Raw genomic sequence first — 131,645 nt, forward strand, 5'->3', positions numbered from 1 at the left:
GTCTGAAGTTTCAACCAGAGGGTGAGGTGATCTAACCGAGGATTGGTTAGATACTGATTGTTCAGGTTCAGGGTCTGGTTGAATTGGCTCTTGTTGGTCAGGGACAGGGTGAGCCTGTTGGACTAAGGGGTCTGCCTCTTGGATAGGATTGGCCAAGATAGGTTCATCTGGGTCAACTAGACGTTCAGGTCTAGGGCCAGGATATTGCCTAGGGCTTGGACAGGTAAGGTAATATTCTTCCAAGGCAGATACCTTCTCTTTCCTAACCTCCATGAATTTTCTAAGTGATTCAGAGGTATTGGAGGGAGGAGAGTCAAAGACATTGATGGGGAAGGATACAGGTGTGAAGGCTGATGAAGAGTCTGTATCCGTGGTTCTGACAGCAGGACGTGCTGATGCTCTGGGAGCAGAGTGATCAGACGTTCTGGGTTGTGGTTCTGTTGGTTTGGGTTCTGGTTGGTTGGGGATGATGGGTTCAGAAGTTAATGGGTCGTATGGAATGGTAAGGAGAGAGGTTGGATCTTCTGACCTAGAGGGTTGGTTCTGAAGCAAATTCCAGAGTGGTGCTTCAGTAGGAGAAGGTTGAAAGAATGAAGATCTTGGGGAATGTGGTGGAGAGGTGGTTTGTGCGGCTGGCTGGGATTCATGAATAGGAGTGAGGGGATTTGAAGAGTGTTGGAGTAAGGCAGAAATTGGGAGTGCATCAAATAAATTCAAATCATCATCAGAGGTAAGTGCAGGCTTACTTGTATGTGCTGATGATCGAGTCACTCTGGCAGGAGGTTCAGTCCTTCTGACCTCTGCAGCAGCTGGTTCCACCCGAGTAGGCTTCACCACAATTCTGACTTTCTTCTGCTTCTTCTTTGGAGGACCATCCTCACTATCATCACCATCATCATCATCAGGCTTGCTCTTCGCCTTCTTGACCAGAGGGACATCAGATTCCTCTGAGGATTCGTCCAGAACCATCTTCCTCTTGGTTTTCTTCTTGGGAGGAGAAGGAAACTCTGGAGCTGGTGGAAGTCTGCTGACGAAATCATCAAGGTCAATCTCGAATCCTTGAGCCCTGAGGTCTTCAACATAGCATCTGATGGCTTCAGGATGGTCTGCTTGAGTCCACAGAGGGTAGTCATTCAGAGGCATTCTTCTTCCTCTGATCTCAGAAGATGTGTCCTCATGAGCAGGAGCAATCTTCTTCTGGACCAAACCCATCTTCTTCAGAGAGTTGGCAGTGAAGACATCGCTAACAATTGTGCTCAAATCCTCTGTGCAACCAGCATTGATCAAATCTTGCACCAAGTTGCTTTCAATGAGAAAGTCTGAGATCAGCCTCCCAAAAGGGATATATTTGATGGCTGACTTGATGGAGGAGGTGGTGCGAGACTTCCGGATGCATTCCTTCAAATAGGAGAACAGGAAGTAGGGAAGGCAGATCTTCTCCTTGTCTTGAATGAAGAACAGCATCGCCTTCTGATTGAAGTTGATGTAGTCTGGAGAACTGCCCTTTGGTCGTTGATTGATGCAGTTGAGCAGGATCTTGTGCCAGACCCTGAGTTTGGGTTGAAGGTCCATCACTTTGTAGCTCGTCTTGCCCGGTTTGAAGGTGGTGTACAGGGCCTTGTTGACGATGTCCTTGGTTCTGGGTTTCAGCTTCGATTCCGTCAGTGAGAACCGATACCCATGAGCAGTTTCTGCACCTAGCAGATTCACGAATGACTTCTCCGTGATGATGATCTTCCTACCCAGTATGTAAGAGACCACCTGAGTGTCATCACAATCAGCGTGCTTCCAGAATTCCTTTACCAGCTTCTCATACACCGGTCCTCGAAGTCGATTGAAGTAGTTTCCCCAACCTTGAGCTTGGACTTCAGGACGGAGATCAAACCCATTTGCAGCCAAGTTGTCGAGGTTGAATCTCCATTCTGCAAGGACTTGGAGTTCCTCAGGAGGAAATACACAGTGAACGGCACAGCCCCGTTCTGCAATAGGAACAATCTCCTCTTGAGCTTGAGCTTGTTCTTGTGCTGGGTTCTCAGAGCCCCGTTGACCCGTTGCCAACCCGACTACCATGTGAGGGAACTGAGGTGCATCTGCAGTAGATCTTCTGGTTTGTCTCACCATTTTGAAGAGGTTGAAGGTTTGAGGTAGAAGATGAAGTTTGAAGGATGAAGAGAGATCGAGAGAGAAATCACGAAGGAGGCGGTTTTGAAAAGCAGGGAGTGCGAGAGTGAAAACCGGAAGTGAGAGAGAACGTGTGTGTATAGTGGGTTTTATCAAATAACCGTTGTTGATTCAAAAAGCACTTTAAGATCAACGGTTGAAAATTAAAGATAGACAGTAACAGTAAAATACACAATCACACACAGAAGATAAGCATATCTACACGCAATCACAACAGACTGTCACACGGGCACAAGGAACTATGCATCAGAAATTCTGACGCACGTGTTGTTGTCTCAGCTTCAGAGTCAGTACCAGTGGGCACACACACTCTGATTGAGTTACCTTCTGGACTAGACATCTTCTGATCAAGAAGTATCATAGTCAGAGGTTCTGATCTATCTTCACTCTGGACAAAAGTCCATGTTTAGATTTTTCAGAATAAAATTAAATCTATCTTCAGCTAAGGGCTTTGTAAAGATATCTGCCCATTGATGGTCAGTATCAACAAACTTCAGAAGAAGTACGCCCTTCTGCACATAATCTCTAATGAAGTGATACTTTACCTCAATGTGCTTTGCCCTTGAATGCAAGATAGGATTCTTGCTCAACGAAATTGCAGCAGTGTTATCACAATAGATTGGGATATTGCTCTCAAGGATCTGATAATCCTCCAGCTGATGTTTCATCCAGAGCATCTGAGTGCTGCATATTGCTGCTGAGATATATTCTGCCTCTGCAGTTGATAGAGCAATGGTTGATTGCCTCTTGCTTGTCCATGAGACTAGATTGCTTCCCAGAAATTGACAATTTCCAGAAGTACTTTTTCTCTCTGTTCTATCTCCAGCATAATCAGCATCACAATAACCTGAAAGCTTATACTCTGATGTTTTCTTATACATCAAGCCAAGGTTAGTGGTGCCTTTCAGATACCTTAGGATCCTCTTAACAGCAGTTAAGTGGGTTTCCCTTGGATCTGATTGGAAACGAGCACATAAATGAACACTAAATAGTATGTCTGGCCTAGATGCAGTTAAGTACAGAAGTGAACCTATCATGCCACGATAGAGCTTCTGACATACTTTACCACTTATATCTTCTTTTTCCAGAATGCATGTTGGATGCATTGGAGTCTTGGCCACTGTAGATTCCAGCATATTGAACTTCTTCAGAAGTTCCTTAGTGTACTTGCTCTGATGGATATATGTTCCTTCTGGTGTTTGATCAACTTGTATTCCCAGAAAGTACTTTAATTCTCCCATCATACTCATCTCAAATTCAGCCTGCATCATCTCAGAAAATTCTTTGCATAGAGATTGATTAGCAGAACCAAATATAATATCATCAACATAAATTTGCACAATTAAGATATCATCTTTATAAGTCTTGCAAAAGAGAGTTGTATCTACTTTACCCCTTACAAACTCATTCTCCAGAAGGAATGAGCTAAGTCTCTCATACCATGCTCTGGGAGCTTGCTTCAGACCGTAGAGTGATTTCTTCAATTTGAACACATGGTCTGGTTTCTTTTCATCTTCAAAACCTGGGGGTTGATGAACATAGACTTCCTCTGAGATATAACCATTTAGGAAGGCACTCTTTACGTCCATCTGATGTAGAACTATGTTGTGATTTACTGAGAAAGAAATCAATAGTCTGATTGCTTCCAGTCTTGCTACTGGAGCAAATGTTTCAGTGTAGTCTATTCCTTCCTGCTGGCTGTAGCCTTGAGCAACTAGCCTTGCCTTCTTTCTGACTACATCTCCTTTCTCATTTAGCTTGTTTCTGAATACCCATTTCGTTCCAATAACATGGACATTCTCAGGCTTCTTCACTAAGCTCCAAACATCGTTCTTGGAGAATTGATTCAATTCTTCTTCCATGGCCAGAATCCAATCCTTGTCCTGAAGAGCTTCATCTATGGACTTGGGTTCAATTAAGGACACCAATCCTTTCAGACTCAGCAAGGTCTCTTCAGAGGGTCTGAAGGCAGATCTGGTTCTGACTGGTTCATCTTTGTTGCCCAGAATCAATTCCTTAGGATGAGCTGCAGTGATTCTGCTCTTCTTCAGAGTTTGTGAGTTAGAGGGACCAGCTTCTTCCTCTGGTTCATCTTCCTCTGGCTCAACTTCCTCTGGAGCTTTGCCTTTGTCAGAAACATTAATGCTTAAATCTGCAAACTTTTCAACTAGCTTTGACTGGTCAGAGTCAAGCTTATCATCAAATCTAACATGAATAGATTCTTCAATAGTCTTAGCATCAGTATTATAAAATCTAAAACCTTTAGATCTATCAGAATAACCAAGTAATAGACACTTAGAAGATTTAGCATCAAATTTATGCAATCTATCCTTAGTATTGAGAACATAACAAACACAGCCAAAAGGATGAAAATAAGAAATGTTGGGTTTTATGTTCTTCCACAATTCATAAGGAGTCTTTTTCAGAATTGGTCTCACAGAGATTCTGTTCTGAATGTAACATGCTGTATTTACTGCCTCTGCCCAAAAGTGCTTAGCCATGCCAGTTTCTTGGAGCATGGTTCTAGCCATCTCCTGAAGAGTTCTATTCTTCCTCTCAACAACACCATTTTGTTGAGGAGTTCTGGGACAAGAGAAATCATGTGTAATTCCATAGGAATCAAACAGACTCTCAAACTTGTCATTCTCAAACTCTCCACCATGGTCACTTCTGACACGCACAATTCTACAAGCCTTCTCGTTTTGCACTTGAGCAATGAAGGTAGAGAACACAGCATGAGACTCATCCTTGCGGGTTAGAAACTTTACCCATGTCCAGCGGCTATAGTCATCAACGATAACCATCCCATATCTCTTGCCACCTATAGACTCAGTTTTCACTGGTCCAAACAGGTCGATATGCAGAAGTTCTAACGGCCTTGAGGTTGAGACAACATTCTTTGCCTTGAAAGGGACTTTTGTGAATTTACCTTTCTGACATGCTTCACAAAGAGCGTCTGAAGCGAACTTCAGATTGGGTAAGCCCCTGACAAGGTTTAGCTTGCTCAGCTGAGAAATCTTTCTCATACTGGCATGCCCTAACCGTCTATGCCATACCCACTGCTCTTCATTAACAGACAGAAGGCACTTCACATTCTGAGCCTCCAACTCAGATAATCTGATCTTATACATGTTGTTCTTCCTCTTGCTGTTAAACAGAACAGAGCCATCGATCTGACTTACAGCCCGGCAGGACTTTTGATTGAATATAACATCATAACCCTTGTCAGCTAATTGACTTATAGACAATAAGTTATGTGTTAAGCCGTCTACCAATAAAACATTATCAATGCATGGACTACTATCTACACAAATAGTACCAGTACCAATAATTTTACCCTTTTCATTTCCTCCAAAGCCAACTTCGCCTCCAGGCTTAAGTTTCAGCTCTCGGAACATACGCTTTTCTCCCGTCATGTGACGCGAGCATCCACTGTCCAGATACCATGATTGGTGTTTCAGTGGAGCTATCAAGGATATCTCATTTTCATCGTCAGAGTCTGGATCTCCTTCTGATTCTGAGTCAGAGTCAACAGCTTCCTTTGACTCTGTTCCTTTGTCTTTGACAATAGCCATGAGTCCTTGGACTTCACCATCAGAGTCAACATCCTCTGACTCTGATTCATCGAATGTCACCATCAGACTCTTCTTGGTCTTGAAGTGCTTCTTTGGCTTCTTGTCCTTCTTCAATTTTGGACAGTCACTTTTGTAGTGCCCTGATTCTTTGCACTCAAAGCAAGTGACTTCCTTGATTGATGACTTCTTCTGACCTGAGGATTCAGACTTTCCTCTTGCCTTTCCAGAGCCTTTGAACTTGCTCTGCCTGTGCTTCCAGATGCGGTTGAGTCTCTTGGAGATCAGAGTCAGCTCATCTTCATCAGAATCTTCTGATGCTTCTTCAGATTCTTCTTCTTCAGCTTGAAGAGCCTTTGACTTCTCAACCTTAGCCTTTTCAGATTTGGATTTCAAGGCTATGGACTTTTTCCTCAGATCTTGCATCTCTGAGCGCTTCAGCTCATGGCATTTCAAAATGCTGATGAGTTCTTCTAAACTCATATTCTCAACATCTCTCGTGAGCTCTATTGAAGTCACCAAAGGCATCCAACTTTCAGGAAGACACCTGATGACCCTTATGACGTGATCTTTTGTTGTGTAGCTCTTGTTGAGAGGACGTATGCCAGCTACAAGCAGTTGAAATCTGGAGAACATTTCTTCAATGGACTCATTTGGCTCCATGATGAAGGATTCATACTTTTGGATCAAAGACAATGCCTTTGATTCTTTGACTTTCTTGTTTCCTTCATGAGACATCTTCAGAGAATCAAAAATGCCTTTAGCAAACTCACGATCTGTAATCTTCTGGTACTCCTCATAGGAGATAGCACTTAGAAGAATTGCTCTTGCTTTATGATGTTGTGAGTACAGCTTCTTTTGATCTGCAGACATCTCTGACCTTGGGATCTTTTTGCCATCTGCATCAACTGGACGCTCATAGCCATCCACAATAATATCCCAGAGATCTGCATCGAAACCCAGAAAGAAACTTTCCAGTCTATCTTTCCAATATTCGAACCTTTGACCATCGAACATAGGAGGCTTTGCGTTGTAACCATCTCTTTGAGTTTCACTGGTGGTGGCAGCCATTGTTTTTCACACCGGCCCGGATCACTGAACACTGTTAGGTGTGGTAATCAGAACTTGCGCTCTGATACCAATTGAAGGTATGAAAAACGGTAGAAAGGGGGGGTTTGAATAACGTTTTCAGTACAAAAACTACCACCTTAAAGATTTTAACAAATCTTTTCGAGAACTAAGTGCAAAAGATAGAGATAGAAAAGCACACAAGGATTTTATCCTGGTTCACTTGATAAATCACTCAAGCTACTCCAGTCCACCCGTTAAGGTGATTTCTTCCTTCTTAGAATGAAGGCAATCCACTAATCAGGTAAGAGTTACAACTGCACTTGAAACCTACAAGTGACTAACAATTACACTGACTTAGCTCACACTAAGATTCACTCTCTTAGTCTTCTCTAGGATCCGATCAACCTTGATCTCCTAAAGGAAAATCAAACAACTGTTTGAGGTTGGTGTTTACAAGGGTTTGCTTCTGAATAAGCTGAGTGTAAACTAAAATAAATTACAAGATAAAAGAAAGCTTAGAATATGTCTTGCGCGTGTGTATTGCTTCTTGTATATTTTTTTTTTTTTCTTCTAGCCGCTTCTTTCAATCTTCAGCCTCTATATATACTCCAAGGATTAGGGTTGAGCGTTGCATGGAAATGCTACCGTTGGAGGGCAGTTCTGGAAAATCCAGCTTCTGCTGTGGCTGAGAACGTTAGGTAGGTCGTCAGGAAGGTACACTTGCTTTTGTACTTGGATAGCGACTTGACCTTTTAACCTAGGAGACTTCTGATCAGAGGAATGCTTCGTATTGGAACTTGTGAAGCAGGTTGATCAGAGTCAGAGGGAAAGCACAGATCCTCTGACCATTGTATCTTCTGATTCTGAACTCAGAGGGAAGAACATGGCCTTCAGAGTTTCTTGCTTCTGGACTTCAGAGTTTCCACTATTCAGCTTCTGGATCTTCAGAGTCTTCTACACCATCGGAACATCTGAACCTTCAGTGTTTCTTGGTTGTCAGAACTTCTGGATCATCAGAGCTTCTAGCGACTGAGTCCTCATCAGAGTTTGTATAGCTTCAGATCTTCTGAAGCTTTTCCACTGTTCATACTGAACATGGTGAATGCGAAAGCGTTGCTTGGGTTACCCTTTATACACAGTGCTTCTGATTTGTGTGAAATTGAGTCAGGGTCAGAGCCTGTAAATAGCACACTCAGAAAAACACGTTAGAGTACCACAATTGTTCATATCAAAAGGTTAACTTGTAATCATCAAAACATAGAGTTGTACTACTAGATCAAAACTTGATCTTACACAAGATTTACAAAATTTGAAACCTAAAACATGCTCACCAATTTCATAGCAGCAAAGACCCTGCATAGAGTTATGATTTGTAGTCACTGACAACTCTGGAGCCCAAAAATGTAGATGAGGTTAATGGAAAGATGTAGACAAATCAAACAAATGAAGAGTATTTATACCTAAAGACTCAACCATGAAGGATATGAAAAGCCCCAACAATTCTCTTCCCATTCCATTCATTGAATAGTATTCATTTTAAAATCAATTAAAATTGGAGGAGAAGTTTTGGATAATGAAAAGTCATGAATCTTTAATTTAAAAAAGTTGAAACAATTACAACATTGAAAGATCAGGAATTCTTTCAAAGTATTAAAATCATTAAAGTGATCTCAAATTTTAAAATCAACTTCATAAGAGATGAATTAAAAATATATATTTTTTAGAAAATGTATAAAAAATATAAATATTTAATAGGACAAATGGCGAAATTAAAAGAGAAATAAAACTACATAAATTCTAAAAATTTAGAATAAATAAAAAACTAAAAAACTATGTGCTAACAAAATAACATATTTGTATATCACATAATAAATAAAAATATTTTTTAAAAAAGTATGCATGATTGTTAAAGAAATGTTGATTAACCTAATGGAATATGAAAAATCAATGTTATTAAAATCCACACATTAATTAATGTTTAAATTTAAAACGTTAAATTTTATATTTACTTATTTATGTGAATATGATTGTAGAATTTGAAAGGTTCTTGTGACATTATTAGACACTTTGAAGTTGGATCAATTGTTCTTTTTAAGGTTATATGGAATGAACGGCTGAGATTCAATTTAAGCAAAATAAAATGCATTTTTACTAAAATATTCATGCTCATTTTATGACGTAAGATTTTAAAATATGTGTTATTATTGTTATATGTATTAAAAGATAATGGACACTGATATTAATATCACCCACACCTATCATTATCATCCCCAATGTGGATCACACTTTAAAGTGTGTTACATTTTCTACCGCTACACATTAGGGTGGTTGGTATTAATAAGAGTGTGTGTAGTACTTTTAACAATGACCACAGATAATTTACAGATTAATAAAGGATATAGTTTAATTTTAGATATAAGAACATATTAATTTGTAAATACTTTTTCATGATAAATGTTTTGGTTTTTGTCTTGCAGAAAAGAAACTATTATATATATATATATATATATATATATATTTATATGTGTTTTTCATCCTTATTTATGTTAATCAATAAACATATAAAAAGAAATCTAAAAAATAAAAGGGAGTAAAAAAAGAGAGAAAAAATGAAAATACATAAGAGTTTTAAGCTAGGCAAATTTGATGTGAATTTAGGTAATTTTCATATAGATTTTTATTTTTTGTTTCATGTAGAATGAAAGTATCTTTCCCCTAAGAGAGATAACCTCATAATGATATGAATGTTTTCGACTCGAATCCTTCAAAGAAAGACGTCTTACCCAAAAAGAAAGTAATTTTCATTTTTCTATGTGGAGGTAACAATAGTTTTCATATAGAATAATTGTTCATTGAGCACAAAAACATTAAAAAATGGAAAATATAAATAGGTTTTGACTCGGGAAGTTTTAATTCAAGTCCTAGTATTGTGACCCGTGAAATACATGGAGATATTCATTTTTGTTTATAATGTGTATTTTTCATATTCTTAGTTATTTTTATAGATTTACTAAAAGAAGAATCATGAATTAAAAAAATACAATTCATTTTAAATATAAAAATTGTTGAATATGCTTCACACCGGTGCTGTCATGCCTGAAGCCGATGAGTTTAGTGGATGTTCTTGGAAGTTTATGCATCTTGGAGTTCTGCCGGATTTGTTTTGCGTTTTTTTAAGTTAGGAAAAGGTTTTTACTTAGATATCCAAATAACTTTACTATGGAGTATGTATATGAATCTCACATAGAAAAGAAGAACTTACCTAGAACAATTTGGCGCCCTTGACTTACTAAATCCCAAAATAATTTGTGCACTTGGTATTTTCATCATTGCACCTTGAATTAATCTCAGTTGAATTAATCTTAGTTGCAAGGTCTTCAGAACTTACACTTAAGATACTTTACTCTCAATTCCTAATATGCTTCCACCAAACATGGTTCCTTTCAACTGTGTACCCAACCTCGAACTTCATCATCAACATCGCAAGTTTTTGGTCTTACACGGATGAACTATCACAACTAAAATTTCTTCGTTATTTTCTTGGCTTAAGTACACCACCATCTGGTCTGCGTATAAGCCTCAAAAAAAGTATTAGTCATTAGCGGTTGTCTGAATTTTAGGAAGTGGTACATTATCATATTTTGCTCCATAAATTGTGTCACTTGTAGTCTCTTTAACTTTAGAGATGCCCATTAAAGTAATATTGTATTTATACTTTGTGACTCTACATTTCTTAGCAGATGTTTGAACCATAAAGTTCTGAATCATAACTTGTCATTCACACAATGTGTCACTAAACTGTGCTATTTGACTCCGGCCAAAGGTTGCATGGATCTTCGAGTGCTGTTTTATTTTCAAAATGAAAATTTCCAATTATAAAAATTCATGGTTTTGTATGGTAAAAATAAATAGTTTGAATTAGGTACCATGAGAATGGGAAAAACTATTAAAACAAAATACATGTTCATCGATTAAGAGCATTTAATACTATTAACAACTTGAGGTTTTTTGAAATCTCTTATTTCCCACACATGGAGCACACAAACTCTGAAATATCGGATACCTTATGCAAAGTTTGGGCCATCAAAAAGAAAATATTTTGTTAGGTGTTTCAATTTTACATGATGAAATCAAGTTGAAAATCATCATGAAAAAAAAAAACATGTTAGAACACATATAAACATTCTAGGCTAGTACATCAATACCCCATGAATATATGTACCTGAGAAAAGGGCTTGAACCTTGAGCCTTTGAAAAAACAAAAGCAAATACATAAACAAAGATTATGTGAATAGCACATGTTGAATGAGTATTGACACTTATTTATATACTTGTAGAGAGAAGGGTTATCGTATTATTTTGGTAAGATGTTATTTAATATTAAGTTTGTCTTTTTGAATTTCATAACTCATAAGAAATAAATAATAATAAATTTATTTAAAATATTTTTGAAGTTAATAGTAGAACTCTATAGAATGACATTGATGAAGGAAGTTCAAGAGGAAGAGATATGATAAATTTTTTTTTATTGAATGACCTTTAACTTTTAAGGTTTAGTATTACTATTAATTATCAGTTGATTAGAGCTTAAACAAATCTAAACTAATAAAATGTATCTTATGGAATGCCCTGTGTTTTTTAGTGATATCATATTTAATATTAATTTTGTCTTATGAAATTTCATAACCAATATGAATTAAATAGTAATAAATGTTTTTAAAATAATATTGAGATTAATAGTAGAAAGTTATAGACTAACATTGATAGAGGAAGTTCAAGGGGAAATGGATAGGGATGTTTTTCTTTTTCTTTTTCTATCACATGTTTGGGATATTTATTTTTATAATTATGTATATTTTTATTTAATATTAAATTTGTCCTTTTAAATTTCATAACTCATAAACAATAATAAATTTACTTAAAATAATTGTGAAGGTAATAGTAGAAGTCCATAGAATGACATTGATGAAGGAATTTCAAGAGGAAGGAGTATATGAGTGTTTTTGTTTATTGAATGACCTTTAACTTTTGAGGTCTATTATTAATATTAATTATTAGTTGATTAATGTTTCAACAAATATAAACTAATAATATGTGTCTCATAGAATTCCTACTCTCAAGCGGTTAAAACTATAAAGACGAAGAAATGAATTGAAATTGAAACCGAAAGTTAGTGTTTAAATAACATTTAGTATACTTATATTATGGTTGAGTTATAACATAAAAAATTTAGATTCAAATAATTTAACTTGAATGTCATTGGTCCTTCAATTTCAGTCAAAAAATTAAGGATTTCATTTCAATAGGGAAATGAACAAAAACAATGAAGTACACTCAACCAATATAGTTGATATTTATAAAAAAAACCAATAGAGTTGATAGATAAAAGAAATAAGAAGGCAGAACAAAACCAAAAATTGAAAACATAATGTAAAATTAGTGCATTTGTAGTGTAAGTGACACCTAAAAATGACAAAATAAATTAAACCTAATGTATTCGAAGAGAAGAAGGACGATGAAGATGAAAATACTGTATAAAGTGAAATAAAATAAAAATGACTCTCATTCAGTAGACCAAGTTGACAATCAAACAATTAAAAAGTACAAAAGATGCAAGAAACTTACATATTTTCAAGATAGTATATTGGAAGAACGGTAACAATAGCAGTAAAACCTGAAAGAAGAAAAAATTGAAATGAAATCAATTAAATGTAAAATAAGAACAAAGGCTTCATTTTATTAGATTAAAAGAAAAGAAAATCAGTTAGTTGATTTAGTTGATAATGAAAATGAAACGATAAGCAAGAAACTTACATTAACTAAAGATTGAACTGTCAAAGAAAAGGAAATAACATTATAAAATTGTGCATGAAAAAAAATGAAACACAATAAGAAAAATGATAAAGAAGAAAACATAATAGAAGTTAAGAAAATATCATAGTAATTTTATTAATCCATAGAAAACTCTTACCGGATGGACGATGATGATGGAGAAGAACATCAATGCCTAAAGAATGAAAACTGATGATGAAGAAGAAGTGACTGATAAAAAAGAAGAGATGAAGTAGAAAATTTTCTAACCTGACATAAGATCTTCTTATGTAGGGGATGATGCTTTTGGAGAATTCAAATGAGAGAGATTTCTTCCATAGAAATAGAGGTTATGGAGATCAAGATGTGAAAGATGAAAGGAATCTGAAAGTGGAATGGAAAGGTGTTTCATATATGGGAGAAAAATGAAGAGACTCTTGCTATTTTTGCAACCATATTCAAGAGTTACAAAAGCAATAAAGAAAACAACCAAGAATGTCAAAAGGTTTCTCAAAGGGTTTTGTAAGAAAATGATGCACGGTTAGGATTAGAAGCAATCAACGGTCAAGATTGATTTTATAATTAATTAATCACAAATTTACATATATGCCCATGAAAAAATATTCACTCATGTGCAATGATTTATTGAATTACTATCTTACCCTCAAAGTTGCAAAAACTCTCCCTTTATATAGTTTACTAGTACTTTTTACCCGTGCGATGCACGGGGATATTCATTTTTAGTTGTTGTGTGTGTGTTTTTTTTAATATGTCTTTTTTTAAAATATATTTTGCTGATTAAAAGATATAAATTTATTTTAGACTATTTTCTTGAAAGTAATTTATCTTAGACTATGAATTCTTAAATTTTGTTTTTTCTTTTTACCAAATGTTTGTTCTTGTTTTTTCGAGTTGTTATTTTGTTTTTATCTTTTGTATTTGTTGTTTTAAATGCTAGATTAATATTATTTTTATATTTATTGAATAGTTTATCCCGGGGAGTTGAAGTAACATGTATGTGCTAAGAATATGTGTTGTTTTTTTTTGCAATTGACATTATTTCATTGAGAATAAAACTGAGTGTGTAATATTTCACATTTTTTGTAAAAATATTTCTTTCATATGACATTGCGAAATACTTCTTTGTAAACTACATTTGAAGCATTATGAGAACTGTTGTCATCGCCATGCAAATGAGGATTTTTAATCTTTTACGATGAGTGACTCTAGAGAATGCTATATATAACTGGTCATGTGAAAACACCAGTTTTGGAAAATAATAATCTCACCCCTTTTAAAGACTTTCCGTGACTTTTGTTTATTGTCATGACAAAAGAGTGTGCGTAGGCAAACCTGAAGAGTTTAATGTGTTTAAAAACTCCGGTGTGTGGATATCATCAGGGGTCTCATAATTGTTGTATGATAAACATGTGTTATCAACACTCAAATAAGTTTTCTCTTCTCCAGGCAACAATGACATCATGTATTCGTTCAAACTATAAACAATCTCATTAGTAGGAGCCAAAATAGCACAATGTTGAATTTTTTTTTGGATCTTTGTAGTTTTGAAGGAAAGACAGATAAGTAGACTTGATAATAGAAACCACAGGATCACCTGAATGTGAGATAAAAAATGCCTAAGGTAGCATTTGGAAGTTGAACATAACAGAATATAACGGAACGGAACAGGACAATTATGTTATGTATACTGTGTTTGGTAGTTACATTTTAGACAGAACAGAGCCATAATATAATAACATATATATCCTTATCATGTCTAATGGTTGATTAAGCATAAAAAAGTGATTTTTTCGCATATATTCATTATTTTAATCTTTCATCTCCTGCAAGTATTCATACAAATTCAATTAAGTAGTTAATTTTAATTTTACCTCAAGAGATTGATGCTTTATGAAGAAATTGATCTGCAACGTTTTATTTTACCTCAAATGATTTATAATTCGCTCATAAATTGATAAACCTCGTCGATATAACTTTACGCTGAAATTTGATCTTTATCTCAAATTAATTTTAATCCCTCATCTCCTGGAACGATTGAAATTAATCTTAACATCGATTTGATGCTTGAGACAGAATATTGGAATGCAATTGTAGAAAAGATTGGGAGAGACAGCGATGGAATAGAGAAAAGTGGTGAAATGGATAAATTTGTCAATTTAAAAGTTTAATGGGTGTGTTATGTTATGTTCTCTTTTGTACCACCTTTGTTAGAGAACCAAAATGTCCCGTTCTAGGAGTTTTTTTCCCGTTCTGTTCTATCTTAAAAACATATCAAACACAGAACATAACCCATTTGTCCTGTTCCGTTATGTCCTCACCGTCTACCAAACGCTACCTAAGGGATGTTCAAGATTGTTTCATCTTCTATCTGCTTACTTGCATGTCCATCTCCTATGCTTAAAAATAGTGTGCATAGTTTATGAAATGGTTTATAAATCTGAGATGCCAAATGTTGATTTTCTAACAATGACTATATATAAAGTGAAAAAAAGACACATGGGTGGGCAGAAATAGAGTAAGTTAAAAAGTCACTCTCATAATAGAGGTAGTGGCAAATTATTACTTGAAGTACCTTTCTAAAATTATATTAAATAATTTATTAACTGAAGTACATTTATTATTCAATTGTAAGTTTCACTGTTTCAAAAAATATATCTAAAATTCACTTTGTATTCCATCACTTTGCTAACTCCCTTATGATTTAATTTAATCAAATCATTTGCACATCAATACTTGTGCACAACCCCTACGTATTAATTGACATTAGTTTTAATTTTTTTAATAGACTTAATTGTGTTACACAGTCTTTAGTTTAAAGAAAAATAAAGAGACACATGGATGGGTAGAAATAGAGAAGTTATTATCATAAGAGAAGTAGTGGCAAGTTAGTACTTGAAGAATATTTCTAAAAACATATTAAAATATATTAATTTATGTACCCTCATTATTTAATTGTAAGCTTCACTAAAATCCACATTAATACTTGTGCACAACCCCTACATTTTAATTGACATCAGTTTCAATGTTTTTAATATACTTAATGACGTTACATAACCTTTAGTTAAAACAAAATAAAGAGACACATGGATGAGTAAAAATAGAGAAGTTAAAAAGTTACTCTCATAAGAGAGGTAGTGGCAAGTTAGTACTTAAAGCATATGTTTAAAAACATTAAAAAATATTAACTTATTGATTTATGTACGTTTATTATTCAATTATAAGCTTCACTAAAATCCCTTCGAGACTCCATCACTTTGCTAACTCTCCTACATTTTAATTTAATTAAATCATTTTCCCATGCATATTTGTGCACAACCCTACGTATTAATTGATATTAGTTTCAATTGTTTTAATAGACTTAATGGGTGTTACATAGCATTTAGTAATTTTATTTGAAACAACAACATTAATTTTTTTTTAATGTCAAATAAAATTATTATTATGCTACTTAATTGAGTACATACACGTTGGAATCAACAAATTAAACATATCTACTTTAGGTCAATTAAATTATATCATTACCATGATTTCTATATTTCGACTTGTCCTTTCAGTTTGTTCAACTCAGAATTTCATGAGAATCCTAATCTTTCATCCTTATATTTACATTTTTATAGATTTTTTGACCAGTTAAGGTAGGTCAATTATGGCATAAAAAATAAATTGATTTATTTATGAGATAAATAATGTGAATATTAAAATAGGTACCAAAAAACTACTCAAACAACAGTTGAATAGCAAATTGGTATTTAACAATTGATTATCAATTTTAATTTTACTATTCTATTTTTAATTATAATTTCAACTTTTAATTCTAATTTCAATAAGTTTAGCACGGTTCCTACGTGTGGTGTTGTTGAGTTTATGGGCGAGTCTAATGAAGGATAGCAACATAATAAGATTAAATTCACATTGTTGTTATTTTGTAAGCAACCTATTAATTATTTTTCATCCCATAAAAAAGGGAAAACATATGAGCATTGAATAGCCCATGAATACTAATTATTCTACTAAGAAATTGTTTGGAAAAGAACCATGTTATCTAATGGTGGTATTGTTTTATGAAAAATTTATATAATAATACAAAGATTGAACCACAAAATTCTATTATACTCAGAAAGATGGCTTGACTCTCTTGATACCAAGGTAGTCAATAAAATAGTCAAATTAAGTTTAGATGAAAATGGGAGTGGTGATAATGGTGAATCCCTTTCTATGTCAATTTTTTTTTATCCTAATGGTATTGTTAGATCACTCAGAAACAACCCTAAGGTGACAACTCAAATCTAACCAAACATCTAACATGAAAGTCAAATTCTACTTTCTACAGCTCTCTCTTTTGCTGCATCATCTTAATTGATTTCACAATATTGAACACAAACCAAAACAGTCAACAATGGTGACATCCTAAACAAAAACAAAAATATCTAAAAGTACACTTTGGACATAGATAACATTTTATTAAAAAAAAACACTACAGTCTGAAAGGGGGAGACTACAATTCAAGGTTGTTGAATGCTTGTAAAGGTTCCTTGGCCATCGACATGGTTTCTTTGAATCGGTGAATTTCTGCTTCGTGCCAAGCTCTTGTCATGGGAGATTCACACATGTTTTCTACAATTATTTACATTGAAAATAATTTTTAGAGAATATATGAAAGAACTTTAGTTAACAAAATATCGGCACAATATAACTCAAATAAAAGTTGTTAAACTTATAGAAAAAATTAGATAAGAAAAAAGAAAGAATAAAAAAATTGTTATGTACGAAACTTACTTGTGTTGTTGGTCGAAGATCCATAGTTTGATGAATTATGTTTGCGAGCTTTATCTTTCAGCCTCAATTTGAGGGCGATAAACAATGGTTCTTTTGCAAACCAAGTTATCTATTTTTGAGATTTAGGCATACGCAACAATGCTAAAGGGTGAGAAATCGTTTCAAAGATAAAGATGTTTGAGTGGGTAATTGTGTGTTGAGATGAAGAAATTTTTGTTGTTTATATAGTAAGTAAATGGGAATAGAGTTGTAGAAGTGGAATGGTCTTTTATCTTGGATTTAATTATTTATTTTTGTGTCATAATTAGATACTTTGATGTAGGATTTTAAATAAATTTTGAAGGTTACAAATTTTTTAACTTCTTCTAAATTAATCTATTAATTTATATGTAACTTCTAAATTGCATTAAAGTTTCTAGGAATTTGAATGGTTTTTTTTTTCATTATTATGCACTTTTTTTTGGTAAATAATTATTAGGCACCTTGATGTTGTTTGTGAATCAACGGCTGAGATTCAATCTAAGTGAAATAAAATGCATATTTACTAAAATATCCATGCCCATCTTTCATAATTTTTGGAATTAATTGTTAAACGACTTATTTACCCCCAAGGCTGCAGAAACTCTGCTTTTATATATATTATAGATTATAGATAGATTATAGATTATAGATTATAGATAGATTATAGATAGATACCAATTTCTATAAGTATTTTTTTGAAATTATTTTTTATAACATTTTAAACAATTTCTAATCCAATTTCTCAATTTTTTATATTTATTTCACTCAACCCGCGAACCAGCCCACCAACCCGCGAGCTCGTAGCGAGCCGGGTTGGGTTCATATTTTCCTGGCTCGTTAAGACCCCGGGTTGACACAACCCAACCCGTTTTCAACCCAACCCATACGGGCTGACCCATATGGGCCGAGCTGGCCCGTATTGACAGCTCTAATTTATGGCATAGCGAAGTTATTTTGGTTCTTACACGGAATGTGCCGAAAGCTGATGCAAACAATGAATTAGAGTCGGCTTTGAGTTGGTGACCAAGTCTCACAATATTGGCACATTTTTGTGGGGGCTTTGCCGATGCTAAATGTAGTGTTGGACTGCCCGATGCAAATGACGAATTAGCGTTGACTTTGAGTAGGTGACCAAGTGTAACAAAATTGTCACATTTTTGTGGCAGCTTAGATGATGCTAAATGTAGCTTCAGATTGCCCAATGCGTCTAAGACACACACGTGATTATAACATTTTCAACCATGATATTCACTAAAATATCTACACTCCATTTTATATCATTCTTGACAATTTCTCATAATGTCACAACATTTACACCACTTTACTAACTTTTTACTCTAATCCAACAACTCCAAAAATTTCTCTAACAAACCTCACAATCAGCATCACACTTATATAATAATAAGTTAATAACATTTTTGTCTTTTTGTGCACCATTTCAAGAGACTTTGTGTCTTATTGTGCCCTGTTGTACACTAATTTTGACAAGGTGAAAATCCTGACCCCATTTACCCCATCCATGAGAGACACTCTTGTGTGTGTTACACCAAGGTTGGAAATGCTCTTAGTATCAGCCAAATTAATTCTAAAGTAGTCACCAAAATTATTTAGTCTTAGTGTTAGCCATAGCCGAAGCAAAATACGACAAAGTAGCGACGATTAAGCTGATGCTAATATACTTTAAGTGCCCGTTTGAATTCATGTTGAACTCAACATGGATCCATGTTGAATAGTGTGTCGGAATCATACTTCTTTGATTCACGTTAAACTCAACATGTCAAATTAAGCTTCTTCGTTGGTGTCTTGAGATACGTAAAATCATGTTGCGTTGGTTATAACTTCTCCCTTATATGTTAATGAACTTTCACTTTTTTCCAACGAAAATCTAAACATACGCCCAAGGTAGTCAGGATCGGGATCCTACGTAGGATCGAAATGGGGATAAAAGATCGAAGATCGGAAGATCGGGATCAGATCGTTAGATCCTACAAGAAACGCTAATATGTATTAATATGTATTTAATAAAATATACATAAACTAAAAGTCACATATAGAACAAAAATTATTCATGATTAACCATAAGAAACACAAGTTCTTTTGTTTCTTAAAATATGAGTAAAGACATAATGATATATCCATAATTTTTTTTGAAAGTTCAAATTATATAGATAAAATGGTCATGTACAAGGATACCAACAGAAACAGAAGAAATAAACAAAGACTTGGGAGGAAACCTCCAACCAAAAACTAGCTACCCCGCCCCTCCATTAACCTACCAGTAGAGAAAAAACAGAACACGTAACAAGAGGCACATAGGCCAAATAACAACAAAAAAGAAAGAAAAGCTAAGGGACAACCATTGGAAAGATTCAAACCTCAAAGATCTCGATCCTAATGCGATCCAATAGATTTACGATCCTGGTCACGATCAAGATCGAAATTGCCTTTACAGATCGTAGGATCTTACGATCTTACAATCCAGATCCCGATCCTGACTACCTTACATATGCCATATCAGCTATAATGCGATAGCCAATTCCCCAGTTCAGTTGAATTGGGCACATCAACATTATGTTTTTATGCCGCACCTAACCCAACCCAACATCTACCACATTCAGAGGAACTCTCTGTTTCTTGCTTTTGGACTCTACTTCACTTATACAAAAAAAAGCAGACAGCCACCCGAACAGATGGACAGAAAGCCCGGAACCGTGGGCCCTAGTCCATAATGACCCATTAGAATTTATCAGAAAAAAAAAAGCAAAGCACATGTGAAGACACGTGGCACAATCCCAAAACGCTGCAGAAAAAAGGTGGCAGGCAGAATTTTTGAATGTGAAGGAAGCAAGCGCGCAAACGATGAGTAGACAACAAATATGCCACGGTGGTCCCATCCCCACGTGAGAAACGGTGACAAAAAGAGAACAAGAGGTACTAGTTCCTCCCTAAACGTCGTCGTTTCAAGGTTCGGCTTCGGCTCCATCATTCAAAATATTTCAAAGGCTCTCTCTTCTTCTCTCATTTCATTCCAATCCCCATTCACGCTTCTTCTTCACCATCGACGATGAACCGCCACCAGGGGCACCGATCCGGTGCGACGACGCGGCTCCACCACAACCGCCCCTGCTCCTCCGGCGACGACTTCCTCGACGCCTCCTCCAAGTGGCTCCGCTCCTCCTGCTCCTCCAATCACTTTCCTCCTCTTCAGGTTTCTTCCGTTTTCAATCTCTGCACTTCAAATTCAAATCGCTTAAAGTATGCATCTATTGATATTTGATAGTGAGTGACGATCTCGTAGTGGAACGAACTTGATTTGTGAATTGCGTTCAAGTTTTGATTCGGTTTGTGTTGTTAGGATTACAATTTGTACGGTGTGGAAGGAAGAATGTACAGCAGCAATACGCAGAGGAGTTTCAACATGGATTTCTCTTCGTCTCTCGGTGATTACATGAACGGCGGCGATGGTGAACAAGGTTTAAGCCCTGGCCTCTTGGATCTCCATTCAATTGATACAGACCTTCTTTCTGAGGTTTGAATTCATTCTTCACTTTCTGTTGTGTGAGTAGATAAACAATTTGGAAAAGTGTATGCTTAATTCTTTGCTTGTTGTTTGTATTTCGTCGTGATAGTTGCCGGCGGCTACCAATGGATATGATGCCTCGCTGTATCAACCTAATCGTGATGATTCTGAGCCTTACGTTTCCAACAAACGCAATGCTAGACCGCCGCTTCCTGAGAACAATGTCTCTGTTAATCTTTCTGCTGATAATGTGAAGTCTAGTTCTGTAGCCAAGATTAAAGTCGTGGTATGTTCTTCTTTTACTTCTTATATCGCAATCCGCCGTTGTGTTCTGCTTCGTTTTTTACTTGAAGTTGTTTTGCTGACTGCTTGTTAGTAAATTTGAAGGTTTGATTCAAATTGAGTTAGCCTGTCTTCTGTATCTGAAAATAAGAATTGAAATGTGCCTGGTTTGAATTTTAAATTTGTTCTCAGCTTTCCTTGTTAATGTTTCAATACAGGTTCGCAAGAGGCCACTTAATAAGAAGGAATTAGCAAAGAATGAGGAAGATATTATAGAGGCGGTTTCGAATTCTTTAACAGTGCATGAGACAAAACTCAAGGTGAGTGCAATAGGCAATACAATTTGTGGCTCTCATGTGGTTTAATTCAACTTGATTATGCAGTTTCGAATGGCTCATGAGAATTTAGAAATTGAGAATGAAAGCAGCCTATTTGAAATTCTAAATCTTTTCTGAATGTGAGTCTGAAATCTGAAATGCTTGTCCTAACAACAATGCTGAGAATATATACTTTCAAGCAGCGAGCAATGCTTATCTATATGTTTATTTATATAACTAAATAAGCTTTCTGGAAATCTATCAAGAGTCATAATGCTTAGCTTTGTGGTGTCTTTCTCTCTATCTTACCTACCCTTGTCAGTTATTAATATCTACCCATTTTGTTTTCACTAGCACAAAGCCAGCGGTTATGACAAATTTTTGTATGATATCCTAACAAATACTGTGTGAAAATTTTATAATTTGAATGTTTTGCAGGTTGACCTAACTCAATACCTAGAGAAGCATGAATTTGTTTTTGATGCTGTCTTGAATGAAGAGGTTACAAATGATGAGGTGACTACAATACAATTAAATGTTTAGTTGAAAGAATAAATTGACAAAACACACCCTACTTATGTAGCTTACTTTTCACTTTGGTTTCCTTAGGTGTATCGTGAAACAGTGGAGCCCATAGTTCCAATAATCTTTCAACGCACTAAGGCAACCTGCTTTGCATATGGTCAAACAGGTGAGAGCAGATTCTCAAGTTTGATTTAGTTGCAATCCTTAGCCTGCATCAGGACTGAGTCAGATTATGCCTTTTTGAGAATGAACATGAGTAATTGCTAAATCTGTCCTAATAAAGAGAAATTAATACTGAAGGAGTAAACAACTATTCTATCCTTACATACTTCTTTTTACATTATTTACAATAATCATATTGGCCGAATGTTATAATAATATATGATTCTTAAACCAGTTATTCACTGCTTTATAGTCACAACTGTAGATGGTCAACTTCTTGGGTAATTTCCAAATGCTGTGCGTAATGTGATTGATTGGTATTCCCCAAATCTTTTCATGTTTGAATTCTTTAAAACCTGATCCTTTTATGGCTGTTAATACGTGCCAATTTGTTGTCTTGCCCTGTTGCTATCATGTCTCCTCAATGTTGTCAAATAGAGGATATCATGGCGCTATAGCGTAGCACTCTGAGGGCTCATCACAATCCTCTAATTTCTGCTCTAAGGGCTTGGCATAGTGGACTTTTGGCTTTCTGCTATTTTCCGCGATCTGCGATTAACAACACCGCAAGTTATATATTTCGTGAACTTCTAAATAGGAAATACCATTTTCTGTTTATGTAGGAAGTGGAAAAACTTACACAATGAAGCCACTGCCACTTAAAGCATCAAGGGACATCTTGAAACTGATGTACCATACCTACAATAATCAGGGATTTCAGTTGTATGTGAGTTTCTTTGAAATATATGGTGGGAAGCTTTTTGATCTCCTTAATGATCGAAAGTAAGTCATCTGGTCCTTCTTGTTTGCACCTTTGGTCTCTATATTCTCGAGGCTTAATATTGTTATTCTGCAGAAAACTATGCATGAGGGAGGATGGTAAACAGCAAGTCTGCATTGTTGGTTTGCAAGAGTACCGTGTATCGGATGTAGAGACTATTAAGGAACTGATTGAGCAAGGTAGTTCCACTAGAAGTACTGGCACCACAGGTGCAAATGAGGAATCTTCACGGTCACATGCAATACTTCAGCTTGCTGTCAAGAGATCAGTAGATGGAAATGGATCCAAGCCTCCCCGTCTTGTTGGCAAGCTCTCCTTCATAGATCTTGCTGGAAGTGAACGTGGAGCAGATACTACAGATAATGACAAACAAACAAGGTATGTCCCAAGGAGCTTGAAAGGGGATAGTGTGAGAGGCATAATTTTATTATTTAAGATGTCCCTGATTTGCCATTCCGTCCCTATTATTGACGATTTTTATTTTCGTGGGTTTTCCAAATTATATGGAATGCAGAATAGAAGGTGCTGAGATCAATAAGAGCTTGCTCGCCCTAAAGGAATGCATAAGAGCTCTTGATAACGACCAAGGGCATATCCCATTTAGAGGCAGTAAATTGACTGAAGTTCTGAGGGATTCTTTTGTTGGCAATTCCCGCACGGTTATGATATCGTGCATATCACCAAGCTCTGGTTCATGTGAACATACACTCAATACATTAAGATATGCTGACAGGTAACCTTGTGACCGTGGAATTTCAACCAAAAATGATAAATTTTGTTATTGATTATCATCACTTCTCCTACAACTGTTGTGTACAGTGGGAAACTTATGGTTTTGTTTTGCTGTTTCAAACTGAATGAAAATGCAGGGTTAAAAGCCTATCAAAAGGGAACAATTCTAAGAAGGATATTTTATCTTCAAATATCAACCCTAGAGAATCAACTGCTATTCCCTTACCTTCTGTTACTACATATGCCTCTGTGGATCGGATGGCTAATACATGGACTGAAGAAAATGATGGGGATGATTTTAGTCCTCCTGAAGATTACTGTGAGCAGGTGAAACCAGCATGGAAGAGAAAGACCGAGCCATATGGTGCGATAGATGATAAATTGAAGAAACCTAATGGTCAGACTCAGATCAAATGGATGGACCTCCCAAAAGCTGGACCTAAAACAGTACATTCTAAGAAGGACATTTTATCTTCAAATATCAACCTTAGAGAATCAACGGCTATTCCCTTACCTTCTGTTACTACATATGCCTCTGTGGATCGGATGACTAATACATGGACTGAAGAAAATGATGGGGATGATTTTAGTCCTCCTGAAGATTACTGTGAGCACTTGAAACCAGCATGGAAGAGAAAGACCGAGCCATATGGTGCGATAGATGATAAATTGAAGAAACCCAATGGTCAGACTCAGATCAAATGGATGGACCTCCCAAAAGCTGGACCTAAAACAGTACATTCAGATGATGATTTAAATGCCCTCTTACAGGTAAGACTACAGCTATGACAATGGATTTTCAATTTTCATACACACAAAACCTTGAGTACTAAAAGCATATATCATATTTCAGGAAGAAGAAGACCTCGTAAATGCTCACCGGAAACAAGTAGAGGAGACCATGAATATTGTTAGAGAGGTATTTAAATTGGCTCTATTTTTCCTTTAGAATTTTATTTGTTCTTATAAAAATTGGCAATTAGGCAATTGTGCCAAATGGCTGGTCACCCATAAACACCACATTTTAATTTGAATATCCTCCTGCATTTCCACTGTTTCAGTTATTATTTATCCTTGCCATCACTAGAATGCATTCATGAGCCAATCCTTGCCATTATTAAATCCTTCAAGGAGTGGTAATTATTATTACTATTGTGATGATCATGATGGCGTATGCTCGATAAATGCAGGAAATGAACCTCTTGGTTGAAGCAGATCAACCAGGGAATCAGCTGGATGATTATATCACAAAACTGAATACCATTCTATCTCAGAAGGCTGCTGCCGTCATGGAGTTGCAGACCCGTTTAGCTAATTTCCAGAAACGTTTAAAGGAGCATAATGTTTTGGTCTCGTCTGCTGGTTAAGTAATCTAAATTATACTGCGAAGGTTTTTTTATGTAAACTGGAATATATTGAAGTGATTCATTGATAGATAAAATTGGAGTGAAAAGTTTTAAAAGATAGTAAAATTCCCCTCTATTGGTTGGAATATTCCCCTCTATTGGTTGGAATTTTAAACGAGGGGACAGAGTTCCTCTAATTGAGTGAAATATGTTACAAATTTAATTCCAATACTACCATTTTAATTTTATTGCCTACTTTGTTTTTTTGTTAAGGTCATTTTTTATTTTCAAAATTTGTGAAACTATATTCTTGAGTTTAATTTCTATACACCCTCAGTGTAAAGTTTTTTTACACCGTCAACCAATCAGATTTAATGTGAGAAAATCTCTTTTTATTAATTTCATTAATTGATGTAGCTCATCCTTGAAATCTGATTGGTTGGACGGTGTAAAAAAACTTTACACCGTCGGTGCATCGTTCTTTTTTTCATTCTTAAAGAGTTTAATTTCTATGCACCGTCGGTGTAAAGTTTTTTTACACCGTTAACTAATCAGATTTCAAGATGACTTACACTAAAATGTTTAATTGGTGTTGAAAAATGTTTAATTGGTGTTGAAAAATGCCAACTGTTTGCCCCTTAAAAATTTGCAATATTGATAAATTTGTAAAGAGAATTGGTATATGACTAGCGGCGGTGAGATCGTTCAACATCTTGTTCCTGGGCGACAAGACAACCACGTCTTTTTGGGTTTTTCCTTATTCACAACCTCTTTCAACTCTTGATTTTTCCATCATTCTTCAATGAAGCTTTAGCTTTGAGAGCATGCTTCAACAGTTCTTATTCATGAAAACATTTTCGGTCCTACATTTATTCCTTGTACAATATTAGTGTTAAGTGACTGTTTTTTATGAGTTTAACAGAACATTGAAGACTTAGGGGTTGTTCGGGGTGCTTGTCAGTTTTTGATGTGAAAACAAAACATGTTCAGTAAAGATGGAGCTAAAGTGAGTTTTTATTGAATTACAAAATTATTTTGGCCTGTTTGTCAAAACCCTAAACTATGATTTTATGATTTTGGTTTTTAATTTCAGTAACAAGTAACTTCATCACCATCACCACCCACCGCAAACACCACCACCAACCTCAACCGCAACCACCACCACCTCCACATGCATCCTCCACCAGTGCCACTGCCACCACCACTCTTCACCGCCACTACCACCCCCACTGCCTCTCACCCATTGCCACCACCACTACCGCTCGCACTACCACAACCACCCTCTAACACCATCTCTTCAACCTCCACCACCACCGCCGACTCCATTGCAACCACCACCACAAGCGCCACTGCCACAACCACCACGTCGTTGCCACCACCATCATCACGACCATCAGGTAACACCTCTTCCACCACCACACCTTCATTGCCACCACAACAACCTCCACCGTCACCAACACTACCACCGACATTGGAACCACCACTTGCACTACCTCTACTTGCGTCACCACCCCCACCACGGCCATTGCTGCTACCTCCACCACCACCGTTGTCACTGCCACCATCACCCTCCACCACCACAATCGTCACTGTCACCGCTGCTAGATAATATCGAAACTCTACCACCGATGGTACCTGACCCCTCCATTATCATATTGTCACTACCACCCATTGTCGTAGATTCATAGTTTGTTGTGACTATTTTGGATTTACAAAGTTGACAACAAGTTTTTTAAAACTGAAAACCACAAAAAACAAAACTTGGATTTATAAAATTGAAAACTGGTTTTGGTTTTTATAAATTTCAAAACATAAAACCAAAAACCACCCCGAACATGACCTTAGTTATCATTTTAGTCCTTTTATTTGTAAGGGAGTTCAATTTTTTTTCTGATATGTAAATGTTATAGTAAATTAGTCCCTCCTCAGGGTTCAAACCTGTACCCTTCATCTCACTCAACTCTTATGTTCCCTAACTCTTGCCACTTGAGCTAACCTTCAGGGACGTAAGGGAGTTCAATTTTTCGTCCCTAAGACAATTCTTTTACTTGTACCTCTACGTTCAGGGAAATGCTGGGTTAGTGGTAGGCCATAGCTAATGTGACACGGTAAATTGAAAAATGTTTACTCGAGTGAACAGTGTGACCTACCCTAAGGTTAAGTTGTTGAGTAGATCTTGATTTAAGTTCATTCGAGCAAGACTTATACCTCAAAAGGTTACTCGTCTCTGAAATAACAATAGTAACCTCTATAAATACGTGCTTGATCACACTATAAGCTAAACTTTACTCATACTATTTTCTTAATGCTCTTCTAGACTTTGAAATTCCCTCTTTGGTTTTGAGAGTTTCGAAGCACCTTTTGCATATATCTCTCTGCCATGGATTCTTGCATCTCTAAATCAGAAGGCTTTCCGTATTCAATCTTGGAAAGATTAAAAGATTACATATGTACGAGTTTAAATTAATATTTTATCAGTTATATGATTAAAATAGTCATATTTCAAATTAATCATAATCAACTCATTTTGAAAACAGATTCACTGGTGGGGGGCAAGATCAAACCATGAAAAAATGGAGAAATCGAAAAAGGGAAATGAAATACGACGATGAAGTACCAAGGAGATTGAAGACGCAGCTCAGACACCATTGAGATTGAAGATGAAGCTCATCTCAGATGAGATGAGTGAGTAACAGGAGAGAGGTATTATAAGGCACAAGATCTACGAATTTGGGGAAAGGTTTTATGTTGTAGGTACACTCAACCCTTAACGGGCCCGTTATGTTTCAAAAAAACACCGTTTTGCCAAATATGTAAATATCAAAGATTTATTTTTTAAATTAAAAAACTCAAATTAACCGGTTGTAACCGGTCACTTAGCTTATGTACGCATACACCACATGTGTCGGTGATGCACGGTAGCCTTTTCCATTAGTTTATTAAATCAATAAACAAGAAATTAATGTGTATTCTTTTGATCTTTTGATTCACGCAAACGAACTTTGTTTCTTTCCCGCCACCTCTGCTTTTGATTCACTCTACAACTTCAACTGCAACTCTGGTCCAAGAATCTGAAACCCTTCGAGATATGGCGCCTTTGATGATCACAATCACAATCACAAGCAAACCAACAAACCAACAAACAATCCAACTCGTTGAACATCGTTCCCATACATTCATTTTCCCATGGCCCTGTTTCTCTATCTGCCAAGAACTAGAATCTCATACATTATTATTATTTTCTTCTTCTCCTCCTCCTCCTCCTTCCCTCCTTGAATATGATTTCTACCGCGATTCCTGCCTCCATGCAGAGCGCATTGTTCGAGCTACGATTCACCATATTCACCACAGTACCACACTACACCCAGTTTGGTTCCTACTCTCATTCGTCTTGCTTTTCATGATTGCTTCATTCAGGTTATTTTTTTGATGCCCTTTTCTTGTTACTGAAGATTTGGGTTCTTTAAAAAAAAGACTTAATACATAAGAAGACCCCTGACATTGTAAAGTGAATCAATTCCAGGGCCTGAAAAATTTTCGCATCAAATTGGGTCCCTAAGAAATTTTATTTAATCCAATTAAGGACAAAGTGGTCTAGCAGATGATGTGGCTCGAACTTTAGCCTACTCAGCTTTTCCACGTGACATTTCTAATTTTTTTTAATTGAAAAATTTGAAAACTTAAATTTTTTTATTCCAAATCATAAATTAAAAATAAAAACTTAATAAATGTTAATGCAAAACCTAAACTAAACACTAATCTAATCTATTTAGTCCCAATTAAAAAAAAACACTCATCATTAACAAAAAAAAAAACCCAGCCCCCACCCCACCAGGAAACTCAACCCGACACCACCCGCAGCTTCAACCCAACCACCACCCCAACCAAGAGAAAATTTTGTACAATCGATGGGTTCAAACAAGGTTTCAGAGAGATTAGAAGCTCTGCTTTGAGGGAGGATAAGGGGGAGATTGACTTGTGGTTGTTGAATTGCAAGTGAGGTTGCCATGCCTGGTGGCAAGAGGGAAGAAGCTGATGCTGATGATGTAGAAACGGCGTTGAGGGAGGCTAAGGAGGAGATTGGCCGCTGCTGATGATGTACACACTGACCGCTGTCGTCCCCTTCTTGGACTTCCAGCCCTTTCGTATCTCCGCTTTCTTCTCCGTCCCGCTCCGGTAACGGAGGCAGATTTGGTTGATGCGGTCGTCGAAGTCGTCATCGGCGGCGGGTTCAGGTGGTTCATTGGTGGAATCAAAGGGTGGTGTTTCGGATCCGGTGGCTCAGGTGGTGAAGAGGTGGAAGGGCCCGTGGTTGCAGAGACGGTGGTGATGACGTTGTGTTCGCCATGCTTTCTCTGTGTTGCGTTTTGGATATGGGCGTCGACCCATCTTCTTCCATCTTTCTCGATCTGTCCTCTCCATCGTTGGTAGTTGGGTCCTGGGTTGGGGGTGGGTCCTGGGTGGTGGTGGGTTCTGGGGTGGCGGCGGTGAGTTGGCGGTGGCGTGGAGAGATGTTGATGGTGGTGGGTTCTGGCCGATTCTCTAGATTTCTTAATTATGATTGAGATTAATTAATTAGGACTTAATTAGGGTTTAATTTTGATTTTTAATTAATCATATGAGTTGGAATTAGTTGGTATTAAATAAAAAAGATAAAAGCCACGTGGAAATGCTATATGTGTTCAAATCAAGCCACATCAGACTCAAACACACTTTGTCCTTAATTGGATTAAAATAAAAAATTAGGGACCCAATTTGATGCGAATATTTTTCAGACCCTGGAATTGATTCCCTTTATAATTACAGGGGTCTTCTGATGTATTAAGCCTAAAAAAAAAATAACTAATTCCTGTGCTGGTCTTTTCCATGATTTCTAGTTCTTGGCGAATTTTTTGTGTTCAAACTGAGAATTTAAATTTTTGGGTCAGCTTTAGTAGTTTTTTTTTTTTACTGAGTTGTGTTGGTTTTGATGGAATTTGCATCAGGGATGTGATGCTTCTGTGCTGCTAGATGATGATGATTACATTGATTCAGATCATCAAATCCAAGCTTGAAGATGCATGCCCTGGGGTTGTTTCTTGTGCTGATATTCTTGTACTGGCAGCAAGAGACTCTGTAGTTCTTGTAATATATATTTTCGCTACTCGTCTTCCTTTCTAATTTCTATCTACCATCATTGTATGTGTTTATATTTGATTGAGTCTGAAACCTGACTCAATATTGTGTATATGATATAGGCTGGTGTCCCATTACATCCATTATATACAGGCAGGAGAGATGGTTCTAACTCTTTTGCTGAAATTGCAACTGATGATCTTCCTTCACCCTATGGTGATTTATCCCAAACCTTGCACCCTTTAAATCGAGGGGATTCGAAGAAAGAGAAATGCTCACTCTCTTTCTCTTAGGTGAATTTCTAGTTATTCTTTCCCCTTCTCCTTGTACTAATGTAATGAAACAAAGCCTTTTGCTTTATATTCTGTTCATATTTTCTTCTACTGAAGCAGTTGACATGGGATCATGGGGGTGCCCCCTCTACCCTTGAAGGTTTATCACAAAGACATTGTATATTTCAACATGGGAATGAGTTACCTACCAAGTATTTTAAGCCTATCTAAAGTAAGCAAGTGGGGATGTGTGTTAACCCAAATTCAAGGATAAGTATATACTTAGTTGCTTATTTTTTAGGAGCTTTTACCTTAATTGACCATTAACTAATGGACTTCAGAACATAGATGTCTTTGGTTTCTGCTTGTTTGGTTCTTGTGCAACTTCCCATTATTGATGGATGACTTAGACAGTCATTTTTTTGCTTCCAGGTGTCCTTAGCATTGGGGAAACACACTGCGAATTCTTCCAAAATCGTCTCTATAACTTCAATGGAACTAATGAACCTGACCCTTCTCTAGATACTGAGTATCTTAATCTACTAAGATCAAGATGCAATTACACTGATGGCTCAGATTTATCAGTAGCATCCAAGTCTACTCAACTCAAAAGCTCAGCTTCTTCCTTAGTCGATGAGCCGGGAGTGACAACGGATTTTGATAAACTTAGATCAGATTTTTGGGACATTATACTACCACGGCCTATTGAATGGTAAAGGAAACCTCTATGCTTATCAGCAGCTAATTGAAGGGGAGAAAACCAAGCAATTGGTTAAAGAATATGCATTTCATCCCACTTTGTTCCATCAAGATTTTACCCTGGCAATGATGAAACTCTCAGATCTCCGGGTGTTAACATTACGTATAGGACAGATTCGGCTCAATTGCCCAAAGGTTGCATGACAGTGTTGCCAAGAAATGTCTTACAAGTACAACCCCCCTCCCCCTTCTCATTGTGTTTGTATTTGTATGCATTACATTTTAATTGTCAACTGTAAATCAGGAATAGTTATAAATTTAAATACATTTATGTTTTCCAACATTTATCTAACTAAACAAAGGCTGAAAGTATATCATGATTAATAAGAAGAAAAAGAAAGCTCTACATGATGGGAATTTAAGCAAATAAAATCAGTAGTACATCAAACTGGAAAAAGGAAGACATCAGAGGCACAATACGGTGAAATAGGACTGATACCTAATTACCTATCACTAAAATTTGCTTTGCATTGTAAGTAAACTGGTTATCTTATCTGCAACTGAATTGGGCCAAGTTTTCCCTTTGAGTGTTTGAAGCTGGCAGAGGGCTGTGGAACAGTGAACTCTGAGTTTATGTCCATGAAGAACTTGTCCACAATATCCAAATAGACACCGCTTTTAAGGCGAGAATAGTAGTGAAGTGCCTCTTCTATGTCTAGTACATGCTCAAGATCACCTGTATCCATCATATCCAACTCCTTCATCTTTTGTGCTAAAACATGAGCTCCCTTGTTCTTGTTTTGTGAACTTAAGCCCTCCTTTTTTCTCAGCTTTGAGCTTTCTTCATAAATGCTCTCTTGTAGAGCATCTTCCATTGCTGACTCTTGTGACCTGGATATGCTGTTGCTACTAAACATCTTTATCCTTCCAATGTCAGACTGCATGAGATCATAGAACTCATTGTAAAATTTATCGCTCGTGTGAGTTCTTGCACGGCAATTCCTACCAAGGAATGGATTGAAAGAAAAAGATCTGGGAAGTTTTTTATACCCTCCAGAGAAAAGAGACCTGAAATCTTTGAGACCTTTGTGGAAGAAAGTTTTGGTCCTGCTAATGGTTTCTCTTAGCTTCAGCATTGGTGGTTCTGCTATTGTGGAAGGGCGTGGCTTTCTCCAAGTGGCCCTCTGTCTTGTGTAATCTCCAATTTTGTCAAAATTCAGATTCACAAATAATAAAGAGATGTGGGAGATGGAAAATTGTTTCTTCTGTCTAGCTTTTAATTCTACCTAATTGTCTACGGCATCCCATGATATTTGTCTCTTTCAAAACCCTCTTTCTCAGCTCGTTACTGCTAACATGTTTGGATCGACTTCTCTTTCTTTTTAATTAATTTTGAAACCTATAAGTTACTCAGATAAACGAATCCTCAAAAGTCAAAATTGAATCTAACTTTAGAATCAATTGTGGAAGTGCTGTTGAAAAAGTCCTGTTGATTAAGATGGAAAGCTAATAATAGTGGAAGTGGGTGACTGATGAAGTTTAAAAAAAGAACTCGCCTACCTACTTGTTGTTAAGCCATTTGAAACCAAGCAATTGTCAATTTTGTCTTCCATGCAATTCAATTCTTTTTGGTACTACATTTATCAATTAATGCACCTCTAATGCAGTTACAGTCACTGCTTTTAACAGAAGATTCAGTATCTGTCACAGAAGAATTTATGGCACACATGCTCATACTCCAAACTCGGTTAAGTTGGTGCATTCCTACGGTTTCTGAAAGAGAAACGTTTATTTATTTTGTCAGAATGGTCCCCATTGTATAACCAGGTTGGCAGTGAGAACACTGCATTCTGTTTTCTGCAGTGAAAATCACTGTTGAATCCATTGCAGTATTTTAATTCCTCCAACCACCTCTGTCTGAAGTTAAACCAACTAAATTAGAGAAGATAGGGACATATCTTTTGCTTTCTTGAAAATTTTGCTGCCCTGCGAGGAAAGTTACTGAAATCTTGTAACTGACATGACTTTGGAAGCACAAACATGGATTATTAGGACCAACAAAAACTGTATATATCATTCATGGGGATGCCAAGGAGATTTGCGAGACTGTTATTAAATATGAACTGTGCAATTATTGATAAATTATTTCAAGTTAAGAGAAGCCCTGTGTCGTTCAAATTAGACTTGATGCTAATGACAGGGAAGAAAGGAACCCACAATTTGCACAATTTGAATGCTGGGATTTCGGTATATTACAGAATTACCGCCCTTCTATCAATGGTGAGACATCCATGTCATATGTAAAGTAATTTTGCTCAAGTCCCATATGGATGGAGGAGAATGAGAATGTAAAGTGCGGAAAATTATCTAGAACATCAAGAACTAGGCGAAAGCCCATGCACATAAATCAAGCATAAATTATATTGAACTCTGGGCACCAAGATTGGTTAATAGGATGCATTTAAAAATCAGACACCATACTTGCAAATGATTCCTTGATCAGCATTAAGACACAAGAAAAGTTGCAGCTAATCTGCATCTTGAAAGCCACCAATTCTCTCATCATAATATAGGCTATATCCACTGAGTTTTTTATGCACTCATTATCATGGATAAAAAAATCTGCTAGCAAATGGCTAAGGCTGTGGGACGAAGTAATTCAGATAGGGATAGTGGTAATTTTTTATAGCCTTGCAGGCAAACACAGATCGAAAGAGTTGTATTTGATAGAGACTCGAATACTAAATGGGGAATGGGCCTAGGCAAGCCCAAGATATGGAAGGTTTATGTGAGAAAGAAAGGGAAAGGTGCTGAGGTGTCCAAGTTCCAGAAGAAAGGAGCGAGTTAGTTAGTTAGTATATAGAATAATGAGGTGTGGGGTGAGAGAGGGGGGAGGATTACAATTCTGTTATAGAGAGAGAGATAGGAATCTTTCTGAGGGAGATAGCCATTTGAGCTGCTCTGGGTTGTTAGAGTATTCTAACAGCACATCCTATTTTTTTCCTTACTGTAATTGCTGCTTATCAATCAATACAAGTGTATTTCAGTCTTTATCATCTCTAAATTACCTGTTAGCTTCATCAGAACCTATCAATTGGTCCGACCTGCCGGATCAATACGCTCCTCAGGAACCAGTGTTAGTAGATGCCACCCAAGATGACTGATCGCATGGAAGCGCTGGAGACTCAGATGGGTACGGTGACTGCGACGCTGCAAGAGCTTGCACTCCAGTTGCAGCAACAGAGCTTAGTTTTGACCGAACTGAGTAAGCAGATGGGCAAGAAAGTAGTCCACGAAGGCGAGGTCTCGACGGGTGAATCCAATTTGAGTGAATCACGTCTCGCCGGGAAGAAAGTGAAGCTGCCAGTGTTCGAAGGAGACGACCCAGTAGCTTGGATCACGAGAGCGGAGATCTATTTTGATGTGCAAGGAACCCCCGATGAACTTCGGGTGAAGCTCGCACGCTTGAGTATGGAAGGATCAACGATCCATTGGTTCAATCTGTTGATGGAAACAGAGGATGAACTTTCCTGGGAAAAACTCAAGCGAGCGTTGATCGCACGCTATGGAGGACGACGACTGGAAAACCCATTCGAAGAACTGTCGACGCTGAGGCAACGCGGAAGTGTGGAGGAATTTGTGGAGGCTTTCGAGTTGCTGTCTTCTCAGGTAGGAAGGTTACCAGAAGATCAGTATTTGGGGTACTTCATGAGTGGGTTGAAACCACCAATCCGGCGACGGGTGCGAACGTTGAATCCCAGTACCCGTATGGAGATGATGAGAATCGCCAAGGATGTTGAGGAAGAACTCAAGGAAGAAGACGAAGACGAAGACGAAGGGAAGCGGGTGATAAGGAAGAGCGGGTATGAACATTCGGGTCAAGGATTGGGCCGGGTCAGCCTTAAACAAGATTACAAGAGTGGGCTCGTCAATAGGGACATAACCCTATTCACCAAACCGAGCGGGTCTAACCAAACCCGATCCCTAAGCTCTGCTGGGTCCCATGCGAATTCCTCTTCATCGATGGGTTCGACGGCGAGGAAGAGCGACGGCGATCACCGTGTTGGCTCGTCGGAGCGATGGAATGGGGTCAGACGCTTCCAGGTGGACGAAATCGCTGAACGAAGGGCTAAGGGGCTCTGTTTCAAGTGTGGGGGAAAATATCACCCCACCTTGCACAAGTGCCCTGAACGTGCTATGAGAGTTTTAATTCTGGGAGATGGGGAAACCATGGATGAGGATGGCGAAATAGTGATGTTAGAAGAAGAAGCTGAGGAGATCGAAGAAGAAGAGGCTGTAGAATGCAAATTGATGGGAGTTTTGGGGTGTATGGGAGAGCATCAGACTCAGACGATGAAGCTAGCTGGGCAAGTGGCCAATGTGGAACTTCTCATCCTCATTGACAGCGGGGCAAGCCACAACTTCATTTCCCCAAAGATAACTTCTGCTCTGGGTTTGGTAATCACTCCGATCACCACTAGGAGCATCAAGCTTGGGGATGGGCACAAAGTGGTAACCAGGGGAATATGTCGGGGAATCAAAGCAAAATTGGGAAGCATTGAGATCACAATAGATGCTCTGGTACTGGAATTAGGAGGACTGGACTTGGTACTGGGGGTGTCTTGGCTCAGTACACTGGGGAAGGTAATCATGGACTGGAAGCTCTTGACCATGCAGTTTGTGTATGGAGAGCAGGTGGTTCAATTGCAGGGTATGAGGGGAAAAGACAGCTATCAGAGTAATCTCCACTCTTTCTTGAGTGACACTCATGGCAGGGAGCAAATGGAGTGGTGGGGGCCACAACTCCAAGTTGTGGAAGCAACCAAGAAAGGCCATGAAATTCCTCAGGAACTGAGAGTTGTGCTAGCAGATTTCCATGAAGTGTTCACAACGAAAATCCAACTGCCCCCTGTTAGGTCCAGAGTTCATCAGATTACTCTAAATCCTGAACATGGACCAATTAATGCCAGACCCTACAGATACCCTCATCATCAGAAAGAGGAAATTGAGAGGCAAGTGACTGAATTACTGGAGGCAGGAATCATAAGACCTAGCATGAGTTCTTTCTCAAGCCCTGTCATTTTAGTAAAGAAGAAAGACAAGAGCTGGAGGATGTGTGTGGACTACAGAGCTTTGAACAAGGCCACAATTCCAGATAAGTACCCAATCCCTATTGTTGATGAACTATTAGATGAGTTAAATGGAGCAGTCATTTTTTCAAAAATTGACCTGAAATCTGGTTACCATCAGATTAGAGTTCATGAGGAAGACATACCTAAAACGGCATTTAGGACTCATAATGGTCACTATGAGTACCTGGTTATGCCTTTTGGGTTGATGAATGCCCCTGCAACCTTTCAGGCCATCATGAATGACATCTTTAGGCCATATTTGAGGAAGTTTGTGTTAGTCTTCTTCGATGACATCTTGATTTACAGTAAGAGTTTGTTGGAGCACCGAGATCATTTGAAGCTAGTCTTGACAGTGTTATTGTCCAACAGTTTTGTAGCCAACCAATCTAAGTGCAAATTTGGGTGTGCACAAATAGATTATTTGGGCCATATCATCTCAGGGGCTGGTGTTTCAGTAGATCCTGAGAAAGTCCAATGCATTGTGGAGTGGCCAGAGCCCAAAAATGTAAAAGGAGTAAGGGGTTTCTTGGGCTTAACAGGGTACTATAGGAAGTTTATTAAGAATTATGGTAAGATGGCAAAACCCCTCACAGAGTTGACAAAAAAAAGACAATTTCAATTGGGGAGAAGAGGCAAAGCAAGCTTTTCACAAATTGAAGACTGTCATGACAAGCTCACCTGTGTTGGCTCTTCCTGATTTTGACAAATCCTTTGAAGTAGAATGTGATGCAGCTGGGAGAGGCATTGGGGCTGTGTTGATGCAACAAAGACAGCCAATAGCCTACTTCAGCAAGGCCCTATCCAATGGCAATTTAACCAAGTCTGTATATGAGAAGGAGCTTATGGCTTTGGTTCTATGCATACAACACTGGAGACACTATTTGTTGGGGAAAGCTTTCACTGTGTACACTGATCACAAAAGCCTGAAACATTTCTTGCAACAAAAAATATCATCTCCTGATCAACAATGTTGGTTGGCAAAACTCCTTGGCTATCAGTTTGAAGTGAAGTACAAACCAGGCCAGGAAAATAAGGCTGCAGATGCTCTCTCTAGACGAGGTGATGAGAGTGATTTCTTTAGCCTAGTGTCTTTTCCCTTGTGGGAAGATAGGAAGAAGCTACTGGAAGAGATAGCCTCTGACCCTTACATCAAGAATCTGCTACAGGACGTGCAGCAAGACCCACAATCCAAACCGGGTTTCTCTGTCCAGCAAGGGGTGCTACTATATCAAGGCAGGCTAGTTCTATCCCCTACATCACCTTCAATTCCTTGGTTACTGCAGGAATATCATGGCTCTCCTACTGGGGGTCATTCAGGGTTCTTAAGGACTTATAGAAGGTTGGCTGAGTCTCTATACTGGGTGGGAATGCAAAGGACAGTGAGAGATTTTGTCAGGGCTTGCGATACCTGTCAGAGGCAGAAGTACAGTGCAATGTCACCAGGAGGGTTACTCCAACCTCTTCCTGTCCCCAATGCTGTTTGGGAGGATCTATCCTTAGACTTTATCACTGGCCTACCCAAGTCTAAGGGTTATGAAGCTATTTTGGTGGTAGTGGATAGGCTATCCAAGTACAGCCACTTCATCTTACTTAAACACCCCTACACTGCTAAGGCTATTGCTGAGGTTTTTGTCAGAGAAATAGTAAGACTTCATGGCATTCCAAATACTGTCATAAGTGACAGAGACCCCATCTTTGTGAGTCATTTCTGGTCTGAGCTTTTCAAGTTACAGGGGACCAAACTGAAAATGAGTTCATCATATCATCTTGAGACTGATGGTCAGACAGAAGTCATAAACAGATGTTTGGAAAGTTATTTAAGGTGTTTTGCTTCAGATCATCCTAAAACTTGGTCCTTTTGGGTTCCTTGGGCTGAGTTCTGGTACAATTCTACATTCCATTGCTCAATTGGCCAAACCCCCTTTGAAGTGGTCTATGGCAGAAAAGCACCACCCATCATCAGGTTTCTTACCAATGAGACAAAGGTAGCTGTTGTTGCTTTGGAGTTAAGTGAGAGGGATGAGGCCCTAAAGCAACTCAGGACACATTTACAAAGAGCTCAGGAACAGATGGCTAGCTACGCTAATAAGAAGAGACGAGACTTGAGTTTTGACATAGGAGAATGGGTATTCCTCAAGCTCAGGCCCCACAGGCAACATTCAGTGGTCAAGAGAATCAATCAGAAGCTGGCTGCTAGGTTCTATGGACCTTTCCAAATTGAAGACAAAATTGGAACTGTAGCCTATAAACTGAAATTACCAGTGGAATCAAGGATTCATCCTGTCTTCCATGTCTCCCTTCTAAAAAGGGCCATAGGCAACTATCAGGTGCAGGGACAGCTACCTACTGATTTGGGTATTGAGGAAGCTACTGACATTTATCCTGAGGCAATACTAGGTACCAGGATCATCAGACAAGGTGACAGCGAGGTCCATCAAAGTTTAATCAAGTGGAAGAACAGATCTGTAGATGATGTTACTTGGGAAGATAATGAGGTCTTAGCTGGTCAATTCCCTGAATTCTGCCTTGAGGACAAGGCTGTTTCTAAGGAGGGGGGAATTGATAGAGACTCGAATACTAAATGGGGAATGGGCCTAGGCAAGCCCAAGATATGGAAGGTTTATGTGAGAAAGAAAGGGAAAGGTGCTGAGGTGTCCAAGTTCCAGAAGAAAGGAGCGAGTTAGTTAGTTAGTATATAGAATAATGAGGTGTGGGGTGAGAGAGGGGGGAGGATTACAATTCTGTTATAGAGAGAGAGATAGGAATCTTTCTGAGGGAGATAGCCATTTGAGCTGCTCTGGGTTGTTAGAGTATTCTAACAGCACATCCTATTTTTTTCCTTACTGTAATTGCTGCTTATCAATCAATACAAGTGTATTTCAGTCTTTATCATCTCTAAATTACCTGTTAGCTTCATCAGAACCTATCAGTATGTATCAGTATCACACTGGCACTGCGGATAAACATAACTACAAAATAGAGGCACACTTGTTTTGATTTGCTAACTCGTTTATGCAGCTTGATTACTTATTGCTAAACAACTTGAACTATTACAGCTCTGCCCAATTTCAAGTGTTCTTTTGTGTATGTGTGATGTACAAAATCAAATGAGGATATCTATATAAATGAATGTAATTGAAATTATAGCTTTACATTATGAGATCTGCTGCAGGGACTATTGGCAGCATGTCTTTTTGAGTTTGAAAAACTGATGCAGCAACTTATGTATTTCGCCATAGTTGTTGGAAGTAGAAACAAAACGATCTTTTATCCATTGGGGAAGCTTGGTGACTGGATGGGCAAAGCTCCGTTTTGAGGAATCAGATGCATACCTTGTGTCAACCAACAAAATTGCTGCATAGTCATTGATGTGACGGATCGCTCTACCTATAACAATAAACACACATTTATCAGTGAAAGGATAGTGGAGAAACCCAATAAGATGGGTAAAGGTGGTAATGCACAACAGACAGGAAATCCAGTAAGATGTCAAGCATTCTTGACCTATAGTTTCTTCCTGAGTGAAAAAATTAAGTACTATTATTAACCAATGATTTCCAGACATGGGTTATTCAACGAAGAGGTAGATCACTCAAGAGGTTGAACTCCTTCACTTTAAGACCATATGAAAAGTCAATTCCACAAATCAGTGCTTAACCTCTTGAGGAATCCACACTCCATATAATTACCTTTTAGGGGTAACTATAATCAGTACATACCTATTGATTGATTTACAGCCTTCATGCAAAGGTTTTCATAATACTCTCTTCCCCTGTGGCTGCAACTTTTTAAGATGTCAAAACCACCTTGTGCATCTCCACTGTATAAATTATAGCTAGAAGAAAATGTAGGATTTTCAAGGAACTTTGAATTTCCAAAACCTTCAATATGCTTTATCCTCTCCAGCAACTCAATGTCAGACGGGCTAGCATATGGCAGTCCAACCATGACTATACATCGACCCATCCCATCACTTAGGTTGATTCCTTCAGATATCTTCCCACCAACAACAGCAAGGAGTATTGCACCACTACGAGATGCTCGGTTTGCATCTGAATTCATACTCGATAGGCCATAAATGGTATCTTTATATTCCTTAAGAACAGATTCAACATCCATATTATTTCTGGGCTCTCTAAAGACACGCTTCCTCTTCGTAATTCTTTCAAGGATGCCAGAAGACTCCCAGTTTTGATAGACTCTACCTTCACAATCAAATGAAGGGAAAAAGACTACAATTCCTTCTGGAACCACGGTCACCAAGTTGCATAGCAAAAGACCTAGTTCTCGCATCTATTAACCACAAGATGCAGCATAGTCAGTCATTTTGCACAATTAATCTTTCAGAGAAACTATAATGAGGAATGGTAGACGAGAAAAAATTATATACTTACCACATCTGGTGAGCTCCTAGAGCTGTAGCTAAAATCAAAGGAGCGGCCAGTAGGCCCACGAGTGACTGCAATTGGCATAATGCTATCTGGAGGGACAATATGACCACATGAAAAAAAATGCAACTGATTTGGTGGCAAACATGGAAAGAGTCGCTCCCTTGTCTCTTCTATAGGTTGAAGTGTTCCTCCTACTAATACAACGGCATGTGCTTCATCTACAATCTAGAGAAAGTATCAAGGTTATTTTTCTTGCTCATTATCTGTTAAAAAAGAAACTTAAGCTGAAATCTTTTCTAATTAAAGCAACAATATCAAGCAAACCTCAGAGAAAATCTTCTCTCCACTGAGCATAACATATTTAATATACCCTCCTTGTTTCCTGAGGCTGGTTGGTCTAGACCTGGAAATTATTATCCTTCCATCACTGTCCTTGTTTGTCAACGACAGCAATATGTCAGCTAATGCCTGGAAAGCTGACTGGCAGCTCCCCTCTTCACCATGTTCCCTTGATTCAGGTGAAGATATCTTCTCCAAGGTAGCCTGCTTTTCTCCATAACCACTAACCTGGAAAATCAAGTAAACTTTGACATCGAAATGACAACATAAAATTCAGAAGCAACATGGGGCATTCTGTCAGAAGAAAATGTATATATTTAGAAGCAAGACTCACCTTGTGCATGATATTACTTTCCTTTATGTACTTGAACAATTTGACCAAGTTGATATTGTCCACATTTAGTTCAAATAAAAAATCATTGATGGCCATAGTAAAATCAGAGGCTCTACTTTCTTCAGCAGCATGTTCTATATCACGGCAAGAATCTATGAGATATCCATCTTTCTCATTGAGCAGTACTCGGAGAAATGCTTGTGTGAGGACCATCAGCGTCTGAATATATCTCCTATTAGCAGGTCCCAAAAGGTTCCGGAATCTTGTAAAGTACTGTTCCACATGGCAATGCACCTTCTCCAGCTGTACAAATAGAGAACAACCATCTCTAATAAGCAATGGGAAAATCAAAACTAAACTTCCAAAATATTGGTGTCCAAATCATTGAGTAACTTGTGGTATGACAACAAAGCTTCTTTCATGTCTCAAAATCACTAATTTCCCATTGTTTTAAAGGACATTCAAACCAATCACCCCATATGAAACTTTGGCTTATACTAGTACAACTTCAATCAAGGTAGAAATAGAATGACAGGCATACCTGTGATAAAGTAATTTTGGAGTCATACATGCTGATGAGTGAATCAGCTAAATTGTGAGCCTCATCTATGATAACAATATTGGACTTCAAATTCAGACCAAGTGCTTCACGAGATGATTTTGAAAGAAGAGATTGATACGGTAGGACGACAAGATCAGCTCTCCGAACCATGCTTCTAGAGCCATAGTAAGGACAAGTTCCCACAGTTCTTCCAAGGTTAGCAAGATCTTCAATATCCAAAGGCCCTTGTTGAGATATCTCATTCCTGAATTCTTGTTGTAGTCTATGTTTTCTAAGCATTGGGCAACCAGAGGAGGCCTTTGTTCGGCGTACCCCTGCACCTGCTCTTAAGCTCTGCGAGTCAGGACAACCATTGTTCAAGAAATATTAGTGTCTAGATTACTTACTTATTTAATACAATAGGTAGTTGAGCACTGACTCTACTGAGTAGGGTACTTAGTAACCCAAGTAACATTCAGCATAGAAGTTAGTAGTGCCTATGGTGTCATCTTCCATTTTTCTTGTTATTAGCTGTGCAAGCAGACCAATTTTAAAATACTGAACAAGTAGAACTGTAGAAGTACAAATTACTTAAGGTTCATTAACATATATCCTTCAAGCACAAAAAGTAAATGAAGGAATGTAGCTATGAACAAGAGGCCATGTTCATGGAAATGGAAAATTTGTGCATCAATAAAAACTTCGGCACAATCTTCTCAATTTAAGAAGACGACACTGGCACACTTGCCTGTATATTACTGATGACAGAGTCAAGCACACAAAGTTGTATCACATATATCATCCACTGGAATGAAGAAAATGTGGTAAACCATTCTCAATATTAAGCCTAAATATGGCATGTTTTCAAAATAACAATGACACACTTACAGGCTACTCTAAAATCCAAACCCCCACACACCTTAACTTTCGTAGCATCATTTTTCTTTTTCTTCTGGAGCTCCAAGCACCGCTCATTTATGCGTGTCGCATTTCCAAGAGCTAGTACTTCTGGAAAACAGGCAACAAGTAAAACGCAGGTATTAGCAGCTACTTCAGCTTCAGTGAGTAAACAAATGAAATCAAGAGGAAATCGGAAAAAATCGTTCAAACCTTCATTAATGCAGAGATTTTTCCTGGAGCCTAAACTCACAGCAGTCATCTCATTAGCAAAGACCGTCTTCTGCAACTCTTTTACGAACTGTGAAAGCTGAGAATGCGTTCGACTACAGAAATAAACCTTCAATGTCTTCTCCTCCTCCTCACCCTCATCATCACCATTATCAGACTCATCCTCACTAGAGGAAGCCAAAGTGGATTTCACAGCCTTCCTCTTGGACACACCACCACCAGGTGCTTTCTCATCATCACTCTCATATTCTTCCAGTAAAAATTCCTCATCATTAACATCCACTACATCATTTTTTTTCCGCAAACCCTCACGCCCCTTTTCAACACGAGTCTCACCAATACCCAGATCCTTAAAACCCTTACGACTTCCATTCTTAATTTCGCGATTACTATCAGGTTTCCCAAACTTTTCCTTCTTATTTCCTATCTTTCCCTCTTTTTCGACAAAGAAATCTCTCATCCAATCAGGTTCATCATCTGAACCAACCCCACCATTGCCATTAGCTTGATCCTTACTACCACCTACAACAAGCCCTGCTGCTTCCTGTTGTCGCCGATCAAGCACCCATTGCAAAGCACTACAAATGACACTCATGGTCTTCCCAGTACCTTTTTCCAACACAATCAACACACCCATTTCACGAATTAACAAACAAACATACCAGAATTAAAATTAACGTTGATTTTGAGCATAATGACAAAAAATTGAAAGTATAGAAATGGAGTAGTACCGGTTGGGCTTTCCAACATGGAGATGCCACCTTGGTTGAGGGATTGATAGAGGGCGTTCATGAAATCGATCTGGATTGAATAGGGTTTGAAAGGGAAGCCTGGGAATTTTGGGTTTTCGGATGCATTTTCCATGCTTCAGAATCGATAGCACTTCTCTCTCTCGCGCAGTCACGCTCAACTTGTGCTCCCACTTCTTTAACTGAATCTTCGCGCCACTCCCATGGCGGCAACACTTTGATTCCTAACCCTTTAATTTGCTATCACATTTTTTTTTATTTCAATTAAATTTTAATATAACAATAATTATTAAGAAATTATGCGAAATAACTTGGCCCAGTCAGCTAGTCAAATCACCAGTAGCCGGAGCTCTGGGCTCCAGCGTCGGCGATGACGTACCCCGAACATTTTACAAATGAGAGATCTATTTTCTTACTTTTTCCGGCGAGGGACCTAGTTCAGGCGATAACTTAAAGACAGAGACTAATATGAGGATTCACCCTAAAAACAAACTACAAAACTAACATATAACAAGTGTTTGATCTTAGGCGGAAAACTATCCAATAACGTTGAGGACCATTGTTAATTTACTCCTATTCTTGCTAGACAATCAATCAGTTTATTTGCACCCTTGAAAATATGTTAATGGTGAATACCCAATCACAAAAAAAAACTAGAGAATCTCCAAGAAGTCATCTCCGAACATATGGGACTTGAACCTTTCATTCTTTTTGGTTCACGATCTCAAGACAAAGTTTAGTATCTCAAATCATTGTATTTTTATTAATTAATAATTTGTAATAATATGAATTCACAAAATTTGCTTGTGGACTTTTAATTAAAAAAACAAAAACATTGTGGGAAATAGGGTTGTGCAGCCAAGGCAAAATTTTCAGTTCTTACACGACTTAGAGATTCTAGGGTTTGTGCATCCATTGTTTAGCTAAAGAAAGAACATGCTTTATTATGAATAAGGTTTTGCCTTTTATAAAAGAAGCAAGGACCCTAACCTTAACACTATGTTTGGTAAAGAAGAGAGATAGAGAAGAGATAGTATAGAAGATAGAAGTCGACTAGAGAGAAATGAGTGAGAAATAAAGTGGATTTATAGGTTGTTTGGTATGATAAAAATAGAAGATAAAATGAGGTGGATAATAATTATTAGATAAAGAAAAAAATATTTTTTTCAAAAGACACTTGTATCCTAGATACTGACAATTTAAGAACCACTTTACCGGGATAAATAAGGAATAAAAACAAAGTTGTCAAGCCTCTTCTCATCTCTTCGATTTTTAAGGAGACCCCAAAAAGTGTCTTTTCTAACATGTGCTAGTTCTCTCTTCGCTACAGTAAATGGAACCAAACGGAAGTAGAATCCTTTTTTCTTGTCAAGTTCTCTCTTGGACATCTCTCTCTTCAAAGCCACTGATACCTAACACAACGTAAGTGTACTACACAATGGGTCTTACATCAGCTTAATTGGCCATAAGTTAAGTTCGTCCCATACTTTAATGGCTCACCTAGTCCCTAACTAGGAGCCACCAAGGTCCTTTAAGTTTATGGCAAGGGCGTGGTCCTGACCAATCCAATTTCAACTATTCAATTTCTAAAGTAAAACTAAAATTTGAAAGTAGTTCTAAGTTCAAATAATCCTAACACCCTCTACGCTTTATAGAGAGTGATGATATATTCACACCTCACTTTCTCTCCATCTTATTTTCACAAATTGTTCTTCTTATCTCTGCATTTCCTATCACATCATAAATCATATCATTCATTTCTCTCTTTTTTCTCTTATTCTTTACCTAAGATAGAGGTGAAAATGGATTGCCAACCCAACATTATTGCCCTTTTATACTTTTGGGTATTGGTAACTCTTTTTCTTCATTTACCCATTTTCACTTATTATCAAATTAATTTCCGAAAATTTACTAATACGAAAGAAGAAGAAAAAAAACCTAGTTCGAAAGAAGGCGTAAAAAGGAGAAATGAAACTCAAGGCCCAAAACTTCGCTTAGAGGTAAAAAGAAGCCCAAAACCTCATCGTCAACACATTCACAGGCACATATAAATCCTTTCTCACCCCGCAGCCACCTCAAAATTAGGGTTTACGATCTGCTCCAATGGTATGGCATTTCTTCCTCCTACTCCTTCCATGGATCTGAATGTTCTTCTCTCTCTCTCTCTCTCTCGCTGATTCTTGAATTTCAACCATGATTGCAGGGTAAGGGTACTGGCAGTTTCGGTAAGCGTAGGAACAAGACCCACACCCTCTGTGTCAGGTGTGGCCGCCGCAGCTTCCACCTCCAGAAGAGTCGCTGCGCCGCCTGCGCCTTCCCCGCTGCACGCAAGAGGAAGTGTAAGTCTCACCAGATTTCAAACTCACCGATTCTGTTTCAAACATTCAATCTCTGAGTTGTTTTCATCAATGAATGATTTTCAGATAACTGGAGTGTGAAGGCCATTAGGAGAAAGACCACTGGCACTGGAAGAATGAGGTACTTGCGTAACGTGCCTCGCAGGTTCAAGAGCGGTTTCAGAGAAGGTACCTTGTTTAACCCTTTTTATGGTTCTTACTACTGTGTTGTCATTTTTGTGTTTATTGCCCTGTTTGGATACTAGCTTATTAGAGCTTATTGGAGCTTATCTAGTAAAAAAAGCACTTAATAAGCTCCAATAAGTGCTTTTTGTTTGCATTTTAACGGGCTTTAGGTTGGTTTTTTTGAGTTTTTGTTAATATAAGATGCTCTTTGAATCAGGTACTGAAGCTGCACCCAGGAACAAGGGAGCAGCTGCATCTACCTAAGCCTGTGAAAGATCCCTTTTTGCTGGGCTAATGAATTATAGGAGTTAAGGTTTTTGTTTTTTATGTTGGGATCAGACTCTATGGAGCATTATTCGATCTGTCATTTTCATTTCCTTTTAATATGTAGCTGTTTTATGTTTCAAGATGATGAGAATTGTAAGACATTTTTGCTTGTTCAATGAGAGTTTTTGACATTGATAATTTTGCTTGTTTCTTTCATCCAGTTTTTTTGTTACAATACATGATATCCGTAATTAGTTTAGCTTTTGTATGTAAGGCTGTTTGGCTAAATTTTGTTTGCTCTTCCATGATCATAAACATTTAGGTTGACCTGTCTTGTCTTGACTTTGATCATGTTCTTACATAGCATAGGTATAAACCTGATACAAATATCGTCCCTGATGTTAGGGGTGATTCTAGACTGTTTTCGAAGTATGGATTATGTTATATAATCTGAACTCCTTACTGTGTGGGTGTGTTGATCACTTTGTGAGTTTTAGTTTTGCATTTGATATTTTCATTTGGAAGAGCTTGCAAGTTTTACAAGTTTGCTGTTGCAATAACTACTAAACTGCTTGTTATCTTGACTAGTTTTGCAAGACTTCCAAACTGTGCTAGTGAATTTCATGTAATAATGCTAAATTGGTACAGAAGTTATTGGCTTTTGAGATGAAGGAATTTGTTTACTTTTGTCATTTGGAGTGAGCTAAAGCACTTTAGTTGGTTGCTTAACGAAAATCAATTTTAGTCACATCGTGCCAGAATTTTATGTTTGTTTCTTAATTGGAACAAGTGTTTCCCCCGCATGCTACACCTCTTGTTGGTTTCATGTGTCTCCAAGATTTTTTGCTATGAACATTTCTATGTATAAAGTCTTTGGAACGACCTGTGACATTGCTATTGCCATTTAAACTGACCCATTGTGGAGGAATAATGTAGGTAATGTGAGGATTTTATTTTTTGCTTGTGTTTTGCTGCGTTATGAGTATATCTGTATATGCTGAATTGGTTGTATGTCGTGTCATGGGGCACATGGTGGAGACGAGTTGCTACCCCTTAATAAAATCACGTTTCAATAGTTTGCGACCCAAAAGAAGCTGTTGTATGTACATTTCTGGTAAGATTTTCAATACTTAGGAAGGAAGCCTATTTTCTATTTTGCATCCTTGTTAATTGGATTAAAGACCTGTTCAGAGTGGTTTTGAGTTTGTTTTTAAATGTAATTTTGAAAATATTAAGTATTCTCTAAATATAAAGCTGAAATGATTTTTTATTTAATTTTAAAATGGTTTAAATCTACTGTTTAAGGCATAAAAAATTGTTAAGATTGTGATTTTTAGTTTCAATAACATGTAAAATCATATATAGGATCATTGTCGGCCTCCACCATCCTCCACCCACCATGAGCACCGCGCTACTATTGTTGCTGCTACCATTATTTCTGCTCAGTATCATACAACAGAACTACTATTTTGATACACTCCACCATCCCGTTGTTGCTGCCACCCATTATAATAGCTTATTACCGGAGCACCATTGTCTCCACCTAGCACTATTCACCACCATTGCACCCTGCCACCACTCGATGCCTTATGCCACTGTTATTGGTACCTTGTACCCTTCACAACTGCCATTGTCATTGCCATATGGCTCCATCCTCGCATCCTTCACTGACACCATCCACCGCAACCAATGCCACCATCAATCACCCTTCACGATACCCTCAACCCACCATTGCCTGGCCTTTCCTCCATTGTCATTGTCCAATACCCTCCATTGCTACCCCACCTTTAGGTATCCTCCACCATAACTTAATAGCCTATATTATCACCATCTCCACTATTTAGTACCCTTTGCCACTGTTGTCACCACCCAACACCTTCCACCAGCACCACCATGGTCGCATTCTCCACCACTGTCCATGTTATACCATACTAAGCGGAGATAATGTTGGTAGAAGATGTCATGCAATAGTTGTGACTTTATCGGAAATTTACGAAGTTAATAACTTCCTAAAATTGAAAACTACATGAAATATAAATATGAATTATAAACTTGAAAACTAGTTTTTCTTTTTAAATTTTTTGAACCAAAAAAACTAAAATTAAGTTTTTTTATAGGCAAACGCTAGTTGTTAATTGTAAGTAAATTAGTTCATTCGCTAGTGTTTGAACCCTGACCCTTCACCCTGCAAACCCTTTCATTTCTCTTCATTTCCTTTAGCTCACCAAGGATAAAAATATAATTTTATAATTATAGAAATAAATTTGCTATTATTAATTCGTTTCCCATACCCCTCAAATTGGGAAGGGAGGAAAAATAAAGGGGTACTCACCATTGATTCACGGAGAACCTTTAGGTGTTCAGACAGTTATTTTGTGACGGTTTCAGACCGCCCCAAAGTGAAAAGTTTAAAAAACGTATTTTCTAACGATCTAAAACTGCCACAAATATGCGGTGTCGAAGTGTCCACGTACTGTAGTGTGGTTCACCAAACATTTTTCGGGGTACAATGAAATGTGGTGTGATGCATTCCACTATGTTTCATTCAATTTCATTCTTTATTAACTAATCTAAACTTTTGAACATAATTGGTTGTGTACCGTATTTTTTTTATAGGCGAATGTTAGTTGTTAGTAAATTACTCTCTTATCATACTCCCTCAATCTAAAACATAGTCTCAAGGATATCAATTACTCCCAAATTTCTCGGAAGGAACTTGAAAATTTAAGGGAACAAAACAGTTGGGCAAGCGAGATAATTATGGCATTCAGAGCATTGGTGGTTTGACTCAATGATCTACCATTAGTGAGGATTCATTTATCTCATTGACAAGTTCAATCAAGTCACTATGATGTCCGTATTGACTAATTGTTCATTATTTTCAAAATTATAGATGAAGTTAATGTTCCTTATCAAAAGTTAACCTAGAAATCAGTTAGTTTGAAAAGCTTTAGCAAATAACCTTAATAGTATTTTTTTTTGTTACAATACTCCCTCCGGTCCTATTTATAAGCAACAAAAAAAAATAGTTTAAGAAATGTAGTAAAACTAGATAAAATGCATTAAATTTGTCTTGAATCAAAATAAACTTCCAAAATTACCCTTTGTTATTCATGTTGGAAAGTGGGAAAGAGAGAGAATAATTAATGAGACACATTCTACAAGTTAGAATTAATAAGGACATCATTGAAAAAAAATAATTAATATAGCTCAAACTTTCATTTGGTTCTTATAAAAAGGACTAAGATTTTTCTTCTCTTTCATGCTTATAAATAGGACCGGAGGGAGGAGTAAGTTTTTTTCGATAAGCCAGTTACAAGAGGAAGAGTAAATAACCTTGATATAATTGCATTAATCTCAAAATTTACAATGGCAGCCTCAAGATGTAAAACTTAATTACAAAACTGGACTTGGTAGGTGGGGAAAATTGAATTGCCTTCAACTCATTAGAAGGCAGAATTAAAAAGATGCCAGAAGCCTGTTGCAGAGACAAATGGGCAGGCAACCAGGAACAATCACAAAACAAATGTGTAACTAGGAACACACAACATCCACACCAATGTTCTAGTGCCTCAGCTGAAAATGATGATGATATTTACTCTGTTTTGAGCTCGCCAAATTTATGTTTTTCTTCATGCAGCTGCTTAAATACATCATCAAGTTCTGGAAATGCTGCCAGCAGCAGCAGCTCCAGGATGTCAAAAGCCAGCTGCTTCAAGCAAACAGAAGACTGCAAGATGAAAGGAATCAGTTACCCCAAAGATAATAAATTATTCCTGTCACTCTACATCCCAATAAAGTTTTTAATATAAAGGTTACCAATTCTAATCAGTTATGGCTCAATAGACTTCTATTCTTAATTAAAAAACAGTTCAATGTCTTGAGTCTTGATTATAATAGAGAAGTTTTCAAAATGAAAAAGCATTTTTGTGAAAATAAAACAAACAAATTTCTGCCTAGAGTTCTGCATAGAAGCTCAGTTAACCTGGAACACTGGCAAATGGGGATATTACTGTAATGATTAGTTGGACAAGCAGAGTGATCTAATCAAAGCTTATTAGGACAACTAAAAAAACTGAAATTACCTGAAGAAAAAAATATAGATCCCTAGCACATTGCTCATACTCCTTTCGACCAACAAGACTTACGATTGCAGGTGGTGCATTTTCTACACAGGCAGAGGAGGTGGCTTAAGTATAATATTTATTTTCAATAAAATTGTAAATATGACATTGAATATTCACAATTCTGAAGATAGATGAGAACTAATTGGCATTACCAATCATTAGCTCATATACAAACTTGGCACGCCGATCTGCCTCCTGTTTCTGCTCATCGCTCATCGTCGGAGAAGACACTTGTGTAGGTTGGTGACCATGAGGTGAGTTCTGAGATGGACTAGAAGGTGGTGGTCGTCGATTTGGATGCTTTGTTAAGAATATTCCATCAGGCCAGAGTATCTATCAAGGTGCAGTCACAAAACCTCATCAGTATTCAGTACACTACATCCATCATATCATATAATATACATATCTAAGCAGTGTACATGGTATTCTACTACCCCATGATGATAATTAGAAGTTTAGAACTGTATTATTTCCTGGAAATACTATCAAGATGTACAATGCAAGGGACAAATATAACATTTCATCAAAGTAAAAGAAATTTAAACGATGAAGACAGTTTCCAGAACTTCAACAATTTTAAAAAACAAGTCAGAAGATTACTTGCTCAACTCGCTTGACCCCTGAAGCAATCACTGATCCCTTACGAAGAAGCTGAACTTTCTCTATCAACCAATCATCAAAGGCATCGCCCATTCCTAGTTGTAAGATTTGTTTAGCAGCCCAAAAAGCCTTCCGCCTGTAGTGCACACAGGACATCAATTGTAAGATCAGAGCACACAATAGGAACTTATAACATAACTTCTATTAAGCTGAAACAATGGTTTTAAATTACCTAATCCATCCACCATCTTGAAGCTGGAGGATAACATCCAACAGATCCAATATGGGTGCACTCAAATTTGGTGGGACCCACTGCATAAAACAATAATATTAATCAGGACCAAGATGTCATCATGCATATATTAGTCTAAGAAGGAAAAATATCGAACACCAAACATAATCATTTCCCTCTTAGATAAAAGCAAAGAAAACCACATCATTCATCAATTCCCCAAAACAAAAAAATAAATACTCAGAACCAAAGATTGTGCTTTCATAACCTCCGTAGGAATAGAGTCAGAAGTATCATGGTGCGCCTCAGCAACCTCATCCGAACTATCTCTTCCTCTCACTGTCTTGTGCAAGTTATTGGGAGAAGGTGCATTCTTTCTTGCTAGAAAATCTGTATTGCTGCCAGAATTGTCAGGTGACTTTCTAGATTCCAAACCACTCCTTTTTGGTAGCGAAAGAGGCATGCTATTTACTTTTGGCTTCAATCCATCAGTCACAACATTATTTCTTGTTCGCACAACAGCCTCTTTACTTTCCAGACTATAGTTTTCTCTCCGAAAGGCAGAAGGGTCACTTCCAGGTAAAGATAAGTGGGAACTGCTTTTAGTCTTCTCAGATGGCTTAGCATGCAGGCCAACTAGCATAGTTTTCAATGAAAACAGAAATCCAAAGGCATGTCAAAAGATAAGAGTGGGAGATGATAAAAGAATGTATGTTCAATATTTTTCATCAACCATGAGTCACCTGATAACGTCTCCATGATAGAAAAAGAACTTGAGAATATGTACGTCTGCAATATATATAATACCATAATAAGAGGTAGGCCAGATTAAAAAAATGGCAACAAAAGAGAGGAAATTGTTGTGCAAAAAATCAGACCTGAGAGTCAACACTCAGAAAGTCCCACACTTCAATTGATTCTGAAATTGTTGGTAGCTGCATAAGTTTCTGAGGGCCATAAACCATGTGTTAACAAAATGATGAAAAACTCATTGAAAATTGTTGGCAAAGACAGAAAAACAATGTTGTGCGATAGATGCAAAAGGAAGTATCATCTAAAAATAGAGGTGCACTCACATCCAACATCTACCCTGCTGCCAACATAATTTTGTAACCAAATATTGATGACCCCGTTCTAACACAGTATAAAAAACAGACAACTTATTCCTCCACAACAAAGAAAAATGTTTCATTGAAATGAAAGTTGGCCAATCAGCTAGAGGATCCAATTCATTAATAATGCAAATCTACCAATTATCCAAAGAAACAATTAGGTGTCAAATAAATGCATGTTTAACATGAAAAGAAGTCCAGGTTGACCTTCAAATATATATCAAGCAATTCACAACGCTCTTGAATGACCGGTACATCCAAACCAGTTGACAGAAAATGTTTTGGTGGAAGATGAAGATTATACTCAGCGAACTCTTTCAAGCGTCGATGTAGCTCCTCAAAATGGCGAAACCTTAAAATATAAGCAATAATATAAGCCCAAAAAAGAAAGAAAGAAAACAAGAAACATGTGAAGATGTGATCAGATTGAAGATATAGCATAGGTCTTAGCACCTCCTTTTAATTGACCAACTGTTGTTATTTACATCCGTAACAGATACGGAGTAAACAGCAAAAGTTCTTGAGCCACTCTTCACAATATTTGCACCCAAGACCTGCAGCAGTGAATTAGCTTACATTTTTTCATACACCAACATGAACTTATTCATGATTGATTAAAGACGTTACACAGCATCAGTTTAAGTACCTCACATTTCAACTTGTAAAAGGAATCTACGGCAGAGGAACTTTTCAGGGGATTAACAGCCAGACTAGAAGATTCTGATTGAGAAATAGAGTATGCAGAAGAAGACGCAGCTGCTCCACTATATATTCTACCCAAACTTTCAATATCAGCATCATCACTGGACTCCTCAGAATTCACCTGTGATTTTGAAGTGCTGAGTATGTCTTGACCATCTCCAGATACAAAGCTTGTTCTCTCAACTTCTTGCCACGTAGGTAATTTATTACCACCGAACCGAGACCTTTTACTTCCAGATTGGGTTCTGGATAATCTTGGATTGCGAGAATGGCTCTTATTCCTCTTCTTTCTACCATGATTATCAACATTTTCAAGTGGGTGATGAACATAAGAAACAGCCTGGTTTCTATTACTTCTTCCATCCCAAACCTTAGTTACTGGAGAATCAAGACCGGTGACAGTGTTAGTTTCATCATCTTCAGAAGTATAAGAAGTATTGCTCTCAGATTCACTTGTTTGCATATAAATGTGGTTGTTCTCATCATCTTTATACGACGTCACTGAAGAACAAGTTGATCCATTCTTGTCTGCATGAAAAGGTGCATTTTTAGCAGTGATTGGACTGTTGTATCCAGAATTAATGTGGCCCTTAGGATTAAACTTGGAGTTAGTCTCTTTTTCTTTGGGTCCAGATATCGACTTCATATGATCTACCTTTAGTGATTTTCCTATCGCAGGATGCTGCGGGACTTGCTCATTTGATTGGTTTTCACCATCTTTTTTCTTGTAATTTTTCCCCTTTGTCCACACATTCTCAAAGTGTTCTGGAGCAAGAGCTTGGGTCTTTCTGCGAGAAATGACATCTAAAATATCTCCCCACTCTCCTCCTGAGCGATATCGTTGAATACCTTGGTCATCATTAGGTTCTGAGTTTGCAGGCAAAGAGTTCCATGAGCGGGAAGACCGAGCATCAATTGAAAGCAATGGATCTTTAGCAATATTATCACGAGATTTATTTTCTGTAGATGACACTGCATTTTTGGATTGACCATTTCTTAGCTGCACAAGCTCGACACCAGTAGCAGAAGGATCTAAACACTTGGAAAAATGGTCAGACGAAGTCTGTAACTCATCTACTTTAGCATGGGATCCCTCTTGAGCTGTAGAAACCCCCTTGTTAACCTTAGTCTTGTTAACTACCACAGATTCAATTCTTTCGTTAATAAATCTGCCAGCAAAAATAGGGAAAATAAGAACAATAACATGTCAAGAATGAAGCAAAATGGAAGCAAACAGATACCTTGGATTGGCCAAGTTTAAGACAGGTCGTATTACAGCACATGCAAGAAGCTCCCTGACGGCATATCGAAAGAAAGAACAGTGCAAATCCTCAGACTTGAAAGTAACAAACATGAGACCACTCATCAGATGCTGCAGAACCTGACATTAAGAATACAAACTACATTATAACCTAAAAAAAGAAAATGCAAGAAAAAAATCATGGCTGGTGAATGAAGATTGAATTTCCCATTAGCCAAAGCATGCATATAAAACAAGAAAATGAATAACCTTATGCTCAGCTTCAGTAGAAAATAAAGCGGGATGCAATTTGTTCTCTGCAGCCAAGGTAACCTTTAGTTCCATATCTCGACTTTCAAATGTTAATGAACCTGTGCCTTGTTTTTCAATCTTTGAGAGAGCAGCACGAAACAGCTCCAAGTGGGTGCAAATGAGATGAATAAGATCCCTGAACGAAAAAAAGATAATCCCTCAATCAATCAGTTTACAAACTGAAATAAAGAAAGTTCATGTACGAAAAGATAAACTAAGAACCTTATCAAAAAATCAATCAGATTTATATTTCTCATGCGCCCTGAAATTTCCCCAAGAACACCATTAATTATTTGCACTAACTCTTCAGGACCCTCCTTGTCTGGTGTTAAGCGAGAGTACCAAAGGTCTGTTACCCATTCAGAAATCAGATGTCTGGTGAAGTGATCAATCGCATCCTCAACAACAGGAGAATTCACTTTTTTTCTCCAGTCAAACTTCGTAACAGCTTTAGCATTTTCAATAGGTATCTTTGAAGACTGAGCACTGGTGAAGCCTGCTTTATTGTTGTATGCTGCAGCTTTTCTCTTCATTTCAAAATCTAGTGATAAATAACGGAAAGCGATAATTAAGGAGGCAGCAGCTGGCAAGTTGACCCAAACTGAGGAGCTTGTCACTGAAATAAAAGAAAAAGAAATTAACCAAAACAGCAAGACCTGAAAAAAATAGCATCAAGCTATAAATTGGCAAATGAGAAGCTCTCTAGGTGCTGATGAATGAAGCATTATCTTCGTGACATGATGAACAATTTTTTTATCAAACGAACACAAAGTTACAAGTGTTTAAGGAACCAACCTATGGTGATAGAAGTAATGAAACCGAACCAAACTGTACTGCAACTTTTGGTTTCATTTAAAGACCAAATAACTTGGCATGAGTTAGTATTTTTGCAATAGACATCATAACTTAATTCTTATTTTAGAAAAATGCCAAAGCTTTTAAATAAGACCAAAATTGCAAGCATGTCCCTATCCCCTTCAAAAAATAATTCAAATATTCCAAATCTTCACTCCAACTCTTTTTTTAATTCTTTACACATATCCTAATTCAAACCTAACATGTTCCCAGGATTATGATTTATTAACTCCCATGCTATTAATATAATAGTTCACTTTTTTTATCTCTCTTAAACAAAATCAAGTACAAAGATATGCATGAGGAGAAGATATCACAAAGAACGTAAATTTCAGCAGATATGAGACTACAAAGGTATATTCAATGCCCAAAGTCCAGATGCCAGTATAGAGGGGGAAAACTTCGGTTTGCAATGCATGATAAAAAGGATCAAATATTATTATATATTGAACTTTAATGAAGTTGAAGTGATTTCATAGTACCTATTTTTGGAGGCAAATGTATTTTATGTTTTATATAAAATTTAATTTAGGTAATTTCGAGAGAATAAATTCTGGTCATAGTAGAAGGGGGGCTTTGACACAACTGTCTGAAAGCCGCCATGTAAAAGGTCAAAGGTTCAAATTGAGGAATTAGCCTCTTACAAATGCACGGTAAGACTGCCTATAATTGACTAACAATGGATCTGACCCTTCCTTGGAAAAGAAGCTTTAAAGCACCAAGTTGCTCTTTTGCTTACAAAATAATCCTGCTATAATACTACGTAGATTATGAAGGTTTTAGACTATGATCACTTTTTACTCAAGTTCTTTATTGTGTCTACACAAAAGTCTACAATTTTAAAGCACAAAGGTGCAGCATACACTTTTATATCTACATATCATGACCAGCGGTTCCGGTGTGTCTCATTGAATTCTACACTACAATGATAACTATCCAGAATTGTTCTCGAAATTTCACGATTCCATCGTGGATCAGTTCAGCTAGTAACATATAACTAACAAAAATAGAGAAGCACCTAAGAAATAAAAACGAAAAATAAAAGAAAACTTCGCCGCACTTAGATCACGAAAACCATAGCAACACAATAATTTAAAGCATCACGCAAAACTACTAGTCGACAATCCAACGTTCCTAACTTGACAACATATCTCGATATCCACTTCCCAATTGCATCAAAAGAGATAAATGGATTCGAGCGGAACAAAATATTCCCAAATGATGTCGTCCTCTCCTAAAACTAACTGAGAAATGATCCTATGTCTTTAAATTCAACAGCATTTTCGTTCATTTAGATTTCCCAAATTAAGATGTAATAGATGCTAAATGCTACAAATACTTATATTTCTCCTAACACTCTTTGCACTCCTAGCAATGCAACAACAACTACCATGCTTATAAAACTTACAGAAACAATGAAAAAGCAGTTGAAACTTGAACCTAAACAAACAACATACAGCAAATGGCTCTCAATTCAAGTTGAACAGAAGAGAAAATCGCAACAGAGCGATTATAGAGGCAAAGGAACTCACAGGACATGAGATAGGAGAGTCCGACGACGCAGACGATGAGGATGACAATCCGTTTCTTGGCTTCCTCGGCGAGGTCTCTGACTGTGACCTGGCTCGGCCGCGGCATGCTCATCTCGAAATTCTCAGAATCACGCAGCGATTGGGAATAACGAAGCTCGATTCATTCAAATCAATCCCATCATTGACAGCGAAGAAGGTGAAATTGGATTGGAAAAGATGAATTGAAGAGAATGAGAATGGGAATGATGAGAGAGATTGATTGAATCAAACGAATGGGTATGTATGACCGTTAGGTATTGTGGTTGTGGTGGCGTGTGTGTGTTTGATTTTTCTTCAGTTCGTTCGTGTGTGTTTTGTTTTCTCTTGAGCAGAACACTCTTCTTCTTCTTCTTCTTCTTCTTCTTCTTCCTCGTGATGTTGACGTGAGATGGAATTTTCTTCTTACACTGTGTCTTTGATTCAATCAATGGCTACGCTATTGCCATTGTCACTGCTCTCTGGTTACCTCTTTGGTTAACATATTAAATTAAATTAAATGTTTCCTTTTCTTTCTATTTTTTCTTTTTTGGCCTTTTTTCCTTGTACTTGCTTGACTGCTTTATATTTCAATTAAAAAAGGTTTTTGGTAAAAAAAAAAGCCTTAAAATGTATTCCGATGTATGAATAAAAGGCTTAATAAAGTTGACAGAATAAATATGAGTTATGTAAGTTTAGAGGACTGTTAGTTGATTTGATAAAATTTAGCAAGAGTAAACTCCCCAAATACATTATGTTATTTCTGTCCAGGGTGAATTAGGAGTTATGTTCAAAGTAAAGAGGTATTGGGTTCAAACCTTCTCAAGGAGTTATGTCTTTTAAAGGTGAAAGATGGCAATTAGTAGATGGAGTAAGCGTGGGGTGGCTCTTCCTACTTGGTGACTACATAGATAATTGTTGTTGATTGTCGTTGTGGGAAAACGGTGGCTGATTACTTGACCCGACATGCCTCCACTTATGGTTCTGTAATGTGGGTGGAGGAGGCTTCGGTTTAGGTTATGTCTTTGATTAACTCTGATGTATTAGCTCTTTTACCACGTTCTTCTTGATTTACTGGAAATTACTTTTAAAAAAATTGTATTTGTATCTTCACCCCACTCAAATAATGTTATAGCATTTATGAGGAAATTATTTTCGCCCATCCACGAGCTTCATTCACCATTGTTTCTTAGTCAAACCAGTGGTAAGGGCAACAATCACCACGACCACCTTTCAACACACCCCATACCCTCTTTTCTCTCATATGTGTTGTTGAAAGTTAAAACCTAGAAAGAAAAAAAACACTATAAGAAAACATCTAATTATCAACGGTCTGAAAATCATAGTAAAATCTCATTGTTACTGATGATTGCATGTTTTTAATAATCAAGCATAATCAATGACACATGTAATTGGCTGCAAATAGTTTTTTTTTTGCGAGATTAATTACCGTTAAGTAACCAGCTATCGGTAGTTTAAAAATTGAAATTGTCATCGATCGATAACTTGGTTTGGATTAGAAGAAATTGGACATCAGTTACCAACAACAAAAGTCGTGAGTAGTATCAAGAACATGGAGGACCTTAAAAAATTGTACTGTGGACATCCACGACATTGACCATCGATAACCTATAAATAGGTGTTCGGGAACTTTTTACTCACACTTCTTTCTTCTTCTTCACCTTCTTTTTCTCAGATTCGGACAAATTATGAACAATAATAGTTATAAAGGCCCCAAAAACACTCTTTTTATTGTAGATAATGATGTAACTTTTATGGATAAAATTTTCATGAAAGTGAACTTTTTTTTGCAACCAAAGGAGTTTTTTGTGTAGACCAAATCTAATAACTTACGGTCTAGGTCGTAGGTAATTGCTGTCGGAAATAGTAGTAGGTAAGTTATCGACGGAAAAACAGTGGGTAATATGTCAATGAAAAAAGTCTTCGGTAAGTTACTAACAACCTAAACCTTCAGTAATTACCAGCAACTACAATGGTTTTTGGAAGTCGTCAGAAAAAATTATCACAAAGCTAATACGTACAAGTTTTTAGTCATCAACTAGCCATCAGTCTTCTTGCTCCTCTTCTTCTTCTTGTTTTCGGCGACGCTTCCTCCCTATTTTAGAAACTTCTTACTGGCCTTTGACTTCTTCTCCGCTGATATATCCTTCTTGGCCGCTGTCAACTTCTTCTCCTCAACATGCTTCTTCTATCCCTTGGCCTTGGGTGCCATCACATATTGGGAATGAAAAGGGATTTAGGGTTTCAAATTAGAATTGAAATCACAAATCAAAAAACAAAAATTGGGTTTGGTTGCTTGAAGAATTGAGGGTTTTAGTGTTTCATGTACATAAGGTTTGTTGTTGGTTTGGGAAGAACCAGAAGGGTTGATCGAAGAGTAATGTTAAATTAAAAAGCGTAGATAAATACAACGAAATTTCATGCAGCACAGTGGTAAACTCTTTGTATTTTACCCAAGAGTTCCAAGGTTCAAACATGCAACTAATGATTTGGCTTGTCATGTCAACCCTCTATTACAAGACTATCGTTTTTTGTGATGGCAGTAGGGGTGGAAATAAGTCAAACGGTCTGTTAGGAACCTACGATCTGGCTCACTAGAGGCTTGATCTTGCTTGGCTTATTTATTACTCCCTCCGGTCCTATTTATAAGCATGAAAGAGAAGAAAAATCTTGGTCCTTTTTATAAGAATCAAATGAAAGTTTGAGCTATATTAATTAATTTTTTCCAATGATGCCCTTATTAATTCTAACTTGTAAAATGTGTCTCATTAATTATTCTCTCTCTTTTCCACTTTCCAACACTAATAACAAAGGGTAATTTTGGAAGTTCATTTTAATTTAAGACAAATTTAATGCATTTTATCTAGTTTAACTACATTTCTTAAACTATGCGAATTTTTTTTTTGTTGCTTATAAATAGGACCGGAGGGAGTAAAAATGTTGGTCCTAGACTTTTTAAAATGTTTGATTAACTAAAAAATCAGCCACAAACATATTTGACTTGACTTCAATACAATCAATCTCTTTTACTTATAGCAAATCAATGAAACATATCATTTAACAACCTATTTTCCCCTTTTTATGGGAAGCCTATTTTCCTTATTGATTTAGTATTCATGGAAAATAGTTAAGATATGATTTTTTTTTTTGGTTACAAGTTAAGATATGAATTTGAAATTTAATGTTATGATTGTGATAAAAAAAAAATTAAACTACGAATGTGATAATAAAGAAATATGAGATGAGATTAAAGAGTTTAGATGACATTGGAAAACGAATTAAAAGCAAGAAAAACTAGAAGTCTAACACGTCTTTAATCAAAATGGAAAGTAGTTGCTCAACTCCAATACAGGCGAATCTCTGCTAGTCTGCTTCATAAGCATCTTCAGAAATATGCTTGAGCTGAATGCTGCAGTCATGCCCGTTGTCAAAGTTAAATTTTTTTTTTTGGTTACATGTCAAAGTTAATTTGACACCAAACCTTAGCTCTTAAATTCTAAATTAACTAACGACTCGGATTTAAAAATTATAAAGCTCACGTGATTGTATTTATTAGGATTTAATCCTAAAATAGAAAGAAAAAAACTCAGTTTTAAATATCAGGATTTCTCAATCGTGAAAGAAATCTGCGCAAGTCAGAACAAAATTGCTGGTACCATCGATTATCATAGCTTTCACATAATCTTGATTGGGAAATCTGCACCTAGCTAGGTAGCATCCTGTATTTTAATTTACAGCCCACATCATCCTACAAAAGTTGTATCTTCTTTCTCTATTTGAATCTGTGTTGCACTCACGTAATCTCTCAATTCCTTAAGAGTTAAGATAGAAAGTATAGAACGATAGGATTGATGACAAATAATTTTCCACACATTAGTATTAAATTTTTGATAAAGGGATAACAAATGTAATTTATTTGAACGTGGATCAAAATGATATTAAAAGGTGGGCATGGAAGCCAATAAATCATTGCCATTATGCAGTGGACCGGGCGGGCATTTAGATGAACGAAAGCAGCCATGGCGGGGTTTGTGGAACAACGACGAAGCCCGCCCTTCTTTTGGATGGGTCCACGCGCCAGCTGGAAGAATTCATTTAGTTTTGTCTTATATGTATAAAGGCTTGGGCCCCGATTGTCAGGCCCAAGTACAGAGAAAGTCCACATTATGACCATTCCCTCTATAAAAGGAGAGGTCAACCCCTTGTAAAAAGCACCTTTCGAACATTTAATGAGAATATTCCTTTTATGATATTTTTAGTACTCTGCTAGGGTTTACTTTCTGTCAGTTTCCGACGTCAGATCTCCCTAGTACGGAACATTGGCGCCGTCTGTGGGTCTTACTTCGATCTACTACTTGACATAGAAGGTGCGTTTTAAGATCCATGGAAACTCGTTCGTGTGGTGTGGGCCGCCGCGATCATCGCCGGAGGGGTGGTCGTCACGGCGGCCGCGGCGGTGGACGGTACAACAACCGCGAAGTACCTCAAGAGCCGGAGCAGGAGGCTTCTTCGGCGGGGGTTCACTCGGTGGCGCAGTCACCGGTCTCGTTGGTGAATGCAGCTCCAGGAAGACCTTCAGATCTGATAGCTAGATCAGATCCAGGAGTCAGGCGACGATCAGCGCCGCCTGAATATGTAAATCTGGATGACCTCAAAACCAGCGTTCCGAGAAAAGCGCCAGAGGTGGTGACGGGAATCACTCCGGCGGCCTTGCAACAAATGTTGGACACTTTGCAAAAAGTACAAATCCAGAACGAGCAGTTGCAAGCCCAGGTGCAGTACTTAACTCAGCGACAAGACTATAAGCACGAACAACGACTCGAGGCCGAAGACGTTGTTGAATTCCAGCCTTTTGTTCCCGCCATCACACGGGTGGGCATACCAAAGCATCTGCAAACGATGGCGTTGGACGCCTTTTCGGGCGACTCAGACCCCATGGAACACTTGCGTTATTTTAACACGAAAATGGTTATTGGAGGAGCAACAGATGAGGTGAAGTGTAGGTTGTTACCATCAACATTCAAGGGGATGGCGATGCAATGGTTCATCCGTCAACCGCCCTTCTCCATTGACAATTTTACTGATTTGTCCACAAAGTTCTTAACTCAATTCTCCGCCAATAAAACTACCAAGGCAACCATATTTGATCTTATCAGCATACATCAACAGCCAGGGGAGAAGCTCAAGAACTACATGGCGCGATTTAGTAAAATGGCGGTTCAACTGGAGGAGGGCAATCCGGATGTTTGCCTTGCGTCTTTCAAAAATGGTCTTCGGGCGGGTGATTTGAATCGGGACTTGACGAGGCGACCAGCAAAAGACATGATGGACCTTCGTGCTCGTGTTCAGGAATTCATATTAATTGAGCAGGATGATCAGAAAAAACAAGAAAGAGAGGAAGGACGCAAGCAAGCCCATTCCGGCGGGGTTTCGCAGGATAAACCTAAGGCGGGGAAGGAAACCAGGGTAGCACAAACCCCCCGTGTACCAAGACCGGGACCATATCAAAACTCCAAACCAGGATTTCAAAATACATGGCACCGCAATTCTCAAGGTCCCGCTGCAGCCACAACTGGTCAGCATGGTACTACGCCAGCTCTAGTTCCACTTACAAAGTTAAATGCGCCCTTAAGCACTATTTTAAGGGCCGTTGGGCAAACAAATGTTGTGCAGTACCCGCCACCACCGCGGCGACCGCCAGCTAATGTGGATACCAATAGGTGGTGCGAGTACCACAAAGCGTTGGGGCATACGACAGATAATTGTTGGAATTTGAGGCGGGAAATTGATCGTTTGATTAAGGCTGGTCATCTGGCAAACTTCGTTAAAGACACAGCAACGCCAGAAGTCGCCAGGATCACCCAAGGAGACAAAGGCAAAGGCAAGGAGATAGTGGAAGAGTTGGGCGATCCTGTTGGGGAATGTTCATCTATTGCAGGAGGATTTGGCGGGGGTGCAATTTCAAGTAAGGCTAGAAAACGCTATGTGGCGGCGGTACACTCAGTACATGAGGCAAGCGAAAGCGAGTGTTGGGTGAATCACTCCCCTATCATATTTATCCCTCAGGATTTTGAGCACGTGATTCCCCATGACAACGATCCAATTGTGGTAACAATCAGGGTTAACAATTATGTCACGAAGAAAGTATTTTTAGACCAGGGGTCTTCGGCGGATATCATTTATGGAGATGCCTTTGATCGCCTGGGGCTAAAAGAGTCAGACTTGAGGCCGTATAAAGGAACCTTGGTAGGGTTTACAGGGGACCGTGTTACTGTTCGAGGATATGTGGAAATACCAACTGCTTTTGGTGAAGGAGAGTTTGTAAAGAAATTTCAAGTGAAGTACTTAGTCCTGGCGTGCAGAGCCAACTACAATGTACTCTTGGGACGAGACACCCTCAACAAGCTATGTGCTGTCGTTTCAACAGCTCATTTGACTGTTAAATATCCAGCTTGCAATGGAAAGGTTGGGGTATTACATGTGGACCAAAATGCAGCAAGAGAATGTTATCTAAGAAGTGTGGCGCTTTATGGGCGTAAGGCCGCCAAAGAAAGTCACAGAATCACATAAATCTTTCCGCAAGAGGGATTCAGTTTGGATCCAAGAGACGATGCTGATGATTTCCGCCCACAACCTCTGGAAGAAACCAAGCAAGTGCAAATTAAGGATAAAATCTTAAAGATTGGCAGCAGTTTGACAAAGGAACAAGAGGAAAGGTTGATCACGCTGCTAGGTGATAATTTGGATCTCTTTGCATGGACCATCAATGATGTACCAGGGATTGACCCCAATGTGATCACTCACAAATTGGCTATTCGACCAGGGGCGACCCCAGTCATCCAGCCAAGGCGGAGAATGAGTGATGAAAAGAATAAGGCAGTACAATTAGAGACCGAGAAACTAATCAAGGCCCGCTTCATCCGTGAGGTGCAGTACCCGACATGGCTCGCCAATGTTGTGATGGTCAAAAAATCCAATGGGAAGTGGCGAATGTGCACGGACTACACAAGCTTGAACAAAGTGTGTCCTAAAGATTCATATCCACTTCCCAATGTTGATAAGCTTGTGGATGGAGCGTCGGGGAATGAACTTTTAAGTCTCATGGATGCTTACTCGGGCTACAATCAAATCATGATGCATCCATCGGATGAAGAAAGTACAGCATTCATGACCAATCAGGCGAATTATTGTTACAAGACAATGCCTTTTGGATTGAAGAATGCAGGAGCTACGTACCAACGGCTCATGGATAAAATCTTTTCAAAACAAGTGGGCAGGAATATGGAGGTGTATGTGGACGACATGATCGTAAAATCCGCCAGGGCTAGTGATCATGGCGGCGATCTTAAGGAAGCGTTTACTCAATTAAGAACATATCAAATGAAGTTGAATCCTGAGAAGTGTTCTTTTGGGATCCAGGGAGGAAAGTTCTTGGGATTCATGTTGACATCGAGAGGAATAGAAGTGAATCCTGATAAGGGAAGGGCGATCTTAGAGATGAAAAGCCCAACAAGTGTCAAAGAAGTTCAGCGTTTGACAGGACGAATGGCCGCCTTATCACGTTTCTTGCCAATGGCGGGTGACAAAGCGGCCCCATTCTTCACATGCTTAAAAAAGAATTCAAAGTTTCAGTGGACAGAGGAATGCGAACAAGCTTTTACCAAATTAAAGGAATCATTGGCCACATTGCCAGTACTTTCCAAACCAACACCAGGCTTCCCATTAGTGCTCTATCTAGCAGTTACTGACAAGGCGGTGAGTACAGTGTTGCTCCAGGAAGAAGGGAAAAAGCAGAAAGTTATATATTTCGTGAGCCATACTTTACAGGGGGCAGAGTTGCGGTACCAAAAAATTAAAAAGGCTGCATTGGCGATTATGAAAACTGCGAGGCGCCTTAGGCCTTATTTCCAAAGTTTCCAAGTCAAAGTTAAAACTGATGTCCCCTTAAGACAAGTACTTCAGAAGCCTGATTTATCGGGGCGATTGGTTAGCTGGTCGGTGGAATTGTCAGAATATGATATACAATATGAGCCAAGGGGCCAAGTTACAGTTCAAAGTTTGATCGACTTCGTGGCGGAATTAACACCCACGGAAGGCGAGAAGACTCGAGGAGAATGGGTCCTATCTGTGGATGGATCCTCTAATAAGACTGGAAGTGGGGCTGGGATAACAATTGAAAGTCCAGACAAAATGATCATTGAACAGTCTCTAAAGTTCGAGTTCAAGGCGAGCAACAATCAATCTGAGTATGAGGCTTTGATCGCCGGCTTAAGGCTAGCCATTGAGCTGGGGGTCCAAAAGTTATTTATCAAGGGAGATTCGCAGTTAGTGGTTAAACAGGTGAAAGGCGAGTACCAAGTAAAGGATCCGCAACTTTCCAAATACTTGGAAGTGGTACACAGATTGATGATGGAGGTCAAAGAAATTAAGATAGAACATGTCCCGAGGGGCCAAAATGAGAGGGCAGATGTGTTAGCAAAATTGGCGAGCACAGGGAGATTGGGCAATTACCAAACAGTCATTCAGGAAACCCTGCCTCGCCCGAGCATTGATTTGGTAGAAATAAAGTTGAAAGCAGTCAAGTCAGTAATTGAAGGCGAGCCTTCTTGGATGGAGTCAATCAAGATCTTCTTAGAAAACCCTCCAAAGGATGACGATGCGAACACAAGAGCGAAACGAAGGGAAGCCAGTTTTTACACAGTGGTGGATGGTGAGTTGTATCAGCGGGGAATTATGTCCCCTATGCTCAAATGCGTTGACACAAAGAACGCCCATGGAATAATGGCGGAAGTCCATGAAGGTGTTTGTTCAAGCCATATAGGCGGGAAATCCTTGGCGGTGAAAATTGTGAGAGCTGGATTTTATTGGCCGACAATGAAGAAGGACTGTCTTGAGTATGTTAAGAAATGTGAAAAATGCCAAGTCTTCTCTGACTTGCACAAGGCTCCGCCAGAAGAGTTAACAACCATGATGGCGCCTTGGCCATTTGCTATGTGGGGGGTTGACATTTTGGGACCATTCCCAGTAGCGAAGGCACAAATGAAGTATATCATCGTGGCGGTTGATTACTTCACTAAATGGATAGAAGCCGAGGCGGTGGCAACTATCACGGCCGCCAAGGTCAGGAGTTTCTTGTGGCGAAGGATTGTTTGTAGATTTGGGGTCCCCAGGGCGTTAGTAATGGATAATGGAACACAATTCACAAGTAATGTTACCCGGGAATTTTGTACATAAATGGGAATCGAGATGCGATTTGCCTATGTAGAACATCCACAAACCAATGGGCAGGCTGAATCGGCTAACAAGGTTATCCTGAAAGGTTTAAAGAAGAAACTGGATGAGGCAAAAGGGCTTTGGGCGGAGGAACTACCAGGCGTTCTTTGGGCATACAACACCACTGAACAGTCAAGCACAAAGGAAACCCCGTATCGTTTAACTTATGGGACTGACGCCATGCTCCCAATTGAAATTGAAAACCAAAATTGGCGAGTGGTTCGGTTTAATGAGAATGACAACGGGGAAAATTTAATAGCAAATCTAATCATGCTGCCCGAGGAACAACGTGAGGCTCACATAAGGAATGAGGCGGGAAAAGTGAAGGTTGCAAGAAAATTCTCAACGAAAGTAGTGCCTAGAAAAATGAGGGTAGGAGACTTAGTGCTCCGAAAAAATACAATACCCGATAAACACAACAAACTTTCACCCAACTGGGGCGGGCCTTACAGAATTATAGGCGATGTTGGAGGAGGAGCTTATAAGTTGGAACAACTAAATGGTCAAAAGGTTCCACGAACATGGAACGCCTCTCATCTAAAGCAGTATTTTAGTTAATAGAAACAACCAAAGGTGAATGAAGCCGCACTCTTTTTTCCTTTCTTTGGAGAGGTTTTTAATGAGGCGGCATGTAAAAAGAATGGGACAATTGTTCTCATGTGAAAGAAAATTAATGAAAAGGTTATTTCAACAGAATCGCCTGTATTTTTTAATTCAATATAATTTATATTACGAGTTCATGCAATGCAAATCGTATCAAAGTATGCAATACTGCGAGTAAACCTTTCGGAATAAGAAAGTGTCGCCATCAAATGTTAAAAGCCTTGGCAATTCTAGTGGCCACTAGAAACCAAGCCTCGTCGAAAAATCGGCTAAGGTATGCAAACCAAAGTAACAACAAAAGTTGGTAACAACTAAAGGAAACAACGAATGAACTTAAAATGATATCCATTGAAAGTAAGGCAAAGGGGGCGACGCCCATATATGATTTGGAATGATGATAAAAGACAGGGCAATGCCCAAAGCAAAATTTTAACTTCATGAAATAAAAGAAGAAATTCAAGCCAGGTTCTCATTGTTGGCGTTGTTTCCTTGGCTTGTCCCAGCTTGAGGGTCTTCCTTCTCGTGATCCTCATTCTTGTGCTGCTCATTCCCATCCTCGCCATCTTCTTCAGGCTCACTTTCATCATCGAATTTGGGAAGGAGGTCGAGGCTAATGTCATCATCACCAACTACTTGACCATCCTTGATCTCCTTCAGCCACCCAATACGGGAAAGATCAAAGCCCGGCTCAACCACACTAATCTGCTCTTTGGCCGCCAGAAAGCCTTGAGCAAATTGGAGAGAAGCACGCCCCAAGATGGAAGCATTTAGGCGTTCGTACTTCTTTTCCAGTTTTTGGCACTTGGCCTGAACAGCAGTGTGTTTGTCGTTGATAGTTTCTTTCAGAGATTTGGTCTTTTGAAGCAGCAAGTCAGAAGCCGCCAAGTCATCAGTTAACTTAGCACACCTCTCCTCAGCAGCCTTCAGGTTTTTGTTGGCGGTCTCAGCATCGGCTTTTGCTCGCTCATAGGCAGTCTTATAATCAGTCGCCTTCTTTTCATAACGGTTCTTGGTTGCTATCAACTCCTTCACGCACTGAGCCATTCCCGCCACAGTACTGGCGGCAGAGAGCGCATGATGGATCGCCACAGAAGCAATGTTGGGGGGGCCTTGACCGGAAACATCCTTGTGAATCCGGCTGTCAAAGGTGTGATTCATAAAATCCAATCCGTTGAAGCAAGGATCAGATAGGCTCAGCAAAGGGGGAGGAGCCTCGCCACCAATAGCTGAGCTAGGGCCAGCTTGGATGAATGGAGTTGATGGGCGGCTGATCAGTGCGCCTGAATCCGGTTAAGGTGGCGGGACATTGTCATGCCCCTTCTTTTTCTCAGTCGGACGACTTTTTGGATCAAGAGTTGATTGGTGAAGAGGTTTACCACCAGCAGCGCTCGAAGTTTTTTGGCGCTTTGGGTCCCTGACGTTATCAGAGCCCGAAGTACCTTCATTCTTTTTCTTTTGCTCAGTCTCGGCGGCCCTTTTCTTCGCCGCCGCAGCAGACTGGGCGAGCCATTCCTTCATCTTGAGGGGGTTGGCATCAACCTTGCTTTTTCCCATCGTGGCTGCATGGAAAACATCAATTAGGCGAGGTACATGAACAAAAAGAAAAACAAGTGCAAAAATTATAAACTTACTAAAAAATTGATTTAAAGTGCCGGATTTTGACGCTTCAATCAAGTCATGACCAGAGATTACTGGTAATGTGCGGAGGTAATCGGCGATGGCCTGCTCAGATTCATCCAAGGCGTCGTATGAAACGGATATTTTTCGGCGAGGGTTTTTTGTCCAGTAAAAGGGGAAGAGAGGGTTGTTATTAGAATCTCGAAACAAATTATTCATTTCAGGCGACTCCATGACTTTGAAATATTTTTTCTGCCACACTTTGTAATGACTTTTAAGGGCGGTGAATCGGCTCATGTTCTTGCGAGCCAAAAGAGGAACCCACTTGATAGATGTAGGTTTTGTGGTGACTGTCTTATAGAAAATGAAAAACAAGGGATAGGTGGGAGTGCAACTCAAATGTTCACAGAGAATTTCAAAGCAGCGTATAAAGCCCCAGGCGTTGGGTTGAAGTTGACAAGGCGCCACGTTCAAAAAGGTAAGAACGTGACATATAAAGGGCGAGAAAGGGAGTTTAATATTCAAATCCAAGAAAAAATAACCATAAACAAAAAAGAAATTGGGCGATTCATCAGCAGGTTCCTTGCGTAAAAGAACGCAATCATCCTCGCCACAGGGAAGAACATTTAACAGGTGATCTTCGTTATTAGAGGTGGCGAGATTTATCTTTGTAAACCCTTGAGAAGATATTCGAAGCGAACTGATGCTTCCAAGGCTGCCCCAGATGGAGCGCCAAAGACACTTATCTTCAACTAAATGCGCATTGGAACGCCATTCGGGCGAAGACAAATCTCCATTAGAGGAGAGAATAGAATCAACGGAGCCGGCGGGACCGGAATCCTCGCGAGTGGAGGGCGAGGATTGTATTTCGATAACGGTGGGGGCAGAAACTTCCCCCTCCGTAGAAGGGGAAGTGAGCTCTAAGGAGGAAATGCTAAAATTTTGTGTCGACATGCTGGGTAATTTCATAAAAATAAAAGAGAAGATGAACGGGTCCAAACAAAGAAAGAAGAAGACACACAGTGTCAAGAAAAGAGAAAGGGGAAGGACTCACCGGAGGAAGAAGCGGAGGATTGAGTAAAGAGAACGTCGGCGATGGGGGAGCACCGCGCAATGACGACGGCCGGAGTGAGCAAGGTTCACCGGAGAACAAAGAAGAGAGTGAAAGCTGCGATGAAAAAGTGTTTAGAGCAAAGGTTTTCAGAAAAGTGAAAAGTGAAAGGTGAAAAGGGTATTTATAGAAGAAAAAGGAAGAGAGAGAATGAGTGGGAAAGATTGCGAAGGATCGTGGGATCGTGGGATTTGAAATTTGAAAAGGTATGAAACGAAAAGACATAACTCCTCGAGACGCACAACTGCATTTATGGCAAATGATAACAAAATCCCGGAAAAGAAGGATACGTGCGTCAGTTGAAAAGACGTGATTGACAGGTGTGATAACGGCGATGTATCGACAAAGATAAAAAATGGCGACATATAAAGGAACATGAAAAGGCGAGAATGCGACGACAGGCCCATGACTACAAAGAATGGCGATATACTGTAAAGACGTCTCGGCTCAAGGAACCTAAGTCTCATGTCACCTACACAAATGAAAGAACGGCGACACAATTATCAGAAGAACGAGGTAAATGATAAAGGCAGGCGACGAAGCAACGTATAAAGACATTTCGACTCAACTTACTTAAGCCTCATGTCTTGGGGGCATGTGGACCGGGCGGGCATTTAGATGAACGAAAGCAGCCATGGCGGGGTTTGTGGAACAACGACGAAGCCCGCCCTTCTTTTGGATGGGTCCACGCGCCAGCTGGAAGAATTCCTTTAGTTTTGTCTTATATGTATAAAGGCTTGGGCCCCGATTGTCAGGCCCAAGTACAGAGAAAGTCCACGTTATGACCATTCCCTCTATAAAAGGAGAGGTCAACCCCTTGTAAAAAGCACCTTTCGAACATTTAATGAGAATATTCCTTTTATGATATTTTTAGTACTCTGCTAGAGTTTACTTTCTGTCAGTTTCCGACGTCAGATCTCCCTAGTACGGAACATGCAGTAATAGATAAATATTAATGATTTAAAAAAAAAAGATTTTGGCGAATAGATAGTATAGATTAAAAAAATTGAAATTTCGAAATAATTTAGCATAATTATTTAACTCAAGTAATAATTTTTTTTTTTGGTACAAAGTAATAAACGTTTTTTTTTTTTGAAATGACAAAGTAATAAACTTTGATATTAAGCATATTATAAAAAATAAAATAAATTTAAAATAAATTTAAAAATATGTTAAAAATAATAGTAAGCATAGTTAATATGAAAATTATAAAAGGTTTTAATTTTTTTTTGAATGGGAAAAGAAAACAACAAAAACTATATTATAAAAGGTTTTCCTTGGTTTACTGTTGTTTTTTTAGTCATGTGTATAGGGATGCAAATAAGGTGGCTCACACCATAGCTAAATATTCGGGGTCTCTTTGGGATGGGGTTTCGGTTGATAATTACCTTTATCAACTCTTGTATTAAGTCGGATGTTTTGGCCTTCCAATTTTAATGAAAGTTTTTTTTCCGTAAAAAAAAACTAAATTTAAATTTCAGAAGAAAGGTTAAACATTCAAAAAAAAAAACATTTGAACTTAAATAATTATTTTCATTTAGGAGAATCACACTCTCATAAATATTAAATGGTGGCTTATGGGATGAAAGATATTAGTAGGTCTTTCACCCATGAAAGAGCTAAATTACCTGGTACAATAGGTGGTAGTGACCTGTTGAAAAAAAATTAAAAATGAAAATAATACTGTTACCGAAATGCCCTCCTCTCTCCACCCTCTCCTCTCACGCTTTTCTCCCTCAACCCCTGATTTTCAATTTCATTTGTACGCGAAATAGTTTCATTTGCTGTCAGTTTTTGTTACCCTTTTAATTTGTGTTGATGATTTTGGTTTTCCCAATTTCAGATTCATCTAGTTTAGTTTCTGATTTTGTGATCTATTTGTACGAGTGAATCCCTTTCCCCAAATTTTTGGGTTTAATTTTTATCGTCTCAAACAAGTGGTTATGGTTTTGATGGATTAGAGTCTCTATTTGATTCTCTGTTGCCCCATACATCGCTATTTTTATTTATTTAATCTATCTATCTATATCTATATATATATATAAGTAAGAGTTTAATTTTGATGCACCGACGGTGTAAAGTTTTTTTACACCGTCAACTAATTAGATTTCAAGGATGTGTCATGTCAATTAATGAAATTAAATAAAAAGAGAGATTTTCTCACATCCTTGAAATCTGATTGGTTGACGGTGTAAAAAAACTTTACACCGTCGGTGCATCAAACTTTTTCTCTATAAGTAAAGCACACTTGAACCATTACATTAAATACATTAGTAAAGATTACATGTATTATAATGCATTAAGTAATAATAAATTATCTTTGTAATAAATATATTAAATAATAAGATTAAAAACTGAAAAAAAAAATTGTATTGTCAAAAGCTATTCAACTACCTACATTAAATACTCACAAAAATACATATATTAAATAATAATAGTTATAATTTAAAAAAATAACTTGAGTTGACAAATATTAAGAATTAAAATTAATTAATTATAAAGGTTATATAGCTCTTTTGGTCCCTCACTTATCACGATTTTGCACTTTTGGTCCCCAATAAAAAATTATCACTTTTGATCCTCCACATTGCTTAATTCTTTGCAAAAGTATCCCTATTTGAGACTAAAGCGGCACAAGTGTGTAATTGTGAGGGACTAATTTTGCTAATTTTTTTCTAGAGGGACCTAAAGCGCAAAATCGTGATAAGTGAGGGACCAAAAAAGCTATTAAGCCAATTATAAATAATATTCATAATTAATTAATTTAGATAAAGTAGATTTAAAATTAATAAATATTTTTTATTAAATAATTATTGATAGTTAAAATTATCATAGAGTAATATTTCTATTTAACTATATATATGATGATAAATAAATTAAATATATTTAAAACTAAGTTTAAATTATGAGATATATATTAAATATATATGTTATGTATGTCATGTTAGTTATAAAAAATAATAGAATAATTAAATTAAATTTATTTGTCAAAATAGTTTAATTTTATAATTTTGATCTGAAATATGTTTTCTAATAATATTTAATATGAGTTCATAACCTCGTATGAGGTTTATCGTTGTTGAACTCATCTACAATAGACTAAAAATGTAGTATACAATGAAGTATTTAATAAACTTCCTAAATGAAATTATATTTGATATAGCTACCATATTTCTTCATGGATAAAAAATAACAATCATTCTTAACCAACTTTCACTTTTGCACATTATTATGGTACACGAGTTTAAGAATTTTTTTAACTAAGTCCTTATAATTTATTTGTGTTAACCACATGTATCCTCTACTGAGGGTATCAAGTTCTATCAAGTGTAGTGAAAGTTAAAGGTCTATCATAAAGTGCATTCCTTAAGGACGAAATCTCAGGGATCCAAAGATTTAATTTTAGCCACTGTAATAGACATTCATTAGGTTGAACGATTTGTGTTTGCAAAATTGTCTTATGAGGTTTTATAATTTTTTACTTTCTTTAAAACTATAAAATTTATCAAATAAGATAAATTATTATCTTAATTCATAAATAAGTTAAAAAATATATGCTCATACAAATTGCATATTAACTAATTAAATACTCATTATGCAATAAATATTATAACTTTTATACGTGTCACTAAGAATATGTTTCGACATTAAACTTTCATTAGCACACTTCCCATAAAGTTTCAACTGAAAACACTACTTTCATGGCCAAAACATGAAAGCAAGAGATAAATACAACTTTGTAAAAGTCGTTTTACTTTTATAGATGACTTTACACAAACACGGACTAAATTATTCAGCTCTAATTATATATTTTCATCGTTTTACATAATATTGAAAGTGCATTACTATTTAAACATACAATTAACAAATAAATTGAAAATAATTTTTATTAAAGAAACATAAAATACAAAATATGTGCTTCGATTTCCACACAATACACTCTGAACGAGCGATGAGAAGCCTTAATTATGACTAAATTTTCGAATCTGTATGTATATCCAAAGAGTGACCAGTACCAAATGTTTATACCAAAGAAAAATATACTAAAACATTAGTGTACAATAATTTTTTTACTGAGCTTTATTAATGTAATTACATTACATATATTTATCATATTCTTAACTATCTACTATTCAATAATATTTGATATTACATAAATTATTTTTACAAATAATAGACACATAACTTAAAAATAAACCCGTGCAACGCACGGGTTTAATTTCTAGTTTTTTTGTGTTTTGATGGGAACAATATAATTTTCATTAAAACTCTAATAACGTACAAGCCAAGATCCAAGACAAGGAAGGGATCCAAGGCTCATCTTTGCTGGCAAATAATTAGAAAATGGAAGGGATGATTGGAGGGTAAACATGAAATTGATAAGTACTACCTCCGGTCCTATTTATAAGCATGAAAGAGAAGAAAATTTTTGGTCCTTTTTATAAGAACCAAATGAAAGTTTGAGCTATATTAATTATTTTTTTTCATTATGCCCTTATTAATTCTAACTTGTTAAATGTGTCTCATTAATTATTCTCTCTCTTTCCCACTTTCCAACACTAATAACAAAGGATAATTTTGGAAGTTTATTTTGATTCAAGACATATTTAATGCATTTTATCTAGTTTAACTACATTTCTTAAACTATGTGAATTTTTTTTTGTTGCTTATAAATAGGACCGGAGGTAGTATCACAATGTGACCGTGGCTGTATAAGAGTTAGGTTGATTTGGGTAAATTGGTGAAGAAGGGGAAGGGGATAAATTGGTCAAAAGGAAAATAATATTAATGATATAGTTAATGTTTTAAATAAATTTATGGTCTTTCACGGTAAACAACTCAATCACACTTTCATGCTAGTCGCCACCATATTAAATAGTGTGTGTTGTTTCACCTTTTATTGGAAAAAGAGATTATTGAAAATAGTCTCATATTTTTTTAGTAAGCCTAAGGTATCCATTATTGACATTGAAGACAAGATGAGCTAACCATTACATCACATCTTGTGCCTATAAGCGGCCTAATTTATATTATAGAATCTTATAATATATCTAAAACATTCGCATTAATGCTTGAATACTGACTCAAACATTTCGGACTCAAGCGTACTCCCTCCGTTTCAGAAAGATTGTTATTTTAGTCACTTTTATTTTTTAAAAAAAATTTGTTGTTTTAGAAAACCAATGACCCAATGCATTTGTTACTAAATTTCTTTCCATTTATATCCTCATTTAATAAATTTTTCTCACTTATCACATTTCATATTAATCAACTACAACTCTTTTTTTATCAATTACATTCTTTTCAATTCATGGTAAAATTTAATGTTTGCACATCTTACTAGTAAAATTAAATAAGTTTTTTTAGTAGCATTGTACTATCAATAAACCTTATTGTTTGTGTCAATTTTATACAATTTTTCTGCAACGGAGGGTTTGGAGTAATAAATAACTAAATATCCCCTTAATTACTTAGGGCCCGTTTGTTGCGACGTATAATATAAGGCCTGATAGTATAAGACCTGATAGTATTAGGCCTGATAGTATAAGCCCTGATAACTTTCTTATACTATCCAGCGTTTGACCATACTCTGTATAATTTACCATATCGTTTAAATTAATGCAATTTTATGTTTAATGAAGTATTGAATAATGATATATAATAAAAATCAAATATGGAGGTGATTATAACGGTGGTGGCGGTGGTGATGGAAGTGGTGGTAGGTTGGGGGTGGTGGTGGCTATGGTGGTAGGTTGGTGTTGGTGGCGGTGGTGGTGGTGGTGACAGTGGAGATAGGTTGGTGGTGGTGGTGGCAGCGATGGTGGTTGTGGTGGTGGCGATGATAGGGTGGTGGTGGTGGTGGTAAGGCGGTGGGGGCTACGGTGGAGGGTGGAGGCAATGGTGGTGGTGGCGGCGATAGGGTGGTGGTTATGGTGTCGGTAGTGGCAATAGAGTGGTGACGACGATTATGGTGGTGGTGGCGATATAGTGGTGGTTGTGGTGTCGGTGGTGGCGGTGGTGGTGGTGGTGTCGGTAACACCGGTGGTGGCGGTGGTGACAATGATGGTGGTTGTGGTGTTGGCGACGATAGGGTGGTGGTGGTGGTGGTAAGGCGGTGGCGGCGACGGTGGAGGCAATGGTGGTGGTGGTGGCGATAGGGTGGTGATTGTGGTGTCGGTGGTGGCAATAGAGTGGTGGCGGCGATTATGGTGGTGGTGGCGGTAGGGCGGTGGTGGTGGTGGTGACGGCAACACCATGGGCGGATCTACTTGTAAGTGAGGGGGTTCAATTGAACCCCCTGAACAAATTTTTTTTGCACTTATACCCCTATATAATATATTTTTTGAACCCCCTGAAATTTTTAAATTACACTAGTAGACTAAATTTTGCACCTATTTGCACTAAAGACTTACTCCTCTCACTCTCTCACACACACGCGCACTCAGCCACTCATCCTCTTTCTCTCGCTACCCTAAGTCCCACCCAACTGAGATGTGAGAACTGCAATCAGAATCATCGTGTGCAAAATAGTTCAATCTCAAATTATGCTTCCTTTGTTCAATTTTTCTGTTTCGAGTTAGTTACTTAATTCTTGAAGACAATCGAATTATTCATTTATCTGATCTTTACTGAATTGGAAACGTTCAATGAGAATAATATATTTTTCTGGTGTTTTTAGTTTAGATTTCTCACCTCAGTTGGTCAATTTAAACTAAGATATTTTGCATGTACATATATACATAAATATTAGTGAATCATACATACATATATATGTGCATATATACATAAATATTTGCAGATACAAAATTTCAAGTGACAGATACTTTTTCCTCTGTTTTTACTTATTTGGGCTGCTATTTTCGTTAGTAAGTAAAATAATAAGAGAAAGTCGGTTTTATATATTTCTGCAAGTTTTATGTAAGATTTAACTTTATTTAGTTTTCCTTCGATTGAGGGGAGAAAAGAATCGCTACTGTTAGTGTAAATTGTTCAACGATTTCATAATATGAAATCACGTAGAGGACAACTATGACTTGTATAATTTCTGATGTATAAACATATTAAAGTTATTTTAATTATATTTTTACCGATGTGTTCATGTCAAAAATTATAAGCCCCTGGCCGGGGGGTCCTGGATCCGCCACTGGGCAACACCAGTGGTGACGGTAGGGCGGTGGTGGCGGCGGCGGCGGTGATCGGGTGGTGGCGATAACACCGGTGGCGGTGGTGGTGCCAATGGTGGTGTAAGTTGGTAGCAATGGAGGGTGGTGGTGATGGTGACTTATACGTCACAACCTTATCATGTCTTATCCATCACTCACATGATGTATTAGATAATACATTATTTTAACATATAAGGGAACTTTGATGGATAAACTTATACAATACAATGTCATCACCAAACAATTGATAAACTCATAATGTATTGTATAAGCTCATACTATCATGCCTAATACGACGTGTCAAACGAGCCCTTAGGACCCGTTTGGTGCGACGTATGGTATAAAGCCTGATAGTATAAGACCTGATAGTATTTGGCCTGATAGTATAAGTCCTGATAACTTTCTTATACTATCCAGTGTTTGGCCATACTTTATATAATTTACCATATCGTTTAAATTAATGCAATTTTATGTTTAGTGAAGTATTGAATAATGATATATAATAAAAATCAAATATGGAGGTGATTATAACGGTGGTGGCGGTTGTGATGGAAGTAGTGGTAGGTTGGTGGTGGTGGTGGCAATGATGGTAGGTTGGTGTTGGTGGCGATGGTGGTGACAGTGGAGATAAGTTGGTGGTGGTGGTGGCAACGATGGTGGTTGTGGTGGTGGCGATGATAGGGTGGTGGTGGTGGTAAGGCAGTGGCGGTGGCGGCTGCGGTAGGGTGGCGGCTACGGTGGATGGTGTAGGCAATGGTGGTTGTGGTGGCGATCGGGTGGTGGTTGTGGTGTCAGTCGTGGTAGGGCGGTGGTGGCAACGGCAGTGGTGGTGATCGGGTGGTGGCAACGATGGTGGTTGTGGTGTTGGCGACGATAGGGTGGTGGTAAGGCGATAGCGGTGGCGGCGACGGTGGAAGGTGAAGACAATGGTGGTCTTGGTGGCGATAGGGTGGTGGTTGTGGTGTCGGTGGTGGCGGTGGTGGCAATAGAGTGGTGACGGCGATTATGGTGGCGACGGTGGAGGGTGGAGACAATGGTGGTGGGTGTGGCGATAGGGTGGCGGTTGTGGTGTCAGTGGTGGCAATAGAGTGGTGGCGGCGATTATGGTGGCGGTGGCGATAGGGTGGTGGTTGTGGTGTCGGTGGTGGTGGTGGTGGTGGTGGAGGCAACACCAGTGGTGACGGTAGGGCGGTGGTGATCGGATGGTGACGGCAACACCGGTGGCGGTGGTGGTGCCAATTGTGGTGTATTGGCAGCAATGGAGGGTGGTGGTGATGGTGACTTATACGTCACAACCTTATCATGCCTTATCCTTCACTCACATGATGGATTAAATTATACGTCATTTTAACGTAATGAGACTTTGATGGATAAGCTTATACAATACAATGTCATCACCAAACAATAGATAAACTCATAATGTATTGTATAAGCTTATACTATCATGCCTAATACGGCGTGCCAAACGTGCCCTTAGTAAAAACTAAAAACCAACCATATCAGTTAAAAAAGCAATTTATTTATATACTGATTATTTTCTTATTAATTTATTGATATCACAACAATGACAATAAAGTGCAAAAATCCGTTTAAAATAGGAAAGAGTTCACACGTCTAACATTTATAAAAGGAAGAATTTCATAAAAATGGAAAAGAATAGGACACTACACGCTGTCAACTCAACTCAATCCTCTCTTTTTCTCACACTCTCCCACTTTTCGCGGCACTTATTATTTTACCATTTTTAATAACCCTTTCCCGCTAACCAATAAAACGGGCTTCGCACAGGCCAGAGCAAAACGGCAAGACGAAGCAAGTAAAACGACAGAGAATCCCAAGGAATTGAAACGCCGTTAAATGGTTGCACTTCGCATTTGCAGTGAGTGAGTGACAGTGACTCGGGCGAGTGAGCGACTCAGACTCAGTAACATGAAGTAGCAATCGCTATAGGGTCCACCACCACCACATTCCACTTTTTCTCATAAAATCTTAACCTCAATTCCAATGTGATGATGCAATCTCGTGAATAACCCTTTTTCATCACTCACCCGAAAAACCCTCGTTCTCACCGTCGCCGCCGTGACTCCGCCGCCATGTCGTCTCTGTCACCGCCGGAGGCCTCTCCGGTAGACACCTCCGCCGCATCTCCTCCTCTACCGGCGCACCCCAGCAGCATTCCGGTCAATTTCACGCCGACTGCCACCACTCCGACGCCGGGTTTCATCGCGACGGAGCATACTCCGGATCCGAATAACGACGGCATGGCGAGGGGTACGTTGAACGGGATAATCATAGGGGTTGTGCTTGGTTCAGTGGGTATGCTTATCGTTGGTGGTATTTTCTTCCTTTTGCATAGAAATCGGAATCGGAAGAGACTCCAGAATAGCAACATGGAAGCTCCTCCGCCACCGCCACCACCAAAAGGTGAGGCTTCTCCGCCTTTCTGTTATCAGTTGTAGTATGTAAACTATGTAGTATGTATCAGCTTCTTTTGTCGTTTTTCTAAGTGGGTTAGCATGAGAGTAGCTTCCATTTTTGTTGACTTGAGTTGACTGTGATAGTGTTCTGCAAATCCTAGGAAATGTGCTGGTAGCATGGTACTCAATATTTTGTGATGTAGATATTCACTTTATTTTATGTTTGATGTGTTTGCACTCACTGATATTGCTTATTACTTCTCTTACATGGATTGCAATAAAGAAATTCAAACTTGCAAACAATGCGGTTTTCTTCTTAATTGTGTGTAAAAGTGGCATTGATTTGGATACTAGAACTAATAGTTGATGGCAATGTCTCCAGCTGACCAGGTTGGTGGCTTATTTAAGCATTGGCAAGCCGGTGTTCCTCCAGCAGCAGATGGTAAAGCAGGCTTGCCGCCTAAGCCTCCCGGGGTTTTGAGGGGTCAAAAACAATCATCTCATTCTCCAACCCCCAGCAGTTTGGGGTCCGAGAGGCCACACCTCTCCCCGTCTCCTGGCCTTTCCTTGTCGCTATCGCAGAGCACTTTCTCGTATGATGAACTAGAAATGGCAACGGATGGATTCTCTGATTCAAATCTTCTTGGTCAAGGTGGTTTTGGCTATGTCCACAAAGGAGTTCTCCGAAATGGAAAAACTGTTGCAGTTAAACAACAGAAATCAGAGAGTAGACAAGGGGATCGCGAGTTTTGTGCTGAAGTAGAGGTCATTAGCCGTGTGCATCACAGACATCTTGTTACCCTAGTCGGATACTGCGTCTCAGATGTCCATACGATGCTTGTCTATGAGTTCGTGTCAAATAAAACACTAGAATTTCATTTGCATGGTAAGACTTATTCGCCATTTGAGATACATTGTCAGTTATTTTCTGGTATAGGATTTATTGAAATCAATCTCAGGTAAATGTGATGATTTTTGGTTGTAGATGTGGTAAAGTTGTGTAGAGTATAATTTTGCCGATACAATAAAGTAGTTAGTTGTTTGAGGTGCAGAAGTGTGCTTTTTTAATTCATATACTGGCCTTATGTGTAAAACATTATTATGTGCTCACTTGTTAACAATCTGTCTCCCAAGTATGATATTGTGGTTCTATATTAATTCTGAACATCATCGCAGGAAAGGACAGACCAACTATGGACTGGTCCACAAGGATGAAGATTGCTGTGGGATCTGCTAAAGGATTGGCATATTTACACGAGGACTGTGAGTTAACTGTAAATAGTTAATGCACATCAAAGGTCTGGCAGCCTTTGAGTTCATGATGTTTATTTGGAAACTTACTTCTCTCCCCCTAATATCTTTATAGGTAATCCTAAAATCATACACCGTGACATCAAGGGATCTAACATCCTTCTTGATGATAATTTTGAGGCTAAGGTAAAATTTTAAACTTTTAACCTGCAGTCCTGGATATATAACTTTTTGAATGGAAGATTGAACTTCTCATTATTTTTTGAATCCAAAGAAATGTAATTTTTCATGTTAGAAGTGCTCACTTCCACAGTCCACGCGGAAAATTATGCATTTAATGTTAAAAAAAATTAAATATCAATGGTTTGTAAAGCTATGTATGATCGTATGCAAACATAGTCAATGAATTGAAAATCCTATTGCTTTAATGGTAACGGGTATATGAACTGGTAAATGGTAATCATGTCACCTTTTGTCTTGCAAACAATTTTCTGGATTTGTAAGGAAGCAAGTCTCCCCAAATCCTTCAATGGCGGGGAACTCATGCATTAGGCTCTACCCCTTAGGATAAAAGGGACTAATGGAGTACAACAAATGGTTAAATGAACTATAAAGCTATTGGAAATGTTCATGTTCTGATATCGCAGTATGGCATTTCAATATGCACTTATGTCATCTATGCATTAGGCTCTACCCCTTGGGATAAAAGGGACTTAAATGGAGTACAACAAATGGTTAAATGAACTATAAAGCTATTGGAAATGTTCATGTTCTGATATCGCAGTATGGCACTTCAATATGCACTTATGTCTTCTATGTAATGAAATAATCTTCAGTATTTTTTGTTCAGGTTGCAGATTTTGGACTTGCCAAATTTTCATCTGACACAGATACCCATGTTTCTACCCGAGTGATGGGAACTTTTGGGTAAGATTCAATGATTCATCTTTTGCATTATTTTTCCTTGAATCTGATTATGAAGTACTTTTATTGGATAGTATGTATCATTGATTTCAGTTTTCCTTTTTTTTTATTAACAGTTTCTGGAAATCTTAGTGAAATTCTAAATTCAATTAATGCAGATACATGGCTCCAGAATATGCTGCTAGTGGGAAACTCACTGAAAAGTCAGATGTTTTCTCCTTTGGTGTTGTGCTTTTGGAGTTGATTACTGGACGAAAACCTGTTGATAAAACTCATCGTTTCATAGACGACAGCATGGTTGAATGGGTGCGTAGTACACAATACTTTATTATTTATGTCTTAATAGCTATTCATGACTTAGGTATGAAACATGGTATTCATGACAAGATAGATTGTGCTCCTTTGACATCTTTTGGGTCAATCTTGTTTTAAAACACTGTTACTTGGTCTGTTTAGAAAACTTGGAAAGCTATATAACCTTGTACAGTGTTGGCAACTTGGCATTGAAGTTGAAATTGTTTAATATACAGAAAATGAACAAAATTTTATTGGCTCTTATGATTAACAACAGATCAAATTTGATTGAAGTTTGTCTTAAATAACTGCTTTAGGTACCAAGTGTGTATTATTGACCTTGGCTAAAACTGATTATAGTTTGCAACCATCTCCATTTACGTGTCAGAAATTAGAATTGGATGCAACAGATGCTGAAATAATATCTGGAACTTCTACAACAAATTGTCGAGATAACTGTCCTGTACTAAAAAATATTACAAACAAGAAATCTTGTACTGAAATCTTGTGTAAAATGTAAATCCCAGGCAAGGCCTTTACTGTCTCAAGCTTTGGAGAATGGAAACTTTAAAGAACTTGTTGATCCAAGGTTAGAGACAAACTACAATCCTGATGAGATGATTCACATGACTGCTTGTGCTGCAACTTGTGTGCGCCAATCAGCTAGGCTTCGGCCTCGAATGAGCCAGGTGAGTTTACGGAGCCTTTTGATTTGTTTGAGTAAACTGTGTTAGGCTTTTATATTATAGTTCCTTTGACTGATTGTCTCTGTCAAATGTGTGAAATATAATGCCTCCCAAACATACATCTAGCTGTCTCTCTTAGACATAAGAAGTTTGCAACATGTGTTATCAGGATATGTCATTTAGAGGCTATTAACTTTTTTGTATTCAGAAATTCATGATCCAGCTTGTTCATCTGCAAACTGATTTTGACACTGAGATCTAGTGCTTGTAACAATGATTTTGATAAAATGAATAAATTAAGCAGGTTGTTAGAGCTCTAGAAGGAAACATTTCTCTAGATGATCTAAATGAGGGGAGCACACCTGGGCACAGCAGAGTTTTTGGTTCCTTTGAGAGTTCAAATTATGATAGTACTCAATACAGTGAAGACCTAAAGAAGTTCAAGAAGTTGGCATTGGAAAGCCAAGAGTGCAGCGGGCCCAGCAGCGAGTATGGCCAACATCTATCTGCCTCCACCAGTTCAGGCCAGCAAAATACACAAGAGATTGAAATAGGGAATGGGAAGGAGGGTAGCAACCATGGTTAGGGGGGTGAGCTCTTGATTGGTGATTCACTATGTCTTGTGAAATCGCACACTAAACATCAGATTCCGCTCGTGGCGATGGGATGTATATATTATTTGTTGGTAGATTTTGCAGGTAAAGAGTAGGAAATGGCTTATTCATGATGAATTATTTAAAGTAGTTAGAGTTGCCTCTGTTTTGTTTTTTAAATGATTTTCACTATCTAACTTATTACACAAATATGATTCCTGAATTATTTAATACCATGAACTTTTGTCAGCTTGATTCACTCTTCAAAGATAGACATATGCTTAAGCTTAACTTTACAAGTCTAACACTCTAACATGGGGTTTCGAAAGAGCTGAGGATGAGGGGAATGTGTATTAATTTGGTTTACTTTATAATGTAATATATGAGCCCTCATCTGGTGTATACATGATACTGATAGCTGAGTCGTTTGGCTAGGAATGTGAAGAATAGGGTAAGTAGTCAAACACAATTCTCTATTACTGTCTCTACTCACGGGCTTGTTATGTAGGAATCATAAAATGGATTGAATAATTAATGGAATGTGGTTACCACCCCTACTCCACTTTGCATCACCCCCTCACTAAGATTTTAGTAGTCAGTTGTTCTCTTCTGATCTGATTATTCTATATGAGTAAGAAATAACTACTGGTGGTTTGCTTGATAATGGTGCAAATTTGGACTTGAATCAGCCAACTTTGATAATGTTAACTTGATAATGTTAACAAGCATGGCGTTTTATGGTGAAATCAAGCTAGATTATAGACTTTTGTTTTCATCCTTTTTCTTGCTAAGTTTAGAGAGTGTATAAATTTGTTTTCTTGTGTAAGAAGATAACAATTACAGCATGGTTGTGCTATTCCATTTCAATATATATCTTTTGTTTTCGAAAAAAAATACAATTACAGCATGGTGAAATCAAGCTAGTGTTGATCTCATCGCCCGGCTAAGAAAAACTAATGAGATAATAAGATATAATAAATGAAGAAATTAAACAATGAAAATATATCAAATTATGAAACATACTATTGGATGGAAAATTGAAAAGAAAATTATCAAACACTCTTTTTTTTAGAAACGAATTATAAAACATTCTTAATAACATCTTTGTCAATTATATTATTTATTTTGTAACACACATTCTTCTAATGCATGAGCATGAACATAAGGTATGCATGTAATATTTCATTGTATTATTTGTATACAAATTATTTGATAGAATTTTAAAAAGATAACTGATTTTAAATCATCTTATTAGTTAAATACTTTTTTTAAAATTAAATAAAATACATAAATTCAATTTAAAATAAAAAGTGATGACTTCTAAATCAAAGTAATCTATATATATATGTAAAGCTCACTTGAGCTTTTGCATTAAACTTATTAGCAAAGAGTATTAAATGCATTAAACCATATAATTCTCAAATTAAAAACTAAAAAAATTATTGTCAATATTAAAAATTAATTTTGTTAAAAAAAACTGAAATTTTCTTTAGTTTTGCATTTGACAAATATTGAAAATTAAAATTAGTTAATAATAAAATAATATTTTTAATAAATAATGTAGATAAATAGTTTTAAAATTAAAAAGCGCCGCTAAAATGAATTTAAAGTTAACTATAACATATATGTGCATTATTGAAAAAATATCTAATAATAATTTTGATCTATGATATATTAGTAAAAATTACTTATCCATGAGAGGGTTGTTCTCATGAATCATTTGCTATTAATAATATTCATCTTTTGTTGTAAAAAAAAATTACTTAAGGAAGCATAATAGAGAAAAATAATAATGGTCAAAGTTGAATAAATGTTCATTGTGAGAGGCATATCAATTTAATGTGATCATAGAACCTCGAGAGATTATAAGTCTCTTGGCTATCGGCTTTGAGAAAACATTCGAAAACCAAATAAGTTAAATAAATTTAAATTCGCTTGATAATATTTTAAGCTATTTATGTTATCACTTATCATAATTCTAAAATTTAAAATTAATTTATTCTTCTTGACCTTGACAAGTCACAACAAATGACTTTCTTGGTAAAAAGTTGGATTGGGCGAGTCCCCCACACCCTAGAGGAACTTGCCCAGGGACGAACAAGACCTAAAAGAGAGAAACTCGCTAGGGGCGAGAGAAAGGACTTAGGAGATTAGGGACCCCCTTAGGGCAAGCGCCAGGGGCGGTTGATGTATGTAAGGGAGTTGGGCCGAGTGAGGTACGACCTAACAAGCCCCATTAATGGAAAAGTTAGGGTTTCATGTAACCTCTATAAAATGGGACTTTATGATCATTGCAAAGGATCATTCGGCATTTATTCTAAAGGATTAGGCTATTACTAGACTCATGCTTTACTAGGGTTTGAGGCTTATACCATTTTTGAGTGTTCATTTCCATAACCAAAGTATAAAAAATGATATTAAAATTTATTTCATGACACTAGCACTTAACATTTTTTACGTAATTTAAATATTTCAAATTAACTTAATAATTTTTCATTTTTTTATTTCTAAAAATAATTTCTATGCTAATAATTAAATATCAATAATAAAATTTGATTAATATTAATTATTTATACAAAAAAAGTCTAATAATATTTATTGAAATGTCTTAACACAGTTTATTTACAATTATAATTAAAAATATTTTTTTATTTATTTAAACTATAATAATTTATATATAATGTTAAAAAATATTGTAAGTAAACCCGTGCAACGCACGGGTATAATATCTAGTATCTACTATTATGAGATAATATCTTATAGTACATCGTAACAAACCTTTATTGATATTATTACTCACAAATTTGTTGCAATTTAAAGGCCCAACCTAAATGTATAAATACACATCAAGAGATACTCCTATGTACATACACAAAATCTTTTAACCCTAATCCTTATTTGACTTGAGCATCACGTTATCTTTTATAGCAGCCACCTCCGGCGCCGGCATGATCACCGGAATGAGTAAGCGTATTGGATGGAGTCTCTCTTGCTGCGTGTTGGTCTTCCTCGTCGCCGTGGTGGCGCGGTGGAGTTTCTCCTTATCGCCGCCGGAGCAACCCGATTCGTCCACAGAGCATACTGTAGTAACACCTTTCACATTCCCACAAGCTCACTCCACCGTTCTCCCTGACCCCTCCACCTTCTTCTCCCCCAACGCTCTCTCCACACCACCACCCACAAACTCGTTCTTCCAAAACTTCGCTCTCAAAAACGGTGACCAACCAGAGTACATTCACCCTTACCTCATCAAATCTTCAAACTCCTCTGTTTCTGTCTCTTACCCTTCTCGCTTCTCCACCCCTGGTTTCACCTCCCAGGTCTTCATCTCCGATCTCACCATCTCCGCCGTGAAACCCCACCGCCACCACCACCACCACCACAGAATATCATCATATTCTGATCTTGGTGTCACCTTGGATTACCCTTCTTCAAATCTTCGATTCTTCCTTGTCAGGGGAAGCCCCTTTGTGACATTCTCCGTCACCGAACCGACCCCTCTTTCCATCACCACAATCCACGCCATTCTCTCTTTCTCCTCCGATGACTCCCTCAGAAAGCACACATTTAGTTTCAACAATGGCCAGACTTGGATTCTGTACTCTTCTTCACCAATCAGGTTGAGTCATAGCCTCTCTGAGATTTCCACTGATGAGGCCTTTTCCGGTGTGATTCGGATTGCGTTGTTGCCGGGTTCTGATTTGAAGAATGAGGCGGTTCTTGACAGGTTTAGTTCTTGTTACCCTGTGTCTGGTGATGCTGTGTTTGCAGGAAAGTTTAGTGTGGAGTATAAGTGGGAGAAGAAAGGGTTTGGTGATTTGTTACTGTTGGCTCACCCTCTTCATGTTCAGCTTTTGTCTGATAGTGGTTCTGATGTTACTGTTCTGAGTGATTTTAAGTATAGCAGCATTGATGGGGAGCTTGTTGGTGTTGTTGGGGATTCATGGTCTTTGAAAACTGATCCTGTTTCTGTGTCTTGGCAGTCGACTAAGGGTGTGAGAGAAGAGTTGCGAGATGAAATTGTTTCAGCCCTTTTGAAGGATGTTGAGGAGCTTGATTCATCTGCAATCACCACAGCTTCTTCATACTTTTATGGGAAATTGGTTGCAAGGGCAGCAAGGTTGGCGTTGGTAGCGGAAGAGGTGGGTTTCCTTGATGTGATTCCAAAGATTAGCGAGTTTTTGAAGGAAACCATTGAGCCCTGGCTGGATGGAACTTTTAATGGGAATGGATTTCTCTATGATAGCAAGTGGGGAGGGATTGTTACCAAACAAGGTTCTATTGATACCGGTGCTGATTTTGGGTTTGGAATTTATAATGATCACCATTACCATTTGGGGTACTTTGTTTATGGAATTGCAGTGCTTGCAAAGATTGACCCAGTTTGGGGTAGCAAGTATAAGCCTCAAGCCTATTCACTCGTGGCGGATTTTATGACATTGAGCAGAGGATCAAACTCTAACTACACGCGTCTGAGGTGTTTCGACCTTTATAAATTGCACTCATGGGCTGGAGGCTTAACCGAGTTTGCCGATGGAAGAAATCAGGAGAGCACTAGTGAAGCTGTTAATGCATATTACTCTGCAGCCTTGATGGGTTTGGCATATGGTGACGCCGATCTTGTTGCTACTGGATCGACCCTTACAGCGCTCGAGATCCATGCAGCTAAAATGTGGTGGCATGTAAGAGAGGCAGATAACATATATGAGGCAGATTTTACCAAAGGGAACAAGATAGTTGGTATGGTATGGGCTAACAAGAGAGACAATGGACTATGGTTTGCTCCTCCTGAGTGGAGAGAGTGTAGGCTTGGAATTCAGCTCTTGCCCGTGCTTCCTATCTCTGAAGCTTTGTTCTCAAATGTTGATTTTGTGAAGGAGCTTGTGGAGTGGACTTTACCTGCTTTGAATAGGGAAGGTGTTGGAGAAGGATGGAAGGGGTTTGTGTATGCATTGCAAGGAGTTTATGATAACGAAGGTGCATTGCAGAAGGTAAGAAGCTTAAAAGATTTTGATGATGGAAACTCGTTGACTAATCTCTTGTGGTGGATTCACAGCAGAGGTGATGAAGAGAGCTCTCTTGGTCATTACTCCCAGTAGGTATTGTTGATAATTTAAAATATTTGAAAAGAAAATAAGATTTAATAGTTCTTACAAAGCCCAACGAAAGCAAAGATCTGCTTAGTTTTACATTATCAAAGTTGGCTGATTCAAGTCCAATTAGCACCACTACAAAGCACATCCCAGTAGTTATTTCATTTACTGCAAGAACTATTAAACTTGCTTTACATAAGATATTAATAGTTCTAGCATTGTTTTGGTTGGGCTTTTTCTATGGTCATCTTTGCTTTTCGTATGGTACTTGTATCATACTTTTGGAGACGGATTGTTTACAACTGTTCAAGCTTTGGCGGAAACCTTCCGTTGGTAGATCTTATATGTTTTCGATTGTCGAGGATTGTCTGGACCTTTCTCTTGGTTTTTATTTTGTGGAACTTAGTTTTCCTCGTAGGGGCGGCAATTGTGCTGCGGATTTTGTAGCTAGGAAAGTGTCTTTTTTTCCTAATACTGTGTTGGTGGAGGAGAATTGTCCTGGTTTTTTTCCTTTTATTCATGTACTGGCCTCTAGGCCTATTTCTCTTCACAACTCAACTATGGTGTTTATGGTTATTTTATTCTGCAAGGTTTAAACTCATTGAATTACTTTGTATTTGTGCAAAAAATATGATTGCTGCAACAACAAACTCACATTAAATTAAACCATCATGATTCATGATGGACTGTTTCCCACGATATTGCTACAATTAAGAATAAAAATGGTGTAGCCTTTTAAGAGACACTGTACCTAAAAGAACAAAAACGAAAATAGAAAATGTTACAATTACCTTCATGGTGCTAGAACACAGATCTCCATCCCTATCTACAACGACATATATCAATTACAGTACATATTCAATAACAGAAAGTTAAAACTACAAAACATCTACCTGAAAGTAAGAACCACATTCGGTGGCAGGGCTCATTGAATCTTCGTCCAACAATAAGCACAAATTTGGTCAAATAGAATGGATTTTCAAGTTCAAAGTTGGTCAAGCAGAACAAATCAAATACTTCAAACCACTAGCTTGGGTGCCTCAGAGAGACCGCAAGTGAAGCAAAGACAATTCAAACTCTAAATCTCAAGAAAATCATTGTCCATTGTTTCACCTAACTAAGGTAGACTAGAGATCTACTCACAGCTTGCTTCAACTAAGTGATCGTGTTGGATTTGAGGGAAAAGTTGATGAAGGACATGAGTTTCAAATTTCAATATCGTGGTGAATGTTATTAATTCTTCCATTGTCACGGTCAAGAGTAGTAAAACCACCCCTAAAGGTAGCTCCATTCTTGTTCAACGTTTTTTTTAGGCTTAATCAAGTTTTTGATCCCCAACCTTTGTCATAAATATGGCTTTAGTCCCTCGCCGGAGTAAAGGTGGGGATTGGTCCCCAATTTTTGGTAAAATAGTTGGCTTTGGTCCTTCCGGCCGGTTGGGTCAACGCCGGAGCTCCGCCAGCTGAGGTGGCCTTGCCACGTCAATTAATGAGGTCCACGTGGCTTTTTATTATTTTTCATTTAAAAAAATAAAATTTTAAACACCATTAATCTCCACTAATTAACCCTACTAATTATTAAAATGATTAATTAATTCATCATCTAACATCTGCACATCCTCCTCTTCATCTTCAACATCTTACATCATCATCTTCCTCTTTCACTAACAAACACTCACCACCAGGTTGTGTGACTCATCATTAATAATTATTCAGGACAAGAATCTAAATACACAAACCCTTAAATTGTGAAGATTCATAGCTTGCCCAAACAAAAGGTACAAAACAAATCAAATGATCAAAAGCAAATCAATTTGCTTAGACACGAGATCTCTGTGTTTGCACAAAAATTCCAGGAACTCTTTCCATAATCCCCACCCCAATCCCTTCCCCCTTTTCCAGCAAACCCTAACCCTCCTTCTGACCCTCCTTCTCCTTCTTCCAACAACCCCGCCGCGCTGAGCACCACCGCCAACCACCAATAAACCCCAAAATATCCCAAAAACCCAGCCCCGATCCGGTCTAGAGTTCCTCTTGATTGTGGGTCAGAAGTGATATAGAGAAATCAGGAAAGGAAGAACGCGGGAGCAGATCCGGTCTTCCAGCGCCTGGTTCTAGAAGCAGATGAGCGCGGCGGTGTCGCCGGCGTTGCGGAGGAAGAAGAGCGCCGCCACGGTCACAACGAGGACCAGAAGAACGATGGGGCTTTTGATTTGGATTTGGAATTGAAGAACGATCTTGGACCTTCATTGAGAAAAATCGTTATGATTGTTGTTTTATGTGTGTGTGTGTGTGAGACTCTGTGTGCAGAAGAATGATCGGAGGTTCTTGCTTCATTTTTCGTGTTTTGAGAAAATGAGTTTTGTGGGTGGAGAAGAGAAGAGAAGAGAAGAGGCAAATCTGGTATATGATGCTGATCATGATGAAGAAGATGGAATAAATGAAGATAATATGATTTTGTTAACTAATTTTAATATTTAATTATTAGTTTCAGCTTTAAAAAATAATTAATAATCTAATTAAAAATTAAAAAAGAATAAAAATCCAAGTGGACTCATTAAATTACGTGGCAATGCCACATGGGCTTCCCGGAGCTCCGGCGTTGACCCAACTGGCCGGAAGGACCAAAACCAACTATTTTGCAAAAAATTGGGGACCAATCCCCACCTTTGCTCCGACGAGGGACTAAAGTCATATTTATGACAAAGGTTGGGGACCAAAAACTGGATTAAGCCTTTTTTTATAAGAAAATGTTAGTTGTTAAAAATGTTAGTAAATTAATCCCTCGCCCGTGTTCGAGCCCGGGACCCTTCACCCTTCATCTCACCCAACCCTTATGTCCCTAGCTCTTATCACTTGAGCTATCATTCGAGGGCCCATTCTTGTTCAACATGATGGAGAATTAAAATGCAAGCAAAAAATTAGATTTTAATTCCTTCCTAATTATAAGACCATTTGACGACAATTACGTTTATTAAGAAAATATGTAATAAGACTAATAAATGTATTGGTTTTAAAATAAGTTATACAATATTCCATATTTACCTTCTCTTAATAAACGCAATAGGTAAATATGGAAAATGATAATACTTTTTTCTTGAAATTAGTAGGGGATCTTATATTAAGGGACACCAATTTTTTTATAAGGGGTGTTATAATTAGGAATCAAGGCAGTATTAGGTAAGTTTTTGTGTTTCTCTTCAACATGGTCGTCAAAATATCATTTTCTCTTTTGTGAAGGAAATATTGACTCTCGAAGGAATCTGCATTACAATGTCTAAGTTTTTTTTTTGCGCCTTTATTTTGTTGGGTTCTGGTCGGAAATGGCAAACGAAAGAAGGGGGAGATGGTGGTGAGAAGGAAAACTGGGTGGTGTTTGGAAGGGGTGTTGCGGAGGTTGAGGGTCAAAAGAGAAAGAGGTAAGACGATGACAAAGGAGAAGGAAGGGAGATATGGAGGACATACTGGTGATGGTGGTTGTGGCGGAGAGCAAGGAGGTTGAGGGAAGGGATGATGGTTGTAACACCCCGCTTTCTCGAGTGTCACACAGTAACCAAGTAACCAATTTTAGTAAAGAATTTTCGTCGATTCGATTATTAATCCTCAATTAATGACAAAGGTTCATTTTACGAAAAACTCTTAAACATTAACTTTTAATAAACCGTACTCGCGTATAATTGGAAACGTCTAAATACAATGAACCGAATAACTGAAGTAATACTTGCATTTAATTAAAAAGGAAATATTACTCACACCCATGTGTGAAATTAAATCAAATTGAGTACAAAAGTTGTGAAACCATTACATTCGAAATAAAATAATAATAACCATAAAGATAGTTTAATCAAAACTGAATTTCAAAAGTTCAATGCGAATACCCTCAAGCCCCAATGTAAAATGCTCTCAGACTTCATCTTCACTATCCACTATGTAGATCACGTCTTCAAAGGAACCCTTGAGCTTACGACGCTTCTCGGGAAGAGACTCAAGTGGCGGAACCTCAATAGGACCCCACACACAACAAGCCTTGTCCTCGCCCCGCCAAGTCGGTACTTCAGGTACACGCCCACTCAACCCTTGATTGCCTTCGTCCTTCGGAACCTCAGCTTGAGTTTGCGTTGGGACTGTGGTCTTCACTTCCGGTTGTTGTGACTCAGCTGCTGCTTCCTCTGAAGGGTCGTCCTCCGCTGAAGACACCCGTGAGCCTTCGTCCTTTGGGAAACAGAATCGTGGAGGTGCGTAAGGCATTGTGATCACTCCACCCACCATACGTTGCGATTCCACGATGTCTCCGTGTACGCCTCGAGCTGTGAGCTTCGCATCGCCGACATAAATGCGTCGGACTCCGGATGTGTCAGCCATCCAAGCCTGATCTTCCTTTTCATTATACAGGGTCAGCTCCCAAGAATGGGTCGACGTCGATGTCTTCGTCAAAACCATCCCCCCCCAAACAACACAAAACAAACAAGAAAGGGTCAGGTTCATGCAACACATAAGAATTTAATTATCATATCACATAATATCTCGCCGTCTTAACCATAGTTTTATTTAACAGTTAGTCACCTAGACGTTCTGTTAAACTAACGATCCTCACATCACACAACCACCACAACACCTTGGCCAATCTCGAACATCCGCAGATGCGCAATTCTCGAGGGGACACACAGTACAACCCTCGGTTCTCGGGGATACACGCAGTCGATCCCAAGGGGACACACAGTACAACCCTTAATTCTCAGGACGACATTAAGTCAATCCAACACCCTCGCGTGCAAGTAACCGTTTGTCTCTAACGGCACCATCGTTCTCATGGTCCATAGTGACAACTAGACCTATGTTCCATTTAGTTTCTCATTTTACTTGCAAGCGATTAAGTTCTCAATTCTCTTTGTTCATGGCTCTAATATGTCAACCTAGAGTCTTAACAAATTCAACATCGAATAATGAAATATCAACGGCATAAACATACACAACACCAGTAGGAATTACAGCTGGATGAGCGACCTTTGTAGCAATATCTCAGTCAGGCAATATCCATGTTACATCAATACTCATAATGACATTCACATGCTTTTCAACATATAATTCATGGCAATTTCATCAAGCAAAACATCAAGTGAACTTGTGCATGAAACGAAAGAAAGAAACGCACCGAAACCCCAAAAATAGGGTTCGGCCGAACCCAAAAGGGCTCTAGGTTATATATATATATTTTTTTTCTTTCTTTCCTTTCATCACCACAAGCCTATGACCAGCCAATAAATTAACATATTCACCCCAAAATCCAGATCCAAACATTCATCAACTTCCATGTTAAAACATGTGAAAATCAAGTCAAATTTAGCAACTAAGCATGGGATTGATACATAAAATCATAGAGCCAAGCAAGGTACATCAAATAAGGATTAAGAATTATGGTTTTCATGGCAAAAGGTACAGCAACAACCAACTTCAATAAACCTCATGCAAAACATGCAAAAACATAGCTTTTCTCTAGAGATTTTCATGGTAAACCCTAAACCACTACCCTTTTCCTAAACCAGCCCTTACCTTGATCAAACTTGATGAAAAAGAAAGGTTTTTGATGCTAAAAGAGACTCCAACAAGCTGCTGTCCAGCCCTCTTTCTTCTCCCCCACTCGATCTCTCCCTCTCGCTCTCACTATCTCTCTCGCACTCGACCTCTCTCTCTCGCGCGGTGGCGCTAGGGTGCACAAGGAGGTGGCGGCGGCTCTAGGGCTTTTCTCTAGAGCTGTTTCTGCCTTCTGACTCTCTTCTGTTCTCTCTGATATTTTATGAATGAGGAAAAACTGTGTTTCTATTTCAGCCTTGGTTTTTGAAAAAAATAAAACTCCCCCTCTCCCCTATTGCACTCGCGGCTCACACACACACATGGGCTAGGGTTTTCTTTTCTTTTCTTCTTATTTTCTAGCCCAAGCCCACTATTTAATTTAATTAATCACTAAATAAAAGAAATAAAACAAAATAAATCCCCCAAACCCCCTATAGTGGCCGGCGGCCCAACCACACACTAGGGTTTTCAAAACCTTTTTTTTTTCCCTTCCCATGTTATTGAAATAAATTCAATTATTCAATTTTTTTTATTAATAAAAACTGAATTAAAATAAATAAATAAACATCATTCTCTTCTCTTAATTAAACTCAATCACAATCATCTCAAAATCACAAGTTCCACAAACATCAATCAATCAAACAAAATTCATCATTCACTAAACTTCACATATATTATTTATCTCAAATAATAATACAATACTTTATTAAGATCAAGGTCTTACAGTGGTAGAAGAATTTGGAGGTGGGTCATAATATAAATTACCATTGATTTTGGCACTATAATAAACTTTAAAAAAATTAACTGAATGAAACTGTGAATTAGGGTCAAAATTGGGGAACATTGACGATGTCACAGTTTTGTTTTTTGTGTATATTAGGTGAACCCATTTTAAGAAAACAATGTCATGCTAATATGTAGTTTGTGCTTTTTTGTTTGTAGCCAAATATTTATAAAACCATTTTTTTTTATCTATATAACTTTTGTAAATAGAAGGCCCAATGTTTTTATAACTTGGGCCCATAATTAAAAGCTAACCTAACTCTTATTATAAACCCTATTTGTCATATTCTCCATTCCTTTTAAGTGAGAAGTCGCCGCATCGCAAACACCACCACTCTCACCATTCTTTCTTCTTCAACTTTCTTTTTTGTATTTGAATTGTTACAGGAAGTAACAGATCTAAGGGACATCAGATTCATGAATGATACTTGTTGGTGTGGTCGCAACGGACAAGGGGCGATATGTTGGGTTGAAATGAGCTGAATCTATTAAAGACGTCGGAGCCTCGTTGGATCTACACTGCTTCAAAGGGAGGATCTGAGACGTTTCAAGATGGTGGCACCGCAAAGGGGAAGAGAGATCTATTCTGGATCTGGATATTTTTTTCTAGATCTGAAAAAATGGGGCGACTCCTGATTCAACCAAGAAAGGTCGAGTCACCGAGTTTCACACAAACATCTCTATTCATACATTTTATATCGATTTCAACTCATATCTGAATGAAACTAACCGAATGAACCTATGAATTGAGATCAAAATTGGGTGAAAGGTGACAGGTCCACACTTTTTTTTGTGTATATTAGGTGAACCCATTTTAAGAAAACAATGTCATTTGTGTTTTTTGTTTGTAACCAAATATGTATATAATCTTTTTTTTTTTTATCTTTATAACTTTTTGTAAATAGAATGCCCAATGTTTTTATTTGTAACATGGATGCCCATAGTTAAAATCTAACCTAACTTATTACAAACCTTATTTGTCATATTTCTCATTTCTTCTAATTGAGAGGTCGCCGCATAGCAAACACCATCAATCTCACAATTCTCTCTTCTTTAACTTTTTTTTGTATTTGAATTGCTAGAAGAAGTAACAGATCAAAGGGACATCAGAGTCATGAATGAGAATTGATGGTGTGGTTATGGCGAACAAGGGGGCGACGCGTTGGGTTAGAACCAGCTGAATCTAAGGCGTCAGAGCTTCGTTGGATCTACACTACTTCGGAGGGCGGATCTAGGACTTTTCAAGATGGCGGCACCGCAAAGTGGAAGAGTGATCTATTCTGGATCTGAGTCTTATCTTTTCTAGATCAGAAAAAATGAGAAGACTCATGATTCAACCAAGAAAGGTAGAGTCACCGATTTGTACACAAACCTCCCAATTCATATCGTTTATATCCATTTCAATTCATATCTTATCCAACTAAAAACACATTACTACATTTCATTCTTGTAAATGATATCACTCTTTTCATGAATCTATTTTAACAAGAAGATGACTTTGTCCTTCATTGGTTAATTTTTATTGTATTTTACTATTTTTCTATTGGAAAAATGAATTAAATTTGTTTAGTATTGTTCAAAGTCAAAGCTAAGGTTATTATATATTGGGGGTAATTGTTATTTGATTGTCTCTTGGTAAATTTCATTTATCATAGTTTTTGATGAGGAGTTTTCTTATATAGTTGACCATGTTGATTTTTTTGGGCTACTACACATTTATAATAAAGACTAACATATTTCTTCTTGACATGTGCCATATTTATTTTGTCCATAGTCATGGGATCCACTTCTAAATTGTGTGACATTGTTGTTATATCTCTTGATTAATACATGATATATGTACTTTTGAACTTCGTAGGTCATAACTTAGTGCGTTAAATTTCAAGATTTCAACATTGTACTTTTGGAGAGAGATGATGAATTGATCAATGTGACAACCTTTAAGTGAGTTAACATATGTTACTATATAAAGTATTATGTTTTGTTTTATCATATGATTTCATATCATATTTGAGTTTGAAGTTTTTGTGCATTTTTGTGTTATGGTCTTCTTGATGTGCTATTCAAATTTTTAAAAGGCACATTTTAGTGAATGTGCTTGAAAATGTAATCAAGAAAACAGACATTTCCCATTTTCTTTGTATTTTCCCTTTCCCCGTAAGTCATAGTGTAATAACTGCATTGCCCTATTTTCTATAGGCACTCAATCAAATCTATATCTAGTTTTGACTTTGATCAATTGCTTATCACTGATTGTCCTCCTTATATGATATTCTCGTCATTTCATTATTATATACAATATATATCTAGATAATTTGCTTGGGAGAACTCTCATTCATTACAGGACAATGAAGTACAATCGTTTACTTTTGAGGATAAAAAATGATATTCTTCTATAATCTATATACATGACCCTATTTGTAAGTCCCAAAGGCTTGGTTGGGAGCTTTTAGAATTGCATGTAAGAGAATAGGCTTAAATATGTTTTTGTCCTTATAATATACTGTATTTTCATTTTTAGTCCTTTAAAAAAAAGTCTGTTTTTTCATTCTCAACATATCAAACGTTATGTTTTTAGTCTTTGACGTCAAGTTTTTCATCCAATACTAGCAAAAGCAGTTCCAAAGACCTCATCCATCTATGAGATTTCGTGTTATATCTTCTTTCTAAACCTTCTCAAACCTTGGTGTAGCAGAATCATCATTATCTTTATCACATGCATCACTAAGAAGTTCTTTAGTTTGATAGTCATCATCACTCTCATGCATTACAAACACTGCTTCATCACCACCATCAACAGACAATGATATCAAATAGCGGCTATAGCGGAGCATAGCGGATTTTTGGCTAGTCGCGACGCCGCTATTGCCCATTATAGCGCGTTATTCCTACTATTCGCCGCTAAATAGTGGCCGAAATAGCGGATTTTTGGTTCACCGCGATGGTCCGCAATCGCGATTTGACAACACTATCAACAAATACCTTACTCTTCGGTAGTTGATTTACATATTTTGGGCTCATAGTTTTTCTTTTTGGTGTTATTTTCACTGTAACCTTCTTTTTGGATGAAGAACTTGATTTCAAAGCTTATAAACATAATGTTTGATATGTTGAGGATGAATAATGAATATTTTAAAAGAACTAAAAACAGGAAGAGAATATATTGTAAGAACCAAAAACACTAAAAGAATATCATCATTTAACCTCAAAAGTCTGTTAAAAAAAAAAAAAAACCTCAAAAGTAAAATATTAACTTCATCACTCTACCATGAATGAAAGTAGTCCCAAGAAAATTGCTCGTATAGTAAAATGACGAGCATATAATATAAGGAAAATCAGTGATAATAAATTGGATTTAAGTCAAAGCTAGATATAGGTTTGTTTTAATTCCTCTTGCAAAGAAGGCAATCTTGTTATTACATTGTGACTTTCATTGAGGGAAAAGGACAAAACAGAGGGCAAATATCTCCTTCCTTTATCAATTATGATTCATAGACATCCATTAATGGTAGACACCCAGTGAGTAAAAGAAAGAGAAGAGAGAAAAGTAATAAATGTGATATATAATATGATGTGATAAAAAATGAAAGATAGAGAGAAAATGAGGTGTTTGTGAGTGTATATAAATAGTATAAACACCCACAACACACCTCATTTTTCTCTCTTTCCTTCATTTCTTATCACATTATAGTACTATATATCGCATTCATTACTTTTTTCTTTTTTCTTTCTTTCTCTCCTTGGGTGTCTACGACTAATGGATGTCTAATAATCATAACTCTTCTTTATGACATTTTCAAGCTCATTCATTAAAATGTGACATTCAATTTGTGTTGCTCGCAATTGTTCAATGTCGATTTTCTTATCAAACTACCTAAAGCTATGGGTTGTTGAGCAAAAGCCCACTAAACTACTTTGCCTCGCAGACGTGGTTTTTATTGAGGAAGGAATAGAGCAACACTAGTAAGTCAAAACTAGATATAGGTTTGTTTTAATTCCTCTAGTAAACAAGACAATCTTGTTATTACATTGTGACTATCATTGAGGGAAAAGGACAAAACAGAGGGTAAATATTTACATTCTTTATTAGATATGATTCATAGTCATCCATTAGAGCATCTCCAATGCAAGGTTCTTAGTTCTTATTTTGAAGTTAAGAACTAAGAACTAAGAACTTTACCATTGGAGGTGCTGACATTGACTCCTTAGTTCTTAAAATTAAGAACTCAGTTCTTATATAAGAAGTTTTGCTTTTTGAGTTCTTAGCTTAAAATATTAATTATTTCTCTCTCATACAAATTACTTTATTACTTTATGAGTTTTTTTTATTACTTTATGAAAATAAAAAGTATAAATAATGCGGTTGGTGGGACCAAATGAATAGTGGTAGGAACTAAGAACTAAGAACTCATGATTGGAGCAAAATTTGCTTGAGAGTTGCTTAAACACATGTGACAATACATGCCCACATCAACAGTGCTAAGAACTAAAAACTAAGAACTAGCATCAGAGATGCTCTTAGTGGTAAACATCTAGAGAGAAAGAAAGAGAAGAGAGAGAAGTAATGAATGTGATATATAATATGATGTGATAAAAAGTGAGAGATAAGATGAATTGAGGTGTTTGTAAGTGTTTAAACAGTATAAACACTCACAAACGCCTCATTTCTCTCTCTATCAATCACTTCTTATCACATCATATTATATATCACATTCATTACTTCTCTCTCTTCTCTTTCTTTCTCTTTATGGATGTCTACCACTAATGGATGTCTATGAATCATAACTCTTCTTTATTACATTTTTCAAGCTCATCCATTAAAATGTGACATTCAATTTGTGTTGTTCGCAATTGTTCAATGATGATCTTCTCATTAAACTACCTAAAGCTCTGGGTTGTTGAGCTAAAGCCCACTAAACTACTTTGCCTCGCGGACGTGGTTTTTATTGAGGAAGCAATGGAGCATCACTAGTAAGTGTATGTTTGGTTTCAATTCTAACACTATTAAATATGTACTTATCTCTTAAAAAATAGTTTCTATTAGATGCAGATCATCACACTTAGATGCAGATTCGCTTGAATTTTCGAAACACACTAAGAGTCTCCAAGAGACACATAGAGTTAGTTGGGTTCAAACTTCGATAAATTAATAAAAATATAGTAATTGTATGTTTTAGTTAAGAATTAAGATTGAGAATGCATATATAAAGGTTTGGCTATTGGTGGGGATGGTGGTGAAGCAAAAAGGTGGTGTTAGAATTTCGGAAAGAGAACCAAACTAATGAAAATATTTAGACACTGACTTCAATACTTTGTGATGACTGTGAGTTTGATTCTCAATTCTTGTGAATAGAAAAAAAAATTCAATTCCCAACTCTTGTATATAGAAAAAACTCATTGATCAACCCCTACATCTTAGTAGAAAAATGAGTTAGTTTCATAACTATCGAGTTGTTTTTTGAATAGAATTATCGATTTGTTGATTTAAAATATCTTAGTTTTGGTTAAGATAATAATAACAAAAAGATTTGAAAAGCCCAAGACTAAAGTACTTGGACTGAAGTCATATATAAGGCTTAGTTCAAAGCATAACTTCCTCTTCGCTGCAACAAAAATCCCAATTCCATAGCGATTGTGAGCTCTTGTTTGTTTCAGCACTCGATCGTTCCGTTTCAGGTACCTCACAATCCATCACTCTGTTAGGGTTTTTCGTTTTCTGAAACTGTATGCATTGATTTGAATCGGCTTCTAGGGTTTCTTGCAGTAGATTTGTTTGATTGAATTTGCATAATGTAGATCGATTTTTTCAATCATCTACCACAAACAGAACTGGATCGATCTGCTTAGTGTGATTTTTGGTGATACTCGTTTTGGTGATTAGGGTTCAGGGATGTTTATAATGGTTTCTGGCATTTGATATCATTTGCATTTTTTAGGATTTTGTATATTCTGATCATATGGGTTTGTTTCCAGTTCGTGCCTTGATTGAAATTGTTGACATTTGATTTAGGTTTGATTGAATTTGACATTGAATTCACACTAGTTATCGTCGTGTTTGATTTGTACCCTGATTACAGGATGAAGATAGAGGTTCCAAGGAAGACATCAGGACAGGGATCCGATCAAGCAGGGTCTCAGATGCCTGTGCCGAACCAAATGAATGGGAATGCACTCCCTTTGATGGCAAATGCAACCATGGACCCTGAACTCCTCGAAATACGCTCACTTATTCTAGAGAAGATGTAAGTTTGTCTTTTATTTGTTTAACTGCATTTCTTCATGGGTTAACTTGATTCCTATGAGGTATTTTGTCAATTGGTATAATATTTGGAGATGGATCTTTTTCTTGACCAACATGCAAGTGTAAACTTTATCATGGAGGCCAGTGTATGATATATATGGGTTCTTTACAAAATAAATAGTTGGAGTTATTGAAAAATCAAAAGGGAAAAGAATAATTTTTTTTAACACATGATCATTATTATATTTATATTGCATGTTCCAATGCTTTGTGACTCACTTGTATGACTTAATTGAATTAGGCTCAGATAAAGTAATTTAATCAGTCACAGGATTTTACTCAGATTGTAATAATCTGTTGTGTTCACAATAGTATTTGCAACTTGCTTGACAAGTTTGAGGCACATTTCTTTGTCTACCACTATATAGTTTTACAGCTTAACTTTGTATTGGCTTGTTCGTTCAATCATCGTTATCGATGAGGGATCCTTGCTTTGTAGATGTCATTAAGTGAACTAGATTTGCTGACTCCGTGTCTCTAATATGAGGATTATGTGTCGATTGCTCCACCTGCATTGGGTTTTTTTCTTGAAAATAGTATAATGTGTGAACAAAATAAATCATGTTGTTAATTTTATGTTACTTAACGGCATATTTTACATTTCATATTCCAGCCATAGTACGTTGTTGGAACGTTGTCCGCGTCCAATTTCAGAAGAAAAGAGGAGGATGCTTAAGAATCTTGCAATACGCCTGGAAGCGGGCCTGGTTAAAGATGCTTCCTCTAGGGTGATTTTTCTGGGTCTCATGCTAAATTTCTTTTCCTTGCAGAAATCTAATAATTCTTCCTTAATTTTAAATACTTGGACTTAATGAGGAACCTTCAAACTTCTCCTTCCTACCTTCAAACTTCTTCCTTAATTTTAAGTACTGTTTTTGAGTTGACAATGTTTTGGACTTTTCTTTTAGGCGGAGTACGTGAACTTGGATACAGTGGAGAGTCGTTTAACTGATTTAATCAGAAGAGCATCTCAGAATGATCGCTACCAACAATATCGGCAGCTTGTTAGCTCAATCGGTGCAATGACAATATGATACCAACCCCTGGTATGTCGGACGTTCCAAATTCAAGCATGGTGGTTTCATCTTCTATGGATGCCTCATGTAAAAAGATTAAGTATTCTAGTTTGAATAAAGATGCTATTTTAATGCACCAAAAATGTTAGTATGTTTGGTTTCAAACCTCTGAATTATTTATGGTAGAATAAAATCAATTATGGATGATAATGTTGATGTTTGGTAGTCATTTTGGAGAATCGATTTTATCCCCAAAATAATTCTGGTAGAAGCTAGAGCGAACGGCCTTATCTCGATTAAATGTGAAGTTCGGTAAATATGGCAATTGCCAAAAGGGTTGTGTAACACAATTGTCATTAAGTGACCGTTGGTGTATTTCTTATTCTTTACCTTCACGTTTATCTGGTAAGTTCCGTAAAATTAAATTGCCTTGTGGAATTGTTAGTTCACACCTGATGCTTGTCCAGTTGTTAGAACTATGTCTAACTTTTATATTATAACTAGTAAGTAGCCGTGCCTTTTCTTTTTGATAATTCTTTTCATATTTTTGAACTATTTTCTTTTAAATTTTTTATTTGAAATTTATTGTATAAAATCGAGAAATGGTCCAAATTTTTATATTTGGGCTGTTTTGGAGCGTGGAAGTGTTGCTTGTGTGAGCGTGTGGTTTTTTTGGTTTTCTGCTGCATACTGTTGGCAGTATCTTGATTTTGATTTTATAATGGGTGTGTCTTGTTTGAGCTGGTTTTTGGTATAATGGTGGGTGTGTTTGTTCTCATGGGTACTAGTTGATTTTGAGGTTCTCTTGATTTTGAGGTTCTCTTGGGTGTGCCACGAGTAGGTGGCTTTTCTTCTGTTTAGTGAGTGGGTTGCTAGGAGTATTGGTTTTTTGGTTGGTTTAATTGGCTAAAGTGGGTAGCTTGTGCCCACTGTTGCTTTGTCTCTTTTGGGGGTTTTATCCGCAAATTCTTTGGTTTCAATAAAAATTCTCTTTTGCTTTAAAAAAAACTACGTTAGTATTTGGAATACCACATAATAAGATGAGATGCTTGAGGTTGAATTTAGGGATTGATGAGAACAAAAAACTTTAAAGCCCCTGAACACTTTAATTGTTGGCGCCAATATTATGGATTGATGAGAATAGAAAACTATAAAGCCCCTAAACACTTTAATTATTGGCTCCAATTCATTATTCTTTCTAATTGCACAGCCTACATTACTATTTCATAGTTGACAATTGAGATCTTAACCACAGTAGTCAATAGCACGCTATAATGGCGTAGTAGAGCGGAGCAGCCTCTGGAAGTGAAATTGTGTCGCAGATTGCAATAGCAGTTGGAGCTGCACTAATCGCGGCGAGTAGCGGAAAATCACGGAGAGTAGCAGTGCGGTAGTGAGAGAGCGGTAAGTTGACGGGAAGCCCTCAGTTTTGAAACGTAGAGACCGTTTTAGGGGAAATTTTGGTAATTCAAGGAGGCAAATTAGGTCAAACAGAGAACCCTTGTCATGCGTTTTATTTGGTCGAGTTCTCTCTCAAGCCTTAACTCCTTGGCTTCTGAGTTCAAATTTCGACCACCCCTTCTCCGGGGAAACTTTAACCTTTCTCTGGCGAGCACCATGCGTTTCTCCAATTGTTTCAAGTGGGTTGCTCTGTTTTCCCCATTCTCTTCCTCTCCGTTTCTTTTATTTTCCTCTTCTTACCCAGTTTTTTTTGTTTCAGTCAAAGTTGCTTTTGAGTGGTTTTTAGTCGTATGTCATTGTTTAGAACCAATGACTTTTATTGCTATTATGAATGTTATGAATTTTAGGTAATATTTGTCATTGTTTTGGTATTTATATGTACATAGTATCAAACTATTATTTGTCTAAAAAAACAGTGTAACACTTTTGGGGCCAGCAGCTATGCGCTATCCGGCTATCTCACTTTTGGGGCCAGCCGCTACACACCGCCAATATTGTGAAAATCAAGATTCTACGAGAGATCGGAGAAGGGGTGCAAGATCATAAATCATAGAGTCGTTAATTGGATCGTAAGGTTCTAACATAAATGTAATAATATGCTTAAACATATTAATATCCATAAAAAATTGCATAGATAGGGAGAATATCATGTAAATCCTATCACTAATCTAGAATTGAAGTAAAAATTCATAAGATTAAACCCAAATAAGTCATAAACTAAATCCATAACCACTAGTGTATGCTAACATGAAAGTAAAAGACAAAAGAAGAAAAGAAAACAATAAATGTCCTGTAGGAGTCATTGTTCAAGACCTATGACTTTTATTGCTACTATGAATTTTTAGTAATATTTATCATTTTTTTTTGGGTATTTATATGTATATAGTATCAAACTATTAATTGGATAAAAAAATAGTGCAGCGTCCATCCCGCTATGCGCTATACCGCTATCTCACTTTAGGGTCCAACCACTACGCACCACCAATATTGTGAAAATTGAGATTCTACGTGAGATCGGAGAGGGGGTGCAAGATCGTAATTCATAGAGTCGTTAATTGGATCGTAAGATTCTAACGTAAATGTAAAGAGATGCATAAACATACATACATATATATATGTCCATAAAAAATAGCATAGAGAGGGGAAATATCATGTAAATCCTATCACTAAACTATAATTGAAATAAAAATTCATAAGATTAACACCCAAATAAGTCATAAACTAAATCTATAAGAGTCATTGTTCAAGACCTATGACTTTTATTGCTATTATGAATGTTATGAATTTTAGGTAATATTTATCACTTTTTTGGTATTTATATGTATATAGTATCAAACTGTTAATTGTATAAAAAAATAGTGTGGTTTCTACCCCACTATGCGCTATATCGCTATCTCACTTTTGAGGCCAGCCGCTACGCACTGCCAATATTGTGAAAATCGAGATTCTAAGTGAGATCTCAGAGAGGGTGCAAGATCATAATTTAGTTGTTAGTTGGATTGTAAGATTCTAACATACATGTACAAATATGTTTAACACACACGCGCACACACACAAACACACACAAACACACACAGATGTATATATATATATCATAAAGAATAGCATAGATAGGGAAAAACCATGTAAATCCTATTACTAAACTTGAATTGAAATAAAAAGTCATAAGATTAACACCCAAATAAGTGATAAACTTAACATGAAAGTAAAAGACAAAAGAAGAAAAGAAAACAATAAATGTCCCGTGAGAGTGACCAAGTTTTCACCAGCAGAGGGAAAAACTTCCAGCCCCTGTCAGAAGCTTCGACCATATTCCACAGGAAATTGATTCTGCGACCGATTCAGCTCGGAACAGGGGTGCGGAAGTGTAAAATCGTGCGATTTTATGACCTGAATCTAAGATCCTACCAAATCCCACAGGAAAGAGATTACACAACCACAGCTGGGAGTAGGGGTGCCGAATCGTAAAATCATGTGATTTTAAGATTTTGCTAACACTGCGCGCTGCTGTTCGGGATTGACTAATATGATCTTAACATATAAGTAAGAAATCAGATATTTGTTGAGACAGTACTAAGATGGAAAATCCTGTACAGTATTTAATTGGAATTCTTCTCTTCAAGCCCAAGTGTCTTTTTCCAATTAATTTGGTGGTTCAATTTGCAGTAACTCTTTGAAATTTGATTTGATAGGTCAGGTCAGATGAGGTGCGAGGGGGACTATTGTGTTTGTTGACATTTTTATTTTTTAACTTATTCTAGTGAGCTTAAATAGGAATACGAGATGAGAAGCAAAATGTTTAAAGCCAGCCTATGTTGTTAATAGTGCCAGATTGGGGATGTATCTTATGAAAATGATCATTTTATATGAGAACATGGGAATAAATCATGACCGTTAAATCTAATCATGAATGGTCAAGATTAAAACAAATATTTATGCGACGTTTTTAAAAAGTCACATACTTAATGTTTTAATCTTGACCATTCATTATTAGATCTAATGGTCATGATTTATTTCTATGTGCTCATATAAAAGAATCATTCTCATAAGATTCATTCTCGTGCCAGATTATCCACCTATTTTACATTTTATTTCTCTTCAACCAATTTTGCCATTGTTTCAATGTGATGAACAATATAGAGGTCCAATCCATAGTGCTTATTCAGTGTTTTGAAAATTTCAGAATTCAAATATAAATCATTGTATAATCAAGCAGTCTTTTGTCCATTGACTTCTATAACTACTTCATAACATTATTTGGTGTTCTCATTTTACCTTAAAACATAGCTATATTCTTTGCATCCTTGACCCCCTTTTGATTCTTGTGGTCTGGAGATATCTTTTCCCAACTTCACAGTAGACCCTTCATATGTTTCTCCTTTTCTATAATCTCTTCTTCTTAAATGTGACACTATGCTTAGTTATTCCCCCCCCCCCCCCCCCCCTTGACCCCCTTTTGATTCTTGTGGTCTGGAGATATCTTTTCCCAACTTCACAGTAGACCCTTCATATGTTTCTCCTTTTCTGTAATCTCTTCTTCTTAAACGTGACACTATGCTTAGTTATTCCCCCCCCCCCCATAGCTATATTCTTTGCATCCTTGACCCCCTTTTGATTCTTGTGGTCTGGAGATATCTTTTCCCAACTTCACAGTAGACCCTTCATATGTTTCTCCTTTTCTATAATCTCTTCTTCTTAAATGTGACAATATGCTTAGTTATTCCCCCCCCCCCCCCCAAATTGACAACTAAACAAAAACTTCTTTTCTTTCTGTTGAATATATGTTAAGATTTGATTTATTATTAGTCTTATCTCATTGAGATATAGTTTTGTTTTGTTTATCTATTTTAGATTAGTTTCTATTTAAATAGAGATAATATCTATTTAATTAGAGATAGATTTAGATAGATTTAGTTTCTTTTTATCTGTTTGTTAGTCTATATATATTGTAGTTTTCAGTCATGTATTATCAATGAAATATACATAATAATATTTTTCATCAAATTCAAGTTGGTATCAGAGCGAGTTTCGATCCTACCGCTGTGAGGGGGCTCCTCCCCCGTGAGCCCCCTCATGGTGACTTTCCAAATCTCTTTGGATTTAATTTTCCTTGTACTTTGCTTCTGCGCTTGTTAGTTCTAGCCGTTTTCTTACGGCATCGTTTCTTTCTGATTATGGTCCCCTTTGTCTTGGAACCCTAGTAATGTTCAACCACTATCAAATCAACGCCTTCCCAGCCATCGTTCGTGATGCCGCTTCAGAAAGGTTCGCCGTGCTCTCTTGGTTCTGTTCCAGCGGTCGGTTTCTCCATATCTGCCCTTCTTGCGTGTCGTTTGTGGCCGTGACTCGTGTTAAAGTGTCTGAACCATACTGTGGAATTCTGTTACTGTGGTTTTTGCTTCTTTGGGTTTCGTTTGCAAGTTGTTGATGGAGCAGTCGTTTGGTGGACAGTAGTTATCACTTTTGGTTACTCTTGCTAGTCTAAACTAGGACTTAAAACTACAATTTGTGTAGTTGTGGCAAGACACCTGGTGCCCTCACGCTTGTTCTCTTTCCTTTTGCCCACATGTTCTCCAGATTCTCAGGCATAAGAATTTCAGTTCTCGGTTTTTGGCGGTTCTTGCCCAGAACCGGTCTTCCTCTCCTCCCTGTTCCATTCCAGAAGTCCATTGGTCCAGATTGGCAGCAAGGAAGTATACTCGTATTATTCAAAAACTTGTTTCAACGCTAAATTTAAGATTCAGAAGAATCAGAACATTGTTGGCTCATGTGATGTCAAGTTCCCAATACGGCTGGAGGGTCTTTCATATTCCCATGGTGCTTTCTTCCGTTATGAATCAGAGTTGTTTCCAGGGCTTATATACCGTATGAAGTACCCCAAGATTCCTAACCGTACAGTTCTCTGCACCACGTGGCTCTTTGGTCCAGTCAAGTTCTCAATTAGTGTGTTGGGTTGCTCTAGTTTCTTGTTTTGGTTTCTTGGTTTTGGTTGGCATAGTTGTGGTTTTTAGAGTTGGAAAAGATTTTTGGATTGTTTTTGGGAATTTCTCTCTCCGGCAGCAGCGGCTTCTCAAGTTAATTATATTTGTTACAACTTACAAGATATGCATATGACATATATGCTCTAGCTTGAGGGGAAGATCTGGATATTGTTAAATCTTAATTATATTTGTTACAAGCTATGCATATGACATATATGCTATAGCTTGAGGGGAAGTGTTGGATATTGCTAAATATCCTAATAGAGACCACAGTCAACCACCACCGACAATCGTTATCCTTGTTTGGTGGAGGTTGTATTCAAGAAGTGTCAGGTTGAATCTAATTGTATTGCTCTGCTGCTTTGTTCTCGCTGATCCTCTTTGTGTATCAGCCAGGTTTGGTTTTAAGGGTCCTCTGTTTTGACGTGTGTTGTGTCGTCACAGTTGTGATCATCCGGTCGTCCTCTCCCTGTTTGGTTTGTGGGTTTGCTGTTTTGACCCTGTTTGGACGTTTCTCGTGCCATCTCTCATTGCTGGCCAAGTTTGGTTTGGTTTGGTTTGGTTTAGTTTGGTTTGGTTTAGAGTTTTAACTCTGTTTTGACGCTCAGGTTCCGCATTGGTTTTTGAGACTTGAGTTGTTGTTTGCGTCTCATTGTTCGAGATGCTCTTATTATATTGATCTTGGCTGACTTTATGCAATTTGGTTTTGTTTGGTTTTGAAGGTGACAGTTTCACCTTCGTTTGTTTTGTCTCGATTGTTTGGCTTTCTGGTTTTAGGGCTTCAGCTGCGGGTTGCGCTGGCCCTGTTTGGTTTGGTTTTTGGGCTTCAGCTGCGAGTTGCGCTGGCCCACTCTCTAATGTTTGAGAGTTGTCTGTGCAAAGTTGACACCATTGTTTGTCTTAGAAGCCATCAATCGATCGACCTCAAGTATGTTTTATTTCTGTGTGGTTGTTGTTGGTGAGTTGTTGTTTCAGCCTTGTTTTGTTTTCGGGCATATTGTTGCTGGTTTTTCGCCCTTGTTTGCTGGCTCAGCTACCCTACGACACTCCAGAAGAATTGGTTTTTGTCTTGCATCAATTTCAGCCAGATCAAGTATGAGAAGTTGTCTTTTGCCTGCCCATGGATTTACTAGAAGTTTGAAAGGTTATTCAATTCAGAGATTCGCCAAGACCGTCATTATTAAGGGATATCTATTAAGATAATTTTCTTCTTGGGTTAAATTTGTTACAAGCTTAAAGCTAAGTAAGCTTTAGCTTGAGGGGGAGTGTTGAATATATGTTAAGATTTGATTTATTATTAGTCTTATCTCATTGAGATATAGTTTTGTTTTGTTTATCTATTTTAGATTAGTTTCTATTTAAATAGAGATAATATTTATTTAATTAGAGATAGATTTAGATAGATTTAGTTTCTTTTTATCTGTTTGTTAGTCTATATATATTGTAGTTTTCAGTCATGTATTATCAATGAAATATACATAATAATATTTTTCATCAAATTCAAGTCTTTCTAAGCAGAAATTTAACTTCTTCACATATTCAATGAAGAAACAATTGAAAATTGAGTCCTTGTTTAAAATCAATGAATAGAAGTGTACAATACTTGCTTTTATCTGAGTTTGTTTCTGCTGGATGAATTCATAAGAGACATTGCTTAATTTTTAGAAGCAGCAGTTTTCTATACTAATTTAATACACAAAGTGCAAACAGTAAATGGTGGTAACTTCTCCAGCTATATATGGCATATTGGTTAGCCAAAATTTACAGTACTTTAAACAGAACCTGATGCACCGGTATTAACACACCCTTTGAATTGGTAGATTATTAACTCATTCACTACAACTGATTCAATTGCATTGCATGCAGTGAGAATGTAAAACAGTATAATTGTTGTATTTGAATTATTATCATTCATACCTGATATCTAACGACATTCTAAAAGTTGACAATTGAGAATAGTGTTGAACATACCCCCTGATAGAATCTAGTCAAACTAGTTTGTAAGCGCTCCAATGAGAAACCTGTAGTATTAATGTAGGGGGAAATGAAAAAATGATTTAGATAAGTTTCGAAAGTGATTAGAATAACTGTAAAGTCTAAAACAAAATCTTGAAGAAACTTTAATATCATCCCTTTTTGCTCTTTATGACATCGATCTACATATATATATCATTGGCTGGTTTGGAAATTTCATGAAGAGAGGAAAAAGATAAAGATAGGAAACCAACAAAAGAAATAAAGCATTTTAAAACAAATAATACCTGTAATCTCCTTGAACTTTCGGTGCCCCAGATCTGTTTTGTCTAGTGTAGATCAACGAGCTATTTAGAAGGAAGATAACTGATCGCAGCAGAATGGAACCATTTGATAAAGGAAAACACTTGGGGGAGATGATTGTTAGGGGAAATTTAATATAGGCTGAATCAAATTGATCTAAATAAGGATACATTGTCTTTGAAGGGGTGACTGAAATTATAGAATTAGAGATTTGAGATTGTAGCCAAAGAGGTAGGTGATTTCAAAGTGAGGGTTTTACGGCATGACTGAATCAAAGTGGTATAAATATGGATAGGTGATATTTCATGGGGTCAGAAATAGGGGATTTGGGATTTCAAGAATTTGGAATTGTAGGGAAAGAGCTGCATGATTTTGTACCGTGATATGTTGTGAGATTTGAAAAAGTGAAGGTTATGATTTGGTTGCTTGATATGTTCAAGGATTTGAGAGAGTTTTGGGTTTTGGCAAGACATGGTAGCAACTACGAAAGAGAGGGAGATTATTTCGTTACCTGATACGTTCAAATATTTGAGAGGGTTTGGCATAATTTTAAGCGTGATACGTCGGGGCTGGTTATACGATGCGCCCTGCTGTCACAACCGAAGCATACATCCTATTCAATCACTTGAAGCTTTTTATGGCTTGTTGTTCTTAACAAGATTTTACAAGAACTCTTCACATTATCTATCTGTTAAAATGATCTCTTTATATCTGTTTTTTCAGTTCAATTATCTTATAATATAGAAACCTTCATTTTCAGAAACCTTGGAAGCTACAATGATTGAAATTTGCTTGTAGCTTTAATATTAAGGGATTGCATGCACTTGAAAGAGGTCATAGCTGTAACATATTTATAGTTCTTTTCGTTTTTCTAAACCCTCTCTTCTGAAATGTTTATACTTTCATGTGCAGGTGGAAGTTGCCAGGTTGCTGAAGCAATTCTTGCAGGCGATTTCAAACCGCTCCTACATCTTGTGGGTTGAAATATATTACATAGTAAAAAAGCTTAAATATGTGTATGTCCCTGCCTCATCTAGAGGACAATCCCTGCCACTAATATTTTATGCAGATACTTGGAGGATGGTCCAACCAAATGATGGTACAATGTGGGAACCGGTTAGACTATTGTTTCATGTTATAATAGAGGTGTTTTCCAATGATAACCAATCCAATGATGTTCTCTTGCTTGCCAAGAAATAATATGGAGTCATATTTCTCTAAAAGAACAAAGAAATAAGTCTATTTTATCTTGGTGTTTTCAGTTGCTCTCAGTAGACCTTTATTTCTTTGCTTTAGGTGATTCTGCAGCTGTCCTGAAATATGATCTTCTTTATTAGTAAGCTACAAGACTCAGTTACTGATGGGGTCCTCTTCATGAGGTGGCTGCTCTCTTGTTTTCCTCTCTTTTATCATATATTATATATTTTGCTTTCGAAAAAAAAAGACTCAGTTACTGATGGGGTTCTCCATTTAAAAGTAAAACTAGAAAATTATTTGATTGGGACTCTTTCAAATATTTCATATCTTTTGATCAGGTGTGATGATAGAGTGTAAATTCTTTTGGTGGAAAAGAATGCTGTTGCAATTAGATTCAATTTTCACTTTTTTTTCCTGTTTCGTCTCTGCATTAGAGTTGTGTTCTGGTTTCAAATTATATTACTGAAATTTCTGGTTGCTTATTATGGCATTGTTTGGCCAGAGTTGCTATTCAGGGAGTTTTGGGCTGAAATCAGGATTGTGTTGTAATTTAGCATCCAGCTCTTGATCAAGCAAATTGAAATACATCAATGAATGAAACTCGGCCTATGCAGGACCAATTCGGTAACTATTTTTTATTTTTATGTACATATTATAATACTGTACACTCTTCTTCTTTATGTCTCAAATCAAATTTGATGTCTTCTTTAGAAGCTGATTCTGTGTACTCTCAACTATGAAACTGATACTGCCTGACTCTAACTATACAATTGAGTGATACCTTACAGTTTTGTAAACCATTTGTACCATATATTCAATTTTGAAAATCACTTGACTTTTTTAGAGGGCGAGCCTTGGCTCAATGGTATGGTTGCTAGCATGTGACTTTACGGTTATAAGTTCGAGCCGTGAAATCAGCCTCTTGCAAAAAAAAAAAAAAAGGTAAGATTGCCTACATTAGATCCACAAAGTGGCCCCAGCCCCTCCCTTCCTGGACCTCTGCACCAGGTTTTCCCTATTATTTGTTTATTTTTTTCTTGAAGTAAAATTACTTGTTTGAAAGAGGTAAATTGAAATACTCCTCAAGAAAGCATTAGAAGGATCATGAATATGCAGCTAAAGAAAGTATGACTATTTGCATAATTTATTTTGATTACAAATCAAAGAAATCTCAAACATCTTTAGATGTACTGCATTATCTTTCATTGCATTCTATTTTATTAAGAGTGAGTCTAGTTGTATTTGTGTGAATTTCATATCTGTTCCTGATATAAATACGTTTATAACTATTTCTGCAGGTAAGGATACTGCTATAGAATTGGCAAAGAGAAGGGAATAGAGAGGCAAAGACAAGATAAGCTTGCTCAAACATGTAGATGGGACACATACAGTCTTGAAACATAAAAGTTATTCTTAGTTAGCTATTCGTAGACAGTTTGTATCCAATTGTATAATTATACTGTAATTAGGATTTAATATTAATTATGTGTATGGTATAATTGTACTTCTTTGAAAACATGGAAGAATAATTATTTTAATTTTATTTAGAAGGTAATGAATGATTTTATTTTTCATGGTTGTGTTATTTTTTATAATTTTAAATATATTGATAATTGAAATATTAGGTAAATAATATTCTGCAACAAACTAAAATTTAACATCCAACAGGCATTGATAGTGAAATCATCGCTTTTTAATTTTCATGAGGTTTAGAACCTGCATCCGTGTAACTGCTGCCTTCACAATAATGAAGGGCGATGCTTTCCATTATTTGTTTCTTACTACTCCAATTCATACTATTTAGTTACATTCGCACTACAAATTTTCACATGTTAGTATATAATCTAGGATTTTAAATCTGATTGCTTCACATAGCAGATGAAACTTGACTTTTGGATCTAGGTTTCAGACTAAGGTAACTTCCTTGTAAAATTATGTAAGGAAATCATGCAACTGCTCATTCTTTCTCTACTTCAATTTTCCTATAATGTAGGAAGTTTGTGGTAATCATTTGCTGGTGATGAATGAATTGAGTTGAAAGTTCAACACATCTCTAATGGAATTAGAAGGGAGAGATTGAAATCATCCAACAGCTGCTTTCCTCAAAGTCAAAGGAAAAGACTGACAAGAAGCCCACATTTATGTAAAAAAAAGTTCTATGAGATTAACCAATCAGATACTAAAAATGTGTTAATTAAATTAAATAAATACAAAATTCACAATTTTTTTTTGCAATATAGCATACTTTTACTTAAATATTTTTTGGCGAGCCCTAAGTATCCATTGTTGACAATAGTGACTAATCTATTTGTTGCGAGTGCTCGTACTAAGACCATTTACAATGTTGTGTTGAAAGGGGATTAAATTGGTGTTGAGAGAGTGCAATGGATGGTTTGTTGAAGATTGTTGAAAAAGATGATGTGGTGGAGAGAGGTGATGAATCTGTTGAATCTGAAAGGGAGGAACACTTGGCGCGCTCTGGTTCGTCGAAGGGAGGGACTATCTGGCGCGTGCAGCACACGGCCAGACAAGGCGCGTGAGGCGTGCTGTGCAGGAGAGAGAAAGTGGCAGCAGATGATGGTGGGAACGCGTGGCACGTTTTGGTTGGTCGTTGGAGGAGAGAGAAAGTGGCTTGGAACGGATAGGGACGCGTGACATCATGCGATTGACTGTCTGGATTTTTTCTCATCTCAATTATTTCATTGCAAAATAATTTATTTTGGAAAATTTTTTTAAACCAAAATTCATGATTTTTTTTCCTCTATAAACAGAGACTTGGTTCGTTTGATTTAGACACCGAAAAAAAAATCAAGTTTTTCATTATCTTAATATTATTATCTTTCTATTAGCCTTTGTTTTGAAATGGATCCCAACAATTACCATTTCAACACCTTAAAAATTTAAATTGTTAAGTGTTTATTGTTTTAATTTAATTTAAATCGATAATTGTAATTTTATCTAATCATAAAAACAAAAATATAAAATTAAATAAAAATATGAAATAAAAAAGTGGTGGGGTAGGGTATTGAATGAAAAATCATTAAAGTGGGTAAAAGTTGAATGAGTGTTGAATTGGAGAGAGAAAATGATGTGTAGTGTTGGGAAGAGAAAAAATGGTGTTGAAGGTTGAAAACCATTATAAATGGTATAAGCAGTAAGCGGTTGACCACAATATACGCTTCATTCCCATGAATGAGAATTGAACCCCCTCGTAACTAAGAGACAAAATAAACTAACTAATACGACATATCATTATTTCTTTTTGTATTCGGGTTCTAGCATCCCTTGTGCTGGTTTTGGTTTTGATTGCAATCTTTTGGCTTATAAAAAAAAATACGACACATCTTGTGGTTATATTTAACTAATTTAAGTTAATAAATGTAGTGAAATAAAAAGTATGGGCAATTTGGGAAATAAGAGTCATCATGTGTGGCATTCGTTGTCTAGTTGGTACCAATTCACTCGTGTTCCTCCACCTGTCTTTCAAAACTACTTCTCTTCTGTTCTGTCGCGCAAAAACCTCACACTTCACAAATTTTGGGGATCTTCACATAAACAAAGAAAAATAGTTTCCATTTTTCGAGTAAAACAAAGCTCCACCCACATCGTCTTCATCGATGGCATCTCGCCGCCGCATGTTACTCAAGGTCATAATCCTCGGAGATAGCGGGTACACTTCTTCTTCTTTCGTTTTCAATTTCATTTTTTTCCCTTTTGAATTTGATCAACAAATGGCTGATTATGATATCTAGAACAATTTAATAAAATGGGTTGTCGCATTTTTCTTCGAATTTTGTAGCTTTGATTGAAAGTTCCAATCTTTTGTTTCTCTTGCAAGCGAAAATAAATTAATGAATTTTTGTTTATGATTTGAAAAAGGGAAATGATTGAATAATGAGACTGTTTGGATTCTTTGAAACATGAAACTTTACTGTTTTTTACAGGAAAGATCGTTATAGATCCAATAGATTTGCAATTTTGTCACATGGGCTAAATTCATGTCATACTAATTGTGTTTTCTTTTTCTTTTTTGGCAGGGTTGGTAAAACATCCTTGATGAATCAGTATGTCAGATATCTTTAATTTTTCTTTCAGGCAAAGTTTGGTGAATATTCTTTTATTTGATTTGTATTATCATGATCATTATTTATTTTCTTTGCATCTAGGTATGTGAATCGTAAGTTTAGTAATCAGTATAAGGCTACAATTGGTGCGGATTTTCTTACCAAGGAAGTTCAATTTGAAGATAGGTTGTTCACATTGCAGGTGAGAGATACAAGAACATACTGCTTCTTTTTGGATTAAACTGTGTACAGTCTTTTATATGTGCTCTGCAGTTATGATATAAATAACCTTGCCTCTCTGCTCTAAACTAAGCTATTATGTTGATCAATTTCATTATAACCTTGTATACAATCCAACTCAGTTCTCACACAGCTCACAATCTATTTTATTTTAGTTCTATAAAAATTGTTTTCTCAGATGCGCATTGTGATTCATTTTGCTGCGCAAATGAACATAGGTTGAGTGTCTTCTATTTCCTCACAAGTAATTGAGTTTCTTTCTATAATATTCTTAAGTTTATATTGACTTATATCTTCTCTACTTACTCTTATATTCATATTTTTCCTCGCAGTTCTTTTTGCTCTGCTTTACATCCTAGATTTTCTTGTAATTGGCAGCTCTGTGTATTGAAATTTCTCTTTATCTCTAAATCTCATTTTGATGTGATTTTATAATGTATGAGGCCTTATGTCTGGTCGAGTGAAACGTTAGAATAATAAAATATGGAAATAGAAGAAAACATCCAGGTGGCTGTGTTGTAAAACTGATGATGATGGTCAATGTGCAAGATATAAGATGATGGTTGGGGCTATTGCACTTTCTGCTTGATAAACGATCGATGTTTGGTTGTGTTTTTTGGCATGATATTCACTGAATGGTTCTGATTTCTTCCATCATTTTGAAGTATATGAAAGGGATATTAAATATTTAAGATTGAGATGTTCTCACCATACATGCAGATTTGGGATACTGCTGGTCAAGAACGGTTTCAGTCTCTTGGTGTGGCTTTCTATCGGGGTGCGGACTGCTGTGTCCTTGTTTATGATGTAAATGTCATGAAATCTTTTGACAACCTCAACCATTGGCGAGAAGAATTTCTTATCCAGGTATTACTATTGTTATTATTTTTTTTTACCTTTGTTTGGCTATGTTGTATCTTTGTATCACCTTTATTAAAGAACAGTGAGAAATTCATGCAAATATTTGATTTTCAGGCTAGTCCATCTGACCCTGAAAACTTCCCATTTGTTGTCTTGGGAAACAAAATAGATGTTGATGGTGGGAATAGCCGAGTTGTAAGCTACTTCTCTTCTCTTCTCATGGCATAATTGCTTATTGACCTTTATAAAACAATTCTGAGTTCAATTATGTGGTGAATCTGCTTTCTGCTGTCGTTTGTAAACATTGAATACGATATTGGAAAATATAATTTTTTTATTAATATGTGAAAAAGCCTCATTTAGAGTTTGGTTTAGGTTTACAAATACTGTGGGCCTGCCCTGTATGTTCACCCTGTGATGGACGGTTAATTCTACATGTATGTATATGATTGAAAATCTCTTTTGTCTCAGATTTCTGAGAAGAAAGCAAAGGCATGGTGTGCTTCAAAGGGAAACATACCATACTTCGAGACCTCTGCAAAAGAAGGATTCAATGTTGAAGCTGCTTTCCAATGTATAGCAAAAAATGCACTCAAGAATGAACCAGAAGAAGAAATGTTAGTGTTCCTGAACTTTTTTGAGCTTTATTTATGCATGTTGTTGTTCATTAATGATTTACAGTTTCTAACTTTTAAAAGTTAAAAAGTGTGGAAGTTTATGCATGCTCATCACAAAGGTTAAGTGCTTTTGTTGACTGTATCAGGTATCTTCCTGACACAATCGATGTCGGTGGTGGTGGACGACAGCAAAGATCTACAGGCTGTGAATGTTAAGTAGACAGAGTTCTGTGGACCAGGTTTACTTGCTTGTTTCATGCCAACATACAAGTGCCCCCCTCATTATTGATTATGAGCTAGCTTCTACTTTATTGACAATGTAAAACCAAGAACAAGTTACAAATTCCATTTTGTATCTCGCTAGTGGATTAGGTGGACATGTTGGTTATTTTTGTATTCATTCCTTTGCCTTTAACGTTTGTTACAAATCTTCCCCCGAATCAGGAAATGTATTGAAAAAAGTTGTGTGCGGTTATGGGTTATGACATTGATGTTCCTAGTTTAAGTATTGGCTTTTAAATATGTATTCTATGTTATTGGTATTTTTCCCTCCCTTTTTCGAAGGTTTTCTATATTTGATTTTCAAATACAGCAGATGCCTAGCTGTTCAGGATCATTTTCCTCCATTTTAAAATACAGAAGTATATGGCAATTGATTTCCCTCAACACTTAGTTTTTAGGTCATGAAAAAATATCATCAATCTATCACTGTGTCTGGTTTCAATTATCTGAGAGATAGCCCCAAAAGAATATTAGCTATACGTTTTCTACACTGTTTTTTAATGCACTTTTTTTAATGCACTGTTTTTTAATGCAAGTTTAATTAAATTATGGGAGTCTTATTCCTATTTTTAGATATATATTCTAGTTGGTGGGGCTTAAATTCTACCAAATAGATAATCTGTTTGTATGTTATTACTTATTAGTACTGTTTCTCAAATAAAAATAGTAGTGCAGTTTTGAAGTATTTCAAATTGCTACAATTTTGAAAATTAAAAGAAGGCTTAATTCTCAAATTAGTCCCTGTTTTTGTCTCGCCGTCTGAACTAGGTCCCTCACCGGAAAAATTTGTGCACAAGGTCCTCTTAGATGTAAAACGTCTGAAGCAGGTCCTCGTCGGAGCTGAGTGATGATTTGGCCTGCTAACCGTATTAATGAGGCACATGTGGATGCTTACCTGGATTTAAAAAAATAAAAAATTAACATATCAAAAAAATTAAATTAAATTAAGAAAAAAAAACAAATTAACAAAATTAACCCTAACCTAATTAACAAACCCAAAACACTTTCATTATCACCATCATCCACTGGTCCATGTTCATCATTTTCATCATTCTAACCAAGAAAAATGCAAGTCCAGAATTCTTGTTCCTTGACTTGTGCTTCTTCTCTTTCTTTAATCTCTTAGACCTGTAACCCACCCTCATACAAACCCACTGGAGCTTCATCACTCACCGGAGCAAATAAACCCACCCCCACTCTCAACAGAAACAGAGAGGACCATAGAGGAGTGTTGCTTTTTAACCCAGATCGTGCCTCCATTAACCTAAATCGCGCCTCCTCAACCCAGATCGCGCCTCCCTCAGCCCTGATTCGTGGTGGCCAACTTGGCTTGAAACTCAGCAGCAACAACCGAGTTCAGATCCTGCTCATCGTTGAAGAACCCAGGAGGTGGAGGCACGTGGTCGAACAGAGAGAGTGAAGAAGAAGAACCTTGCACTTCGCCTTGGTGGCTCTCGAAGAAATCTTCCAGTTTTGGCACCACCGCCATGGGTTTTGTGTATAAGAGAATGGAGATTGATGATGAAGGGGAAGAAGAAAGGAGGAGAAACGGGTTAATGGGGGGGGGGTTGATTTGGGTTTTTAGTTAAGACCTTGCTCATCGTTTGAGATTGATTTGGGGTTCTGCAGAAATTTCTGGAAAAATTTGTTCTCAGCAAGTAGATGAAGATAATGTGAAAGCTGCATAATATTGTGACTATTTGGCCAGAGAGACTGATCTGAAGTGTTAAGTTAGGTTTTAACTTGTTGATGAATTAGTGATCCATATGTTCGGTCACATTTCCCAAATAATTGAGATGTAGCTACTGTTTGGTTTTTCGATCCTAGTGTTTGCAAATTTAAACTTGTTTTATGAATCTGTACAAGAAGAAACAGGCTATGAGAAGATGAAGCATATTTTTTTTATATAATTTAATTTAATTTTTAATTTAGTTTCTGATGTGTAATTTTTAATTTTTTTTTTAAATTTCACATAGGCCTCATTAATACAGTCAACATGCCAAATCATCACTCGTCGGAGCTCCGGGCTGGAGCTCCGGGCTCCGGCAAGGACCTGCTCCAGACGTTTTACATATAAGAGGACCTTTTGCACAAATTTTTCCGGTGAGAGACCTAGTTCAGACGGCGAGACAAAGACAGGGACTAATTTGAGGATTAAGCCTTAAAAGAAAGTCCAACTAATTAAACATGAAGAAATGTCTTTAAATAGTTTTAAAAAAAATCACATGGTTCAGGAATCTATTATCGGGTTGCCCATAAACCCAACCTAATACCGAGGGTACCGTTGAGCTATTCCACGTCTTTTTACGAGTTGAAAATGAGGCGAGGTAATTCTTATTGTCACCCCCATAATATAGGAGGAATATAAATATGTATTATAATTTTAAGGCTTAAATACTCTTTTGGTCCTTGAAATTGTAAAGGGAATCCAATCTGGTCCCTGTAAAATTTTCACATCAAATTGGGTCCCTAAAATTGTTTTTTTAATCTAATTAAGTCATTTTGCTCAATTTTGACCAGTCAATGGTCCAGTGGCAAACCTAGTCAGCTAAGGACTGACACGTGGACTTCTTCACATCAATTTTAGTCCCTTGAAAAATATTTTAATCAATTTTAGTCACTGTTCTTCCACCTTCTTTCTCTTCCTCCATAACTCAAATCTTTAAACCCAGAAATTCAAAACCCTAAAAAAACTATGTGTTCATTATATTCACCTTGTTCTTCCTTTGAATTCATGAGATTTGAGTTATGGAGGAAGAGGAAGAAAGTGGAAGAGGAAGAAGATGAAGGTGGAAGAATAGGGACTAAAATTGATTAAAATATTTTTCAAGGGATTAAAATTGATGTAAAAAAGTTCACGTGGCCGTCTTTAGCTGACTAGGCTTGCCACTGGACCGTTGACCGGTCAAAATTGAGTAAAAGGACTTAATTAGATAAAAAGAATAATTTTAGGGACCCGATTTGATGTGAAAATTTTACTGGGACCAGATTTGATTCCCTTTACAATTTCAAGGATCAAAAGGTTATTTAAGCCTAATTTTAATTCATTTTTTTTAGTTTGAGCCACATGCTTAATTACGAGTTGAAAATGGGGTGAGGTAATTCTTATTACACAGACATTTAGTGTGTGTTTGGATTTCAGTTTGCAAAACAGAGTTTGGGTGAATGTGGGTTTGTTAGAATGTGATTTATGTTTGGATACTTCTATTTCAAAACAGAGTTTGATAAAGTGAATTTTGTTTGGATAATATTTGTTGAAAGCACTTTTAAATTGTATAGGTATGAGTTTTATAGTAAAATTAATATCAAATATTTTTTTTTACTTCATTATTTTTTAACTACATTTTTTTTATTTTTAACAATAATATTTTTTCTTAACTTTTGGCAAAAGTGTAACAAAAAAAACTTTTGGCAAAAGAACTTTCCAATGTAATATTAATACCACTAATTTTTCTCATTTTATTAATTTTTGAGTATGAAGCAATGATATTTTTTTAACTATAATATTGAATATTAATAGTCATCGTAAATTATATTTAAATAGATAGGATAAAAGAGGTTAAATTGATAGTCACCGTAAAAAACTTGAGCATTCAAAGAATAACAAAAAAGTAAAATATCAAATAGATAGCACATATTAAGAGGTGGGGCAATATTGTCTGTTAAGAAATTTTTAGTTTAAAAATGAATATTAAACTGGCCAATTTAGATCAACTGAACGTAGAAGTAACAAGACCCTTGCGTTCAGTCAACTAGCGTTCAGGACAGGAATTTGGTTGGGCCAATTGAAAGAAATGGAAAGCCAAACAAAAGGGCACAACGTTCTATGCATGATGAAAGTCCGTTGGGAGTGGCTAACAGAAAACCAAACATAGCCTTAACCATTCATACCACAATTCATTTTTTTTTTTAGTTTGAGCCACATGCTTAATTCTGTTCCAATTGGGCAGGGTCAATATAGGTGACAAAGTTCTCCCTATTAAGATTTAACGTGGTTGCAATCACATGGACAGATGGGCTCGAACTCAAAACCTCAAGTTTAAGATAGGACAATTATGTGTTAGTTGATCTACGTATTTGGTGGTTATTCATAACACAATCTGTGATTAATTATGCTTTTTGTTTTATATTTTAATTAAACTAAAAGTTTGTTAGATAATGTAATGACAAACAATTGGCGTTTGTGCATTCAATCTTTTTCTTTCAAAAAATGAGCAAGAAGTATCTCTGGTTAGGTGTAATGGTGAATGGTCGTGAATGTGTCTAAGACCAAGGTGGAGCTAAGTGAATCCACATTGGGGTACACTGCGAAAGACACTTCGATGTTCAAGTCAGCTCAAAACTAGAGAGAGAATCTCACAATCTAGAAGAGCAATACAAAAGCAAAAATGAGTAATACTTGACTTATAATGTGTTCTCATAGTGGTTGGAGTGATCAATGGTAGAGGACGTTAACCGTTTGCCAATCAATCATGCAGATGACATTGAGGTGTTAGCTTTCCTTAGGTGAACTTGACCATTAGTTTTAACAACTTATTTTATGTTGAACCACTTGGTTAGCAGCGAAAGTTGTGTTTGGTCGTCTCGGCCAAGCATCATGACAATGTCTAGAAATATATTTTGGTCATTTAACTGTTGTAGAATTTTTTTTGTTAATTATGATTATGATTTGTATTAGAAAAGCCCAATGTCTAGAAAGCCCACAAGAAAATAAGCCCAGAAAGGGTCCAAGAAGCACATCACCGCCTTAATCGGTGCAGAACCTATTACAAGTAGAATCATATCATATTCATATCAGAAACGATTCAGACAAAAAACGAATCATAATAATGGAGTCCACCGGAGAACAATCTGGACTGCTGCACCAGATCCTACCACCACGCTTGGAAGACGCAGGCCTCGAAGATCCTGCTCTCCCTCCCGAATCCATCCACCAAGCTTTTCTCAAAGCAGCCGCCGCCGTCAAATCACGCGCTGCCTCCATCTTCTCCTCCGAAGACGACGCCGCCGATTGCGTCGGAATCGAGCCGGAGAATCACCCGCCGGGGCCCTGCATCGTCGAGAAAGGAAGGCAACCGGTTGCCGACGATGTTAAGGTTGGCGGCGGTGGCGTGGAGGAGGTCGGAGACGATGTGGTGGTGGGGGGAGGATGGGGAAGCGTGTGTGGATGAATTGCAAGGGTTGGATATCAAAGAGAAAGATGGTGGTGTTGAAGGAGAAGAAGAAGATGAAGAAAATAAGAAACCTACCTTGGTTGAGGGTTTCGTGTGAAAATGGAAAAAGCCTTATGTTTGTTTAGGGTTTCTTTTGTTATGTTGTAATTTTAATTACTTTGTACTAGTTTCTATGTATAATAGCAATAATCTTAACATCTTCTGCAGAATTTGGAATGATATCGTTGTAACTTGTAACCAAGTATCATGTGAATTGGGTGCACTTTGTATGCTGGAGTTAGCACCTTATTAAATTGCAACTCCAATGTTGTATTCATTGTGAAAAGCTGCATTTTCAATATCTGGAAAAAATTCATGTCCTACCCATTAGACATGATTCATCGAGAGATTTTAACTAACTATAGTTGTATCACTTTACTTAATATGTCTCTTATATAAATACACACAATTGTGTACATGAAAGAACAAAGAAAGCTATTAATGAGGGATTTGATTCTCTATAATGAGAGTGTAAATTAAGTTATCACAATTATAGCAGTATTGCCAATAATGAAACAATGTTGGTCATCTGCTCTGATCGTGCACATATCTTGTATGAGTGATAGTTATTAACTTATTATGATACTCCGAAACCTCAATAAATTCAAGTGTTTGTAGTGATGATAGTTATGATACTCCGACACCTCAAAGAATAGAAGTGTTTGTGCTTACATTACAAACGATAGAAGCTCAACAAGCTCTCATGTTGCCAAGTGCTATCCTAATCAAGGGATTAATCTTATACTATCTTTACATGGAAGTAGAAGTGCTCATGTGTTGTAAGAACAAGAGCTGATCCCGAGCTTCAGAAGACATAAACGCAAGGTAGCCTGTATTGAAACCCATACTAGTGCACACCATCCACGCCTGGTTACATACCCTAAAGTAATGCAGCATCGTTTCCTCTCCATTGTTGTATCTCTAGCACATTCAATCAGATAGTCCACTATGATGTCTTAACGAATATATGCATATGATAGTGATAGTTGAGAGATTTAATTTTCAAAATCATAGGTGACTCAGTTAGCTACAAAAAAAAACTAGGGGACGAAAATCACCTAAAGTCCAAACTAAAGGGATAAAAAAATATAATCAAGCCAACACTTTTTATTCCACTAAATGCTTTTAATTTTTTATTATGGTAAATTTAAATGAACAAACTGAACTATTATTTTTTCAATTACTCATACGGTATTTTACAATAATAAAAATATTGCTTGTGCTACAATGCCATTTTTATAACAGGTTAAGCTGTTCATAAACATCATTCTATTTGTTGAGCAATAAAAACTGAACCCAACACGTAATTCCTTGCCTAATAGATGCTCAAGTTCAGTCAATCTTGATTGATAATCAGATCAAGAAGTCACACGACAAAGATGAACTGATTTATTCTTTACAATTGTTCAAGCAGTGCGAAGCAACAGCACAGATATCAACAAATCACAATCAACAATTTCAATTTCGCAAGAATAAATATCAATTGATGGTGATGTAACTGAATGAAGGTAAACCAATCTCATGTTGATAATTCTATGACAGCAGAGGTTAAACCAAAGGAGTTAACAGTGGTTTACCAAGGAAATGAGCCTCCAGGTTTCCAAGGACAAGGTCAGCCATGGCAGTTCTAGTTTCCACCGTGCCGCTTCCAACATGAGGCACCAAGACAACATTTTCTAGCCCAAATAGCTCTTCAGGAACATGAGGCTCGTTTTCAAACACATCGAGCCCAGCTCCACCCAAACGACCTTCAACCAGTGCAGAGACCAGCTCTGGCTCATCAACATGCTTACCTCGTCCAATGTTAATTAGAACACCTTTAGGACCAAGTGCATCAATGACCTCCCGGTTGATGATGTGATGGGTTTCCTCTGTAAGAGGGCAAGCAACAACTAGTATATCACAGTTGGATGCTAGCTCAACAACACTTGGGTAGTACTTGTATTTTGAATCTCGTTTCTCAGTTCTAGAGAAGTAACTTATTGGACAGTTAAATCCTTCAGCTCTCTTGGCAATTGCTGCACCAATCCTTCCCAGCCCAATAATGCCAACGGTTTTCCCAGAGAACTGTAAGAAAAACACACCAATGTAGATATTAATTTGCTGTTGGAAAATGGACGAGGAATAGAATACTAAATAAGAATATATAAAACAGATTTCACAAGCAGCAAATGAGACAGGTACATAAGAAAGATTAATACAGATTTGACTCATCTAAATTCTAAAGTTAGAAGTCAGGTAAAGTCAGCTATTACAAGTGACAACTGTTGAGTGAGAAATCAATTGTTGAGACTTCAATAACTCCATAGTTAAATATACATGTGGTAGTATATAATCACAATGTTGATTTTTCAATCAACTCTTGTGATGTCTTATTTTACCCTTTAAATGATTCTCTCACTTAAGATTAGTCAAATCTGATTTATGCTCAGCAGTTCTTACTAACCCAATTTTCAATTTGGTTTCTGTATCACCATTTGAAAGTTATACAAATTGCCAACCATGACTACATATCTTGAAAAGGAGGTGATGAAAAGTGAAGACACAGAGATCACAAACACTTATGATCACATTAATAGACCAAAGAGCTTCAGAGACCAAGATAAGCAGATAAAGATAGTCAATTTGCAAAAGCAGAAGGTTACTAGTTACTACTGATGTATGGAGCAATCTCCAATTATTTACTGTCTCACACTATATGTTCTCGTGACAATTCTCCTCATGGTAAAGCAAGACAATTGCGGGCAAAGAGCAGCGGCATGATGATCACACAAAATGAATATAACATCGAATTTTCCGTAAGGCAAAACACACAAGAAATAACCAAAGTGATGATCAAAGAGCAATTCCCCTCATGGTAAAGTAAGACAATTGTGAGCAAAGAGCAGCAGCATGATGATCACACAAAATGAATACAACATTGAATTTCTATAGCACAAAATCACAAAACACAGAAGAAATAACTAAAGTTACAGACTTCATATACTTTTGCTTGATGGTATAACTGAAAACAGAGAAGAATTAACAGCATTTGTTTTCCAATAACAGAAACAGAAGCTCATATGTCATCAATAAACAACAAGTTTATACTATTCAAAATGGTTATAATTTTACTTGCAAGTATGAAGTGAACAGTTAATAGCCCGTCATAGCGGGGCAATAGTGCTATAGCGTAGCACCCAGGAGGTTCAAAAGCTACTCCACTATTCACCGCTATTTGCCGTTATAGCACTAGAAATAACGTCTTTTTGGGCTTGCCGCTACGTCATCCGCCATTAACAACCCTACTATGAACTACATGGCAACTAGAATCACAGTAACAGAACAAAAACACCAACAACAAGAAATGCTAGCTCACCTTAGTGGTCAATTTGTAGTCCCCTTTCTTCCACTGCCCACTCCTAACATACCGATCACTCTCACAAATCCTCCTGAGCAACGCAAGGATCAACCCAATAGCCAAATCAGCAACATCATCAGTCAACACATCAGGGGTATTGGTAACACGAATCCCCTTCTCCTTACACTTGTTGAGGTCAATCTTGTCCACTCCAACACTGAAGCTCGAGACGATCTCCAACTTGGGCAGCGCGTCAATCAACTCGGCGTCGGCGCCGGCGCTGGCGTTGCCGACGACGGCGCGGATGGAGGCGGCGTGGTTGGTGAGGAGCTGGGCCTTCTGCGGGTAATCCCATTCGCGGAAGAGCTTGAAGCGCTTGTCGAGCTCTTGCTCGAGGTAGGGCATTACCTGGCACACGAGGAGTACTCCAATTGATCCCATTGCGCGAGGAATTAGGGTTTGGATTTCGAGATGGGAATTGCAGAGGACTCGTGTGAGGTCACTGTGTGTGATCACGATTCAGATCAGATTATAAACAGCATTTGTCTTTATTTGGAATGATCATAGGTTCAATCGCACTTTTGTACTTATAGAGTGGTATAATTATTTGGTGATTTTGTTAATGTTCAAATTTTCATTCAATTTTCTTCATTCAAATAATAACGGTTGTGGAAGAGGTTTGGACGAGTTTTTTTTTTTTACATCGGAAACATAAATTGTATCCGCCAGAAATCGATCTATGGACCTACCCCTACCAAACTCATATGTAACACAACTCCTACCACTTGAACTATCATACGGGAACGGTTAGGACGAGTTGAGTTTGTTTTCCATTCGGCTTTAAATATTGATTGAATTAACTTCTAAATTTGAGCACATTCCTAGACTTTGAAAAAGCACAAGGGTGAGTTTAGTAAAGTCGAGTCACGTTCGTGTTGGTTCGAAAGATAAATTAAATGTCAATGTTGATTCTAACCTAAGAATTATAAATATTTTTATTTTGTTAAAAAAAAAAATTAATCCTATTAATGAACTAAAAAAGAAAATATATAGTTATTCGGTTATTTGTACTAAATTTTACATGACATGATGTTCTAATCTAACTATGTAATGAGATGCACTGGTGGGTAAGGAGTGCTCGTGGAACGGATTGAGACGGGTTATACTTATCTCTCATCTGACCCTGAGTATTGAGGATTCAGATCCTCTCCAGCGATCCCTCTCTCTAGCTTCTCTCCATCAAGCATCCTACGTACAGATAAATTAGATCAATAAACAATTAAAAATACCAATATTAAAAAACAAAAAAAAGCAAGATAGAGAGAGAGAGGATTTGCATGGTCGTCTTTCTTCTCTGAAAACCACCGCCCAAACACAATTCCTCATCTGTGATTGTCCTCTCTCACTCTCCCTTCCTCTTCGTCTTACTATCTCTTCTTCTCCTTCAGATTGTTAATCAACATCGACTAGTATTTATCTTGAGCCACCTTCGTTCTTTTTCCACCATCGAAAGCTCTTCCACACCTGGTTCGCTCTCCATTCATCTACACCTAGGGAAATCACCGACTTGGATGCAAAATCATATCAGGGTGGTCGTACCGCAAGACGAAGCTCGACACCGACGGGGTGGGTGAGAGAAGAACAATACCTACGACAGTGAGACACGACAACGACAACGGTGACAGTGAGACACAACGACAACGACATTTGCTCCATGAGTGAGAGGCATGACATGATATCCGTGAGTAAAGCCAAAGGGGTAAGGCAGGAGAGAGTCACAAAACGACATCCTATTTTGCTTTTTACCTTGCTTTATCTATACCGTTAGATTTATCCAACGACCAGAATGCTTGATGGAGAGAGGGATTGCTGGAGAGGATCCAAATCCAAGTATTGACTAAGTCCAATTTTTAAACTCGAACGGTTGAACTCGTCTTTTGACCTGACGAAACCCGATTCAGTGATGAGAGCTTGATGGACTTGGCTGAGATGGATTAAAGAATCGAGCAAGATCCTATACACCTCTATCGTCCCTTCCACTTTAGACCAATACCCAACCTCCCCATACTAGTTACCGCACCACTAGCTCAACCCCTACAGCCAACCCCTTCCATAATTGCCAACAAACTAAAATCGAGTTTTGAAAGAAAATGTTTCTTTGGAAAATTGATGCAATCAATCTTTTCTTTTAATAGCGTATAGTGAAGTTCATTTCGTCCCTCCCCCTTCCTTGAAACTTTTTCACTCTCTCACCAAACAACAAAATCATACATAAAGAAGGTTCTCTTTAGTATGTACCTTAGATTTTACGTTGACACGAATCGTGTTCTCTTTTAGAGCTGAATAAAAGATAAATTCTTCAATTCGTCTTAACCCATCCCACAAGCGTCTCTAGATAGTGGCAGGGTTGGGGAGAGTGGATATACTAATGAGTACTTATGGATATGCAAAGAATTTAATATATATATTATATAATAGAAAAAAAAAATCAATGACAATTTCTTTGTATGTAATTTGTTTATCATAAATGGTATTCGGTTATGCAAATAATCCAAATATATCATTATAGGCCTATTTGCTTTGGTCCCTTTTTTTTTTGGACAAAGGTCTTTTTCTTTTGAGTTGATTGTTTTGTTGGGCTGGGGCTTCTCCATTTTTCCCTTGGTAGGCTATCTTAATGGGTCTTGCATAGCTTTTTAGTTGTCTAGTGTGGGACCTCTTGTTGAGTTCTCTTTTCTCATGGTTTTCAGGGGTTGTTTTGTGGTTTTTCGTGATTAGCTTTTTTCTATTACTAATCACCTATATATGTTTTGTTTCATTTTGAGCTTTTTTCTTGAAGCTTTAACTAATACATTATTTTGCATTCTATCCAAGGGTCTATAGGTTAAAATTAATTCAAATTGATAAATGTGTTATGGGCAGTGAGAAAAAAGAAGAATTTATTAAGAGAGGTTTCCTTACTTAATGTGATTTCAGAAACTCAAATGAATTAATCTAGTGACTGTCGGCTGTGAGGATATCTTAGTGCTACCAATTTTATTTTATTTTGATAAATGTGTGTTTTAGTAAATTTATTTAATTTACATATTTTAAATTCATTTTAATATTTAATAATCCTAAATCATACTATAATTAAATATTATTTTTAAAGGTGGGATTTTTGTTGGTTTCTTTATTATTAACTTTAAGGAATGTCAACAAGACTTAAATGCAAAGTCTTCAAACCTCATATTAATAAATTCATTTTCATAAAATTTAAATAATATCTCTACCCATTATCTATATATCTCTGTTATGAAGATGTATCTTATGAAGTTAAAAAAAATGTATCTTATGAGAATTTTATAGGGAAATACAAGAATAAATCATGACCGTTGAATTTAATTATGAATGATTAATATTAAAATAATTTAATAATCACTTAACCACTTAAAAATATCATGTGATATTCACATGACTTAATATTTTAATCTTAATCATTAGTGAACAAAGCTAACTATCATGATTTATTCCTACATGACAATAATACCTCCCCAATATATATAAACACACGTAAAATTGCATTGAACTTCACACTAATAACAATGTCAATTAATAATTAATTTCATTTTATTAATTATAAAAATTCACAATTTCACATATACAAAATCGAAATATTCAACATTTAAGCTATTCAAATAATATTAATTATTTATTACAACTTGATGAAAATATTTAAAAATGATAAGTGCAACAAAGTAATATGATATGATAGTTAGTGATAAAATGTGAGTATTTGATAATAACTATTTAAACTGCCTATAACATTAGATTTATGATAAAATTAATTAATAATTATTTTTATTTTATTAATTCTAGTAGCTATTAATCCCAATTAATAACTCTCAAGTTCTCATATATAAAATTAAAATATTAAACATTAAAATTATGAAAATATTAATTATTTATGAAGAAAATATTTAAAAATAATAAGTGCAAAATATTTATTAGAGGCAAAATGGTATTTAATAATAATTATTTTAGAAAAAACTAGACTATATTTTCTTTACTTTTTCTTTTTGTTAAATTGTTCTTGCAATTCCGGCCCGAGTGTGGTGAATGCCAAAGATCTCCCAATAAGTGTGGTTCTTAGAAATCAAACTCTCGACCTTTCAAACAACTACTTTTTACCACTGTGACCGATACATGTTATTTACTTCTAACAATGAGATTTCCTTTACGGGCTCCGATTTGGATGATGAAGCGAAGATAGGAGAAGGGCTAAATGATGTCAGTGTTGGTAGTTTGGCGCTGGTTTTGGCTGGGGACGAGTGTTGGCATAGAGACGGTTTAGCTGTTGTTGAGGAGGCGGAAGTGGTTGTAGATCAGAGGGGTGCTTTCTCAGATGTAAATCTTGCAGAAGTGCGTGGTTTTTGGGAGAATGGTTTGTCTTTTCTTCTCCAAGGTTCCTCGGTTGGGAGATGGAATCGTTACCTCTCCTACGGTCCTCGCTTCTGCTTGTCTTTTGCTCCCTCTCTTCTGTCAGTGGCTTTGGGTTCTTGGTGTTCGACAGCTTTGAGGAATTTTCTTCTCTTGCGTCTGCATCCGGATGGTTTGAGTAGTGAGAGTTGGGTTTGCCCTAATTCTTCTGTTTCAGTCTCCTCAGGCTCTGGATCTTCTGTAGTTGGGACCTCTTCGCTTCAGGTGGTCTCGCCGGCTCTGTCAGGGCCTCTTCCTTCCGCGACTTTGCCTTTCGCTGAGGCGGAGGAGGTCGCTGGCTCTGTGCCTGTTGAGGGCCTGACTGATGTGGTGCCTGCTCTGTTGCCCCGTCGGCGTGGTCGACCCAAAAAGATTCCCCCTGCTCGCCCCCTGGCTTGCGTGGCGGTGCGGGGTGTCGACGAGGGCTCTTCCCATTTGGCTTCGTTGGCTTCTGTTCCGGCGAGCGGTGGCCCTCACTTCACTCGGTCAAAAAAGACGTGGCTTCTTGGCAAGGTTTTGGGGCTTGAGTTTGAGGGAAGCGACGTAGAGGCTATTCGAGGTTTGGAAAAGGTATACGAAGATCACTTCAAGGCTTGATTTGTGTAGTTTTCGGGCTATGTTTTGGGGCTGTCCTTGGGTGTGTTTTTGTTTTCCCATTGATGTCCGGTTTGGTTGTTAGGTCAGTGTTGATCCCTTTTTTCGGCATAGAAGGGTTATATTTTGTTCTTCTAGATTCCTCGCTTTTTGGGGCTCTTTCCTCCCTAAGGGTGCTGTCCTTAGGGGTTTTTTGTGGTTATGATTATATATTCCTTTATCTTTCAAAAAAAAAACAATGATATTTGTACTCACTTCTAACAATTACTCTACATATATATATATATATATATAAATATATTAATAAAGTTGACTTGAGAAATAATAAATGGACATATTAATTGAATACCAGATTTTTAATCTATTTAATTTTTTAAATAATTATTGTAAATTACTTTAGCTTTTAATATTGAAATTATTATATTGTTGACTAAAAAAGTAAGAAAATAAAATATAATATAATATAATTTGACTCAAGATATTGAATAATTAATTTTCCTCTGTAAAAAA

General features: G+C 37.2%; 10 protein-coding genes and 1 pseudogene across 14 annotated transcripts; 8 read left to right on the forward strand and 3 right to left on the reverse strand.

The window, feature by feature from the left end:
• Positions 1–20,398: 20,398 nt before the first annotated feature.
• On the forward strand, positions 20,399–25,373 carry LOC130745897 (kinesin-like protein KIN-13B). Its single transcript, XM_057598319.1, has 12 exons — positions 20,399–20,661; positions 20,809–20,982; positions 21,083–21,259; positions 21,474–21,575; positions 22,011–22,088; positions 22,182–22,263; positions 22,883–23,042; positions 23,116–23,418; positions 23,555–23,773; positions 23,910–24,543; positions 24,626–24,691; positions 24,963–25,373. The coding sequence occupies exons 1-12, from the start codon at positions 20,518–20,520 to the stop codon at positions 25,137–25,139; spliced, it is 2,316 nt and encodes a 771-aa protein (XP_057454302.1). The 5' UTR covers positions 20,399–20,517; the 3' UTR covers positions 25,140–25,373.
• A 3,752-nt stretch (positions 25,374–29,125) lies between these two features.
• Positions 29,126–31,434, forward strand: LOC130744729 (putative Peroxidase 48; annotated as a pseudogene).
• A 132-nt stretch (positions 31,435–31,566) lies between these two features.
• LOC130745901 (uncharacterized) lies at positions 31,567–44,013 on the reverse strand. The gene is made up of 11 exons (XM_057598323.1): positions 43,801–44,013; positions 43,052–43,678; positions 42,861–42,949; positions 41,942–42,295; positions 41,401–41,703; positions 41,052–41,294; positions 40,731–40,952; positions 40,056–40,629; positions 39,520–39,723; positions 34,586–34,595; positions 31,567–32,392 (listed from the first exon to the last, which is right to left on the reverse strand). The coding sequence occupies exons 1-11, from the start codon at positions 43,931–43,933 to the stop codon at positions 31,750–31,752; spliced, it is 3,402 nt and encodes a 1,133-aa protein (XP_057454306.1). The 5' UTR covers positions 43,934–44,013; the 3' UTR covers positions 31,567–31,749.
• A 1,768-nt stretch (positions 44,014–45,781) lies between these two features.
• On the forward strand, positions 45,782–46,805 carry LOC130745900 (60S ribosomal protein L37-3-like). Its single transcript, XM_057598322.1, has 4 exons — positions 45,782–45,924; positions 46,022–46,157; positions 46,242–46,343; positions 46,558–46,805. The coding sequence occupies exons 1-4, from the start codon at positions 45,922–45,924 to the stop codon at positions 46,602–46,604; spliced, it is 288 nt and encodes a 95-aa protein (XP_057454305.1). The 5' UTR covers positions 45,782–45,921; the 3' UTR covers positions 46,605–46,805.
• A 3,130-nt stretch (positions 46,806–49,935) lies between these two features.
• Positions 49,936–57,821, reverse strand: LOC130745898 (uncharacterized). Its single transcript, XM_057598320.1, has 15 exons — positions 57,320–57,821; positions 55,155–55,548; positions 54,891–55,068; positions 54,622–54,761; positions 53,325–54,549; positions 53,132–53,232; positions 52,886–53,030; positions 52,445–52,513; positions 52,310–52,355; positions 51,835–52,202; positions 51,567–51,646; positions 51,335–51,470; positions 50,887–51,067; positions 50,693–50,775; positions 49,936–50,337 (listed from the first exon to the last, which is right to left on the reverse strand). The coding sequence occupies exons 1-15, from the start codon at positions 57,429–57,431 to the stop codon at positions 50,203–50,205; spliced, it is 3,393 nt and encodes a 1,130-aa protein (XP_057454303.1). The 5' UTR covers positions 57,432–57,821; the 3' UTR covers positions 49,936–50,202.
• A 21,235-nt stretch (positions 57,822–79,056) lies between these two features.
• Positions 79,057–83,539, forward strand: LOC130745899 (proline-rich receptor-like protein kinase PERK1). Its single transcript, XM_057598321.1, has 8 exons — positions 79,057–79,546; positions 79,922–80,425; positions 80,716–80,802; positions 80,906–80,976; positions 81,641–81,717; positions 81,873–82,020; positions 82,536–82,697; positions 82,999–83,539. The coding sequence occupies exons 1-8, from the start codon at positions 79,216–79,218 to the stop codon at positions 83,278–83,280; spliced, it is 1,662 nt and encodes a 553-aa protein (XP_057454304.1). The 5' UTR covers positions 79,057–79,215; the 3' UTR covers positions 83,281–83,539.
• A 2,523-nt stretch (positions 83,540–86,062) lies between these two features.
• On the forward strand, positions 86,063–88,989 carry LOC130745902 (glucan endo-1,3-beta-D-glucosidase ARB_01444-like). Its single transcript, XM_057598324.1, has one exon. The coding sequence runs from the start codon at positions 86,236–86,238 to the stop codon at positions 88,384–88,386; it is 2,151 nt and encodes a 716-aa protein (XP_057454307.1). The 5' UTR covers positions 86,063–86,235; the 3' UTR covers positions 88,387–88,989.
• Positions 88,990–100,251: 11,262 nt separating this feature from the next.
• Positions 100,252–113,038, forward strand: LOC130745903 (histone acetyltransferase HAC1). Of its 5 annotated transcripts, none has more exons than XR_009021944.1 (8): positions 100,252–100,409; positions 100,811–100,975; positions 101,648–101,762; positions 101,943–102,080; positions 111,030–111,102; positions 111,182–111,648; positions 111,969–112,090; positions 112,765–113,038. XR_009021944.1 is itself a non-coding variant. In XM_057598325.1 (4 exons), the coding sequence occupies exons 2-4, from the start codon at positions 100,812–100,814 to the stop codon at positions 102,066–102,068; spliced, it is 405 nt and encodes a 134-aa protein (XP_057454308.1). In that variant the 5' UTR covers positions 100,253–100,409; position 100,811; the 3' UTR covers positions 102,069–102,260. The 5 variants fall into 5 exon arrangements, 1 of the variants encoding a protein (XP_057454308.1); XR_009021945.1 differs by lacking the exon at positions 111,030–111,102 and having other exon boundaries at positions 111,182–111,385; positions 111,566–111,648; XR_009021946.1 differs by lacking the exon at positions 111,030–111,102 and having other exon boundaries at positions 111,182–111,368; positions 111,566–111,648.
• A 1,886-nt stretch (positions 113,039–114,924) lies between these two features.
• On the forward strand, positions 114,925–117,770 carry LOC130745905 (ras-related protein Rab7). The gene is made up of 7 exons (XM_057598326.1): positions 114,925–115,136; positions 115,504–115,530; positions 115,633–115,732; positions 116,491–116,637; positions 116,746–116,826; positions 117,103–117,248; positions 117,395–117,770. The coding sequence occupies exons 1-7, from the start codon at positions 115,084–115,086 to the stop codon at positions 117,462–117,464; spliced, it is 624 nt and encodes a 207-aa protein (XP_057454309.1). The 5' UTR covers positions 114,925–115,083; the 3' UTR covers positions 117,465–117,770.
• A 4,589-nt stretch (positions 117,771–122,359) lies between these two features.
• Positions 122,360–122,701, forward strand: LOC130744730 (uncharacterized). The gene has a single exon (XM_057596888.1). It carries the CDS (start codon positions 122,360–122,362, stop codon positions 122,699–122,701), a length of 342 nt encoding a protein of 113 aa, XP_057452871.1.
• Positions 122,702–124,034: 1,333 nt separating this feature from the next.
• LOC130745906 (glyoxylate/hydroxypyruvate/pyruvate reductase 2KGR-like) lies at positions 124,035–126,667 on the reverse strand. The gene is made up of 2 exons (XM_057598327.1): positions 126,102–126,667; positions 124,035–124,810 (listed from the first exon to the last, which is right to left on the reverse strand). Exons 1-2 carry the CDS (start codon positions 126,522–126,524, stop codon positions 124,292–124,294), a joined length of 942 nt encoding a protein of 313 aa, XP_057454310.1. The 5' UTR covers positions 126,525–126,667; the 3' UTR covers positions 124,035–124,291.
• Positions 126,668–131,645: the final 4,978 nt, after the last annotated feature.

The sequence above is a fragment of the Lotus japonicus genome, chromosome 3 (assembly GCF_012489685.1).
Source record: "Lotus japonicus ecotype B-129 chromosome 3, LjGifu_v1.2".
NCBI lineage: Eukaryota > Viridiplantae > Streptophyta > Magnoliopsida > Fabales > Fabaceae > Lotus > Lotus japonicus.

Bases quoted from the DNA above. Each gene is read 5' to 3' on its own strand.
- LOC130745897 (XM_057598319.1), top strand. From the start codon at position 20,518: ATGAACCGCCACCAGGGGCACCGATCCGGTGCGACGACGCGGCTCCAC. The intron at 20,983-21,082 runs GTTTGAATTCAT...TCGTCGTGATAG, and splicing joins ATACAGACCTTCTTTCTGAG to TTGCCGGCGGCTACCAATGG. The intron at 23,774-23,909 runs GTAACCTTGTGA...ATGAAAATGCAG, and splicing joins ACATTAAGATATGCTGACAG to GGTTAAAAGCCTATCAAAAG.
- LOC130744730 (XM_057596888.1), top strand. From the start codon at position 122,360: ATGGAGTCCACCGGAGAACAATCTGGACTGCTGCACCAGATCCTACCA.
- LOC130745906 (XM_057598327.1), bottom strand. From the start codon at position 126,524: ATGGGATCAATTGGAGTACTCCTCGTGTGCCAGGTAATGCCCTACCTC. The intron at 124,811-126,101 runs GTGAGCTAGCAT...TTTTTCTTACAG, and splicing joins ACTACAAATTGACCACTAAG to TTCTCTGGGAAAACCGTTGG.
- LOC130745902 (XM_057598324.1), top strand. From the start codon at position 86,236: ATGATCACCGGAATGAGTAAGCGTATTGGATGGAGTCTCTCTTGCTGC.
- LOC130745899 (XM_057598321.1), top strand. From the start codon at position 79,216: ATGTCGTCTCTGTCACCGCCGGAGGCCTCTCCGGTAGACACCTCCGCC. The intron at 79,547-79,921 runs GTGAGGCTTCTC...CAATGTCTCCAG, and splicing joins GCCACCGCCACCACCAAAAG to CTGACCAGGTTGGTGGCTTA. The intron at 81,718-81,872 runs GTAAGATTCAAT...CAATTAATGCAG, and splicing joins CGAGTGATGGGAACTTTTGG to ATACATGGCTCCAGAATATG.
- LOC130745898 (XM_057598320.1), bottom strand. From the start codon at position 57,431: ATGAGCATGCCGCGGCCGAGCCAGGTCACAGTCAGAGACCTCGCCGAG. The intron at 55,069-55,154 runs GTTCTTAGTTTA...TTTTTCGTTCAG, and splicing joins CTGATTGATTTTTTGATAAG to GGATCTTATTCATCTCATTT. The intron at 52,356-52,444 runs GTCTGATTTTTT...TATATATTGCAG, and splicing joins TTCTGAGTGTTGACTCTCAG to ACGTACATATTCTCAAGTTC.
- LOC130745900 (XM_057598322.1), top strand. The intron at 46,158-46,241 runs GTAAGTCTCACC...AATGATTTTCAG, and splicing joins CGCTGCACGCAAGAGGAAGT to ATAACTGGAGTGTGAAGGCC. The intron at 46,344-46,557 runs GTACCTTGTTTA...TCTTTGAATCAG, and splicing joins CAAGAGCGGTTTCAGAGAAG to GTACTGAAGCTGCACCCAGG.
- LOC130745905 (XM_057598326.1), top strand. From the start codon at position 115,084: ATGGCATCTCGCCGCCGCATGTTACTCAAGGTCATAATCCTCGGAGAT. The intron at 115,733-116,490 runs GTGAGAGATACA...CCATACATGCAG, and splicing joins ATAGGTTGTTCACATTGCAG to ATTTGGGATACTGCTGGTCA. The intron at 117,249-117,394 runs GTTAGTGTTCCT...TGACTGTATCAG, and splicing joins AATGAACCAGAAGAAGAAAT to GTATCTTCCTGACACAATCG.
- LOC130745903 (XM_057598325.1), top strand. From the start codon at position 100,812: ATGAAGATAGAGGTTCCAAGGAAGACATCAGGACAGGGATCCGATCAA. The intron at 100,976-101,647 runs GTAAGTTTGTCT...TTCATATTCCAG, and splicing joins TCACTTATTCTAGAGAAGAT to CCATAGTACGTTGTTGGAAC. The intron at 101,763-101,942 runs GTGATTTTTCTG...CTTTTCTTTTAG, and splicing joins TTAAAGATGCTTCCTCTAGG to GCGGAGTACGTGAACTTGGA.
- LOC130745901 (XM_057598323.1), bottom strand. From the start codon at position 43,933: ATGGAAAATGCATCCGAAAACCCAAAATTCCCAGGCTTCCCTTTCAAA. The intron at 42,296-42,860 runs GTGTGTGGGGGT...CCTGACTCGCAG, and splicing joins ATGATGCTACGAAAGTTAAG to AGCTTAAGAGCAGGTGCAGG. The intron at 39,724-40,055 runs GTATGTACTGAT...TTATTGTTATAG, and splicing joins GGCTGTAAATCAATCAATAG to GTAGAGCGATCCGTCACATC.